At 40.6% G+C, this 144,179-nt stretch overlaps 5 protein-coding genes across 5 annotated transcripts; 1 reads left to right on the top strand and 4 right to left on the bottom strand.

Moving 5' to 3' along the window:
* Positions 1 to 16,872: 16,872 nt before the first annotated feature.
* LOC147002592 (uncharacterized) lies at positions 16,873 to 35,048 on the bottom strand. The gene is made up of 7 exons (XM_085842693.1): positions 35,006 to 35,048; positions 32,813 to 32,846; positions 32,278 to 32,320; positions 30,755 to 30,892; positions 18,245 to 18,647; positions 17,777 to 18,052; positions 16,873 to 16,936 (listed from the first exon to the last, which is right to left on the bottom strand). Exons 4-7 carry the CDS (start codon positions 30,851 to 30,853, stop codon positions 16,902 to 16,904), a joined length of 813 nt encoding a protein of 270 aa, XP_085698819.1. The 5' UTR covers positions 30,854 to 30,892; positions 32,278 to 32,320; positions 32,813 to 32,846; positions 35,006 to 35,048; the 3' UTR covers positions 16,873 to 16,901.
* LOC147002591 (uncharacterized) lies at positions 32,242 to 52,692 on the bottom strand. The gene is made up of 10 exons (XM_085842694.1): positions 52,436 to 52,692; positions 49,594 to 49,708; positions 48,618 to 48,791; positions 47,668 to 47,750; positions 46,597 to 46,755; positions 45,812 to 45,864; positions 36,673 to 36,709; positions 35,006 to 35,067; positions 32,813 to 32,846; positions 32,242 to 32,320 (listed from the first exon to the last, which is right to left on the bottom strand). Exons 1-10 carry the CDS (start codon positions 52,690 to 52,692, stop codon positions 32,242 to 32,244), a joined length of 1,053 nt encoding a protein of 350 aa, XP_085698820.1.
* A 20,266-nt stretch (positions 52,693 to 72,958) lies between these two features.
* LOC147002590 (uncharacterized) lies at positions 72,959 to 88,418 on the bottom strand. Its single transcript, XM_085842691.1, has 5 exons — positions 88,381 to 88,418; positions 86,856 to 86,993; positions 74,330 to 74,732; positions 73,862 to 74,137; positions 72,959 to 73,021 (listed from the first exon to the last, which is right to left on the bottom strand). Exons 2-5 carry the CDS (start codon positions 86,952 to 86,954, stop codon positions 72,987 to 72,989), a joined length of 813 nt encoding a protein of 270 aa, XP_085698817.1. The 5' UTR covers positions 86,955 to 86,993; positions 88,381 to 88,418; the 3' UTR covers positions 72,959 to 72,986.
* Positions 88,345 to 109,030, bottom strand: LOC147002589 (uncharacterized). The gene is made up of 10 exons (XM_085842692.1): positions 108,774 to 109,030; positions 105,935 to 106,049; positions 104,934 to 105,107; positions 103,984 to 104,066; positions 102,917 to 103,072; positions 102,138 to 102,190; positions 92,776 to 92,812; positions 91,113 to 91,174; positions 88,915 to 88,948; positions 88,345 to 88,423 (listed from the first exon to the last, which is right to left on the bottom strand). The coding sequence occupies exons 1-10, from the start codon at positions 109,028 to 109,030 to the stop codon at positions 88,345 to 88,347; spliced, it is 1,050 nt and encodes a 349-aa protein (XP_085698818.1).
* Positions 109,031 to 141,651: 32,621 nt separating this feature from the next.
* Positions 141,652 to 142,698, top strand: Taar9 (trace amine associated receptor 9). The gene has a single exon (XM_021174995.2). The coding sequence runs from the start codon at positions 141,652 to 141,654 to the stop codon at positions 142,696 to 142,698; it is 1,047 nt and encodes a 348-aa protein (XP_021030654.1).
* Positions 142,699 to 144,179: the final 1,481 nt, after the last annotated feature.

The raw sequence follows: 144,179 nt of genomic DNA, 5'->3' as shown, positions 1-144,179 counted from the left end.
TACACATGTAGGATTGCCAAATCTTCTAGTGACTAATTTCTCTTTATTTGAATTGGTTAACATCAGATCCCAGGCTTACAATTGAGCTAATTCTGTGGCTCTGTTCATGCTCCAGAGAGTCTCTGGGTTTTGGCCAAAACTAGTCTCCAGCTGTACCTGGATTCTGTGTGTAGGGGATGTGTGTATGTGTGTGTGTGTGTGGTGTGCCTGCCCATGAGAGTGTCTATGAGGGCGTGTGTAGAAGATAAAGGTTGACATCCACCTGTCCTCTTTCAATTGCTCTTCACTTTATTTTTTGAGGCAATATCTCACTAAACCTGGTACTCACCGTTTGCTATACTAGCTGATCAGTGAACCCTAGGGTAGGGTGGGGGGAAATTGATGTGTCTCTACCTCCCCAATGTTGGGGTGAAGGGGCACATAGCTGTGAGTGGTTTTTGATGTGGGTGCTGTGGTTCTGAACTGAGATCCTTGCAGCAAGCCCTGTTACCCACTTATCCCTCTGACCAGCCCCTGAGGATGCTGTCTTAGCTGTTTTGTTTTCTGTTGTTGTTGTTTTGTTTTGTTTTCTGTTTTTAATATCCAACTTTCCCTGGCCTGGGTCTCCTCTGAGCATTCCTCCAAATTCTTTTCTCACTTTAGTCTTTAGAAAAAAAGACAATTTAAGCTACACTAGAAAAATTACCAAAATCTGAGAACAGACAACCCAGAGAAGTGTTAGTGCGCCTTTCTTAAACATAAGAGCCTAAGAAAACAGGCATGCTAAGATTTTACAGTACTCCCAGGGGAAGAGGAAAAGAGTGAAGGGGACAGAGGCCAGAATAGAAAGAAGGAAAGGACACACCGTGGTAGAGCCCCTCCAAATCCATGTGCAGCCACCTGGGGCATCTAGACTAGGGTTATTAAATCAGCAAACTGGAGACAGAATGCAGAAGCATGTGAGGATGGGTGGGTGGGGGTTACTATTGCACCCCGTCCCTTCCTTCCCTTGGTGCTTGTGAAATCAAAGAATACCCCTGGGGTTTGATTATGGAAATGAGTGGATAATAAGATGTTTCTGGTAAAGAAAGAAATTTAAAAATTGAATCTTTACTAATTTTTTTATTCTCTGAATTTCTTCAGCACTGGAGTTTTAATTATGATATGTGTGTGTATCATATATATATATATGATATATATGTAGGTATATATAGTAAAAATGGTCATCTTGTCAAAAGCAATCTACAGATACAACACAATCCCCATCAAAATTCCAACTCAATTCTTCATAGAGTAAAAAGAGAAATTCTCAAATTCATTTGGAATAACAAAAAACCCAGAATATCAAAAACTATTCTCCACAATAAAGGAACATCTGTGAGAATCACCATCCCTGACCTCAAGCTGTACTACAGAGCAATCGTGATAAAAACTGCAAGGTATTGGTACAGAGATAGATGGGTAGATCAATGGAATATAATTGAAGAGCCAGAAATGAACCCACACACCTATGGTCACTTGATCTTTGATGAAGAAGCGAAAACCATCCAGTGGAAAAAAGACAGCATTTTCAACAAAGGGTGCTGGTTCACCTGGTAGTCAGCATGTAGAAAAATGCAAATTGATGCATTCTTATCTCCTTGTGCAAAGCTCAAGTCCAAGTGCATCAAGGACCTCCACATAAAACCAGAGACACTAAATCTAATAGAAGAGAAAGTGGGAAGGAACCTTGAGCACATGGACACAGGGGAAAATTCCCTAAACAGAACAGAGCTTATGCTCTTAGATCAAGAATTCACAAATGGGACCTCATAAAATTGCGAAGCTTTTGTAAGGCAAAGGACACTGCCAATAGGACAAAATGGCAACCAACAGATTGGAAAAGGATCTTTACCAACCCTACATCAGATAGAAGACTAATATCCAACATATACAAAGAACTCAGGAAGTTAGACTCCAGAGAACCAAACAATCCTATCAAAAAATGGGGAACAGAGCTAAACAGAGAATTCTCAACTGAGGAAACTAGAATGGTCAAGAAGTACCTAAAGAAATGTTCAACATCTTTGGTCATCAGGGAAATGCAAATCAAAATGACCCTGAGATTCCACCTCACACCAGTCAGAATGGCTAAGATCAAAAATTCAGATGGCAGCAGATGCTGGTGAGGATGTGGAGAAAGAGGAACACTTATCCATTACTGGTGGGATTGCAAGCTGGTACAACCACTCTGGAAATGAGTCTGGTGGTTTCTCAGAAAATTGGACATAGTGCTATCTGAGGACCCAGCAATACCATTCCTGGGCATACACCCAGAAGATGCTCTAACCTGTAATAAAGACACATGCTCCACTATGTTCATAGCAGCCATATTTATAATAGCCAGATGCTGGACACAACCCAGATGTCCCTCACCAGAGGAACTGATAGAGAAAATGTGGTACTTTTACACAATGGAGTATACTCAGCTATTTAAAATGATGACTTCACAAAATTCGCAGGCAAATGAATGGATCTAGAAAATATCATTTTGAGTGAAGTAACTCAGTCACAAAAGAACACACATGGTATGTACTGACTGATAAGTGGATATTAGGCAAAGAGCATGGAATACCCATGATAAAACTCATGGACCGCATGAAGCTCAAGAGGGAGGAAGACGAAAAATTGGAAAAATTAGTATGGGGAACAATATAATCAAAGGAAGTAGAGGGTGGGAGAGACTTGGGAAGAAAGGAGGTGGGGGAGGGGAAAAAGAGGAGAATAATCAGGTATCGGAGGACATGGAGGAGATGTACATGGAGAAGGGTCAGGAAATTGAACAGAGGTGTATAGCAATGGGGGATGGGGAACTGGGGATAGCAACCAGAAAGTCCCAGATGCCAGGAAAGCAAGAGACTCCCAGGACCCCATGGAGATGGCTTTAGCTGAAATACCCCACAAAGGGGAGGGAGAACCTGTTGAAATCATATCCAGAGGTTAGGCATGCCCTCCCCCTCCCCTCTGCTTGAGGGATGGGGCCACCCACCCATCTCCAAAATTTTAACCCAGAACTGCTCCTGTCTAAAGGAAATACATGGACAAAAAATGGAGCAGAGACTGAAGGAAAGACCATCCAGAGACTGCCCCAGAGACTGGGGATCCATCGCACATGCAGACACCAAACCCAGACACTCTTGCTGATGCCAAGAAGTGCTTGCTGACAGGAGCCTGATACAGCTGTCTCCTGAGAGGCTCTGTCAGATCCTGATCAATACAGGTACAGATGCTTGCAGCCAACCATTGGACTGAGCACAGGGACCCCTATGGAGGAGTTAGGGGAAGGACTGAAGGAGCTAAAGGGGCCTTATCTGGCATCAATGGAAGGGGAGGCCCTTGGTCCTGTGAAGGCTTGATGCCCCAGTGTAGAGGAATGCTAGGGTAGTGAGGGTGGAGTGGGTATGTGGGTGGGGGAGCACCCTCACAGAAGCAGGGTAAGGGGGGGATGGGATAGGGGGTTTGCAGAAGGGAAATTCAGAAAGGGGATAAAATTTGAAGTGTAAACAAATAAAATATCAAATTAAAAAAATAAAATAACTTTTAAATAAAAAGAAACAAACAAAAAGAAGTTATCACAGCAGGGTAGGGACTATTGCAAGTGGGAAGTTTCTTGGTTTTCAAAATCTTGATCCCTGATTCTCACACAAAGGAGTTTCCTTATATAGAAACGGGGCCAGAGAAGACTGGGTGTGGAGAAATGGGATGAATGGGAGTAACTGATCAGATAATGCTTAACCCCAGGCCTTCCTGTTCTCAGAAAGCTCTGTTAGCTGGCTCAGGCCACTAGACTGAAATTTAGGACTTGGAGAACAAAGTCCCCTCTGAGGTTCGTTAATACGAGTTTTGTTCTTGTTGGTCAGTGGAGAGCTGAAGTTGAAGTTGAGCTAACTATAAATGGTGTGCGCGGGGCTGGGGGTCGGGGTGAGACATTTTCCTTGTACCAAGTGTAATACAGGAAAAGATGGAGAACATTGTCTCAGCCGTGTAGGGGCTGTCTTTTCCAGAACACAGAATAGAAGAGGACAGAGAGAGGTTCCTAAACACTACTGTTTTGAGGGGTCACGGGGCCCAGGTGAAATAGGCCAGAAACAGCCACGTGATAAAGCATGCGATTTGTATTGACAGGTCTGGGTACTGGGGACCAGCTGTGTACAGTACTGTAGCCCTGTGATAAGTGTAGCCTTTCTGCAAGTCTATGAAAGCTATAGCCGTAATCAATCAAGTCCTCTGCCCAGCCCCAGTTGGAAAAGCATGCTGAAAGGACATGTCACGTACTTTTAAAACCCAACAGGACCTGAGGGATGGCTTGGTGGTAAGGAACTCCTTCCACCACCACGTCTGGCTCTTTAACTTTGAATTCCAGCACTCACCCCATAGGAGAGAACTTTGTCCTCTGACCTCCACACAAACGTCAGGGTGCAGATGCCCCCTCCCCCAAACAAATAAAAGTTAAAAAGTAAAACAAAATAAACCTTAGGGCATTTGTGAAGAGTGTAGAAGCCTGCCCAAGGGGATTTTAAAGGGCGTTTTTACATATTTAAGACACCTAGCCAGGGGCACAAGATAAAAACACAAGACTGTAGATAACAGAGTGCTCACTGAGCCAGAGGGCCGGTTCAAACAGCTCTGGAATTCACAAAAAGGAGGCTTGGCTAATACACTTAATCTCTCAAACTCCTGTTTCCTCACCCAGGAAATAGAGACAAAGATATTTCAAAGGTTCTCTGTGAGGATCACCAATATAAATTCAAGAGAATAACTAATATTATCAGTGTATTATGATTTTATTATATAAGCATGGACACACAGACACACACACACACACTCAGGCAGGGAGTCAGAATCTGGAAGAATATACTTGTAAACATCCTTATGGTTAATTTTTTTTCTTTATTTGCTTCTGAATTTTTTCCCTTTAAGTGCGATACATGAGGAAATGTTAGACCTAGTGGGGAAACCCCCACCCAATTCCCGATTCGGCGTGCACCCCAAAAACCACGAAGGACCATCTCTTGATGTAATTACATGAGGACCTTTAATTACGGAGCTCTGGACCGACATGCATCCCACACAGGAGATAACAGAGGCTCGAAAGCTAGGGGGTTTTATGGGGTAAGGGGCTTAGGGGTGTGGAATTCAGCATAGCGACACGCTATTGGCTTATTCAAACATTAACAGAAAGATTACAGGGCATCAGGACTTTGTTCCTGTGGGCTGGGGGCTTATCTTTGTTCACATAGCAACCAGTTGATGTATGACTTTACCTGGCGTCAAGGGGCAGTAGACAGAGGGGAGGTTCCGGCCAGGTGGTGTTGACCCAGACAAGATAGCCCTGCTTGTACAATCAAGCTGTTCTTAGGAATGTCTTAACAACAGCCCTGTCTGTTCTGCTTTGTTCTCGGCCCCAGGCTGGGGACTCATAGACAACTTTTTTACAGGAATCACAAGATACAAAATCTCATTTTCTTTCAGAAGAACAAGTCTGTTTATTTGAAAGTAGACTGAGAGAATGGCTGGAGGACTTTAGCCGGCAAGTGTCCTCGAAATGGCTCAGGATGATGTGGTCCTGAAAGAATCACTCTCTGGTCACAGAAATTGAATGAGGTGCAGTGAAATTATTCTATGTTCATTAATGTTTTTCCAATGTTATCTATTTTTATTTATGTATACTGTGCTCTTTTCTGCATGTATGTCTGTGTGCTAAATGTGTGCAGAGACTGCTAAGGCCAGAAGCAGACATCAGAGCTTCTGGAATGGGAGCTACTAGGGTGGTCATGGAAACCCAGTTTGGGTCCTCTTAACAAAAAGAGCTTTCCCAGGTCCCCCTTGAGTTTATTATTTAAGTCTTAAATGTTTTTTTTTTGACATGGAGGACTGCCTGTGATAATAAGCTAACCCTCAATTTAAAGGTTAGGAGATAGCCAATTGAAACTGCACTTGGATATTTCTGCTCATGACCAGTTGGCTCCAGTTTTTCTTAAAACTTCTTAATTTCTAGAGCGATAGGCAAGGTATGGCACGGCGTGTGGGTGTGAGTGTTGCTTCAGGAAGGACCACAGGAAGTGTCTTGCTGGACAGACACAGAAAGAGAATGGGGAAGTGACAGATACTGCAGGAGGGAGGGGGGAGGGAGAGGAGGAAGAAAGAAGTGAGGAGATGAGGGAGAGAGAGAGAGAGAAGAAGAAGGAGGAGGAGGAGGAGGAGGAGGAGGAAGGGGAGGAGGAGGAGGAAGAAGGAAGAGAGAGAGAGAGAGAGAGAGAGAGAGAGAGAGAGAGAGAGAGAGAGAGAGAGAGAGAGAGAGAACAAAAATCTGGCCGCAGCAGCAGAATAGCCAAACATGGAGGCAGCCATTTAGAAACATACTTTCTCTGGTTCCTTGCCGCCCTTTCTTTGTCTTTACATCACTTTTTCCTTTCCTTTCCCTTTTAAATACTGTTTCCATTTGTGGCTCTCACAGCCCCTCACATTACCAAACATAGTTCTCCATTTGGACTCCTATAGTCCCACGTTGACAGGCAAAAAAGGTTGTGAGCAGAATTACAGAGAAAGCTCTGATAACAGTTACAAACTCGGTAAAGTCTGTGACTAACCATCCAGACAGTGAAAATCCTCTAAACAACCAAGCAAACGTAAGTTCACATTTAGCCTTTTAAAGGTGCGGGGTCACACAGATTGGAAGAGGAATGCCATTTCTTACAGTTTACTCAGGAGCCTCTTTGATAGGAGACACTCAAAAAAACCAAGCAAACAAAAAACAAAACCAAAACCAAAAAACCCCCAAACGTCTTCAACCAGGCTCTCCCCAAGGCCAGTCTCCCGCTCTGGGGAGCCCTTGCTGCTCTCTAGCCTGAATGTAACTATTGTTTACTTGGCCCCTCCCTAAGTAGACTCTGAACTTATTCAGCTGCTCCCTGCATTCTTAGCACCTGCGCGGAAGGAAGGACGCCTGGCCTCTAAAGTGCTTACTTAGCAAGCTTGTCTCAGTGGATGTTACCTGACTTTCCTAAGTCCTTGTTGAGACTTCCCCTTTAAAACCGTGTCAGGATCCCATGGAAAAGCTTACTCAGGATCCAGTTTAGATTCAAGAGGGAAAGGTCTGCAGAACACCGGGGGATCTGAGGCAGGTACCCTTAGTGAAGACTAATGTGATTCTGATGAAGATAGGAGTTTCAAACTCTTAGCTGACTTTTATGAAGACATTATGATTATGATTTTTTTGGCAGAGAGGATCTTAGAGCTGTGGGCTGGTACACTTCAGCTGGCGACTGGCCTGCAGATGCATTAGCTCAGGACAATAGTGCTCCTGAGAGGGTCACTCTCTAGTCACAGCAGGTGGCGCACAGCAGGTGGCAGGAGAGTTGTTTCCTGTTCAATGACATTATTCTAGAATCCACTAATATTTTTAAGTGTTATTTATTCCGGCACATTTTCAAAGTGTTTTGTTGCAGGATCAGGGTGGAGGAGAGGTCTTATTTCTTTTAAAGATGTTTTTTAATGGTGCCCAGAGGTATGGTTACAATTGCTGTAGTTTGACACACAAATTCATGGGCAATCAGGAATAGGGACGTAAAACTAGACAGGAGTAACACTGTGGGGGGAAAAGCTGTTCCCGAAATTCAGGACCCAATATGGCTTCTTCCTGAGATCTTGTCTGTTCTCACCCTGGAGTCCATCTTGTCAGAGCCAATTCCGTACCTTTGAAAGAAATAGCCCAGGTTTCTCTTGCTTTCGTTTCCTTTTGATCAGTTTACAGTTGCTCAAATTGACCACGAGGGGGCAGCAAATTACAGCAGAAGTAGAGGTCCTTAAATTGGCATGTTTGCAATAAGCTTGAAACAGCCTGTAAAAAAAGACTCATGTCCTAATTCACTTTTAGCTATTGTTCTCAAACATAGTTCATACTGTCGTTATATACATTATTTCCAAGTTATTAGAGGAGTTCCCTCAGAAATGAAGCAATAGTGCCTGGATACATGATTTTGTTTTATTGTCTTTTAGAAAACATTTTTTTTTCTTTTCTTTCTTTTTTTTTTTTTTTTTTTTTTGTGAAAATCATACTGCAACAAACTCACAAAAATATGACACTGCATGGTTAGAATGGTCATTCTGAAGCCGTGGGTCTTCCCTTGGGGTTTTACATATTAATTATTAATTATAAAAAAGAAAACAAAAATAAAAGCAAGAACAAACACTCCAGAGTTGAAACTAGAAAAACAAGTAGTTTTCTGTTCTTTTTTCACAGCTTCTGTGTCCTTTTGCCTGCTTCCCGTCCTGCCCTGTCACCTAAGAGGACCCTTTTGGGGTCTCCATTGTAAATATTATGCTATGCTTACACTTAAATGTTTCCATAAATACTTGTCTGTGCTATATGCTGGAATCTGCATGTGAGAGAGAATAAGCAAGCACGGTTTCTCTTTCTGAGGTTGTGTGGACCCCCCCCCCGCTCCCCCCACCCCTCCCCGCCCCCCCGCCCCGTAATATTATTCATTCTGAGTTCAGTTTCCTGGAAAATTCTGATCTCATTCTCCTTTATAGATGAATAATATTTCATTTTATATATGTACTAGGGTTTCTTTATCCATCCATTTGTTGACAGACATCTAAGTTGTTAACGTTTCCTTGCTATAGTACACAGAACAGAATTCTACTCGATGTGCAAATGTCTCTGTGTAGGATATGGAGTGGAATCACTGGGTCATGTGGTAGGGGTTGTAGTCATTGTGTTGCTGTGAAGAGACTCCACAGCCACAGGCACTCTTACAAAGGGGGTCATTTAACTGAGGCTTGTGACAGTTTCAGAGGTTCAGTCCATTGTCCTGATGGTGGGAACATGGCAGTACGTATGCAGACACGGTGCTGGCTTGGTTTTTTTTAAACCTCAAAACCTACCCTCAGTGACACTCTTCCTCTAACAGGGCCACACCTCTTAATCCTTTAATACAGTGCTGGAGGCCAAACATTTAAATCTATGAGTCTATGGGGCCACTCTCATTCAAACCACCATAGCAGTTTTAGACAAGTTTCTGAAGAACCGCCACCCTGATATCCATGATGGCCACATTAATTTGAACTACCACCAGCAGGGAATAAAGGTTCTTTCTCCACATCTTCTCCATTGTCAGTTTTCTTGATGGTAGCCATTCTGACTAGGGTGAGATGGTATCTACCTCAAAGTAGTTTTAAAAAAGAAAAACAAGAAGGACTAGAGATGTTGAACATTTTGTGAAACAGCTTTTGTCTATTTGGTCTTTCTTTGAAAATTGTCTGCTCTGTACTCTAGCCGGTTTGCTGATCGGCAGTCTTATCACTTGGTATTTAATTTCTGCAGTTTTTGGAGGTCCTTGTGTGAAGCATATAGAGATTTTCTCCCCTCCCGTGGGCTGTCTGTGCATGACGCTGACTGCTTCCTTTGCTGTGAGTGCAGAAATGCCTTGCTTCCACGTAGACTCACCGTTGATACTTAGGCTAGTTCCTATGCTATGCAGAAAATTCTTGCCTTCCCCAGCACCTTGGAGACTATTTCTTAGGCTTTTATCTGATAGTCTTAGCATTGCAAGATTTTAAAATATTGTTCTGTTATTTTATTTATTTATTTTACATCCTGACTGCAGTTTCCCGTTCCTCCACTCCTTGTCCTTCCCTCCCTTGTGGCCTCCCTCTTCCTCCCCATCCACTTCTACAAGGACTTTGGTCCATTTTGTATTGATTTCTTCATACAAAGTGAGAGTTATTAGTCTAATTCCATTCTTCTGCAGGTGAATATCTAATTTTGCAAGCATGTTTTATTGAAGGGGCTTTTTTTCTAGTGCATACTTTTTACCCCTTTGTCAAAAATTAGGTGACCATAGTTTGTTTATTTCCAGGTGTTGTATTCTGTCCCATTCTTCCTGTCTATTTTTATGCTGGGTCCAGATTGTCTTTGTCACTATAGCTTTGGAGTATAGTTTGAGGTCAGGTATTATGCTACCATTAGCTATTGATTTTACGTCTTATGACTGTTTGGGTTTTTCATGGTTATATATTGTTATTGCTCTAGTTGGTGGCCTGAACCTGGAAGAATGGAGCCAAAAACTGAGGTGGACTACAGTCTCATGCAATAGCCAACTTTATTCTGAGTATTAGACAATTTATATTCTGAGGGCATTATGAGCGTTAAGCCAGTTCAAATAAACAATGGTCACATGAGTTTAGGCTGTACACGGTTACAGCAATTTTTACACAATTAATTCTGCCAGTCCAGGAGTGGAAGCTTGCTATATTCTTTACTATCTTGTTTGACCTCCTTTTCCACTGCTTTGAAGTTTTTGTTACATGTGTGTGTAATTTTTTATAACACAGTAAAGGGATATTTTCTTTTTCTTTTTCTTTTTCTTTTTTTTTTTTTTTTTTTTTCGAGACAGGGTTTCTCTGTGTAGCCCTGGCTGTCCTGGAACTCACTCAGTAGACCAGGCTGGCCTCGAACTCAGAAATCTGCCTGCCTCTGCCTCCCAAGTGCTGGGATTAAAGGCGTGCGCCACCACGCCTGGCTGGGATATTTTTCTTAATTCTTTTTCTCTGAGAGCACATTGTTTGTTTCAATATGGAAATTCAAATATGGAGCCTCCCTGTTTTTCTTATATTGACTTTGGATTATGCAACTTTAAGTGTTCATCAAATCAAAACATTTTCTAGTAGATCCTAAAGGGTCTTTTAAGTGTAGAATCATGGCATCTGCAAATAGGGATAGTTTGGCTTCCTACTTTCCTATTTTGATTTATTCATATCTTTCTGATTGCTATAGCTAAAGCTTCTGGTCCTATATTGAGCAAGAAAGAGAGCAGGCATGCTTATCTCTTTCCAGATCGTAGAGAATATCCACTTGTCTTTGTTTGCTATAAGGTCGATATCTTAGTTATCAACCTATTTCTGTGAGGAGACACTATTACCAAAACAACTTATAAATGGAAGTATTTAACTGGGGGCTTGCTTACAGGTTTAGGGGGTTAGTTCATGAACATCATGGCAGGGAACATGGTGGCATGCAGACATAGTGCTGGAGCAGTAACTGGGGCATTTGATTCATACGTTGTGGACATAGAGAGACTGTGCCTAACTGTGCCTAACGTCAGCTTTCGAAACCTTAGAGCACACACCTAGTGATACACCTCTTCCAACAAGACCACCTCCTCCAACAAGTGCTGGGATTAAAGGCGTGCACCACCAATGCCCAGCTTGAAGGGAGGCTTTTTAACCTAGCTTCAACCTTACAGCATGTTATGAGTCTGTTAAATGGTTGGGCCCTCTGGCTTTTCACTTTGGTAGATGATACAGATTTAGAATTTACCTATTTGTTCTTTTTTTCCAGCATTTGAGAGTATAGATTTTTCAATAATGTTCTATATTTCATTGTTGTTTGTTTTAATAATCTTTTTCAGCTCTAACGTTAATTTCTGTTTTTTCTTACTTAGTCAGGTTGGCTAAGAGTTTTTCAGTCTGACTTTTACAAAAATGACTGGGTATTTTAGGCTCCATTACTTTCTTAATTCTTGCTATCCTTTGCTGTCTGTTGGGCTTGTGAGTGGCTGCTTGCTGTTTTCCCTAGGCTCATCCTTAGGGGATTTATCTGGGATTCCTCAGATATTTGAGTGGGGCACTCATTGCCCTAAGGATTCCTCTAGGCTGCCTTGGTTGTGCCCCAGATGTTCTGAGAAACTGTCTTTTTTTATTTTCACTGTCTCTAAGAACTTTTAGAATTTTCTTTATGATTTCTTTTGAATGAACCATTGTTCAAGGACTAGTCTCCAAGTCTTTCTTTAGTTTCTTTTGTTATTTTTTTTACTTTTATTCCATTTTAATATGATAGAGCATGAAGAGTTATCTCCATTTTTAAATCTGTGAATGTTTGACTTGTGTCTCATAACTTGATCAACTTTGAAGGATGCATTCTCCTGAGAAAATGAATATTCCCTAACTGCTGGTAACATTTCTCTGTATCTGACAAGTCTAGTTCACCCACACTGTATTTTAGCTCCAATGTTTCTTTGGTTATTTTTGGTTTGTAAGACCTAGCTAAATATGAGAGTGGGGTATTGAAGTCCCATTCCTAATATTGTGTCAAGATGTATGAGGCCTTTAGTATTAGTCTGATGAAATTAGACACTGATTTTTAGTGAATAAATGTTTACAATTTTCACGTTTTCTTGGTGAATTGCTCCATTTATAACATATCATACCAGCATACCCTTTTATCATCTCTAACTAGCTTTGACTCGGTGTCTATCTGACACAATGACTCTCATGTCTGTTTGTAAATGTCTATCCCTAGGCTTAGGCCTGGAAACCTCTACATCCTGATCTGCAAGTCTGGACCTTGAAGGCTTCAGCTTCCAGCCTCCATTTGCTGACCTAGGCCTAGAGTGTTTCAGCCTCTGAAACTTACTGGTAAATAAACTCAGTCTTTCTACTTCTTTCTGAACTCTGGCTGGCTGGTTCAACTCAGCTGCTCCGGCTCAAACTCTTCTTCAAGCTGAGCAGTAATGAACTCAACTGCTCTCCTCTGAACTGAACTGCGCACAGTGATACTCAACTGACCACACCAAACTGAACTGAATTTAATTGAACTCTCTGTCCCTGCACTGCTCTTAAGTAGCCTCTTTCCTGTCTATGCTCGTGAGTGTTTGGCATATCCCATTTCTGACTCATTCTGTCAAATCTTTCTCTGATTCTTTACTCTGTCTGTCCCCCAATTAGATATTATTATTTGTAACTGAAGGTGTGTACTCCAGCCAGAGGGGTTAAAGGTGAGTGGCATGTCTGCATTCCAGCTAGATCTTATCTTTGATGTGATTCCTGCCAGAGCAGCCACGTTATTAGATTAAATTCCTTTCCACCTGTCTATTTATGGTTTCCATTTTCTTGGTAAATTGTTTTCCATCCTTTGATATTGAACTTTTTGAATCATTACTTACTAAATGTATTCTTGTATTCAATAGAAGGCTTCCATTTCTATTGGACCAAAGAATACTGAGTATCAGATTTCTGGCTTTAGTGGAATCAGAAAGCAGGACAAGGCCTTCAGCTCCATCAAGAGAAGACAACGCCATGTCTAGATCTCTGATTTTTATATGACCGTGCCTGTAGCTCCAGTGGTCCCTACTCAGTACAAGGTGGAAATCCAGGTGCACTTGCCCAGAATCCCCTGAAAGACTTGGGCTTTGGCTACAGCAGTTGTAAAGTATGGCTCTGGAGATTTTACTTTTGGGGTCTACATAGTCAGTGTAGCACTGGGAGTCGATGTTCCTGTGGTCTGAGAGGTTACTTCAGACCTGTGGTTCTAAGTACAGCTCTGCCTCACCCTGAACAGTAAACAGACATTAGTGGGTCTGATAGTACTGTGCCCCCAGCAGGTTCACAGAATCCAAGGAATGGCTCAGGATTTTACACTCCTGGTTGCCTTGGTGCTTTATGGTTAGGCTTGAAATTTGGCCAAATTGGCAGATAGCCAAGTCAGTATAACCTTAACAACCACACTTGACAATAAGCATCACGTTTGACCTGTATCTAAAGCTAAGATGATATACATATCACCAAATGTGTCACCAAAACCAAAACAACCAAATAGAAGAGGGGGAAGTTAAAATTAAAATATAAACCACTCCAGATGTGCAAAACATACAAAACCAACAAAGAATACAACCCACCCATCCACCCATCCACCCACCCATAACTCATCTCCAGCAAACGAACTCCACTATAATGTGTTGTGTGTAATTTTCAAAAGCACACGTGCTCCTTGTCCAGTCTCTTCACCTGGTACCTCGGCCCTTCAGGACTTAGCTCCAAGATCCTGCTGGTTCCTCCAGCTGGCTCTGTCAAGCCATCCCTCCTGAGAACATCTGGAGCTAGGCTGGCATTCCACCACCCCACTGCCCCACCCCACCCCACCCTAGACATCCTAGACATGCTCACCAACTAAATTTTCCTGAAGTTTCTTACCATGCTTACCTTGTTCAGTGTCATATAAGAATAGGAAGATCTGGAGAGATAGTAGAATCTATACTCTACACAGTAGCTATCTAAGTTATGTGTGGGAAATAAATGCACTGACAAAATGAAAAACTACAGTTGGACAATTCAGTGTTTTTAAAGAAAATAATCAATGAGTAAAAGAATATCCTGTGAATGATTGACGGGGTATAGGCATTTCCTATGGAAGATTAACCAATTGTGGACTTGTCCATTGGACGAGTGACAGGGTTGGTATGTGTTTATGGTGGATGATTGACAATCTGAGGCCAGGACATGTGGTTGATTGAAAGGCTGTTGGCATTGCCTATGAATGATTGACAGGCTTTGAGATATCTTATGAAAGATTGACAGGCTGTGGGTGTTTCCATTGGATGACTGAGAGGCTACAGGAATATCTTGAAACTATAATTTATAATTTATTCTTTATTATCTATATCAAGCTCCAACTTAAAGAATAATTAGCCCCTTAGAACTACAAAATGATCAAGAAACATGGGGACTATGGAAAATCTACAGTTGTGTCATTGGTTCTCCTTCATAACCTAGTGCAGAATAAGAATAGGAAATAAGAATAAAGGGCTGGGGTGGTTGGTAAAACTCAAATGGTAAAACACTTGTCCTGAAAACCCGAGAGTAGATGTGGGGATAAGGGGATCCCCAATCCTTACTTGCCTACAAGTCTGAGAGTCAGTGTGCTTAAAGAGAATAAATCAAACACACCATGGTTTGGGTGAGTGAACATGTCTCCAAAACTGTGGGGCCATTGGGTGGAACACACAAGAGTCCCTGATGACCTGACTTCAGTCCCCAGAACCCATAATGTGGCAGAAGAGAACTATCAAGTGGCAAGGTCTCTGACCACCACACACTTAGCTCCGCATGTGTGGGACACGGGAAAATGAGAGGAAGACAGTGTCAGTCTCTATCCTTCACATGTGTATCAATGCACACACCACATGTGCACAAGGTGAGTATGGTGGAGCAGGGTCATGGCAACAGTTCAAAATGTCTTTGTTTGGTCCACTAGACAACACAAGACATATTGACCTATCGTTTCTTGGTGATATTTTTTGCATTAAAGTTGACAATAGACCTTAGGATAAAACTTTCCGTAATATATATAACAGAGTATAAGTAACATAAATATTATGGAGAGATGGCTTGGCAGTTAAGAGCTCTAGTTTTGTTTCTAGTGCACTCAGTTTTGAGTGCTATTACCCACATGGTACCTCACAACTGTCCATAACTCCAATTCCAGGGCATTCCCCACTCAATTCTAGCACACAGTGCATAGAAAACACACAGCAGCAAAAATACTCCTCTATATAAATCTACAAAAGTTAAGCACATACAATGAAGTAAAATGTATGTACTTTCTTTTACTAAGTCACATTAAAGTATCCGATACAGTACTTCAAAAGAGACAATGGTTAAGTATTTATAAACTAACTGAATTTTTTATTTTGCTTTCCTTATAGAAGACCTAGGAGCTGATGTCATAAAGTGTGCATGTCTAGGTGCCCAGGACCCTAAAGGAGGTAAATGATGCAGTGAGGCTCAGTAAAAAGAGCCTAAGCGAAACAGAAAACAGACCTGACCAGGGGCACAAGCTCCTTCCGGTGAAGGAAGGATTTAGGATTGGCAAAGATCCTATCCCAATCTGTTGGTGGCCATTTTGTCTTATTGAAAGTGTCTTTTGCCTTATAGAAGCTTTGCAATTTTATGAGGTCTCATTTGTAAATTCTTGATCTTACAGCACAAGCCATTGCTTTTCTATTCAGGAACTGTTCACCTGTGCCCATATCTTTGAGGCTTATCCCCACGTTTGCCTCTATAATTTTCACTGTCTCTGGTTTTATGTGGAGTTCCTTGATCCACTTAGATTTGACCTTAGTTCAAGTAGATAGGAATGAATCACTTCGCATTCATCTACATGATAACATCCAGTTGTGCCAGCACCATTGGGTGAAAATGCTGTCTTTTTTCCACTGGATGGTTTTAGCTCCCTTGTCAAAGATCAAGTGACCATAGGTATGTGGGTTCATTTCTGACTCTTCAATTCTATTCCATTGGTCTACTTCTCTGTACTGTACCAATACCATGCAGTTCTAATCACAATTGCTCTGTAGTGCAGCTTTAGGTTAGGCATGGTGACTCCACCTGAGGTTCTTTTATCCTTGAGAAGAGTTTTTGCTGTCCTAGGTTTTTTGTTATTGAAGATGACTTTGCAGATTGCCCTTTCTAATTCGTTGAAGAATTGAGTTGGAATTTTGATGGGGATTGCATTGAATCTGTATATTGCTTTTGACAAGATAGCCATTTTTAGTATATTGATCCTGCCAATCCATGAGCATATCAGGATTAGGAGTTCTCTGGTGGAATTTTTGGGGTCACTTACATATACTATCATTTCATCTGCAAATGGTGATATTTTGACCTCTTCCTTTTCAAATTGTATAAGTGGCTATTATCCCAGAAAGTCAGAATACCGAAAATACAATTTGCAAAATACATGAAGGTCAAGAAGAAGGAAGACCAAAGTGTAGATACTTCGATCCTACTTAGCTGGGGGAACCAAATACCCATGGAAGGAGTTACAGAGACAAAGTTCAGATCAGAGACTGAAGGAAGCACCATCCAGAGACCGCCCCACGTAGGGACCAATCTCATGAACAACAACCAAAAAGTAAAAAATAAAAACAAATTAAAAAAAAAACATTTTCCCAGAAAATATCACATTGCACAACTGAGACTCCAATAAAACAATAATTTTTGACTTCAGTCTTCTATTAGATAAAATATTTTATTTATATATAAAATTTATATATTTACATATATATAATAAGTTTCTTCCTCACTGATTTTGTCTAGGTATGTCAGTGTGTGTTGGAGTGTTCAGCTCCAGCAGCATCTACAAGAAAAGCAAGAATTATCAATAGTATCACCGGGCACATCATTGGTGGCATTGCCAGGAGCAGCAGCAGTGTCATTGTCATCAGGATCAATGTAATGAGAAACAGTGAGAAGGTGGAGGCTTGTTTATTAATTATATTCTCAGATGTTGCTTCCTTTGGAATGTTTGTTTCCAGGCTGAATACCGAAAATACAATTTGCAAAATACATGAAGCTCAAGAAGAAGGAAGACCAAAGTGTCGATACTTTGATCCTACTTAGCTGGGGGAACAAAATACCCATGGAAGGAGTTACAGAGACAAAGTTCAGAGCAGAGACTGAAGGAAGCACCATCCAGAGACTGCCCCACGTAGGGACCAATCTCATGAACAACAACCAAAAAGTAAAAAATAAAAACAAATTAAAAAAAAAACATTTTCTCAGAAAATATCACATTGCACAATTGAGACTCCAATAAAACAATAATTTTTGACTTCAGTCTTCAAAAATCAGACTTCAGAAGAGCAGAGATAAATAGAAACTAATGTTTAACAGGAAGATTTCTCTGCTTAGCCATTCAAAAAACACAAGGTTTTCAATGGGAGTGAAAAAAATTTTGCCTCATTCCAGGATGGGAGTCAACCAAGTACCATGGTCAGTTGTGTTGGTCTAAACTGGTTTTGTTAACTATGTGAAGTATTTTCATTAAGTTGGGAAAAGAAAACAATTTTTTCTGATGCTAGGTAATGCTTAAATAGCATGAAATGTATTAATCATGACTATTAGTACCAAAGAGATCTACTTTTCAATCTAAACTTAAAGTTCATCTATTTTAAGCAACCACTGTGGTCTACCTTACCTGGTTTATCGTTTCTGTTGGAGGGAGGTCCTTGGCCATTTTCTTCATAGCACGCTTGCCGAAGTCGAATTCTCATCCATGCCATCGTTGATAACAACAATGTAAGAAACCACATCGGGGGCATTACCAGCAGCAGTAGCTTATCTGGGTCCCAAGGAAAATCATGTTCCCAGACAGTGGATTCACTATGGCTAGGTTGATCCAGTGACTCTAAAGCGTCATAAAAAACTTCAGCTAGATCTTCATCTAGGTCAGGAACAGGACTGGGTTCCTCACCTGAAGAAAGAATAGCATACTTGTCTTATGCTCGAGGCAATGTCAGAACATTCAGGTCAGTTCTTTCAATGGAATCTAGGGAACGGCAAGTGCAGGTACCAGGAGTAGGCTCTGGGTCACAATGGGGTGTGTCCCTTGCATGCTCCATGAAAAAATCTGAATCAGTTATGAAAACCAACCCAATGTCACTACCTGTTTCTGAGTCATATTTTTCATCAGATTCAGAACTGTCCACAGGACTTGGGGAAGGAATCTTCTCAACATGAGCAGGAGCACCACTATCAGGAGCGGGTTGTAAAGAAGTAGGTTCTATGTCATCAGGAGCCCTGGTGTCATCAGCACAGGTGGAATGAGTTGGCTCACTGACTACAGGGTCCCCATTGTCAGGAGCACACTGGGAAAGAGTTGGATCAACATCAACAGGAGCCCCATTGACAGCAGCACAGGTGGAAGAATTTGGCTCAGCATCAGCAGGAGCCCTGCTGTCAGCAGCAATTGTGGATTGAGTTGGCTCAATGTCATCAGGAGCCTCACGCACATGGATTCTATGCTTCCTGGGAATGTGAAGGAAGATAGGTGGTTCATTTCCTCGCACCTATAAGAAAAATTGGCAATGTTACTTTTGATTGAAAGTTTCACTCGTTTTATTCATTTTATCACCTGTCTGCTAATCAGAGTCTCAATTTATAGTCCCCAAAATTTTTCTGTATCCAGACCCACTTCATCACTAAGGACACTCTCTGATATTCAGAAACTTCTGCTTCATTTCTGCATGATGAGTAAAAGGCCCAGAGTATCTAGAAATCTTTAATGGGGACTTGCTTAGGGTTATGCTTTCCTTTCTTCTGCTCATTGCTACCTAACATCATCATTATGTGCAAAATGGAAAGATATAAAAAGAAAGGACAATATGTGTCCTCTCCTGTCTTTATGACCTGAATTTTAAATTCCAGCCAGATGAAGTGAATAGGACAGTGAGGTGCTTTGAGAACAAAATGAACCTCTCTCTTCTGCACTACACTAACCCTTCCCCAATGAATGATCTTCCACAGTTGTCTATTAGATACCTGGGATATCAGAACAGTGGAGCTGAATTGTGAATGCGTGAATAAAGTATTTCAATATCTACAGCAGAGGGAAATTGCTGAGTTCCATGTATGGATTCTATATAGGCCTTCTAAAATCTTACCTATTAACTCTATGTTAAAGTAACTTTTATGCACTAGGTGTAATTGTAATCTTTGATGCTTAATACCTCCATCTGAGTGATAACCTAGGCCTAGTCCTGGAAGCTTCTAGCCTCTGTGAAACTTAGCATAGGCCTATTCCACAAAGTTCTCTCTTTCCTGTGTAGGTCAAGATGTGATCATTCTGATGCTGCTTCAGTACCATGCCTGCTGCCTGAACCATGATGGTGATGTGTGCATCCAACTGGAACCTTGAGCCCAACTTCAAACACACCCTTTCTTCTGGAAGTTGTCTTCTCATGGTCTTTTCTTACAGCCATAGAAAGTAACTAACATAACCATCATCTAGGTACAGAAGGAGTGACTTCAAACGTCTGAGGGATTCATTCCAAGCTGTGCAGGGGTTTTGCCCAGTGGACTTGGTCACAAAACAAGTGATCAAATTCCATAAGGTGCCCTTCCGGTCCGGCCAGCACCTGGGTAGCTAGGGTGCAGAGTCAGCTGACATCTGCCAGCTACCCACAACACCTGCCACGGGATCTTAAGACCTCTGGTGAGTGGAACACAGCTTCTGCTCCAATCCAATCCTGCGGGACCTGAGACTGCATTAATTAGGGAAGCAGAAAACCCGGCCTGATCAGGGACACAAGCCCCTTCTGCTCCATACCAGCACAGGGGTACCTTGGGCGTGGAGTCTGCGGACACCCGTAAGGTATACACAGGACCCTCCACAGGATTTTAAAACCTCTGTGAGTGGATCACAACTTCTGCCAGGAAGCAGGGTTGAACAACAGATATTTGGGCACCTTCCCTGCAAGAGGAAAGCCTACCTGCAGAGAGTACTCTGACCACTGAAACTCAGGAGAGAGCTAGTCTCCCAGGTCTGCTGATAGAGGCTAACATAAACACCTGAGGAACAAGATCTAACCAGAGACAACTACAACAACTAACTCCAGAGATTACCAGATGGTGAAAGGCAAGCATAAGAATCTTACTAACAGAAACCAAGACCACTGACCATCATCAGAACGCAACACTCCCACCCCACACACTCCCGGGTACCTCAACACAGCCGAAAAACTAGACCCGGATTTAAAAGCATATCTCATGATGATGGTAGAGGACATCAAGAAGGACTTTAATAACTCACTTAAAGAATTACAGGAGAACACTGCTAAACAGGTAGAAGACCTTAAAGAGGAAGCACAAAAATCCCTTAAAGTATTGCAAGAAAACATGACCAAACAGGTGATGGAATTGAATAAAACCATCCAAGACCTAAAAAGGGAAGTAGACACTATAAAGAAAACCCAAAGTGAGGCAACGCTGGAGATAGAAAACCTTGGAAAGAAATCTGGAACTATAGATCCAAGCATCAGCAACAGAATACAAGATATGGAAGAGAGAATCTCAGGTGCAGAAGATTCCATAGAGAACATCTGCACAACAATCAAAGAAAATACAAAATGCAAAAAGATCCTAACTCAAAACATCCAGGAAATCTAGGATACAATGAGAAGACCAAACCTACCGATAATAGGAATAGATGAGAATGAAGATTTTCTACTTAAAGGGCCAGCAAATATCTTCAACAAAATTATAGAAGAAAACTTCCCAAACCTAAAGAAAGAGATGCCCATGAACATACAAGAAGCCTACAGAACTCCAAATAGACTGGACCAGAAAAGAAATTCCTCCTGACACATTAGAACAACAAATGCACTAAATAAAGATAGAATAGTAAAAGCAGTAAGGGAAAAAGGTCAAGTAACATATAAAGGCAGGCCTATCAGAATTACACCAGACTTTTCACCAGAGACTATGAAAGCCAGAAGATCCTGGACAGATGTTATACAGACACTAAGAGAACATAGATGCCAGTCCAGGTTACTATACCCAGCCAAACTCTCAATTACCATAGATGGAGAAACCAAAGTTTTCCACGACAAAACCAAACTCACACATTATCTTTCCACAAATCCAGCCCTTCAAAGGATAATAATAGAAAAAAACCAATACAAGGACGGAAATCACGCCCTAGAAAAAGCAAGAAAGTAATCCCTCAACAAACCAAAAAGAAGACAGCCACAAAAATAGAATTCCAATTTTAAAAACAAAAATAATAGGAAGCAACAATTACTTTTCCTTAATGTCTCTTAATATCAATGGACTCAATTCCCCAATAAAAAGACATAGACTAACAGAGTGCCTACACAAACAGGACCCAACATTCTGCTGCTTACAGGAAACCCATCTCAGGGAAAAAGAAAGACACTACCTCAGAGTGAAAGGCTGGAAAACAATTTTCCAAGCAAATGGTCTGAAGAAACAAGGTGGAGTAGCCATTCTAATATCTAATAAAATCGACTTCTAACCCAAAGTTATCAAAAAAGACAAGGAAGGACACTTCATACTCATCAAAGGTAAAATCCTCCAAGAGGAACTCTCAATTCTGAATAACTATGCTCCAAATGCAAGGGCAGCCACATTCATTAAAGAAACTTTAGTAAAGCTCAAAGCATATATTGAAACTCACACAATAATAGTGGGAGACTTCACCACTTTCACCAATGGACAGATCATGGAAACAGAAACTAAACAGGGACACAGTGAAACTAACAGAAGTGATGAAACAAATGGACTTAACAGATATCTACAGAACAATTTATCCTAAAACAAAAGGATATACCTTCTTCTCAGCACCTCATGGTACCTTCTCGAAAATTGACCATACAATTGGTCACAAAACAGGCCTCAACAGATACAAAATGATTGAAATCGTCCCATGCATCCTATCAGACCACCATGGACTAAGGCTGATCTTCAATAACAACATAAATAATGGAAAGCCAACATTCACGTGAAAAATGAACAACACTCTTCTCAATGATACCTTGATCAAGGAAGGAATAAAGAAATTAAAGACTTTTTAGAGTTTAATGAAAATGAAGCCACAACATACCCAAGCTTATGGGACACTATGAAAGCATTTCTAAGAGGGAAACTCATAGCTCTGAGTGCCTCCAAAAGAAACTGGAGAGAGCAAACACTAGCAGCTTGACAACATACCTAAAAGCTCTAGAAAAAAAGGAAGCAAATTCACCCAAGAGGAGTAGAGGGCAGGAAATTATCAAACTCAGGGGCAAAATCAACCAAGTGGAAACAAGAAGAACTATTCAAAGAATCAACCAAACGAGGAGCTGGTTCTTTGAGAATATCAACAAGATAGATAAACCCTTAGCCAGACTCATTAGAGGGCACAGGGACAGCATCCTAATTAACAAAATCAGAAATGAAAAGGGAGTCATAGCAACAAACACTGAAGAAATCCAAAACACCATCAGATCTTTCTACAAAAGACTATACTCAACAAAACTGGAAAATCTGGACGAAATGGACAAATTTCTAGACAGATACCAGGTACCAAAGTTAAACCAGGGTCAAGTTAACGATCTAAACAGTCCCATATCCCCTAAAGAAATAGAAACAGTTATTAATGGTCTCCCAACCAAGAAAAGCCCAGGACCAGATGGGTTTAGTGCAGAGTTCTATCAGACCTTCTAAGAAGATCTAATTCCAGTTCTGCACAAACTATTCCACAAAATAGAAGTAGAAGGTACTCTACCCAACTCATTCTATGAAGCCACAATTACTCTGATACCTATACCACAGAAAGATCCAACAAAGATAGAGAACTTCAGACCAATTTCCCTTATGAATATCGATGCAAAAATACTCAATAAAATTCTCCCTAACCGAATCCAAGAACACATCAAAACAATTATCCATCCTGACCAAGTAGCTTTTATTCCAGGGATGCAGGGATGGTTTAATATACGGAAATCTATCAACGTAATCCATTATATAAACAAACTCAAAGACAAAAACCACATGATCATCTCGTTAGATGCGGAGAAAACATTTGACAAAATCCACCACCCATTCATGATAAAAGTCTTGGAAAGATCAGGAATTTAAGGCCCATACCTAAACATGATAAAAGCAACCTACAGCAAACCAGTAGTCAACATCAAAGTAAATGGTGAGAAGTTGGAACCAATCCCACTAAAATCAGGGACTAGACAAGGCTGCCCACTTTCTCCCTACCTAAGTCCTAGCCAGAGCAATTCGACAACAAAAGGAGATCAAAGGGATACAAATTGGAAAAGAAGAAGTCAAAATATCACTTTTTGCAGATGATATAATAGTACATATAAGTGACCCTAAAAATTCCACCAGAGAAATACTACACCTGATAAACAGCTTCAGTGAAGTGTCTGGATATAAAATTAACTCAAACAAGTCAATGGCCTTTCATACACAAAGGATAAACAAGCTGAGAAGGAAATTAGGGAAACAACACCCTTCTCAATAGTCACAAACAATATAAAATACCTTGGCGTGACTCTAACTAAGGAAGTGAAAGATCTGTATGACAAGAACTTCAAGTCTCTGAAGAAAGAAATTAAAGAAGATCTCAGAAGATGGAAAGACCTCCCAGGCTCATGGATTGGCAGGATCAACATTGTAAAAATGGCTATCTTACCAAAAGCAATCTACAGATTCAATGCAATCCCCATCAAAATTCCAACTCAATTCTTCAACAAATTAGAAAGGGCAATCTGCAAATTCATCTGGAACAACAAAAAACCTAGGATAGCAAAAACTCTTCTCAAGGATAAAAGAACCTCTGGTGGAATCACCATGCCTGACCTAAAGCTGTACTACAGAGCTATTGTGTTAAAAAACTGCATGGTACTGGTATAACGACAGACAAGTAGACCAATGGAACAGAATTGAAGACCCTGAGATGAACCCACACACCTATGGTCACTTGATCTTCGACAAGGGAGCTAAAACCATCCAGTGGAAAAAAGACAGCATTTTCAACAAATGGTGCTGGCACAACTGGAGCTTATCATGTAGAAGAATGTGAATTGATCCATTCCTATCTCCTTGTACTAAGGTCAAATCTAAGTGGATTAAGGAACTCCACATAAAACCAGAGACACTGAAACTTATAGAGGACAAAGTAGGGAAAAGCCTCAAAGATATGGGTACAGGGGAAAAATTCCTGAATACAACAGCAAAGGCTTGTGCAGTAAGATCGAGAATTGATAAATGGGACCTCATAAAGTTGCAAAGCTTCTGCAAGGCAAAAGACACCATCAATAAGACAAAAAGACCACCAACAGATTGGGAAAGGATCTTTACCTATCCTAAATCAGATAGGGGACTAACATCCAATATTTATAAAGAACTCAAGAAGGTGGACTCCAGAAAATCAAATAACCCCATGAAAAAATGGGGCTCAGAACTGAACATAGGCTCAGTGGGTAAGAGCACCCGACTGCTCTTCCAAAGGTCCGAAGTTCAAATCCCAGCAACCACATGGTGGCTCACAACCACCCGTAATGAGATCTGATGCCCTCTTCTGGTGTGTCTGAAGACAGCTACAGTGTACTTACATATAATAAATAAATAAATAAATCTTTAAAAAAAAAAAAAAGAATTCTCACCTGAGGAATACCGAATGGAAGAGAAGCACCTGAAAAAATGTTCAACATCCTTAATCAAAAAGGTAATGCAAATCAAAACAACCCTGAGATTCCACCTCACACCAGTCAGGAATGGCTAAGATCAAAAATTCAGGTGACAGCAGATGCTGGTGAGGATATGGAGAAAAAGGAACACTCCTTCATTGTTGGTGGGATTGCAAACTTGTACAACAACTCTGGAATTCAGTTTGGCAGTTCCTCAGAAAATTGGACATAATACTACCAGAGGATCCAGCAATACCTCTCCTGGGCATATATCCAGAAGATGTTCCAACCGGTAAGAAGGACACATACTCCACTATGTTCATAGCAGCCTTATTTATAATAGCCAGAAGCTGGAAAGAACCCAGATGCCCCTCAACAGAGACATGGATACAAAACATGTGGTACATTTACACAATGGAGTACTACTCAGCTATTAGAAAGAATGAATTTATGAAATTCCTAGGCAAATGGTTGGTCCTGGAGGGCATTATCCTGAGTGAGGTAACCCAATCACAAAAGAACTTAAGTGATATGTACTCACTGATAAGTGGATATTAGCCCAGAAACTTAGAATAGCCAAGATATAAGTTACAATTTGCAAAACACATGAAACTTAAGAAGAACGAAGACCAAAGTGTGGACACATTACTCCTTCATAGAATTGGGAACAAAACACCCATGGAAGGAGTTACAGAGACAGATTTTTGAGCTGAGACAAAAGGATGGACCATCTAGAGACTGCCATATCCAGGGATCCATCCCATAATCAGCCTCCAAACGATGACGCCATTGCATACACTAGCAAGACTGTGCCAATAGGACCCTGATATAGCAGTCTCTAGTGAGACTATGCCGGGGCGGAGCAAACACATAAGTGGAAGCTCACAGTCAGCTATTGGATGGATCACAGAGCCCCCAATGGAGGAGCTAGAGAAAATGCCCAAGGAGCTAAAGGGATCTGCAACCCTATAGGTGGAACAACATTATGATCTAACCAGTACCCCAGAGCTCTTGACTCTAGCTGCATATGTATCAAAAGATGGCCTAGTCGGCCATCACTGGAAAGAGAGGACCATTGGACTTGCAAACTTTATACAGGGGAACGCCAGGGCCAAAAAGTGGGAGTGGGTGGGTAGGGGTCTGGGGGGACAGTATGGGGACTTTTGGGATAGCATTGGAAATGTAAATGAGGAAAATACCTAATTTTTAAAAAATGAAAAAAGCAATTCTATAATGCTAGCTTAGATAGGCTACCCAGAGCACTCACTGATTCAACCAGATACATTTAGGAAATATGAATGTTGAAAGTGGATTTGATGCGGCATGGCAAATAAGGTCTCCACATATTTGTTGCTCCTTACACCTCCATGAAATTTATAATTTAGCAGCCTACTTTTGCCCTTCAGTACCAGGTTTCATGATACTTACATGAAAAAGTCACACTCCAAAACATATTCTGCATCATCAAACAATATAACACAGAGAAGATTCAACAAAATAAGTTAAGAAGCACTGTTGATCAAAGGGAAAGGATGAGGAAGCATGCAATCTATGTGTCTTCAAACTGTTCAAATGTTAGAATTTAGTTCACTGGATTCACTGAGAATCATGGACTTGAAAACAGCAAAGCTGTGATGAAAGGATGGACCATCTAGAGACTGCCGTATCCAGGGATCCATCCCATAATCAGCTTCCAAACGCTGACACCATTGCATACAGTAGCCAGATTTTGCTGAAAGGACCCAAATATAGCTGTCTCTTGTGAGACGATGCTGGGGCCTACCAAACACAGGAGTGGATGCTCACAGTTAGCTATTGGATGGATCACAGAGCCCCCAATGGAGGAGCTAGAGAAAATACCCAAGGAGCTAAAGGGGTCTGCAACCCTATAGTTGGAACAACATGATGAACTAACCAGTACCCCGGAGCTCTTGTCTCTAGCTGCATATGTATCGAAAGATGGCCTAGTCGGCCATCACTGGAAAGAGAGGCCCATTGGACTTGCAAACTTTATATGCCCCAATATAGGGGAATGCCAGGGCCAAAAGTATGGGAATGGGTGGGTAGGGAAGTGGGGGGAGGTATGGGGGACTTTTGGGATAGCATTGGAAATGTAATTGAGGAAAATATGTAATAAAAAATATTAAAAATTAAAAAAAAAAGAAAACAGCTAAGCATGTGGAATTTTCAGACATAGGCACGTTTTCATATACCACGTGTTACAGGGCTCATTATCCCCTTCCTCATTTTGTAAATATTCTTGAGCCAGTTATTAAAGAAGAATGAAAGGACCATATGATGCAAAATTAAATTTCCAGGACATCTGCCACATTCATGAAGATAACACTGAAGATAAATGAGAGGACCCTGAAGAGATTTCCCTGAATTGTTAGTCACACAACAGGTGTATATAAACAGCATTTATCTACCAGTATACTTAAATTCATGATTCAAAATAATCTTTATCTTAGGGGTTTCTATACATGTGTTTACATTACTCTGCCTGTGTTATGCTTGCCTGTGTATTTCTCCCCTCCCTCTCTCTCTCTGTCTGTCTCTCTCTCTTGTGTGTTTCTGTGTCTGTGTGTTTGTGTGTGTGTGTGTGTGTGTGTAGACTGGAGGGAAATTTCAGGAGCTGGCTCTCTTCTTCCACAGAGTTAGAAAGGGGCTCTGACCATTCTGCTGCTCTGTATGGTTCAATCTGTCTAGCTTGTGAGTTTCAGGGCTGTTCTACTCTCTTAGCCTCCAATCTGGATTTAGAGGTGCAGAGATTACAGACTTTTTCCTTTTTTCAGGATGAAATTCAGCTTATTAGGCTTCCAAGGCAAGTGCATGAATCCACTGATTCATCTGGTTGGTATATTTTATGTATATATACATGCATGAGACCATGTATGTGTGTATGTATTTATACATATGTATGTATATATGAATATGTATATATACATGTATATATATATTATGCATTTTTATTCTAGTTTTAAAATAAAGGGGAGAGAGAGCGAGAGCGAGAGAGAGAGAGAGAGAGAGAGAGAGAGAGAGAGAGAGAGAGATGTTGGTTGTTACCCGTTTAGAATGCAAATGAAATGGAGAAAAGTATGAATTTCTCATTGACATGAGAACTTTTCCTTTGCCCAAGCTAGTTAGCATATTTGAAACATGCCTGTGTCGTTGTCATCCCTGTCTGGCTGTACTTCTTCATAAAGACTTACATTGGGTATTCTCTTAGCATGCAATAGAGAACTGTTATTATCTAGCTCAGGTCCATTTTTTTTTAATTTTATACTTATTTCACTGCGATTGCCACATAGGCTTCTGGGAAGTCTTCTGTTAGTTTGATTTTATGCAAGTTTAGTATCAGAAAATAGCGTCTATCTTTATTTCAATCACATAATTTATTTTTTGAAGAATGGAAACTACCTTTGGCTAGGTTGTGCCTGGCATATATCAGTGCTTTCATGATATTGTGGATCTAATAATTGGTATACAAAAGAAGTTGCTTCATTTCATGCCAACAGTAACTAATCTCTGGTTACCATATCCTTCACCATTATTATTTACGTTCTGTATCATCATAAAAATCTCTATTTAGGGGAAAGGTGTTTGTAGTAGGAATGTTAGTTTTGAAAACTCTAACGGCTTTTCACTGAACTAGAAGATGATTACCAGGTGAATTTCTGTGCTCGAAAATTACCTGAGTTCTAAATTCTTGCTTAGTTCTCTCTAGAACAAAATTTACTCAGGTTCATCACATATTGTAGCTAAATTTAATTTGGAAACTAAGTTGAACCAGGCTAAAAAGAAGGAACATTTGAGTTTGGTTTCTGACAATATTAAGCTCACAGTTTCTAATGATTTCACTGGGTGTAATAATTACCTCTAATCTGCCCCTTTCTTAATGGTCAATTTAGAGGGTTTACATTAAGATAATTAGCTAGTTGTTAACACTAGGCAGTGGAGGAAGTGGTGTGAGTAAGATGTGCAAACAGACCCTTGTGTTTGCTTTGTAACTTCTCAATGGGTTTAAAACAGAAAAGAGGGCTTTTTTTTTTTTTACTTGCTTCTGTAGTTGCTGTGACAAAATGTCTGATGGGAAAGTAAGTCAGTAACTTCCAGCAAGGCAACGGGGTGTCCCATTTTGTGGTAGTATTCTATTGCTTCTCACATGCTGGTAGACCAGGAAACAAATAACACAGAACTGGTACCACAATTAGTCATAACCATGAAAACCTACCCCTGACAACCTTGTGCTCCCTTGGCCATATTCCCGAATGTTGAACCCTCTCTCAAAGAGTGGGCAAGTATTCAAACCCAGGAGAACACATCTCTCTCTGTCTGAAGCTCCCATGCACTGGGTAACAGGTGTGTAATGTTATCAGACATACACACACACACACACACACACACACACACACACACACTTTTTATATACTCTGTGTGTGTGTGTGTGTGTGTGTGTGTGTGTGTGTATGTGTGTGTATGTGTGTTCATGCTAAAGCATTTTCAGTCAATGTGTAAATCAGGGTCAGCGAGATGGCTGAGTAGATAAAGGTACTTGTCAGCATGACAAACAGCTTGAACTTGATGCCTGAGACTGAAATAGTGGAAGGAGAAGACTGACTCCTATTAGTTATCATTTGATACCCACAATTCACCTTGCCTTCCCCTACTTCCCATATCCATTACGAACAGGGTGTCCTTGACCTGACAGAGACCATCCTGCTTGCTTTATGAGTTCATAAATTAAAGGGGTGCCCAGCTTACCGAGCCTCCTATTGTGCACACCCTGCCTATTAGTCCTTTGGACTTCAATAGGTAAAATGTGAAGGCTGAGGCCTGGGTCCAGGAAGTTAAAAAATATCCTAAGACTGAATACTTATTTCCCCTTATGACACTTCTAATCATTTTCATATCAAACATATTCACTCTAGGAGCTGGAAAAGGGGGCTGAGGAGTTTTTAACAAGTATTGCTCTTGCCTAGCACCTGGGTTTGATTTGTAATACATAAACGTTTGCTGACCGACTAGGCCATGGCCTAGTCAGTCATCACTGGAAAGAGAGGCCCATTGGACACACAAACATTATATGCCCCAGTACAGGGGAACGCCAGGGCCAAAAAAAAATGGGAATGGGTGGGTAGGGAAGTGGGGGGGAGGATATGGGGGACTTTCCGGATAGCATTAGAAATATAATTGAGGAAAATACGTAATAAAAAATATTAAAAAGAAAATGTTTGCTGATAAAATTCTGGAACACCAAGTCCAGGGGATGGAATAACCTCTTCTGATGTCTGTGGGAAGCACACACACATGGGACACAGACAGAATACACATGCAAAGCATTCACACACTTAAGTCAGTCGATCTAAGAAGAGAAACACAAATATGTTGGTTGCTTCCATGTTGACTGTACCTCCTTCCAGGAGCCTGTATTATTTACTTTCTGTCATTTTATGAATTCTCCTCACTGTGTTACAAACATGCTCATTTTTTTTTTCTTTCTTGTTGTTTCCATAGTCTAATTTCCTAACACTTACATTTTAACACAGTGGTTCTCAACCTATCTGCCATGATCAATTAGAGGAGTTGAATAGAACAGGCTCACACAAGTTGCCTAGGACCATCTGAAAACCCTGATAGGACATTACAACTGATAACATTATCAAACCTACAGTTATGGAGTAGCAACAAAAACAATTTTGTCGTTGGGAGTCACCACAACATGAGGAACTCTATTAAAGAAAGGGTCACAGCATTAGGGAGGTAGGGAAGCACTGCCTAATACAGGGCCTGGCAAGGAGTGAGGATATGAAGGAGATGAGGGGAATGTTCCAGGCTAGGTTTCTCTTCTCTGACACTACTTGCAGTACTCAAGGCACAGGCACACACAGCCAACATTTCCCTTCATAACAAGCAAATATGTTACTTATCAAATGAGGGGGAATTACCATTAGGGATGGAGGGGGAATTACCATTAGGGATGCTTTTTCTTCACAAGTGTTAGGTATTGGCTCTCCCGGAGAACAAACATAAACTCCAGAACTCCAAAAACCCACAAAACCCTTTTGCATCCTCTTCAGTGGTCTAAGTAAAGTTTTGCTAGATTCTTCCTGCAAAGCAAAGGTAGAGAGTTAACTTTTTGTTTGGTTCTGAAATTAACTCTTTTGTTTTTGGGTGCATGCTTTCAAATCAACTTTACTTCTTAGAAATCACAGGGTATTGACACATGAAAAATAAAAACCCTAATTAAACATGAAAGGCCTGCTAATATGCTTATCTATTTTCAAATTGCTAGGATATCATCAAGATGTAAAAATATTTAGGCTAGACTAGATTAAGAGAAAATCATGAAATGAGACACGGGACATTGTTCTTACGGTTGAGACTAAACTTAATTCATTATGTGCCAAATTTTCTACATTTTATATAAGATGATCATTAATATTGATGAAACCTCTTTTGGCAGTCTTTCTCCTCCATTGCTGGAGGGCATAAAATGCACATTTTTCCATTTGTAAATAAATGCCAGTTAAATTGCCACTGCTGTCCTTACCATAGTACCTGTGGAACTGCTTTATAGAGACACACTGGACCACTGAGTCACATTCAAAAATCATTAAAATGTCACTTATCATTCACAAGGACCTCAGTCTAGGGCTACAGGTTATACAGAAACAAGTTTCCTAAACTCCAGCATCTCATAGTGATAAAGTAGCCTCATACTGAATGTGGAAGTATCTAAATAAAACACTACAACAGTTTAAGTGTTTGAATATGGCACAAAGAATATACATGTATATTTCAAAAATAGAAAAAGAAGAACTTATACGGAAGTATATAGTAATTGACTCTCTGCTTCTAGAAATGCTGGCTAACTGGGGAAGGACAGTTATTGTTCAACTAGATGAAGAACTTTCAACATACCCTTATAAGAATCAAATAGAAAATGCTCTAATCTCTTCATAAGGCAAATTTGATGAACATAATTGCTAAATATCCACAATTTCTTCTCAGTGTAAACACAGATGAAAGAGAGAAACCAAAGAGAGGCTCTCATATATGATCCTGAAATAGGAGCGTCCAAGGGTAGATAAAACTATGGGCATTCTGCTGAGGGTAAAGGCACTTTGGAGATTCCTGGATCATTGAAATATCTGGACTTACTAAATGGTATTCTGGTCTATTATCACAGTCACTTTTTAAAATCAGTCTAATGTGTATTCATTTCTGCAAACATTACTTTGTCAAACATCAAACAATTTCTATTATACGAGAACTGCACGCAGTCTTCCATTCCCTATGTCCTTTGAGTCCATTCTCATATTGGGCCACTACAACCCATAAGGACTTACTGCTCACTTGCAATTGATAGAAAGTTCCACATCTACAATATGGTTTTCTCTGAATCACCTTTCCTTATAAAACTGGGATAGTTAGAGTACTGTTGAATTAAGACAATTCATAAGAAAGTCGATTTCACAGAGAAGCATTTTACCTTGATACAGGAAGTATACCTGACATCTTCCACTTTTGAACACCTAGAAAGACAAATGGTAGAATTGTCAGGGAGCCGTTAGAATGCAAATATGCAACCTTCTTTCAACCTTAGATTGGGGCTGGATCTCTTGTTCATGGATGAAAACCCCAGGCTAAATATCCAGTAAACTTTAGGGGATTCTCTGTCACCACCTCCAGTCTCACCATAAGGGCCCCAGCATACAGCAGCGCATGAGACCATCAGACCTCATGTGGATTCTGGGCATCCAAACTCTCATTCTCACACATGCATAGCAAGCACTTTATCCATTGGATCTTCGACCTAGCTATGGATCCTTTTCAGCATTTCATGCTGCAGGAGAGATATCATCAGTAATTTCAACATGGTTTGCTCTATAAATAATTATTCAGCTTGTGATTATAGAAAAGTAAAGAGCTGAAATAGTATCACATAGAGGCAAAGACAGTGTCAGGTTCTGAATGTTATATTTTCTACAGATTAATATGTTATAAAATGCACACCACATTCTTACCGCAGTGACGTTCTTCTGGTGATTTTCTCACTAACTACAAAAGAGGGAAACAAAATTTGTCATTAAACAATTGTAGCCAGTGCCGAGGCTAATATTTTTGTGACCCTATATGCTTTGACACCATTTATGAAAAGCCTTTAAGATGAATATTGATTTGTCAGAATAAATATATTAGAACTCTTCCTTGCCACATTCTTGTGTTTTTAATATGTGAAGAGAAAAATTTATTAAAAGTTACTATCTATAATAAATTGTGCAAAATACCTACAATCCTGAGCCCTATCAGACACAAAAAGTGTCATCTTAGCCTGAAGTGTTATCCCACAGTGAATTGTGTTGCCATTGCTGCTTTCTGTCTCTGCCCTAGGGATGCTGGCCCAACTCTAAGTGAGCGTACTCATCTTGGACAGAAGTGAAGGGACTTCTCCAAGTATTGACTTGAACTTCCTTCACTAAGGGGGAATATCCATTCCTAGCACAGGGAAGCTCAGTCTATGATTATGCAACATAGCCAAATAAGGAGACCCAAAGCCCTTTGCAAAGGATTTCCAGCTGCAAGTGTGACAAAGCTTTAGAGAGATCAGTGTGTTACTCTACTCTAGATCTTCTGAGGAAGATGCTAAAGGCCCTCAGTGCTAACACTGGTCCCTAGCTCATGTGCAATGCAAAGAAGATCAGCATCAACTTCCATTGCCTCCCATGGCAAGAGCTGCCTGAAAGACCCCCTTAGTAGCTATGCAAACTGAAGTATTACTCCAGGGAGGAAAGCATGGAAGATATAAGAAAACAGCAATTCCAAGGGAGTAATGCCTCATATGAAACATTATTTTATTTATTTCTGCATATATACCATTGAGTGACTCTGGTTTCACTGTATGGAAAAAGTCTGCTCAGCAAACAATCTAGCAAATGAACAATTCTTGTTTACTTCCTTTGCAATATGTAAAACTCCACTGTACCCTGATGGGCATTGCCCATGGCCAGAGCACAGCTTTGACCCACCAAGAAATGGGCTGAGAAAGTGGATCTCTGGTGGGCCTTATGCTACACATGTATGGGGCCCCTGTCAATCCTCATCACCACAAGAAAACTCCAATGCTGAAATAACTTAAAAAATTCACCCACATTACACTAATAGCATTTGATCCCATGCTTATGTGAAGACAGCCATTTAGATTCCTCTACACTATTCTCTGGCTGGTGTTTTCCAAAGGTAAAGTAGGTGTGAGAGATGCTGTGGTGACAGTTGCTGAAAGCATAAACTGCATGGAATTTCCCCCACTGTAAGAACCATATTCAAACTGAACCAATGGGCCCTCCATGCCATGCACTACAGGATGATAGGATTTTCTCAACCTTCCTTCTACTGTGGCAATTTTTTTTTTTTTGCAAATTATGTCTTGTAGCATGTAAACCAAATATCACTATAAATTTGGTAACTAATAGAACTACAGGGAAAAGGTGCTGTCAGAGTAGCCCATATGGAGGCTGTTGCATAGAATACTGAGAATGGCAGTTTTCATTCCACAGCACTACCTACGAAACTCACACACCATCCAGTCATTTAAAAGTTCAGAATTGAGCCAGTTTTTTATTATATCAGGATATTCACATTAAATGGAAGACAAATAAAAATAACCAGAAGATAATGTATGAATTCTCAAATAAGTGGAAATACAGAAATTCTATGATGGAGAAAAAATCCAGAGTGCCCTACTGACATTAAGTCCTCAAAACACAGTGAAAGTAATTGAATACTCTATTTTTTTTTTTTGCTTAACATGACAGCATTTTATGGACACTGATACACATACAACAATATGTAGTCAGTAATATATATCAATTATAAAAGTTAAGTAAAAATCCATTTCATACCAAAGTCAACTTGCTGTTGTTATGTAACTAGAGAGGATCTACATTGTGGAATAGGTGAAAAATCTTTTTACTTATAAAAAGACACTACATACTAAAGTAGTTCATTTTAAATAAACAAACATATTTCAGGTGATACAATTTGAAATTTCTTAGAACAATTCCTTAAATAATCCTAAATCCTAAAAATGTTTGGCAGCAAATTAAGAAAGGATATAACTACTATTGGCATATTTGATTTCCTTAGTTTCTATTCTAGCAGGAACAAAACTCTTTTTATGATTGGGATAGAATCAATAGAGTACTTACTCTTAAACTTACCTGTATTATTCTGGACAGGGTGTTTCAAGATGGATTTAAGCTGTCCTGGTGGTCTTGCTCCACTGTGGCATATTTTAAGAGTGTTATTTTAATTTCATATAAAGCAGTAATCAAAGACTTTGAATTCTTTGTTGTTTGATTTCACAATTTATGCTACATTACAAATCAATAAAAACTATTAACTTGTTCTTCAACCAGTTCATTACGTTTGGGGACACTTTCCTTACAACTTCTCCTCATGTGAAAGAAAGGAAGAATTTAGCCCACAAAATATAGCCCAACAAACCACACACAGATACAGACAAGCATGCATGCACACACACACACTCACTAGTACCTCTTCAGCCTTTGTTATGACAGCTGACAGACAGTTTTTTTTTTTTTTTAATCCATTGACTCAATGTCAGTCTTTGCCCCTGGAACAGCAAAGTACTTCTCTCATGATACTTTGCCCGTATTTCATTGACTATGATGTTACCACACAAGAGAATGTTTTGTGGACCGTCAAATAGATTTCAGGAACTCTAAACAACCCACCACAGCTTTCATAATGTTCAAGCTGCCCCTTCTTATCTCATGCATGACTCTATCCTGATATCACAGTCTGCTTGTTTCTATGCCAAACAAGCATTTCTAGAAACATAATAAGATAGTAACAAGAGCAAGGAACAATAAAATTTAGTTGACACTTGCAGTTTTACTGTGGAACTGTTTGGAATTCCAATAGAAGTCAACATGTATATTTTTTAAGGAGTCTCCGAAGAGCTTTAAGTACTGAAAAATTTTGAATCTTCACTTTCAACATTACCTTTGGATTCAGTAAGCTATTTAATAATGTTTAGAAAATGTTTTTTGATACATAGCACAAATAAAGAGGACAATATAGTTGTCCTGTCTTCTGGAAGTAATGAATCCTAATGAGCACAGAATTAGCTTGAAATACAACTTTTAGTTTTCTATCAAGCTAGTGTCTAACCTAGCATCCTGGACTGGAGTGAATGGGCCTTTACCTCTATGGTCATGTCCAACTGATGCGGCAGATAAAAGCCCCCTTTGTAGAAAGATAACTATTAGTTACACTGTCATTCAGATAATCTACTGAGAGTCAAAGGATTCATTACTGTGGAAAACAGATCATGTGAACAGATCATTGATGGATGGATAGAGCATTCTGGAAGACATGGGTGTCTTCCAACAGCTCTGAAAGATGCTACCCCTGACAAAAATGTCCTGTACATGTAATGCTCTGTCAGAAGAGGAAAGAAATTTGTTGGCATCCTGTAGTGATGACTGACAACTGAGAAGCATCCCGAATTATGTAAACTCTCAGACAAGAGAAATGCCTGAAATGATAGCTACTAGTGTGGGTCTTAGTTCACAAATTGAAGTCAGTAAGGCTTTGAAAAGCCAATGAATCTTAGATGAAAATCCATGTGCATAGCTAATCCCAGCAGGCTCTTTTTCCAAACTGCAGAGTTGATTCTTGCAAATGGTGGGTGAATATAGTGTTCATGTTCCTATGAACTACACTGAGCAAGTTTCCAAGCTAAAAGATATATTCATAATATTGTGGAACTTGTACGACACAGGACTAAAAGTATACTCCCAACAAGAATTTGCTTCTTATCTTTGAATTGACCTACCATTAATAAATTGTTAAACCTTACCAGGACAAAGGCCTGTCCTCTTTAAAATATAAGACTTCTGAAAAGAAAAACAAAATATGTTTTATTACAACTATAGAAAAATATTACATATGAAAACGATCAGACTCATTGTTAGTATCAATTTCTATGAGACTAATCTAGAGACTATTCAAGAGTAAATATTCACTTTTAGCTAATTACTTTGCATAAAACTATTCATTCCCTGTATATTTCAAATTGAAGATGACAATAATTTATCAAACATTAATGCCGAAAAATAAATACACACACACATTTGTGATGATCCTAAATGAACTCTCTCAGACTGATAGAGAGCACAATCCTGACCAGAATAAACAACTGCTTCAAAAATAACTTCTTGTGATTCCTTTTAACTCTAGGCTAATGGTTCTGGAAAGATTTAGAGATTGAGTCTGGTGGCACACAATTTGAATCTCAACACTTAGGAGGCAAAAGCAGATGGAGAAACTGTGACTCCCTGGACAAACAGAGCTATATTTAGGAGACGGTGTCTCAACCCCACCCCTAAAAAGAGTAAAACCCAGAGCTGAGCTGCAAGCTGTTCTCCCCTGAGTGCCATTCTTTGGCTACAATTAAACCCAAATTAAACAGGCTTGCTGCTCCAGGAACATCCAATGCTCTGCCCAGTTTCCTGGAGACATACACTGTCCAGGCAAAGGCAGCCCACCTCAGGACTCCTGTGCCAGAAACTCCCAGGGATAACCAGTTGGCTAAAGGCCAGCATAAGAACACAATCAAGGAGAACTAAATCAATATGACACATCTAGAGCCCAGGTATTCTAGTATAGCAAGCTCTGGATATCCTAACACAAGCAAAGCACAATAAAATGTCTTTAAATCCAGTCTTATGAAGATGATAGAGGACTTTAAAGGGGGAAATTAATAAATCCCTTAAATATACAGGGAAATAGAATCAAACAGGTCAAGAAAATGAATAAAACAATTCAATACCTGCAAATGGTAAAAGAAACAGTAAAGAAAATAAAAACTCAGGGAACCTTGGGGATGGAAAACCTAAGAAGGACAACAGGGACAGAAGCACAGCCAACAGAACAAAAATAATGGAAGAGATGATCTCAGGCATAGATGATATAACAAAAGAAAATGTTAAACCTAAAACAATTTCTGACTCAAAGTATTCAGGTAATCTGTGACACTCTGAAAAATCCTTCTATGAATAATGGGAATGAACAACAGTGAAGAGAGTAGCAGCTCCAAGGACAAGGGAATATTTGCAACAAAATCATAGGAGAAAATTCACCCAAACTAAAGAAAGAATGCCTATCAACGTAGAAAAAGCTTACAAAACACCAAATTGATTGGTGTTCTCCACACATAATCATCTTCCCTCCACAAACATCAAATGACAGGAATTAACAATCATTGGTTATTGATATCTCTCAACACCAGTAAACTCATCTCCCCCAATAAAAAGATTTAAGCTGACAGACTGGATGTGGAATCAGCATCTGTCATTCTGCTGCATGCAAGAAACATACCTTGGCAAACATACATAGACATTACCTAAGAATGAAGGACTGTAAAAAGTTTTCCCAAGAAAAGGTACTCAGGATGAAAGCTAAGGAGCAGTTGTAATATCTAAATAAAACAGACTTTCAACCAAAATGAATCAAAAGAGACAGGGAAGGATATTTCATACTCATCAAAGAAAAACACACCAAGATGACTTCTCAATTCTGAATCCCCAAATTAAAGGGCCCTCACATTTACAACTTAAATCCTACTTTAAAGGTGCTAATGGGGACGGGGTGGGGGGGAGAACACAGCTAGCAATGCACAGGAGACAGGGTCCTTCCTGCCTTCCATCTGCACCCAGGAGCTGGGGCTGTTCCACAGCCCTCTGTGCATGGGCCCTGCCAGGGTGAGCTGGTCTCCCAGAAGTGCTGACAGGCTTACAGGCCCACAGGAGGAACAAGCTCAACCCAGAGACAGCAAGACCAACTAACACCCTAGTAAACCAGATGGCAAAGGCAAGACCAAGAACCTAACCAACAGAAACAAGGCTAAATGGCATCATCAAGATCCAGTTCTCACACTAGAGCAAGTCCTGGATACCCCAAAACACTAGAAAAGCAATATTTGGATTGAAAATCACATCTCATGATGCTGATAGAGGACATTCACGAGGAAATAAATAAGTCCCTTAAAGAAATACAAGAGAACACAGGAAAACAGGTAAAAGAACTTAAAGAGAAAATACAAAATTCCCTTAAATAATTACATGGAAACAACCAAACAGGCGAAGGAATTGAACAAAACCACCCAGGATCCAAAAATAGAAGTAGAAACAAAAAAGAAATCACAATCGGAGACAGCTCTGGAGATAGAAAACCTAGGAAAAAGGTCAGGAGTTATAGATGCAAGCATCACCAACAAAATGCACAAGATAGAAGAGAGAATCTCAGGTGCAGAAGATACCATAGAAAACATTAACACAACAGTCAAAGACAATGCATAATGCAAAAAAAAAAAAAAAAAAAAAAAAAAAACCTCCTAAGCCAAATCACCCAGGAAACCCAGGAAAAAAAATGATAAGACCACACCTAAAGATAATAGGTATAGAAGAGAGTGAAGATTCCCAATTTAAAGGGCCCGTAAATATCTTCAACAAAACTATAGGAGAAAACTTCCCTAACCAAAAGAAAGAGATGAACATGGACATATAAGAAGCCTACAGAACACCAACTAGATTGGACCAGAAAAGAAATTCCTCCTGGCACAAAATAATCAAAACACCAAATGCATAAAACAAAGAAAGAATATTAGAAGCAGTAAGGGAAAATGGTCAAGTAATATATAAGGGCATACCTATCAGAATTACAGCAGACTTCTCGCCAAAGAATATGAAAGCCACAAGATCCTGGGCTTATGTCATATAGACCCCAAGAGAACACAAATGCCAGCCCAGGGTACAACACCCAGTAAAAATCTCAATTTCCATAGACAGAGAAACCAAGGTATTCCATGACAAAACTACATTTACAGAATATGTTTCCATAAATCCAGTCCTTCAAAGGATGAAAAATTCCAGAAGATGGAGAAATCTCCCATGCTCATTGGCAGGATTAATATTGTCAAAATGGCTATCCTGCCAAAAGCAATTTACAGATTCAATGCAATCCCCATCAAAATTCCAAATGAATTCTTCACTGAGTTAGAAAGGGCAATTTGCAAATTCATCTGGAATAACAAAAAACCTAGGATAGCAAAAACTCTTCTCAATGACAAAAGAATCGCTGTTGGAATCACCACGCCTGACCTAAAGCTGTACTACACAGCAATTGTGATAAAAACTGCATGGTACTGGTATAGCAAAAGACAGGAAGACCAATGGAATAGAATTGAAGCCCCAGAAATGAATCCACACAACTATGGTCACTTGATCTTTGACAAGGGAGCTAAAACCATCCAGTGGAAAAAAGACAGCATTTTTTTTTTGATTTTTAATATTTTTATTACATATTTTCCTAAGTTACATTTCCAATGCTATCCCAAAAGTCCCCCATAGCGCCACCCACTTCCCTACCCACCCATTCCCATTCTTTTGGCCCTGGCATTCCCCTATATTGGGGCATATAAAGTTTGCAAGTCCAAAGGGCCTCTCTTTCCAGTGATGGCCGACTAGGCCATCTTTCGATACATATGCAGCTAGAGACAAGAGCTCCGGGGTTCTGTTTAGTACATCCTGTTTTTCCAACAATAGGGTTGCAGATCCCTTTAGCTCCTTGGGTACTTTCTCTAGCTTCTCCATTGGGAGCCCTGTGATGCATCCAATAGCTGACTGTGAACATCCACTCCTGTGTTTGCTAGGCCCCGGCATCGTCTCACAAGAGACATCTATATTTGGGTCCTTTCAGCAAAATCTTGCTAGTGTATGCAATGGTGAAAAGACAGCATTTTCAACAAATGGTGCTGGCACAACTGGCTGTTATCATGTAGAAGAATGCAAATTGATCCATTCTTATCTCCTTATCTCCTCAAATCTAAGTGGATCAAGGAACTCCACATAAAACCAGAGACACTGAAACTTATAGAGGAGAAAGTGCGGAAAAGCTTCGAAGATATGGGCACAGGGGGAAAAAATTCCTGAACAGAACAGCAATGGCTTGTGCTGTAAGATCGAGACTTGTCAAATGGGACCTCATAAAATTGCTAAGCTTCTGTAAGGCAAAAGACACTGTCAATAGGACAAAACAGCACTCAACAAATTGGGAAAAGATCTTTACTAATTCTACATCTGATAGAGGGCTAGTATCCAATGTATACTAAGAACTCAAGATGTTAGACTCGTGAGAACCATTCAGAATGGCTAAGATCAGAAACTCAGGTGAGAGCAGATGTTGCTGAGGATGTGAAGAAAGAGGAACATTCCACCATTGCTGGTGGGATTGCAAGCTGGTACACCCACTTGGAAATCAGTTTGGTGATTCCTCAGAAAATTGGACATAGTACTAATCAGAGGACTCAGCAATATCACTCCTGTGTATATACCCAGAAGATGCTCCAACAGGTAATGAGGACACATGCTCCATTACGCCCATAGAAGCCTTATTTATAATAGTCACAAGCTGGAAAGAACCCAGATGTCCTTCAAAAGAGAAATGGATATAGAAAATGTGGTACATTTACACAATGGAGTACTACTCAGCTATTAAAAACGGTGAATTCATGAAGTTCTTAGGCAAATTAATGGAACTAGTAAATATTATCCTGAGTGAGGTAACCCAATCACAAAAGAACACACATGCTATTTACTCACTGATAAGTGGATATTACCACAGAAGTTCAGAATACCCAAACTACAATTCACAGAATACATGAAGCTCAAGAAGAATGAAGACCACAGAATGAAGACTACTTCAGTTCTTCTTAGAAAGGGGGTCAAAATACCCATGGGAGGAGATACAGAGACAATGTTTGGAGCAGAAACTGAAGGAAAAGCCATCCAGTGACTGTCCTGTCCCCCCCCCCCCCCGGGGATCCATCCCATATGCAGTTACCAAACCCAGACACTATTGTGGATGCCAACAAGTGCTTGCTGACAGGAGCCTAATAGAGCTGCCTCTTGAGAGGCTATGCCAGTGCCTGACAAATACAGAGGTGAATGCACACAACCAACCATTGGACTGAGCACAGGGTCTCCAATGGAGGAGCTAGAGAAAGGACACAAGGAGCTGAAGGGGTTTGCAGCTCCATAGGAGGAACAATAATATGAACCAACCAGTAACTCCAGAGCTCCCAGGGACTAAACCACCAACCAAAGAGTACACGTGGTGGGACTCATGGCTCCAGCCGCATATGTAGCAGAGGTTGGACTTGTGGGACATCAAGGAGAGGAGAGGCCTCTGGTTTTGTGATGGGACCCAGTGTAGGGGAATGCTAGGACACGGAAGCAGGAGTCCATGGGTTAGTGGGCAGGGGCAGGAGGGATGGGATTGGGGTGGTGGTGGTGGTGGTAGGGGTGGTGGAGGGGAAATGAGGAAAGGGGATAAAATTTGAAATGCAAATAAAGAAAATAAATAAGTACATTCAAAAAATAAAGTGAATAAGTGAAAACAATTAGATTAAATTTAAAAAAATAAGAATTATAGTCCTGAGACACAGTTCAGCAGTTAAGCACGCCCAGTGCTCTTCCAGAGGACTGCAGTTCAGTTCTCAGTACTGTCTCTAAAACTCCAACTCCAACTCTAGCAGAATGCCTTCCTCTGGCTTCAAGGGTCACATGTGCACATAGAATTTTAAAAATAATAATTATTCTTTAAAAATGGCAAAAGAGAATGTGGTATGTGTATACAATGAAATTCTATTCACCTATTAATAGTAAGGACATAATGAATTTTGAAGGCAGGTGGATAGAACTTGAGAATATCATCCTGAATGAAGTAACCCAGACACCGAAAACATGGATGGTTTGTACTCATTTATAGATGGATATTAGTAATAAAGTAGAGGATAACCATACCATACTCCACAAACCAAAAGGAGATAAACAAGAGGTAAGGACCAAACAAGGTTGTTTGAACTTGACTTAGAACAGAGAATAAAATAGTCATAGGAGTGAAATGGAAGGAGAGAACTAGGTGGGAGTGGGGATGATCAGGGAAATGGGGTGTTTCAGTATCAGATGTAGGGAGACACGGGGGAGATGACCTGATGGCCATGAGAATGAGTGGATATCTGCAGGTGGCAGGGGTGGGGGTTTGGGACAAAATTCACATGTTTGTCACATTGCATGCTGAAAAAAACCTTTGATAAATTCAAACACCCCTTCATGTTGAAAGTTTTGGAAATTTCAGTGATAAAATTCGCACATACAACCAAAATAAAGGTAATATATGACAAGCCAATAGCCAACAACTTAAATGGAAACTTAAGAGACTAAACAAGGCTGCCCACATACATAAGAGACCTCAAACAATATACCAAAGAGTGCCTACACAAAAGGTGATAAACCCCTACAGCAAATGGCTGTATAAAAAAATTGACCCAAAGAAATCAGTAGCCCTCCTTTATATAAAAGGGACAAGAAACAAAACTCTTCACAATAGCCATAGATAATCTAAAATATCTCAGTATAACTCTAACCAACCTACTAAAAGACATGTCTACCAAAAACTTCAATTCCCTGAAAAAGAAGTTGAAGAAAACATCTGAAGATGGAAAGATCTCCTGTGCTCATGGATAGACAGATTAACATGGTGAAAATGGCCATTTTACCAAAACCATCTTCAGATTCAATACATTTCCCATCAAAATTCCAACACAATTACTTACAGAATATGAAAGAGTAATTCTTAGCTTCCTATCAAAAACAAAAAATGCAAGATAACTATATATAATGAAATAATTCCTGGATGTATCATCATCCCTGATCTCAAGACATACCACAGAGCAATCAGAATAAAACTGCATGGTATAACTATGGAAACGAACAAGTTGATCAGTGGAATCAAATCGAAGACCCAGAAATAAGTTCACACACCCACCAACACTTGATTTTGACATAAAAGTCATACAATGGAAGAAAGAAAAAAAAAATCTTTAACAAATGTTGCAGGTCTAACTGGACATCTACATGAGGATGAATGCAAATAGATGCATATTTCTCACCCAGCACAAAACTTGGGTTCAGATGCACCAAAGACCTCTAGACCACTAAACCAGATACACTAAATTTACTAGGAGAGTAGGTGGGAAATATCCTTGATACATTGGTACAGTAGACAATTTCCTGAACAGAACACCAATGTCTCAGTCTCTAAGATCAATAATTGAAACATAGGGACTACTCATGAAACTGAAAAACTTCTGCAAGACAAAGGACATTGTCAATAGGAAAAAATGGAAGCCTACATATTGGGAAAAGATACCCACCAACCGTACACTTGACCGAGAACTAAAGTCCAAAATATATAAAGAACACAAGAAGTTAGGAACTCATACACCAATTTAAAAATGGGGTAAAGAGCTAAACAGAGAATTCTCAACAGAGGAATCTCAGAAGGTTGAGAAACAACTAAATGTTCAAAGTCTTCAGTCCTCAGTGAAATGAAAATCAGAAGGACTCGAAGAATCCATCTTACACCAGTCAGAATGGCTAAAATCAAAACCTCGAGTAACAGCACAAGCTGGCAAGAATATTGGGCAAGGGGAACACTCTTCCATTGCTGATGGGAGGGCACATGTTTACAACCCCTTTTGAAAAGTAATTTGGCAGGTTTTGTTGTTGTTGTTTTTGTTTTCTGAAAATTGGGAATAGTTCTACCTCAAGACACAGCTTTACCACTCGTGGGCATATACCCAAAAGATGTTCCACCATACCATCTCAAGGACTGTTGCTCAACTCTGTTAATAAAACCTTTATTTGTCATAGCCAGAAACAGAAAACAACCGAGATGGACTTTAACTGAAAAATAGATGAAGAAAATGTGGTGTGAATGATATTTCACCTACACAGTGAAATATCATTCCACTGTATAAAACGAGGAATCCATGAAATTTGCAGGCAAAGGGGTGAGATTTGATATTTCAAACACAGGCATGGTATGTACTCACTTAGAAGTGAATACTTTTTCAGACATATAGTACAGAATAATCATGCTAAGATCCACAGACTTAAAGAAGCTAAAAAATGAGGACCCAAAGGAAAATGCTTGATTCTCACTCAGAAGGGAAAATAAAATAGACATCAGGATTTGATTTAGGGAGGGAAATTTGTGGGAGATGGAGAGGGGAAACTAAGGTGGGGAGCAAGAGTAGGGTGGTATCAGGGAGAAGAGATACCTGAGGGGAGGCACCTCTGTGATGAAACAAAGACCAGGGACAGTGGGCGCTCTTAGGAATCTATAGGGGTGAGTCAACCTGCAGCAGGTGATATGGAGCCCTAAGCAGTCATCTCCTGTAACCAGGATGGACTTCCAGTGGAAGGAGGGGAATGCCAATGCCCTCACAAAAACATCAAACCAAAATTTATCCTATCTACAAGATATTCAGGGATTAAAATGGAACAGAGATTAAGGGAATCACCACCCAATAACTGGCCCAACTTGAGACCCACACTGTGGGAGAGAGCCAGTCTTTGACACCATTAATCATGTTCTGCTATGCTTGTAGACAGGAGCCTAGGATAACTCAGCTGAGAGGCTTCATCCAGCAGAGGATGGAAACAAATGTACATAACCACAGACAAATATCAAGGGGAGTTTGGAGAGTCTTGTGGAGGAGTTGGGGAAGGACGTTGAACTCAAAGGAGAACAGTGTGATTGAGGGGTCAGGGAAACCACAAGAAAACCTACAGAATCAACTAACCTGGGCCCGTGAGGGCTTACAGAGATTGAACCACCGATCAAAGAGCCTGCATGGGCTGCACATAGACCCCCCTCCCCATATGTAGCAGATGTGCAGCTTGGTCTTCATGTGGGTTCTCTATAAACTGAAGGGAGGACTGCTTCACACTGTTGTCTGCATTTGGATTCCTTTCTGCTCGTTGAGCTGCCTTGTCTGGACTCAGTGGAAAAGGAGCTAAATCTCTACTCTTATTTAGAGTAATAGGACTGGTTACTATATACCATATTTATATTCACTATAGAAACCTTACCTTTCTTGAACCTCACATGTTTCACTTTAGTTCTCTTGGCTGATGATCTCGTGCTGTGACATAGATTTTAAAGTTAGCATTATTGTGCTATTCATAAGAAAAACATTTAGTAAGTGTTTTAAGTACTTTATATTTTTGTCCCTTCTGTATCTTGCTTTAGATGTTTACAAACAATATTTTTTTGAATCAGGTCTCACTATATATTCACGCTGGTCTGAAAACTGCTCTATGGAGCATCTTGGCCTTAACTCACAGAAATCTGTTTATGTCCTACTTCCCAAGTTCTGGGATGCAATGCATGGGCCAACAGGACTAGAGAAAATGTTGAATTCACTTTTCAGCAATTGACTATGATTGCTCACTGCTCTCCTCCCACCTTTTCTCAAGAGAAAATATGAGGAATAGTTAGCTCTTAATTAAAACAGAAACAAAAGTGCATGTACGCGCCCACACACACACACACACACACACACACATACACACACACATTAAAAAGAATTAAAGACAAGATTGGGCATGCTGAGGGTGGTTTGGCTGTAGACACTTATAGAAGTCTAAGAGGAAGGATTCCAGGCCTGAAGGAGATAGGAACTCCAGAGGACTACCAACCACCAGAATCAAATAACCTGAACCCTCAGGGCACTCAGAGATGGAACAATGAAACAAAGAACAAACATGGGTTGGCCGGACATCTCTGAGCACTTATGTAGAGAAGGGGAAGCTATGTCTTCATATGGGTCCCAATCAACTGGGATGCGGGTATCAAAAAAAGCTGTTCATCCTACCTCAGAAATATTCTTCTAGCTGAGCTGCTTTTTCTGTCCTCAGAGAGAGACGAAGTGCCAGGTTTTGGACATACAGTGAGTCCTAAACTGCTCAGAGGTGAAGTGGAGGAGGGGCAGGGAGAGACTGTGGGACTGGGTGACCAGGAGGGGGTCAGTGAGCTAGATGTAAACATGAATAAGAAAAACATAAAATTAAATTTTTACGTAAATCATTAAAGTTTTGAAATGTGTCTTAAATCACAGAAAGAACTGTTATTTGGAAATAATGGCTCAACATAAGCAACAGGTATACATGTCTACTAAACAGAAAATTTCAGCATAAACAGATGTATTCCATATGGAAAAAGCATGTTGCATTGTAAGAGATACATATTCACAGAATTCAGTACAAGATTTATAATGCTAAATAAAGTACTAGACTCTGCGGAAAGAAATGAACTACTTATATATCCACTTTGAAAGCTCCATCTGAAATGTGGAAGAGAAATGTCTTGAACTGTGGAATCACCACAGTTGCTGGGTACCTGTGCTATGACAGTTTAAGAACATCTCCCAGTGAAAGGTAGTTTTCTGCTGGCTTGGACATTTCAAAACTCAAACATCATTTGGAAACACTGTTTTGTACCTGTGATTATGTATGGTATAATTCTAAAGAAATGGCTTATGCTGTCATCTTTGGGGTCACAGGTTATAAGTTTTCAGGCTTAGGGACTGTGGGTGTTTATCCATGCTAGAACACTTGCCAATGACACCTATGGCTCTTCATTCAGTGACAAACACTTTCAAAAGCAAAAATACAATGGCAGTGGAGCAGCAACTGATCTTGGTCATCCTTTGGCTTGGTGGATGGCTCATGAGGTGAACTACTGAACTAGGCAGTGATCCCTGGTGCATGCTGTTCTTTGTTGTGGTGAAACTGTCTCTTTTCCAGGTCCCCCTTCATGTGTGCTCAGCTTCCTAACTATGTGCCACTGAGTTTCTTGCAATCTCTCTATCATTTTAATACTCCTGGCTTAAGCAATTGTCACCCTCAAGAGCAGCACTAGGATTGAAGAAAGGAAGAAACTGTACCTTTTTGCACACTTTGCTGCTAAAAATTCTACCATTTCAGGTTTCTGCTCAAAATTTGCTAGTTGCAACGGTGTCAAGCCATACTATAAAGGAAAAAAACATTACATTTTACAAAACTACTTGTCTCTCAACAATCTGTTCATCACAGATTTTGTGAAGATAAATACACACTGAAAAGTGTCATAAGGGATCATTCATCCTACAACACCTGCTGCACTTTCCCACACACAGCTGTCTTTTTCTCTTTGACACACCTTTTCCCTGTCCATCACTGCCCATAACACCACTCCCTTCCAGAACTCTCCCCAAACACTCAAGGATTCCAATCTTCTTAGCTCCTTGGAGTGGGGCCTCCATTGCCACTGCCCTGAAATACAGAGTACACTTTGCTATGCCCCTGTTGAAGGAGTGTGCTCAAGAGGGGTCTGAGGCAGAGTTTCTCTACCTGTGTTTCAAATATGTTTCTTTTCTAAACTAAGAATTATCTCACAAGCTGGACACCAAAACTTTTTAAAACTTAAATAAGATTTTTGTCATATTTTCTCCAATGATCAAATTTCTTAATTTCCTGTTACCTCTCTCATTTTTCAGGCTACCCTCATCCTGAGCCAAACACGTATCAGTACCTTCTTTGCAGCAACACATTTCTATTTCTTCTACAATTACTTAACTTGAAATGAATTTATTTTTATTGTCTGTGTATATGTGATGTTTGGATGGTCCTAAATCCTTTATTTTTGAATTTTAAAATCAAGGCCAATTCTGAGACAAAATACACTATGCTGTGTTTTTTTGAATGAACTACCAAAAAATATGAAAAAACACATTTGGAGAAAATAAAAGGGTTCCTCTGAAGAGATTCAGTGAGGATGCTGAGCTTCTGCGTGTAGAAAATAGATGTGCGTGTCACTGCTAGAGGTGCCCTGGGGATGAAGTTGAGTGATCTTTACCTCTGTTTTTGCTTCGATGTCTACGTTGTGCTCAAGGAGCATTTTTACAATCCTTAAGTTACCCCTGGATATAGCATGATGTAAAGCTGCGTTCCCACTGAAATCCATCAGATTTGGATCAGCATTGTGGCTGAGCAATACAGAAGCACAATCCACATTGTCTCGTTGGATGGCCTGTAAAATTGTACAAAGAAATACATCTTAAATTCAAGGAAGTCAAGAGAGATGTTTCTACCATTGCACTGAATAGTTTCCCTTAAATAAAACATAGAGTTTCAGTTCTGCATATTATCACCCTCTTTAGACACAAGGTCTTTGAAGAACCCCCAGGCTTGCTTGCCTAACTTTATAATCTCCCCTCCACATCTCTTTCCCAGTGGTAGAATTTAAGGGTTCTGCCAACACACCTAGATATGCTAAGGATTCAGGGCTGGGCTGTTTGGTTGCTGCAGTGCAGAGATTAGTTGTTTGGTTAGGTTTTTTGTTTGTTGGTTGGTTTTGTTTGTTTGTTTGTTTTTCTTTTTGCCAGTGTAACACAGGCTTAACACACCTAGAAAGTTTCTCACTTGAGGAAATACCTCTATCAGTCTGGCCTCTGGGCAATTATGTGCACTATTTTTTTTTTAGATCGAAGTAGGAAAGTCCAGGTTTTAGGAGTTGGGGCATGCCTGGGACAAAGGCCTCAGTTTTGTTAAAAAACAAAACAACAACAACAACAAACACCTGAGCAAGCCTTGGTAAAAGCCACGGAAAAGCTGCATTCTCCTGTGAACTCCAGTTTAGTTCTTCCCCCCCAGTTCCTGATTGGAGCTCCTGCCCTGGTTCCCCTTGAGAATGAACTGTGATGTGTAAATGTAAGCCAAATGACCATTTCCTTTCCTGAGTTGTTTTTGGTCAGTGTTTTATCACAGTAACAGAAACCAAACAAGGACAACCTCTAGTCAAGTTCATATCAAAACAGATGGCCAATAGCTACCTTAATCAAGGCTGTGCAGCCTTCATCATCCCGGATGTTAATGCTGGAATTATTTTGTAATAATAGGGTCACCACGTCTGGATGGTTGTGGGCACATGCATAGTGCAGGGAAGTCCTGCAAATAGAAAGGACAAATAGGGACATTTCAGAATGCGAAATAAAAGCCCCATCTCCTTTAAGCACCACATACTATGAAGCTAATTTTCTTCTGATGTAAGAAAATAACTGGAATTCCCTTATTTATTTATGGCAACGCAAATGTTCATTTACTGGGCTAGGGATATAGTGCATGGCTGTCCCCGCATAAGGCAGGGGTTCTCTCGACCTTCATCCCTGCACAAAGAATCATAGAAAAGTTCCCAGTAAGTTGATCTCAGCATGAGTTCAAATCCTACTCTAATATCTGGTACTCAGTAGTGACTACTTGGGATTTCTATGAGCTCCATGACTCCATGTCCGGATCCAAAGAATGGAGATTAAGCAGAGCTGTTATCTTACCTGGGGCTGCTGTGAGGCTTCAGTTTGGATGGGCAAGAACTCTGCTAGAACATTACAAGCATTTACAGCTCCTGAGAGTTCAGCATTTGCTCATCATGATAATGATTTCTCTTCCTTGTTATAACAAACACAACATTTCAGTGAAGGTAAAACAGGATTCTATCAACCGTACACATATCAAACTTTTCTATTCAAAGAAGTTTACAGTTCTTTTAAAATGACTCTTTTCACCAACCAAGTCTTGAGCATGATAATCCTCCTAACTCATCCTAAATAGCGGCAGTGACACTGGGCTCACTGTCCCTTCTCATTCACATTTTAGCCTCTCTAACATTGGAATGTCATTCATCATTTCTATTATTTTATAACTATAATTGCCAATATTTTAACTTTGTTTCTCTACAAAATAAAGGGTTATCATGAAACCCATTGTGCCTTACATTGAAAAAAATATGGCACAGTCCACAGGTAAATGGCAATGATACAGATCACTTGTATCTATGGAAATTCTTAACAACAAACAAAACTCTAAGACCTCAGCCATCAATTCTTTGTTTGGTTGGTTGGTTTTTTTTTTTTTTTTCATTTCTACATTTCATTTTTTTATGCCCACGAGTATTGTTTCCATACCTGGTAGCAGCGGGAGCACAACCTACTCCTTAGGTAATAGATACAGTATCCATGGTAATCCAGGCACTAAATGGTAGCAAAGCAGGACGTCATGCTTTGCCATAAAATGGTCAATGTGCTCCTGGACTCACACCAAAATTGGGTCAATATCCCTACAAGGTGATAACCTATGTCATCCTAGCTCCCATGCTTGATATTCAAAATGTTAGAAGCACAATGAAACTAGGGTTCCAATGAGCATGCGTCAGTTCATTTAACATTTAAATTTATAGAATGTAAGGAAGCTTGACTGGGCAGAGAAACGTAATGGTATAAGACTTGAAAGATCTAGAGAGATAGCAGAATGTGTATTCTACACAGTAGGTATCTAAGATATGTGTGGGGAATGAATGGGCTGACAGAATGAAAAACTACAATTGGACAACTCAGTGTTTTTACAGAAAACATTCATTAAGCAAAAGAATATCTTAAACTATAATTTATAATTTATTCATCTATTATTTATATGAAGTTCCAACTTAAAGTCTCTTTGAACTACAAAATGTTCAAAAAGCTTGTGGACTACAGAAAATGTACAGTTGTGTCATTGATTCCCCTTCATAACCTAGTACGACCTAAAAATAGGAAATAAGAATGAGGGACTGGGATGGTTGGTAAAACTCAATTGGTAAAACACTTGCCCTGAAAACCTGAGAGAAGATGTGGGGATAAGGGGATCCCCAAACCTTACTTGCCTGCAAGTCTCAGAATCAGTGTGCTCCAAGAGAGCAAATCAAATATACCATGGGATTTGGGTGAGTGAACATGTCTCTAAAACTGAGGGACCATTGGGTGGAACCCACCAGGGGCCCTGATGGCCAGAGTTCCGTCCCCAGAACTCACAATGTTGCAGAAGAGAACTGTCAAGTGGCGATTTCTCTGATCACCCCACACTCAGTTCCACATGTGTCAGACACAGAAAAGGAAGAGGAAGCCAATGTCATTCCCTTCACATGTGTATCAATGCACAAATAACATGGACATATGATGAGAAGCAGGGTTGGTGGTGGCAGGGGACTGTGTCATTGTTCCAGTTCAAAATGTCTTTGATCCATTTGCAAAAATGGGTCATATTGATCTAAGATTTCATAGTGATTTTTTCCATTCCAGTTGACGATTTATCTTATGATAAATTTTTCAGTGCTGTATATTAGTGTCAATGGTCTATATATTGAAACAAATCTAGACAGGTGGCTTGGCAGTTAACAGCTCTAGGTATGTTTTCTAGAGCACTCAGCTTTGATTGCTAGCACCCACATGGCAGTTCACAACTGTGTATAGCTCCAATTCCAGGGGACCAAGTACCTGATTCGGTCACACATGGTGCATCGAAAATGCACATAGACAAAACCTCTGTGTGTGTGTGTGTGTGTGTGTGTGTGTGTTGCTGTGCATGAGTGTCTTCAAAGTTTTAGTGTAACATAAAAATAAAATGATGTAGTTTGATTAAGGCCTAGGAGCTGGTGTTCCAGGGTATGCAGGTCTCATATGCCTAAGAGCATTAAACAGGTAGACAATGCAGGGGACCCCAGTGAAAATGAACCTAAGCATGCCATCTCTCCTCCATTAGGATGTGGCCCTGAAAGTTGATTTTTCTCCCTGTTTATCTCTGAGTATACCTGACAGATCCCACCCACCTCTGTGCACCCCCCTCACCAATTTCAAGCCCCATTACCTGTTCCTCCTATCAGATTCATCCACATGATGTTGACTGGATTGGATTAGCTTCTCGGTCATATCCAGGTCTCCCACACTGGCCGCTCGTTGTAATGGACCTATAGGATCATAGCCAATCAAGTAAAGGGGAAATTTTTTCTTTTTCTGAGGATGCATGCATCTAAGGCCCAGACATGAATGCCACAGGCGGGTGTACCAGCGTCCCCTTCTGGGGATGTTCATTGTCTGGACATCATCGTTGATGTCCTCCTCCATTATTGGAGCCTAGGGTCACCCACGAACCTTCTTCCCTCTCTTCCCTTCTCTTTAGCTGATAACTGAATCCAAAATTCTATAATTAAAGAAAAAAGAGCCAAGTATTGTATATAAAACGCAGGAGAGCACAGCCAGTTCACTGTGAAGTGAACTGTACTTCAGCACGTAGCAGCAGCACAGCTCTGCCAGCACCACCACCATGACATGCTCTGAGCACACAATGGTGCTATCTATGATGTGTATGCATGCCTGCCTCAGACTGCAGTGGCAGGAGCCCACCCTCCTCGGTGCCTGTGCAAAGCACTGTCAATTTTGACTCTGCATTAGATCTCCCTACATGGCCTTCAAAGGGAATACTGAGGGCAGATAGGTGATGGTTCAGATCCTTTGCAACCCTGCAGCCCTGCCAATATGTGGACCTAACTGGCCTGATGGGACAAAAATAATCATCCTGTGTTGCCAAACCCAGACCCAACACCACAAATATGTTATGTGGCTTCTTATAAGGATGTTAGTGGTTAAGGATCTGACATGAGAACTATGATCTAAATAACCACACAGGATTACCATCTTATAAGAAACCAGCGGGAGAAGACTATCTCCCAAGGAAGAGGAAGTAGTGCATAGTGTTATAAAGAGAGAAAGAAAAGCTAGAGCAGGAGGGTTTAATAAGAGGCAATTGGGAGAGACAGGTAGAGGCATGGGGTACACCCTTCCACAGCCCTCACCTCTTTCAGGCTCTGTTACCTGCCCCTCCTATTATATTCATCAACATGATATTGAATGGAGTTGATGAGTCTCTCCATTGTATCCAGGTCACCCATGTTGGCTGCCCAGTGATTCCTACCTGATAATGTAGAGAGGGTCAGTTTCCTTTGGTTATGCAAGCACCCACAGCCCTGGCATGCAGGCCTAGCTAAAGTAGGAAATAAGGGGAGGAACCACAAATACTAAAGGCCCTTTGAAAAGCTATATGGAAATCAGCTACTCTAGCAGCCTCCTATGCATTTATGCAAGGAATCCATATGGAGCCTAAAACTGACAGAGGAGACAAGGCTCCAACTACCCATCCTGTGCCACCAAGCTACACCTCCAGTAACAGGAATGGGTTGCAGCCTGTTGAGTCATTAACCAAAGGGTCCTACATAAAGCCTCAACTATCAGCACAGGCTAGTGCCAAGACTATTGGGTGGTCTACACAATCTGATGTTTAGGACTGATTTCTGAAGGTAACCTTTCTGTCATCACAGTGCAATATGTTGAGCTGGGTCTAACTAGACTCTTCACCCTACTAACCAGAGTTCATAAGATTGGAAGGAAACCTGTTTACTACTGGAGAACAAAGGAAATCCTCAATATCTGTCAGCTACAAACCCTGCAACTTACAGTAACACCTACAAAGGAGCTCACAACCATCTTCAAAGCCAATTATAGGCTATCCAAATCCTCTTGCATTGTCACAGGCCCAGACATGCACACAGTGCACACTCATACATGTAGGCAAGACATACATACACATGAAATAAACATAATTTATCTTTCAATAATAATGGGTTTACAGGTATGTAATACACTTATTACTAAGCTCATTCTATGAAAGTATACAATCTAGTAGTGCCTTCTTAGTATGTCATTAAAATTATGTACCCATTACTCTGTTTTAAAAACATTTTTATCTTTAAGAAGAAACCCTAGCAATGTATTGGCTCATTCCTGAATCCCTGGATGAAGTCTACTTGATCATGATGGGTGATGTTTTTAATGTGCTGCTGGATTTGTTTTGCAAGTCTTTCCTTGAGTATTTTTGCATCAATGTTTATAAAAGGAATTGGTCTGAAGTTCTCTTTCATTGTTCAGTGCTTCTTGGTTTAGGTATCAGGGTGACTGTTGCTAATACAATGAGTTGGGCAGTGTTCCTTCTGTTCCTATTTTGTAGACTAGTTTGAGGAGTATTAGCTCTTTTTTGAACTTCTGGTAAATTCTGCACTAAAACCATCTGGCTCTGGGCTTTTCAGTTGTGAGACTTTTTTTTTAATACATTGGAGCTTATGTAGGTAATGGGGAGGGGAGTTAAGAGGGTAGCAGAGTCAGAGAAAGGCAGACAGAAGGAGAAAGTAGAGACATAGAGGCTGGCCATGGTCACATGAAGAGAGAGGGGAAGAGAGTGAGAGAGAGGGGGCACAAGGGGCAAGAGAGAGGCAAGAGAGCAAGAGGGTAAGAGCTGTTTGTGAGACTTTTACTGCTTCTACTTCTTCAGGGATTATAGGACTCTGTAAATCTAACAAACATGCTCCAAAAATTGTTTCAAACTAAAATTAACCCGAGTGCTCGTGTTTAAAAACAACAGCATTCTATCCTTTAACTCCTCTGTTAGGGACCTGGGTTCAGTCCAATGGTTAGCTGCTAGCATCCAGTTTGGGGGCAGGGAAGTGTGCAGGGAGGGAACCAGGAAGGGGGATAACATGTGAAATGTAAATAAAGAAAATAACCAATAAAAAATAATTCGAGTCAATAAATCAAATAAGGAGTTTCATCAAAAAACAACAATAACAGCATGTAGGCCCCTCAGTGACTGCAGGGCCTGAGAGCCAGGCCTGGCCATTGATAAGTCATTTACATAGTCCTCTCCCCTCTGCCTTTATCAATATTTGATGACAGGCTTCAGCATGCTTTTGGTGGCAAGTCCTTCTGGAGCCTCTTCTCATTTGACAGTGATACAACAGAGGTCTCAGCAGGAGCTCACATCACAAGTCACCTCCTTCCTGAGGTCAACGTGGCCCGTGATTGTCTGGGCAACTGTGGCTGGAGCCAGGGCATTTTGTTGATGAATCCTAATGATGTGGGAAGGCCTGGCAAGCCACCATCCAATTAGAAGCCTGTTCATGTCTGGGTGGTTTCCAGACAGAAGCAGGGCTAGGATCAGGCAGGTGCAGGCACATCTAGGGGGACTGAATGCTTTGCAGGTGGATGGGGGGTTTACATGGGTCATCATCTCCAAGAGAAACCCACGTAGGGTCATTTAATAAAGTCCAACAGCTGCTCAGAAACCATAGTCACGCCAGAGCAGTGCATGATGTCTCTTTACAGGTTACAAGGAGGAGGGCACTCGCCACAACAATAGCATACGTGGCTGCCTGCACCCTCGGGACACCAGCCTCTGTGAAGTTCATCACTATCTGCATCCATTACACTGTGTCTTTGGCAGTGAGGCAGCTCTGTCTGATGACAGGGTCTGTTGGTAAATAAGGATGTAGTGACATGTTCTGGGGGCCAGGGATATATATACAATGTCAGTTTCTGACCTCATCTCAGATAAATAGGAGGGTGAGACAAGGCAGGAGGGTCAATTTGCGGCTGCTTGGTGTCTCTGGTCTGGATTCCTAGTCCATAAATAACTCAGTGCCTTCAGGAGGCCAGACATGCTGGCTGCACCAGGAGCCTATGTAAAGGGTCACAGCTGACTGTGGAGCAGGCACTGTTGAACTCGACAGTTCTTCCTTTGATATGCAGATGTCCCCTGGCTTGGAGAGTCTTCCGGACATGGATTTATTATTCTATAGGAAAGAAGCCTGACATTCTGTTGACTCAGACCAAGGTACTTGTTTTAGGGTCAGAGACCTGAGCTTACTTCTCTGGATGTTGGCACCCAGACCTGGCTCACTCACATAGATGGGACCACCCCCAAGACCTTCTCAGGACACAGGGAGACCCTACAAGGGACTCCATTTCATGATCATTAACCTGGACTGGCCAGACCATTTACAGGTGGCTTGATCCATTCTCTCTACCTCTACCCATGGTAAGTTCAGCATAGTGGAGAGAGCTGGGGTTTTCCTTATTCACTGACAGCTATGTGCTCCTCCTGATGGGCAGGTAGGGGAGAAGAGGGAGCTGGCAAAAATCTTGGAGTCAGGTGCCCTTCTCTGGTTCCCCATGCTGGTCCTGCGACACTGTGGGTCACTTCATGCTCTTGTGCTACATGCTCCTATTTATTATTTGTTTTCTTTTCTTTTCTTTTTTCTTTCTTACTTCTTTTTTTCCAGTGGCATTGGTTTTTTTCTGGTCCAATATCTATTTACAAATTCAGACAGTGCTTAACAAAACTTTAGTTAGGTCACTGTACACTTTCCTGATAAAATGTGCATATTCAGCTTCCGTTTAGTTTTTTGTAGAACATGATTTTAATATTTTCAACTGTCAATATTCAACATAAAAAATAATTTTAAAGACATATTTTGTTGTTCTGTCTCCATTGTCATTTCTGATTTTATTAATTTGGATACTGTCTCTGTGCCTTCTTGTTAGTCTGCCTAAGGGTTTATCTATCTTGTTGATTTACTCAAAGAACCAGCTCCTGGTTTCGTTGATACTTTGTATAGCTCTTTTTCTTTCTATTTGGTTGATTTCAGCCCTGAGTTTGATTCATTCCTGCCATCATCTCTTCTTGGGTGTATTTTCTTGTTTTTGTTCTAGAGCTTTCAGTTGTACTGTCAAGCTGTAAGCTCTCTTCAGTTTCTACATGGAGGCACTTAGAGCTTTGAGTTTTCCTCTTACAACTGCATTCTGTGTCCAATAAGTTTTGGTGTGAAATGTCTTCATTTTCACTAACTTCTAAAGAGCCTTTAATTTCTTATTTCTTCCTTGACCAAGTTATCACTGAGTAGAGTGTTGTTCAGCTCCCATGTGTATGTGGGCTTTCTGTTCTTTGTTGTTGCTGTTGTTGTTGTTGTTATTTAAGACCAGCCATTGTACATGGTGAACTGAGAGGGTGCATGAGATTATTTCAATCTTTTTGTGTCTGTTTAGGCCTGTTTTGTGATCATTTATATAGTCAGTTTTGGAGAAAGTGCCATGAGGTACTGAGAAGAAGGTATGTTCTTTTGCTTTAGGATGAAATGTTCTATACATATCTGTTAGAACCATTTCTACTCTTAGTATCACTGTGCTTCTGTTTACATTCTGTTTCCATCATCAGTCCATTGCTAAGAGTATCCCACTATTATTGTGTGGGGTGTGACGTGTGCTTTGAACTTTAGCAAAGTTTCTTTTATGAATGTGGGTGCTTTTGCGTCTTGGAGCATAGATGTTCATAATTGAGACTTCATCTTGGTGGATTTTTCCTTTGACCAGTATGAAGTTTCTTTCCTTGTCTTTTTTGATAACTTTTGGTTAAAAGTTGATTTTATTCAGTATTAGAATGACTACTCCAGCTTCTTTCTTGGGACCAATTGCTTGGAAAATGGTTTTCCAACATTTTACTCTGAGGTAGTGTCTCTCTTTGTCACTGAGGTGTGTTTCCTGTAGGAAGCAAAATGCTGGATCCTCTGTAGATATCTAGCCTGCTCACCTATGTCTTTTGGGGGGAACTGAGTCCATTTATGGTAAGAGTTATTGATTAAAAGTAATTGTTACTTCCTGCTACTTTTGTTCTTAGAGGTGGAATTATGTTTTTGTTGCTATCTTCTTTTGGGTTTGTTGAAAGATTGCTTTCTTGCTTTTTCTAAGGTGTAGTTTCCCTCCTAGTTTTGGAGTTTTCCATCTATTATTCTTTGTACAACTGGTTTTATGGAAAGGTATGGTGTAAATTTGGTTTGTCATGGAATATCTTGGTTTCTCCATCAATGGTAATTGAGAGTTCTGCTGGGTATCGTAGCCTAGGCTGGCATTTGTGTTCTTTTTGGGACTATATGATATCTGCCTAGGATATTTCTAGCTTTCAGTCTCTGGTGAGAACTCTGGTGTAATTCTGATAGGTCTGCCTTTACACGTTACTTGACCTTTTTCCCTTACTGCTTTTAATATTCTTTATATATTTAGTCCATTTGTTGTTCTGACCATTACGTGTCGGAAGTAATTTCTTTTCCGGTCCAATCTATTTGGAGTTCTGTCGGCTTCTTGTATGTTCATGGGCATCTCTTTCTTTAGGTTAGACAAGTTTTCTCCTATAATTTTGTTGAAGATATTTACTGGCCCTTTAAGTTGGGAATCTTCACATTCTTCTATACCTATTGTCCTTAAGTTTGGTCCTTTCATTGTGTCCTGGATGTCCTGGATGTTTTGGATTAGGAACTTTTTGCATTTTGTATTTTCTTTGACTGTTGTGTCAATGTTTCCTATGGTCTTTTCTGCACCTGAGATTCTCTTCTCTAGTTCTTCTATTTTGTTGGTGATGCTTGCATCTATAACTCCTAACCACTTTCCTAGGTGCTCTCTCTCCAAGGTTATCTCTCTTTGTGATTTCTTTATTGTTTCTCTTTCCATTTTTAGATCCTGGATGTTTTTGTTCAATTACTTCACCTGTTGGTTGTATTTTCCTGTAATTCTTTGAGGGACTTTTATGTTTCCTCTTTAAAGACTTCTGTTTACCTATGTTTTCCTGTATTTTTAAGGGAGTTATTTACATCCTTCTTAAAGTCCTCTATCATCCTCATGAGATGTTATTTCAAATCAGAGTCTTGCTTTTCTGGTGTGTTGGGATATCCAGGGCTCACTGTAGTGGGAGAACTGGGTTCTGATGATGCCAAGTAGGCTTGGTTTCTGTTGCTTATGCTTTTGCCCTTGTCTCTTGACATCTGGTTATCTCTGGCGCTCGCTGGTTTCGCTGTCTCTGACTGTGGCTTGTCCCTCCTGCAAGCCTGTGTGTCAGTACTCCTGGGAGAACAGGTCTCTCTTACAGGAATTTGGGTATGAAAAGCTGTGGCAAAGTGTCAGCTCAAGAATGTAGACAGAAACCAGAAGGACCTGTCCATGGCTGTTCCTCCGTTCCTGTGTCATGAGGGTTCTGGGCAGGTCCCTCCAGTCTTAGCTGTGCTCACAGGAATGTCTGCACTCCAGTGCTACCTGCACTATCCCTGCAGTGTTTGGCTATCAGCTATGCATTTCTTATGGATGATTCTCAAGCTGTGGGCAATTCCTATGGATGATTGATAGGATATAGGTTTTTCCTCCAGATGGTTGCCAGGTTGGGGCTATGCCATGTGCATAACTAACAGGCTGTAGCTATTTCCTGTGGATGATTGATAGGTTATCGGATTTTCCTATGAAGACTGACAGGTTGAATGTATTTGCTATGGATAATTGACAAGCTGTAATTGTTATGTATGCCTGACAGGCTGTGGGAATTTCCTAAGGATAATTGACACGATGTGGGTATATCCTATGAATGATTGAAAGTCTGTGGGCATTTCCGGTGAATGATTAACAAGCTGTGGGCATATATTGTGGGTGAATGAGAGGATTTGGGCATTTTCTATACATGACTGACAGGCTGTGGACATTTCCTATGGATGATTTGCAGGTAGCAGTCATTTACTATGGATGAGTGACAGGCTGTGGACATATCCTGTGGATGACTGAAAGGCTGTGCATATTTCCTATGTGTATTGAAAAGTTGTAGATGTGTACTATGTATGGTTGATAAGCTTTGGGTATTTCCTGTGAATGATTGACTGGGTGTAGGCATTTCCTATGGAAGATTAACCAATTGTGGACTTGTCCTTTGGACGAGTGACAGGGTTGGTATGTGTTTACTGTGGATGATTGACAATCTGTGGCTAGGACATGTGGTTGATTGACAGGCTGTTGGCATTGCCTATGAATGATTGACAGGCTTTGAGATATCTTATGAAAGATTGACAGGTTGTGGGTGTTTCCATTGGATGACTGACAGGCTACAGGAGTTTCTAATGCACAATTGACAGGCTTTGAGCACTTTTTTTTTAATTACGTATTTTCCTCAATTACATTTCCAATGCTCTCCCAAAAGTCCCCCATACACTCCCCCCTACTTCCCTACCCACCCATTCCCATTTTTGGCCCTGGCGTTCCCCTGTACTGGGGCATATAAAGTTTGTGTGTCCAATGGGCCTCTCTTTCCAGTGATGGCCGACTAGGCCATCTTTTGATACATATGCAGCTAGAGTAAAGGGCTCCGGGGTACTGGTCAGTTCAGAATGTTGTTCCACCTATAGGGTTGCAGATCCCTTTAGCTCCTTGGATACTTTCTCTAGCTTCTCCATTGGGAGCCCTGTGATCCATCCAATAGCTGACTGTGAGCATCCACTTCTGTGTTTGCTAGGCCCTGGCATAGTCTCACAAGAGACAGCTATATCTGGGACCTTTCAGCAAAATCTTGCTAGTGTATGCAATGGTGTCAGTGTTTGGAAGCTGATTATGGGGTGGATCCCTGAATATGGCAGTCTCTAGATGGTCCATTCTTTCGTCACAGCTCAAAACTTTGTCTCTGTAACTCCTTCCATGGGTGTTTTGTTCCCAATTCTAAGAAGAGGCACAGTGTCCACACTTTGGTCTTCATTCTTCATGAGTTTCATGCATTTAACAAATTGTATCTTATATCTTGGGTATCCTAAGTTTTGGGCTACTATCCACTTATCAGTGAGTACATATTGTGTGAGTTCCTTTGTGATTGTGTTACCTCACTCATGATGATGCCCTCCAAGTCCATCCATTTGCCTAGGAATTTCATAAATTGATTCCCTTTAATAGCTGTGTAGTACTCCATTGTGTAAATGTACCACATTTTCTGTATCCATTCCTCTGTTGAGGGGCATCTGGGTTCTTTCCAGCTTCTGGCTATTATAAATAAGGCTGCGTTGAGCACTTTTACGTTAAATTGATAGGTTTTGGGCATGTCCTGTGGATGATTACGAGCCTATGGCCATTTTTTTGCATGATTTCAGGCTGTAGGAATTTTCTGTGGATGACTGACAGGCTGCCACACACTCTGGTGGAGTCAGCCTGACAGGCGAAAGCTTGAAAGTTATCTCATGAGGAAAAGAGTTTCACAGTAGCTCCCTCCTGGAGTCTGGTGAAAGCCACGCTCTCCAGTTGGGTCAGTTTGACAAGCAGAAGCTTGGAAGCTGCCCACGAGGAAAAGAGTTTCACAGAAACTCCCTCCTGGAGTCTAGTGTCCCCTCTATTCCATAAATTAATTTTCCATTCCCACATTAGTCTAGTGTATGGATCCCTGTGCTCTCTATTTAGTATTACCCTATTACAAGTGCCTTTTAAGATTGAATTCTGACATAGCTAAAGCCTCCCCCAGTGTTCCAAGATCCCAGAAAACAGCAAGGAGTTTAACCTATTCAGTAACTAATTAAGCATTACAATAGACAGAGCCATTAACTCAACTGGTCGGCAGGAAGAGCCTGGGAATCTCACTGAGATAAAAATCTTTAGTACAGGCTATATTCCATGCCAAGAGCAAGTTGATTCTCCAGATAAGATAAGAATGAGCAAGACCTAGGAATTTAGGGGTCCGTGATACTACATTATTCTTGAGGCCTGCCAAGAGTAATTACCCCCTGATGCTTTTAACACTAAAGTGTGAAATTCTTGCCTGTCACTAGGCTGATCCTAGGCAGGGCTGATTATCTCTATTGCAAACATTTATCTAGTTCCTACAAATTCCTTTCACAGTCATTTTTTGTATCTGGTAAATTTCAGTGTACCTTGTCTTTTGTGATTTGTAGCTCCTGATAATTCTCTGTAATATAAAATAGTCTAATGCTCGACCCGACATTACATTCAGATTCTACACAACCTCTCCTGTGTGCATCTGTTTGTCAATTAATCCTACTCTTTGTCCACCTGCTCAAGAGACCCGTTCCACGAAGACACAGGGACCCAGAGGGTCTGCGGCAACAGGCTGTGATTATTTCTTCTGGTTGACTCTCAGGATTTGTGAGTTGCTTGTAGATAACTGACAGGCTAGGGACGTTTCCAGTGAATGGTTGACAGGACTTGGGCACTTCTTATGGATGACTGCCAGCCTGTACACTTTTCCTATGGATAATTAACAGGCTGTGGGGGGTTGTTGCACAGATTTTAATAAGCTATGTGTGTCCTGTGGATGATTGACAGGCTTTGGGTCTTGCGTAGGAATGACCTATAGATGCAAGTCTACAGATCTCTTGAATCTATATAAATTTTTGATAACAAATGAAAACCTAAACCCTAAGTCATCATTACTTTGATTTTTTTCATTTACACATTTCTTTTGATTTATGCCCATGAGTAGTGTTTCCATACCTCATTACCAGCAGGAGCACAACACACTCCTAAGGTAATAGATAAAGTGTCCATGGTAATCCAGGTGCTAAATGTTAACAAAGCAGGACCTCATGCTTTGCCATAAAATGGTCAGTGTGCCCCTGGACTCACACCAAAATTGGCTAAATATCCCTACAAAGTGATAACCTATGCCATCCTAGCTCCCATGCTTGATATTCAAAAGGCTTTAAGCAAAATGAAACTAGGGTTCCAAAGAGTATGGCTCATTCCATTTCATAATTTAAATTTATAGAGGGTCTGAAACTTGACTGGGAAGAGGAACATAAAGATATAAGAATAGGAAGATCTGGAGAGATAGTAGAATCTATACTCTACACAGTAGCTATCTAAGTTATGTGTGGGAAATAAATGGACTGACAAAATGAAAAACTACAGTTGGACAATTCAGTGTTTTTTTGTTTTTTTTTTTAATATTTTTATTACATATTTTCCACAATTACATTTCCAATACTATCCCAAAAGTCCCCCATAGCGCCCCCCACTTCCCTACCCACCCATTCCCATTCTTTTGGCCCTGGCATTCCCCTATATTGGGGCATATAAAGTTTGCAAGTCCAATGGGCCTCTCTTTCCATTGATGGCCGACTAGGCCATCTTTCGATACATATGCAGCTAGAGACAAGAGCTCCAGGGTTCTGGTTAGTACATCATGTTGTTCCAACAATAGGGTTGCAGATCCCTTTAGCTCCTTGGGTACTTTCTCTAGCTTCTCCATTGGGAGCCCTGTGATACATCCAATAGCTGACTGTGAACATCCACTCCTGTGTTTGCTAGGACCCGGCATCGTCTCACAAGAGACAGCTATATTTGGGTCCTTTCAGCAAAATCTTGCTAGTGTATGCAATGGTGTCAGCGTTTAGAAGCTGATTATGGGACGGATCCCTGGATACAGCAGTCTCTAAATGGTCCATCCTTTCATCACAGCTACGAACTTTGTCTCTGTAACTCCTTCCCTGGGTGTTTTGTTCCCAATTCTAAGAAGGTGCACAGTGTCCACACTTTGGTCTTCATTCTTCTTGAGTTTCATGCGTTTATCAAATTGTATCTTATATCTTGGGTATCCTAAGTTTTGGGCTAATATCCACTTATCAATGAATACATATTGTGTGAGTTCTTTTGTGATTGTGTTACTTCACTCAAGATGATGCCCTCCAGGTCCATCCATTTGGCTAGGAATTTCATAAATTCATTCTTTTTAATAGCTGAGTAGTACTCCATTGTGTAAATGTACCATAATTTCTGTATCCATTCCTCTGTTGAGGGACATCTGGGTTCTTTCCAGCTTCTGGCTATTATAAATAGGGCTGCTATGAACATAGTGGAGCATGTGTCCTTTTTACCGGTTGGGACATCTTCTGGATATATGCCCAGGAGAGGAATTGCTGGATCCTCCGGTAGTACTATGTCCAATTTTCTGAGGAACCGCCAGACTGATTTCCAGAGTGGTTGTACAAGCTTGCAATCCCACCAACAATGGAGGAGTGTTCCTCTTTCTCCACATCCTCGCCAGCATCTGCTGTCACCTGAATTTTTGATCTTAGCCATTCTGACTGGTGTGAGGTGGAATCTCAGGGTTGTTTTGATTTGCATTTCCCTGATGATTAAGGATGTTGAACATTTTTTCAGGTGCTTCTCTGCCATTCGGTATTCCTCAGGTGAGAATTCTTTGTTCAGTTCTGAGCCCCATTTTTTAATGGGGTTATTTGACTTTCTGGAGTCCACCTTCTTGAGTTCTTTATATATATTGGATATTAGTCCCTTATCTGATTTAGGATAGGTGAAGATCCTTTCCCAATCTGTTGGTGGTTTTTTTGTCTTATTGATGGTGTCTTTAGCCTTGCAGAAGCTTTGTAGTTTCATGAGGTCCCACTTGTCAATTCTCGATCTTACAGCACAAGCCATTACTGTTCTATTCAGGAATTTTTCCCCTGTGCCCATATCTTCAAGGCTTTTCCCCACTTTCTCCTCTATAAGTTTCAGTGTCTCTGGTTTTATGTGAAGTTCCTTGATCCACTTAGACTTGACCTTAGTACAAGGAGATAGGAATGGATCGATTCGCATTCTTCTACATGTTAACAACCAGTTGTGCCAGCACCATTTGTTGAAAATGCTGTCTTTCTTCCACTGGATGTTTTTAGCTCCCTTGTCGAAGATCAGGTGACCATAGGTGTGTGGGTTCATTTCTGGGTCTTCAATTCTATTCCATTGGTCTATTTGTCTGTCACTATACCAGTACCATGCAGTTTTTATCACAATTGCTCTGTAGTAGAGCTTTAGGTCCGGCATGGTGATTCCACCAGAGGTTCTTTTATCCTTGAGAAGAGTTTTTGCTATCCTAGGTTTTTTGTTATTCCAGATGAATTTGCAGATTGCACTTTCTAATTCGTTGAAGAATTGATTTGGAATTTTGATGGGGATTGCATTGAATCTGTAGATTGCTTTTGGCAAGATAGCCATTTTTACAATGTTGATCCTGCCAATCCATGAGCATGGGAGATCTTTCCATCTTCTGAGATCTTCTATAATTTCTTTCTTCAGAGACTTGAAGTTTTTATTATACAGATCTTTCTCTTCCTTAGTTAGAGTCACGCCAAGATATTTTATATTATTTGTGACTATTGAGAAGGGTGTTGTTTCCCTAATTTCTTTCTCAGCCTGTTTATTCTTTGTGTAGAGAAAGGCCATTGATTTGTTTGAGTTAATTTTATATCCAGCTACTTCACCGAAGCTGTTTATCAGGCTTAGGAGTTCTCTGGTGGAATTTTTAGGGTCACTTATATATACTATCATATCATCTGCAAAAAGTGATATTTTGACTTCATCTTTTCCAATTTGTATCCCTTTGATCTCCTTTTGTTGTCGAATTGCTCTGGCTAGGACTTCAAGTACAATGTTGAATAGGTATGGAGAAAGTGGACAGCCTTGTCTAGTCCCTGATTTTAGAGGGATTGCTTCAAGCTTCTCACCATTTACTTTGATGTTGGCTACTGGTTTGCTGTAGATTGCTTTTATCATGTTTAGGTATGGGCCTTGAATTCCTGATCTTTCCAAGACTTTTATCATGAATGGGTGTTGGATCTTGTCAAATGCTTTTTCAGCATCTAACGAGATGACCATGTGGTTTTTGTCTTTGAGTTTGTTTATATACTGGATTACGTTGATGGATTTCCGTATATTGAACCATCCCTGCATCCCTGGGATGAAACCTACTTGGTCAGGATGGATGATTGTTTTGATGTGTTCTTGGATTCGGTTAGCAAGAACTTTATTGAGGATTTTTGCATCAATATTCATAAGGGATATTGGTCTGAAGTTTTCTATCTTTGTTGGGTCTTTTTGTGGTTTAGGTATCAGAGTAATTGTGGCTTCATAGAATGAGTTGGGTAGAGTACCTTCTGTTTCTATTTTGTGGAATAGTTTGTGAAGAACTGGGATTAGATCTTCTTTGAAGGTCTGATAGAACTCTGCACTAAACCCATCTGGTCCTGGGCTTTTTTTAGTTGGGAGACTATTAATGACTGCTTCTATTTCTTTGGGGGATATAGGGCTGTTTAGATCATTAACCTGATCTTGATTCAACTTTGGTACCTGGTATCTGTCTAGGAACTTCTCCATTTCATCCAGGTTCTCCAGTTTTGTTGAGTATAGCCTTTGGTAGAAGGATCTGATGGTGTTTTGGATGTCTTCAGGATCTGTTGTTATGTCTCCTTTTTCATTTCTGATTTTGTTAATTAGGATGCTTTCCCTGTGCCCTCTAGTGAGTCTGGCTAAGGGTTTATCTATCTTGTTGATTTTCTCAAAGAACCAGCTCCTTGATTGGTTGATTCTTTGAATAGTTTTTCTTGTTTCCACTTGGTTGATTTCACCCCTGAGTTTGATTATTTCCTGCCGTCTACTCCTCTTGGGTGAATTTGCTTCCTTTTGTTCTAGTGCTTTTAGGTGTGTTGTCAAGCTGCTAATGTGTGCTCTCTCTAGTTTCCTTTTGAAGGCACTCAGAGCTATGAGTTTTCCTCTTAGAAATGCTTTCATTGCGTCCCATAAGTTTGGGTATGTTGTGGCTTCATTTTCATTGAACTCTAAAATGTCCTTAATTTCTTTCTTTATTCCTTCCTTGACCAAGGTATCATTGAGAAGAGTGTTGTTCAGTTTCCACGTGAAGGTTGGCTTTCTATTATTTATTTTGTTATTGAAGATCAGCCTTAGTCCATGGTGATCTGATAGGATGCATGGGACAATTTCAATATTTTTGTATCTGTTGAGGCCTGCTTTGTGACCAATTATGTGGTCAATTTTGGAGAAGGTACCATGAGGTGCTGAGAAGAAGGTATATCCTTTTGTTTTAGGATAGAATGTTCTGTAGATATCTGCCAGATCCATTTGATTCATAATTTCTCTTAGTTTCACTGTGTCCCTGTTTAGTTTCTGTTTCCATGATCTGTCCATTGGTGAAAGTGGTGTGTTGAAGTCTCCCACTATTATTGTATGAGGTGCAATGTGTGCTTTGAGCTTTACTAAAGTTTCTTTAATGAATGTGGCTGCCTTTGTATTAGGAGCATAGATATTCAGGATTGATAGTTCCTCTTGGAGGATTTTACCTTTGATGAGTATGAAGTGTCCCTCCCTGTCTTTTTTAATGACTTTGGGTTGGAAGTCAATCTTATCAGATATTAGAATGGCTACTCCAGCTTGTTTCTTCATGCCATTTGCTTGGAAAATTGTTTTCCAGCCTTTCATTCTGAGGTAGTGTCTATCCTTTTCTCTGAGATGAGTTTCCTGTAAGCAGCAAAATGTTGGGTCTTGTTTGTGTAGCCAGTTTGTTAGTCTATGTCTTTTTATCGGGGAGTTGAGTCCATTGATATTAAGAGATATTAAGGAAAAGTAATTGTTGTTTCCTGTTATTTTTGTTGTTAAAGTTGGCATTTTGTTCTTGTGGCTGTCTTCTTTTAGGTTTGTTGAGGGATTACCTTCTTGTTGTTTCTAGGGCGTGGTTCCTGTCCTTGTATTGGTTTTTTTCTGTTATTATCCTTTGAAGGGCTGGATTCGTGGAGAGATAATGTGTGAATTTGGTTTTGTCGTGGAATACTTTGGTTTCTCCATCTATGTTAATTGAGAGTTTGGCTGGGTATAGTAGCCTGGGCTGGAATTTGTGTTCTTTTAGTGGCTGTATAACATCCGTCCAGGATCTTCTGGCTTTCATAGTCTCTGGTGAAAAATCTGGTGTAATTCTGATAGGCTTGCCTTTATATGTTACTTGGCCTTTTTCTCTTACTGCTTTTAGTATTCTATCTTTATTTAGAGCATTTGTTGCTCTGATTATTATGTGTCGGGAGGTATTTCTTTTCTGGTCCAGTCTATTTGGAGTTCTGTAGGCTTCTTGTATGTTCATGGGCATCTCTTTCTTTAGATTTGGGAAGTTTTCTTCTATAATTTTGTTGAAGATGTTTGCTGGTCCTTTGAGTTGAAAATCTTCATTCTCATCCACTCCTATTATCCGTAGGTTTGGTCTTCTCATTGTGTCCTGTATTTCTTGGATGTTTTGAGTTAGGATCTTTTTGCATTTTACATTTTCCTTGATTGTTGTGCCGATGTTCTCTATGGAATCTTCTGCACCTGAGATTCTCTCTTCCATCTCTTGTATTCTGTTGCTGATGCTCGTATCTATGGTTCCAGATTTCTTTCCTAGGGTTTCTATCTCCAGTGTTGCCTCATTTTGGGTTTTCTTTATTGTGTCTACTTCCCTTTTTAGGTCTAGTATGGTTTTGTTCATTTCCATCATCTGTTTGGATGTGTTTTCCTGTTTTTCTGTAAGGACTTCTACCTGTTTGATTATGTTATCGTGTTTTTCTTTAAGGATTTGAAACTCTTTAGCAGTGTTCTCCTGCAATTCTTTAAGGGATTTTTGTGCTTCCTCTTTATTGTCTTCTGCCTGTTTAGCAGTGTTCTCCTGCATTTCTTTAAGTGTGTTATTAAAGTCCTTCTTGAAGTCCTCTATCATCATCAGGAGATATGCTTTTAAATCCGTGTCTAGCTTTTCCGGTGTGTTGGGGTGCCCTGGACTGGGCGAAGTGGGGGTGCTGGGTTCTGATGATGGTGAGTGGTCTTGGTTTCTGTTAGTAAGATTATTACGTTTACCTTTCGCCATCTGGTAATCTCTGGGGTTAGTTGTTATCGTTGTCACTGTTTAAAGATTGGAGCAGAAGCTGTGTTCCACTCACCAGCAGTCTCTAAATCCTGCGGCGGGGGTTGTGGGTAGCTGACGGTACCCCGGTGCTGGTCCAGCCGGAAGAGGCCTGTGGTCCTACTCAGGCCGTTTTTCTGCTTCCCTAACTAATGCAGTCTCTGGTCCCGCGTGCAATTGGATTGGAGCAGAAGCTGTGTTCCACTCTCCAGAAGTCTTAAGATCCTGTGGCGGGTGTTGTGGGTAGCTGGTGAGTGTCAGCCGACCCTGCGCCCCAGCTGCCCCGGTGCTTTTCTGACCGGAAGAGGGTTGTGGCCCTATGTAGGCCGGATATCTCTCTCCCCAACCAGAGCAGTCTCAGGTCCCGCGTGATTGGACTGGAGCAGAAGCTGTGTTCCACTCACCAGCAGTCCCAAAATCCTGCGGCGGGGGTCGTGGGTAGGTGGCGGGTGTCAGGCAACCCTGCGCTCCCGCTACCCTGGCGCTGATCCTTCCGGATGAGGCCTGTGGCCCTACTCAGGCCGGTTTCTGCTTCCCTAACTAATGCAGTCCCAGGTCCCGCGCAATTGGATTGGAGCAGAAGCTGTGCTCCACTCACCAGAAGTGTTAAGATCCTGTGGCGGGTGTTGTGGGTAGCTGGTGAGTGTCAGCGGACCCTGCGCCCCAGCTGCCCTGGTGCTTTTCTGACCGGAAGAGGGTTGTGGCCCTATGTAGGCCGGATTTCTCTCTCCCCAACCAGAGCAGTCTCAGGTCCCGCGTGATTGGACTGGAGCAGAAGCTGTGTTCCACTCACCAGCAGTCCCAAAATCCTGCGGCGGGGGTCGTGGGTAGGTGGCGGGTGTCAGGCAACCCTGCGCTCCCGCTACCCTGGCGCTGATCCGGCCGGATGAGGCCTGTGGCCCTACTCAGGCCGGTTTCTGCTTCCCTAACTAATGCAGTCTCAGGTCCCGCGCGATTGGATTGGAGCAGAAGCTGTGTTCCACTCACCAGCAGTCCCAAAATCCTGCGGCGGGGGTCGTGGGTAGCTGGCGGGTGTCAGGCAACCCTGCGCTCCCGCTACCCTGGCGCTGATCCAGCCGGATGAGACCTGTGGTCCTACTCAGGCCGGTTTCTGCTTCCCTAACTAATGCAGTCTCAGGTCCCGCACAATTGGATTGGAGCAGTAGCTGTGCTCCACTCACCAGAAGTCTTAGGATCCTGTGGCGGGTGTTGTGGGTAGCTGGCTAGTGTCAGCAGACCCTGCGCCCCCCAATTCAGTGTTTTTAAAGAAAATAATCAATGAGTAAAAGAATATCCTGTGAATGATTGACGGGGTGTAGGCATTTCCTATGGAAGATTAACCAATTGTGGACTTGTCCTTTGGACGAGTGACAGGGTTGGTATGTGTTTATGGTGGATGATTGACAATCTGAGGCCAGGACATGTGGTTGATTGAAAGGCTGTTGGCATTGCCTATGAATGATTGACAGGCTTTGAGATATCTTATGAAAGATTGACAGGCTGTGGGTGTTTCCATTGGATGACTGAGAGGCTACAGGAATATCTTGAAACTATAATTTATAATTTATTCTTTATTATCTATATCAAGCTCCAACTTAAAGAATAATTAGCCCCTTAGAACTACAAAATGATCAAGAAGCATGGGGACTATGGAAAATCTACAGTTGTGTCATTGGTTCTCCTTCATAACCTAGTGCAGAATAAGAATAGGAAATAAGAATAAAGGGCTGGGGTGGTTGGTAAAACTCAATTGGTAAAACACTTGCCCTGAAAACCGGAGAGTACATGTGGGGATAAGGGGATCCCCAATCCTTACTTGCCTACAAGTCTGAGAGTCAGTGTGCTTAAAGAGAATAAATCAAACACACCATGGTTTGGGTGAGTGAACATGTCTCCAAAACTGAGGGGCCATTGGGTGGAACACACAAGAGTCCCTGATGACCTGACTTCAGTCCCCAGAACCCATAATGTGGCAGAAGAGAACTGTCAAGTGGCAAGGTCTCTGACCACCACACACTTAGCTCCGCATGTGTGGGACACGGGAAAATGAGAGGAAGACAGTGTCAGTCTCTATCCTTCACATGTGTATCAATGCACACACCACATGTGCACAAGGTGAGTATGGTGGAGCAGGGTCATGGCAACAGTTCAAAACGTCTTTGTTTGGTCCACTAGACAACACAAGACATATTGACCTATCGTTTCTTGGTGATATTTTTTGCATTAAAGTTGATAATAGACCTTAGGATAAAACTTTCCATAATATATATAACAGAGTATAAGTAACATAAATATTATGGAGAGATGGCTTGGCAGTTAAGAGCTCTAGTTTTGTTTCTAGTGCACTCAGTTTTGAGTGCTATTACCCACATGGTACCTCACAACTGTCCATAACTCCAATTCCAGGGCATTCCCCACTCAATTCTAGCACACAGTGCATAGAAAACACACAGCAGCAAAAATACTCCTCTATATAAATCTACAAAAGTTAAGCACATACAATGAAGTAAAATGTATGTACTTTCTTTTACTAAGTCACATTAAAGTATCCGATACAGTACTTCAAAAGAGACAATGGTTAAGTATTTATAAACTAACTGAATTTTTTATTTTGCTTTCCTTATAGAAGACCTAGGAGCTGATGTCATAAAGTGTGCATGTCTAGGTGCCCAGGACCCTAAAGGAGGTAAATGATGCAGTGAGGCTCAGTAAAAAGAGCCTAAGCGAAACAGAAAACAGACCTGACCAGGGGCACAAGCTCCTTCCGGTGAAGGAAGGATTTAGGATTGGCAAAGATCCTATCCCAATCTGTTGGTGGCCATTTTGTCTTATTGAAAGTGTCTTTTGCCTTATAGAAGCTTTGCAATTTTATGAGGTCTCATTTGTAAATTCTTGATCTTACAGCACAAGCCATTGCTTTTCTATTCAGGAACTGTTCACCTGTGCCCATATCTTTGAGGCTTATCCCCACGTTTGCCTCTATAATTTTCACTGTCTCTGGTTTTATGTGGAGTTCCTTGATCCACTTAGATTTGACCTTAGTTCAAGTAGATAGGAATGAATCACTTCGCATTCATCTACATGATAACATCCAGTTGTGCCAGCACCATTGGGTGAAAATGCTGTCTTTTTTCCACTGGATGGTTTTAGCTCCCTTGTCAAAGATCAAGTGACCATAGGTATGTGGGTTCATTTCTGACTCTTCAATTCTATTCCATTGGTCTACTTCTCTGTACTGTACCAATACCATGCAGTTCTAATCACAATTGCTCTGTAGTGCAGCTTTAGGTTAGGCATGGTGACTCCACCTGAGGTTCTTTTATCCTTGAGAAGAGTTTTTGCTGTCCTAGGTTTTTTGTTATTGAAGATGACTTTGCAGATTGCCCTTTCTAATTCGTTGAAGAATTGAGTTGGAATTTTGATGGGGATTGCATTGAATCTGTATATTGCTTTTGACAAGATAGCCATTTTTAGTATATTGATCCTGCCAATCCATGAGCATATCAGGATTAGGAGTTCTCTGGTGGAATTTTTGGGGTCACTTACATATACTATCATTTCATCTGCAAATGGTGATATTTTGACCTCTTCCTTTTCAAATTGTATAAGTGGCTATTATCCCAGAAAGTCAGAATACCGAAAATACAATTTGCAAAATACATGAAGGTCAAGAAGAAGGAAGACCAAAGTGTAGATACTTCGATCCTACTTAGCTGGGGGAACCAAATACCCATGGAAGGAGTTACAGAGACAAAGTTCAGATCAGAGACTGAAGGAAGCACCATCCAGAGACCGCCCCACGTAGGGACCAATCTCATGAACAACAACCAAAAAGTAAAAAATAAAAACAAATTAAAAAAAAAACATTTTCCCAGAAAATATCACATTGCACAACTGAGACTCCAATAAAACAATAATTTTTGACTTCAGTCTTCTATTAGATAAAATATTTTATTTATATATAAAATTTATATATTTACATATATATAATAAGTTTCTTCCTCACTGATTTTGTCTAGGTATGTCAGTGTGTGTTGGAGTGTTCAGCTCCAGCAGCATCTACAAGAAAAGCAAGAATTATCAATAGTATCACCGGGCACATCATTGGTGGCATTGCCAGGAGCAGCAGCAGTGTCATTGTCATCAGGATCAATGTAATGAGAAACAGTGAGAAGGTGGAGGCTTGTTTATTAATTATATTCTCAGATGTTGCTTCCTTTGGAATGTTTGTTTCCAGGCTGAATACCGAAAATACAATTTGCAAAATACATGAAGCTCAAGAAGAAGGAAGACCAAAGTGTCGATACTTTGATCCTACTTAGCTGGGGGAACAAAATACCCATGGAAGGAGTTACAGAGACAAAGTTCAGAGCAGAGACTGAAGGAAGCACCATCCAGAGACTGCCCCACGTAGGGACCAATCTCATGAACAACAACCAAAAAGTAAAAAATAAAAACAAATTAAAAAAAAAACATTTTCTCAGAAAATATCACATTGCACAATTGAGACTCCAATAAAACAATAATTTTTGACTTCAGTCTTCAAAAATCAGACTTCAGAAGAGCAGAGATAAATAGAAACTAATGTTTAACAGGAAGATTTCTCTGCTTAGCCATTCAAAAAACACAAGGTTTTCAATGGGAGTGAAAAAAATTTTGCCTCATTCCAGGATGGGAGTCAACCAAGTACCATGGTCAGTTGTGTTGGTCTAAACTGGTTTTGTTAACTATGTGAAGTATTTTCATTAAGTTGGGAAAAGAAAACAATTTTTTCTGATGCTAGGTAATGCTTAAATAGCATGAAATGTATTAATCATGACTATTAGTACCAAAGAGATCTACTTTTCAATCTAAACTTAAAGTTCATCTATTTTAAGCAACCACTGTGGTCTACCTTACCTGGTTTATCGTTTCTGTTGGAGGGAGGTCCTTGGCCATTTTCTTCATAGCACGCTTGCCGAAGTCGAATTCTCATCCATGCCATCGTTGATAACAACAATGTAAGAAACCACATCGGGGGCATTACCAGCAGCAGTAGCTTATCTGGGTCCCAAGGAAAATCATGTTCCCAGACAGTGGATTCACTATGGCTAGGTTGATCCAGTGACTCTAAAGCGTCATAAAAAACTTCAGCTAGATCTTCATCTAGGTCAGGAACAGGACTGGGTTCCTCACCTGAAGAAAGAATAGCATACTTGTCTTATGCTCGAGGCAATGTCAGAACATTCAGGTCAGTTCTTTCAATGGAATCTAGGGAACAGCAAGTGCAGGTACCAGGAGTAGGCTCTGGGTCACAATGGGGTGTGTCCCTTGCATGCTCCATGAAAAAATCTGAATCAGTTATGAAAACCAACCCAATGTCACTACCTGTTTCTGAGTCATATTTTTCATCAGATTCAGAACTGTCCACAGGACTTGGGGAAGGAATCTTCTCAAAATGAGCAGGAGCACCACTATCAGGAGCGGGTTGTAAAGAAGTAGGTTCTATGTCATCAGGAGCCCTGGTGTCATCAGCACAGGTGGAATGAGTTGGCTCACTGACTACAGGGTCCCCATTGTCAGGAGCACACTGGGAAAGAGTTGGATCAACATCAACAGGAGCCCCATTGACAGCAGCACAGGTGGAAGAATTTGGCTCAGCATCAGCAGGAGCCCTGCTGTCAGCAGCACTTGTGGATTGAGTTGGCTCAATGTCATCAGGAGCCTCACGCACATGGATTCTATGCTTCCTGGGAATGTGAAGGAAGATAGGTGGTTCATTTCCTCGCACCTATAAGAAAAATTGGCAATGTTACTTTTGATTGAAAGTTTCACTCGTTTTATTCATTTTATCACCTGTCTGCTAATCAGAGTCTCAATTTATAGTCCCCAAAATTTTTCTGTATCCAGACCCACTTCATCACTAAGGACACTCTCTGATATTCAGAAACTTCTGCTTCATTTCTGCATGATGAGTAAAAGGCCCAGAGTATCTAGAAATCTTTAATGGGGACTTGCTTAGGGTTATGCTTTCCTTTCTTCTGCTCATTGCTACCTAACATCATCATTATGTGCAAAATGGAAAGATATAAAAAGAAAGGACAATATGTGTCCTCTCCTGTCTTTATGACCTGAATTTTAAATTCCAGCCAGATGAAGTGAATAGGACAGTGAGGTGCTTTGAGAACAAAATGAACCTCTCTCTTCTGCACTACACTAACCCTTCCCCAATGAATGATCTTCCACAGTTGTCTATTAGATACCTGGGATATCAGAACAGTGGAGCTGAATTGTGAATGCGTGAATAAAGTATTTCAATATCTACAGCAGAGGGAAATTGCTGAGTTCCATGTATGGATTCTATATAGGCCTTCTAAAATCTTACCTATTAACTCTATGTTAAAGTAACTTTTATGCACTAGGTGTAATTGTAATCTTTGATGCTTAATACCTCCATCTGAGTGATAACCTAGGCCTAGTCCTGGAAGCTTCTAGCCTCTGTGAAACTTAGCATAGGCCTATTCCACAAAGTTCTCTCTTTCCTGTGTAGGTCAAGATGTGATCATTCTGATGCTGCTTCAGTACCATGCCTGCTGCCTGAACCATGATGGTGATGTGTGCATCCAACTGGAACCTTGAGCCCAACTTCAAACACACCCTTTCTTCTGGAAGTTGTCTTCTCATGGTCTTTTCTTACAGCCATAGAAAGTAACTAACATAACCATCATCTAGGTACAGAAGGAGTGACTTCAAACGTCTGAGGGATTCATTCCAAGCTGTGCAGGGGTTTTGCCCAGTGGACTTGGTCACAAAACAAGTGATCAAATTCCATAAGGTGCCCTTCCGGTCCGGCCAGCACCTGGGTAGCTAGGGTGCAGAGTCAGCTGACATCTGCCAGCTACCCACAACACCTGCCACGGGATCTTAAGACCTCTGGTGAGTGGAACACAGCTTCTGCTCCAATCCAATCCTGTGGGACCTGAGACTGCATTAATTAGGGAAGCAGAAAACCCGGCCTGATCAGGGACACAAGCCCCTTCTGCTCCATACCAGCACAGGGGTACCTTGGGCGTGGAGTCTGCGGACACCCGTAAGGTATACACAGGACCCTCCACAGGATTTTAAAACCTCTGTGAGTGGATCACAACTTCTGCCAGGAAGCAGGGTTGAACAACAGATATTTGGGCACCTTCCCTGCAAGAGGAAAGCCTACCTGCAGAGAGTACTCTGACCACTGAAACTCAGGAGAGAGCTAGTCTCCCAGGTCTGCTGATAGAGGCTAACATAAACACCTGAGGAACAAGATCTAACCAGAGACAACTACAACAACTAACTCCAGAGATTACCAGATGGTGAAAGGCAAGCATAAGAATCTTACTAACAGAAACCAAGACCACTGACCATCATCAGAACGCAACACTCCCACCCCACACACTCCCGGGTACCTCAACACAGCCGAAAAACTAGACCCGGATTTAAAAGCATATCTCATGATGATGGTAGAGGACATCAAGAAGGACTTTAATAACTCACTTAAAGAATTACAGGAGAACACTGCTAAACAGGTAGAAGACCTTAAAGAGGAAGCACAAAAATCCCTTAAAGTATTGCAAGAAAACATGACCAAACAGGTGATGGAATTGAATAAAACCATCCAAGACCTAAAAAGGGAAGTAGACACTATAAAGAAAACCCAAAGTGAGGCAACGCTGGAGATAGAAAACCTTGGAAAGAAATCTGGAACTATAGATCCAAGCATCAGCAACAGAATACAAGATATGGAAGAGAGAATCTCAGGTGCAGAAGATTCCATAGAGAACATCTGCACAACAATCAAAGAAAATACAAAATGCAAAAAGATCCTAACTCAAAACATCCAGGAAATCTAGGATACAATGAGAAGACCAAACCTACCGATAATAGGAATAGATGAGAATGAAGATTTTCTACTTAAAGGGCCAGCAAATATCTTCAACAAAATTATAGAAGAAAACTTCCCAAACCTAAAGAAAGAGATGCCCATGAACATACAAGAAGCCTACAGAACTCCAAATAGACTGGACCAGAAAAGAAATTCCTCCTGACACATTAGAACAACAAATGCACTAAATAAAGATAGAATAGTAAAAGCAGTAAGGGAAAAAGGTCAAGTAACATATAAAGGCAGGCCTATCAGAATTACACCAGACTTTTCACCAGAGACTATGAAAGCCAGAAGATCCTGGACAGATGTTATACAGACACTAAGAGAACATAGATGCCAGTCCAGGTTACTATACCCAGCCAAACTCTCAATTACCATAGATGGAGAAACCAAAGTTTTCCACGACAAAACCAAACTCACACATTATCTTTCCACAAATCCAGCCCTTCAAAGGATAATAATAGAAAAAAACCAATACAAGGACGGAAATCACGCCCTAGAAAAAGCAAGAAAGTAATCCCTCAACAAACCAAAAAGAAGACAGCCACAAAAATAGAATTCCAATTTTAAAAACAAAAATAATAGGAAGCAACAATTACTTTTCCTTAATGTCTCTTAATATCAATGGACTCAATTCCCCAATAAAAAGACATAGACTAACAGAGTGCCTACACAAACAGGACCCAACATTCTGCTGCTTACAGGAAACCCATCTCAGGGAAAAAGAAAGACACTACCTCAGAGTGAAAGGCTGGAAAACAATTTTCCAAGCAAATGGTCTGAAGAAACAAGGTGGAGTAGCCATTCTAATATCTAATAAAATCGACTTCTAACCCAAAGTTATCAAAAAAGACAAGGAAGGACACTTCATACTCATCAAAGGTAAAATCCTCCAAGAGGAACTCTCAATTCTGAATAACTATGCTCCAAATGCAAGGGCAGCCACATTCATTAAAGAAACTTTAGTAAAGCTCAAAGCATATATTGAAACTCACACAATAATAGTGGGAGACTTCACCACTTTCACCAATGGACAGATCATGGAAACAGAAACTAAACAGGGACACAGTGAAACTAACAGAAGTGATGAAACAAATGGACTTAACAGATATCTACAGAACAATTTATCCTAAAACAAAAGGATATACCTTCTTCTCAGCACCTCATGGTACCTTCTCGAAAACTGACCATACAATTGGTCACAAAACAGGCCTCAACAGATACAAAATGATTGAAATCGTCCCATGCATCCTATCAGACCACCATGGACTAAGGCTGATCTTCAATAACAACATAAATAATGGAAAGCCAACATTCACGTGAAAAATGAACAACACTCTTCTCAATGATACCTTGATCAAGGAAGGAATAAAGAAATTAAAGACTTTTTAGAGTTTAATGAAAATGAAGCCACAACATACCCAAGCTTATGGGACACTATGAAAGCATTTCTAAGAGGGAAACTCATAGCTCTGAGTGCCTCCAAAAGAAACTGGAGAGAGCAAACACTAGCAGCTTGACAACATACCTAAAAGCTCTAGAAAAAAAGGAAGCAAATTCACCCAAGAGGAGTAGAGGGCAGGAAATTATCAAACTCAGGGGCAAAATCAACCAAGTGGAAACAAGAAGAACTATTCAAAGAATCAACCAAACGAGGAGCTGGTTCTTTGAGAATATCAACAAGATAGATAAACCCTTAGCCAGACTCATTAGAGGGCACAGGGACAGCATCCTAATTAACAAAATCAGAAATGAAAAGGGAGTCATAGCAACAAACACTGAAGAAATCCAAAACACCATCAGATCTTTCTACAAAAGACTATACTCAACAAAACTGGAAAATCTGGACGAAATGGACAAATTTCTAGACAGATACCAGGTACCAAAGTTAAACCAGGGTCAAGTTAACGATCTAAACAGTCCCATATCCCCTAAAGAAATAGAAACAGTTATTAATGGTCTCCCAACCAAGAAAAGCCCAGGACCAGATGGGTTTAGTGCAGAGTTCTATCAGACCTTCTAAGAAGATCTAATCCCAGTTCTGCACAAACTATTCCACAAAATAGAAGTAGAAGGTACTCTACCCAACTCATTCTATGAAGCCACAATTACTCTGATACCTATACCACAGAAAGATCCAACAAAGATAGAGAACTTCAGACCAATTTCCCTTATGAATATTGATGCAAAAATACTCAATAAAATTCTCCCTAACCGAATCCAAGAACACATCAAAACAATTATCCATCCTGACCAAGTAGCTTTTATTCCAGGGATGCAGGGATGGTTTAATATACGGAAATCTATCAACGTAATCCATTATATAAACAAATTCAAAGACAAAAACCACATGATCATCTCGTTAGATGCGGAGAAAACATTTGACAAAATCCACCACCCATTCATGATAAAAGTCTTGGAAAGATCAGGAATTTAAGGCCCATACCTAAACATGATAAAAGCAACCTACAGCAAACCAGTAGTCAACATCAAAGTAAATGGTGAGAAGTTGGAACCAATCCCACTAAAATCAGGGACTAGACAAGGCTGCCCACTTTCTCCCTACCTAAGTCCTAGCCAGAGCAATTCGACAACAAAAGGAGATCAAAGGGATACAAATTGGAAAAGAAGAAGTCAAAATATCACTTTTTGCAGATGATATAATAGTACATATAAGTGACCCTAAAAATTCCACCAGAGAAATACTACACCTGATAAACAGCTTCAGTGAAGTGTCTGGATATAAAATTAACTCAAACAAGTCAATGGCCTTTCATACACAAAGGATAAACAAGCTGAGAAGGAAATTAGGGAAACAACACCCTTCTCAATAGTCACAAACAATATAAAATACCTTGGCGTGACTCTAACTAAGGAAGTGAAAGATCTGTATGACAAGAACTTCAAGTCTCTGAAGAAAGAAATTAAAGAAGATCTCAGAAGATGGAAAGACCTCCCAGGCTCATGGATTGGCAGGATCAACATTGTAAAAATGGCTATCTTACCAAAAGCAATCTACAGATTCAATGCAATCCCCATCAAAATTCCAACTCAATTCTTCAACAAATTAGAAAGGGCAATCTGCAAATTCATCTGGAACAACAAAAAACCTAGGATAGCAAAAACTCTTCTCAAGGATAAAAGAACCTCTGGTGGAATCACCATGCCTGACCTAAAGCTGTACTACAGAGCTATTGTGTTAAAAAACTGCATGGTACTGGTATAACGACAGACAAGTAGACCAATGGAACAGAATTGAAGACCCTGAGATGAACCCACACACCTATGGTCACTTGATCTTCGACAAGGGAGCTAAAACCATCCAGTGGAAAAAAGACAGCATTTTCAACAAATGGTGCTGGCACAACTGGAGCTTATCATGTAGAAGAATGTGAATTGATCCATTCCTATCTCCTTGTACTAAGGTCAAATCTAAGTGGATTAAGGAACTCCACATAAAACCAGAGACACTGAAACTTATAGAGGAGAAAGTAGGGAAAAGCCTGATTACAACAGCAAAGGCTTGTGCAGTAAGATCGAGAATTGATAAATGGGACCTCATAAAGTTGCAAAGCTTCTGCAAGGCAAAAGACACCATCAATAAGACAAAAAGACCACCAACAGATTGGGAAAGGATCTTTACCTATCCTAAATCAGATAGGGGACTAACATCCAATATTTATAAAGAACTCAAGAAGGTGGACTCCAGAAAATCAAATAACCCCATGAAAAAATGGGGCTCAGAACTGAACATAGGCTCAGTGGGTAAGAGCACCCGACTGCTCTTCCAAAGGTCCGAAGTTCAAATCCCAGCAACCACATGGTGGCTCACAACCACCCGTAATGAGATCTGATGCCCTCTTCTGGTGTGTCTGAAGACAGCTACAGTGTACTTACATATAATAAATAAATAAATAAATCTTTAAAAAAAAAAAAAGAATTCTCACCTGAGGAATACCGAATGGAAGAGAAGCACCTGAAAAAATGTTCAACATCCTTAATCAAAAAGGTAATGCAAATCAAAACAACCCTGAGATTCCACCTCACACCAGTCAGGAATGGCTAAGATCAAAAATTCAGGTGACAGCAGATGCTGGTGAGGATATGGAGAAAAAGGAACACTCCTTCATTGTTGGTGGGATTGCAAACTTGTACAACAACTCTGGAATTCAGTTTGGCAGTTCCTCAGAAAATTGGACATAATACTACCAGAGGATCCAGCAATACCTCTCCTGGGCATATATCCAGAAGATGTTCCAACCGGTAAGAAGGACACATACTCCACTATGTTCATAGCAGCCTTATTTATAATAGCCAGAAGCTGGAAAGAACCCAGATGCCCCTCAACAGAGACATGGATACAAAACATGTGGTACATTTACACAATGGAGTACTACTCAGCTATTAGAAAGAATGAATTTATGAAATTCCTAGGCAAATGGTTGGTCCTGGAGGGCATTATCCTGAGTGAGGTAACCCAATCACAAAAGAACTTAAGTGATATGTACTCACTTATAAGTGGATATTAGCCCAGAAACTTAGAATAGCCAAGATATAAGTTACAATTTGCAAAACACATGAAACTTAAGAAGAACGAAGACCAAAGTGTGGACACATTACTCCTTCATAGAATTGGGAACAAAACACCCATGGAAGGAGTTACAGAGACAGATTTTTGAGCTGAGACAAAAGGATGGACCATCTAGAGACTGCCATATCCAGGGATCCATCCCATAATCAGCCTCCAAACGATGACGCCATTGCATACACTAGCAAGACTGTGCCAATAGGACCCTGATATAGCAGTCTCTAGTGAGACTATGCCGGGGCGGAGCAAACACATAAGTGGAAGCTCACAGTCAGCTATTGGATGGATCACAGAGCCCTCAATGGAGGAGCTAGAGAAAATGCCCAAGGAGCTAAAGGGATCTGCAACCCTATAGGTGGAACAACATTATGATCTAACCAGTACCCCAGAGCTCTTGACTCTAGCTGCATATGTATCAAAAGATGGCCTAGTCGGCCATCACTGGAAAGAGAGGACCATTGGACTTGCAAACTTTATACAGGGGAACGCCAGGGCCAAAAAGTGGGAGTGGGTGGGTAGGGGTCGGGGGGGACAGTATGGGGACTTTTGGGATAGCATTGGAAATGTAAATGAGGAAAATACCTAATTTTTAAAAAATGAAAAAAGCAATTCTATAATGCTAGCTTAGATAGGCTACCCAGAGCACTCACTGATTCAACCAGATACATTTAGGAAATATGAATGTTGAAAGTGGATTTGATGCGGCATGGCAAATAAGGTCTCCACATATTTGTTGCTCCTTACACCTCCATGAAATTTATAATTTAGCAGCCTACTTTTTCCCTTCAGTACCAGGTTTCATGATACTTACATGAAAAAGTCACACTCCAAAACATATTCTGCATCATCAAACAATATAACACAGAGAAGATTCAACAAAATAAGTTAAGAAGCACTGTTGATCAAAGGGAAAGGATGAGGAAGCATGCAATCTATGTGTCTTCAAACTGTTCAAATGTTAGAATTTAGTTCACTGGATTCACTGAGAATCATGGACTTGAAAACAGCAAAGCTGTGATGAAAGGATGGACCATCTAGAGACTGCCGTATCCAGGGATCCATCCCATAATCAGCTTCCAAACGCTGACACCATTGCATACAGTAGCCAGATTTTGCTGAAAGGACCCAAATATAGCTGTCTCTTGTGAGACGATGCTGGGGCCTACCAAACACAGGAGTGGATGCTCACAGTTAGCTATTGGATGGATCACAGAGCCCCCAATGGAGGAGCTAGAGAAAATACCCAAGGAGCTAAAGGGGTCTGCAACCCTATAGTTGGAACAACATGATGAACTAACCAGTACCCCGGAGCTCTTGTCTCTAGCTGCATATGTATCGAAAGATGGCCTAGTCGGCTCTTGTCTCTAGCTGCATATGTATCGAAAGATGGCCTAGTCGGCCATCACTGGAAAGAGAGGCCCATTGGACTTGCAAACTTTATATGCCCCAATATAGGGGAATGCCAGGGCCAAAAGTATGGGAATGGGTGGGTAGGGAAGTGGGGGGAGGTATGGGGGACTTTTGGGATAGCATTGGAAATGTAATTGAGGAAAATATGTAATAAAAAATATTAAAAATTAAAAAAAAAAGAAAACAGCTAAGCATGTGGAATTTTCAGACATAGGCACGTTTTCATATACCACGTGTTACAGGGCTCATTATCCCCTTCCTCATTTTGTAAATATGCTTGAGCCAGTTATTAAAGAAGAATGAAAGGACCATATGATGCAAAATTAAATTTCCAGGACATCTGCCACATTCATGAAGATAACACTGAAGATAAATGAGAGGACCCTGAAGAGATTTCCCTGAATTGTTAGTCACACAACAGGTGTATATAAACAGCATTTATCTACCAGTATACTTAAATTCATGATTCAAAATAATCTTTATCTTAGGGGTTTCTATACATGTGTTTACATTACTCTGCCTGTGTTATGCTTGCCTGTGTATTTCTCCCCTCCCTCTCTCTCTCTGTCTGTCTCTCTCTCTTGTGTGTTTCTGTGTCTGTGTGTTTGTGTGTGTGTGTGTGTGTGTGTGTGTAGACTGGAGGGAAATTTCAGGAGCTGGCTCTCTTCTTCCACAGAGTTAGAAAGGGGCTCTGACCATTTCTGCTGCTCTGTATGGTTCAATCTGTCTAGCTTGTGAGTTTCAGGGCTGTTCTACTCTCTTAGCCTCCAATCTGGATTTAGAGGTGCAGAGATTACAGACTTTTTCCTTTTTTCAGGATGAAATTCAGCTTATTAGGCTTCCAAGGCAAGTGCATGAATCCACTGATTCATCTGGTTGGTATATTTTATGTATATATACATGCATGAGACCATGTATGTGTGTATGTATTTATACATATGTATGTATATATGAATATGTATATATACATGTATATATATATTATGCATTTTTATTCTAGTTTTAAAATAAAGGGGAGAGAGAGAGAGAGAGAGAGAGAGAGAGAGAGAGAGAGAGAGAGAGAGAGAGAGAGAGAGAGATGTTGGTTGTTACCCGTTTAGAATGCAAATGAAATGGAGAAAAGTATGAATTTCTCATTGACATGAGAACTTTTCCTTTGCCCAAGCTAGTTAGCATATTTGAAACATGCCTGTGTCGTTGTCATCCCTGTCTGGCTGTACTTCTTCATAAAGACTTACATTGGGTATTCTCTTAGCATGCAATAGAGAACTGTTATTATCTAGCTCAGGTCCATTTTTTTTTAATTTTATACTTATTTCACTGCGATTGCCACATAGGCTTCTGGGAAGTCTTCTGTTAGTTTGATTTTATGCAAGTTTAGTATCAGAAAATAGCGTCTATCTTTATTTCAATCACATAATTTATTTTTTGAAGAATGGAAACTACCTTTGGCTAGGTTGTGCCTGGCATATATCAGTGCTTTCATGATATTGTGGATCTAATAATTGGTATACAAAAGAAGTTGCTTCATTTCATGCCAACAGTAACTAATCTCTGGTTACCATATCCTTCACCATTATTATTTACGTTCTGTATCATCATAAAAATCTCTATTTAGGGGAAAGGTGTTTGTAGTAGGAATGTTAGTTTTGAAAACTCTAACGGCTTTTCACTGAACTAGAAGATGATTACCAGGTGAATTTCTGTGCTCGAAAATTACCTGAGTTCTAAATTCTTGCTTAGTTCTCTCTAGAACAAAATTTACTCAGGTTCATCACATATTGTAGCTAAATTTAATTTGGAAACTAAGTTGAACCAGGCTAAAAAGAAGGAACATTTGAGTTTGGTTTCTGACAATATTAAGCTCACAGTTTCTAATGATTTCACTGGGTGTAATAATTACCTCTAATCTGCCCCTTTCTTAATGGTCAATTTAGAGGGTTTACATTAAGATAATTAGCTAGTTGTTAACACTAGGCAGTGGAGGAAGTGGTGTGAGTAAGATCTGCAAACAGACCCTTGTGTTTGCTTTGTAACTTCTCAATGGGGATTAAAACAGAAAAGAGGGCTTTTTTTTTTTTTTACTTGCTTCTGTAGTTGCTGTGACAAAATGTCTGATGGGAAAGTAAGTCAGTAACTTCCAGCAAGGCAACGGGGTGTCCCATTTTGTGGTAGTATTCTATTGCTTCTCACATGCTGGTAGACCAGGAAACAAATAACACAGAACTGGTACCACAATTAGTCATAACCATGAAAACCTACCCCTGACAACCTTGTGCTCCCTTGGCCATATTCCCGAATGTTGAACCCTCTCTCAAAGAGTGGGCAAGTATTCAAACCCAGGAGAACACATCTCTCTCTGTCTGAAGCTCCCATGCACTGGGTAACAGGTGTGTAATGTTATCAGACATACACACACACACACACACACACACACACTTTTTATATACTCTGTGTGTGTGTGTGTGTGTGTGTGTGTGTGTGTGTGTATGTGTGTGTATGTGTGTTCATGCTAAAGCATTTTCAGTCAATGTGTAAATCAGGGTCAGCGAGATGGCTGAGTAGATAAAGGTACTTGTCAGCATGACAAACAGCTTGAACTTGATGCCTGAGACTGAAATAGTGGAAGGAGAAGACTGACTCCTATTAGTTATCATTTGATACCCACAATTCACCTTGCCTTCCCCTACTTCCCATATCCATTACGAACAGGGTGTCCTTGACCTGACAGAGACCATCCTGCTTGCTTTATGAGTTCATAAATTAAAGGGGTGCCCAGCTTACCGAGCCTCCTATTGTGCACACCCTGCCTATTAGTCCTTTGGACTTCAATAGGTAAAATGTGAAGGCTGAGGCCTGGGTCCAGGAAGTTAAAAAATATCCTAAGACTGAATACTTATTTCCCCTTATGACACTTCTAATCATTTTCATATCAAACATATTCACTCTAGGAGCTGGAAAAGGGGGCTGAGGAGTTTTTAACAAGTATTGCTCTTGCCTAGCACCTGGGTTTGATTTGTAATACATAAACGTTTGCTGACCGACTAGGCCATGGCCTAGTCAGTCATCACTGGAAAGAGAGGCCCATTGGACACACAAACATTATATGCCCCAGTACAGGGGAACGCCAGGGCCAAAAAAAAAATGGGAATGGGTGGGTAGGGAAGTGGGGGGGAGGATATGGGGGACTTTCCGGATAGCATTAGAAATATAATTGAGGAAAATACGTAATAAAAAATATTAAAAAGAAAATGTTTGCTGATAAAATTCTGGAACACCAAGTCCAGGGGATGGAATAACCTCTTCTGATGTCTGTGGGAAGCACACACACATGGGACACAGACAGAATACACATGCAAAGCATTCACACACTTAAGTCAGTCGATCTAAGAAGAGAAACACAAATATGTTGGTTGCTTCCATGTTGACTGTACCTCCTTCCAGGAGCCTGTATTATTTACTTTCTGTCATTTTATGAATTCTCCTCACTGTGTTACAAACATGCTCATTTTTTTTTCTTTCTTGTTGTTTCCATAGTCTAATTTCCTAACACTTACATTTTAACACAGTGGTTCTCAACCTATCTGCCATGATCAATTAGAGGAGTTGAATAGAACAGGCTCACACAAGTTGCCTAGGACCATCTGAAAACCCTGATAGGACATTACAACTGATAACATTATCAAACCTACAGTTATGGAGTAGCAACAAAAACAATTTTGTCGTTGGGAGTCACCACAACATGAGGAACTCTATTAAAGAAAGGGTCACAGCATTAGGGAGGTAGGGAAGCACTGCCTAATACAGGGCCTGGCAAGGAGTGAGGATATGAAGGAGATGAGGGGAATGTTCAAGGCTAGGTTTCTCTTCTCTGACACTACTTGCAGTACTCAAGGCACAGGCACACACAGCCAACATTTCCCTTCATAACAAGCAAATATGTTACTTATCAAATGAGGGGGAATTACCATTAGGGATGGAGGGGGAATTACCATTAGGGATGCTTTTTCTTCACAAGTGTTAGGTATTGGCTCTCCCGGAGAACAAACATAAACTCCAGAACTCCAAAAACCCACAAAACCCTTTTGCATCCTCTTCAGTGGTCTAAGTAAAGTTTTGCTAGATTCTTCCTGCAAAGCAAAGGTAGAGAGTTAACTTTTTGTTTGGTTCTGAAATTAACTCTTTTGTTTTTGGGTGCATGCTTTCAAATCAACTTTACTTCTTAGAAATCACAGGGTATTGACATATGAAAAATAAAAACCCTAATTAAACATGAAAGGCCTGCTAATATGCTTATCTATTTTCAAATTGCTAGGATATCATCAAGATGTAAAAATATTTAGGCTAGACTAGATTAAGAGAAAATCATGAAATGAGACACGGGACATTGTTCTTACGGTTGAGACTAAACTTAATTCATTATGTGCCAAATTTTCTACATTTTATATAAGATGATCATTAATATTGATGAAACCTCTTTTGGCAGTCTTTCTCCTCCATTGCTGGAGGGCATAAAATGCACATTTTCCCATTTGTAAATAAATGCCAGTTAAATTGCCACTGCTGTCCTTACCATAGTACCTGTGGAACTGCTTTATAGAGACACACTGGACCACTGAGTCACATTCAAAAATCATTAAAATGTCACTTATCATTCACAAGGACCTCAGTCTAGGGCTACAGGTTATACAGAAACAAGTTTCCTAAACTCCAGCATCTCATAGTGATAAAGTAGCCTCATACTGAATGTGGAAGTATCTAAATAAAACACTACAACAGTTTAAGTGTTTGAATATGGCACAAAGAATATACATGTATATTTCAAAAATAGAAAAAGAAGAACTTATACGGAAGTATATAGTAATTGACTCTCTGCTTCTAGAAATGCTGGCTAACTGGGGAAGGACAGTTATTGTTCAACTAGATGAAGAACTTTCAACATACCCTTATAAGAATCAAATAGAAAATGCTCTAATCTCTTCATAAGGCAAATTTGATGAACATAATTGCTAAATATCCACAATTTCTTCTCAGTGTAAACACAGATGAAAGAGAGAAACCAAAGAGAGGCTCTCATATATGATCCTGAAATAGGAGCGTCCAAGGGTAGATAAAACTATGGGCATTCTGCTGAGGGTAAAGGCACTTTACCTGGATTCCTGGATCATTGAAATATCTGGACTTACTAAATGGTATTCTGGTCTATTATCACAGTCACTTTTTAAAATCAGTCTAATGTGTATTCATTTCTGCAAACATTACTTTGTCAAACATCAAACAATTTCTATTATACGAGAACTGCACGCAGTCTTCCATTCCCTATGTCCTTTGAGTCCATTCTCATATTGGGCCACTACAACCCATAAGGACTTACTGCTCACTTGCAATTGATAGAAAGTTCCACATCTACAATATGGTTTTCTCTGAATCACCTTTCCTTATAAAACTGGGATAGTTAGAGTACTGGTGAATTAAGACAATTCATAAGAAAGTCGATTTCACAGAGAAGCATTTTACCTTGATACAGGAAGTATACCTGACATCTTCCACTTTTGAACACCTAGAAAGAAAAATGGTAGAATTGTCAGGGAGCCGTTAGAATGCAAATATGCAACCTTCTTTCAACCTTAGATTGGGGCTGGATCTCTTGTTCATGGATGAAAACCCCAGGCTAAATATCCAGTAAACTTTAGGGGATTCTCTGTCACCACCTCCAGTCTCACCATAGGGTCCCAGCATACAGCAGCACATGAGACCATCAGACCTCATGTGGATTCTGGGCATCCAAACTCTCATTCTCACACATGCATAGCAAGCACTTTATCCATTGGATCTTCGACCTAGCTATGGATCCTTTTCAGCATTTCATGCTGCAGGAGAGATATCATCAGTAATTTCAACATGGTTTGCTCTATAAATAATTATTCAGCTTGTGATTATAGAAAAGTAAAGAGCTGAAATAGTATCACATAGAGGCAAAGACAGTGTCAGGTTCTGAATGTTATATTTTCTACAGATTAATATGTTATAAAATGCACACCACATTCTTACCGCAGTGACGTTCTTCTGGTGATTTTCTCACTAACTACAAAAGAGGGAAACAAAATTTGTCATTAAACAATTGTAGCCAGTGCCGAGGCTAATATTTTTGTGACCCTATATGCTTTGACACCATTTATGAAAAGCCTTTAAGATGAATATTGATTTGTCAGAATAAATATATTAGAACTCTTCCTTGCCACATTCTTGTGTTTTTAATATGTGAAGAGAAAAATTTATTAAAAGTTACTATCTATAATAAATTGTGCAAAATACCTACAATCCTGAGCCCTATCAGACACAAAAAGTGTCATCTTAGCCTGAAGTGTTATCCCACAGTGAATTGTGTTGCCATTGCTGCTTTCTGTCTCTGCCCTAGGGATGCTGGCCCAACTCTAAGTGAGCGTACTCATCTTGGACAGAAGTGAAGGGACTTCTCCAAGTATTGACTTGAACTTCCTTCACTAAGGGGGAATATCCATTCCTAGCACAGGGAAGCTCAGTCTATGATTATGCAACATAGCCAAATAAGGAGACCCAAAGCCCTTTGCAAAGGATTTCCAGCTGCAAGTGTGACAAAGCTTTAGAGAGATCAGTGTGTTACTCTACTCTAGATCTTCTGAGGAAGATGCTAAAGGCCCTCAGTGCTAACACTGGTCCCTAGCTCATGTGCAATGCAAAGAAGATCAGCATCAACTTCCATTGCCTCCCATGGCAAGAGCTGCCTGAAAGACCCCCTTAGTAGCTATGCAAACTGAAGTATTACTCCAGGGAGGAAAGCATGGAAGATATAAGAAAACAGCAATTCCAAGGGAGTAATGCCTCATATGAAACATTATTTTATTTATTTCTGCATATATACCATTGAGTGACTCTGGTTTCACTGTATGGAAAAAGTCTGCTCAGCAAACAATCTAGCAAATGAACAATTCTTGTTTACTTCCTTTGCAATATGTAAAACTCCACTGTACCCTGATGGGCATTGCCCATGGCCAGAGCACAGCTTTGACCCACCAAGAAATGGGCTGAGAAAGTGGATCTCTGGTGGGCCTTATGCTACACATGTATGGGGCCCCTGTCAATCCTCCTCACCACAAGAAAACTCCAATGCTGAAATAACTTAAAAAATTCACCCACATTACACTAATAGCATTTGATCCCATGCTTATGTGAAGACAGCCATTTAGATTCCTCTACACTATTCTCTGGCTGGTGTTTTCCAAAGGTAAAGTAGGTGTGAGAGATGCTGTGGTGACAGTTGCTGAAAACATAAACTGCATGGAATTTCCCCCACTGTAAGAACCATATTCAAACTGAACCAATGGGCCCTCCATGCCATGCACTACAGGATGATAGGATTTTCTCAACCTTCCTTCTACTGTGGCAATTTTTTTTTTTTTTTGCAAATTATGTCTTGTAGCATGTAAACCAAATATCACTATAAATTTGGTAACTAATAGAACTACAGGGAAAAGGTGCTGTCAGAGTAGCCCATATGGAGGCTGTTGCATAGAATACTGAGAATGGCAGTTTTCATTCCACAGCACTACCTACGAAACTCACACACCATCCAGTCATTTAAAAGTTCAGAATTGAGCCAGTTTTTTATTATATCAGGATATTCACATTAAATGGAAGACAAATAAAAATAACCAGAAGATAATGTATGAATTCTCAAATAAGTGGAAATACAGAAATTCTATGATGGAGAAAAAATCCAGAGTGCCCTACTGACATTAAGTCCTCAAAACACAGTGAAAGTAATTGAATACTCTATTTTTTTTTTTTTTGCTTAACATGACAGCATTTTATGGACACTGATACACATACAACAATATGTAGTCAGTAATATATATCAATTATAAAAGTTAAGTAAAAATCCACTTCATACCAAAGTCAACTTGCTGTTGTTATGTAACTAGAGAGGATCTACATTGTGGAATAGGTGAAAAATCTTTTTACTTATAAAAAGACACTACATACTAAAGTAGTTCATTTTAAATAAACAAACATATTTCAGGTGATACAATTTGAAATTTCTTAGAAACAATTCCTTAAATAATCCTAAATCCTAAAAATGTTTGGCAGCAAATTAAGAAAGGATATAACTAATATTGGCATATTTGATTTCCTTAGTTTCTATTCTAGCAGGAACAAAACTCTTTTTATGATTGGGATAGAATCAATAGAGTACTTACTCTTAAACTTACCTGTATTATTCTGTACAGGGTGTTTCAAGATGGATTTAAGCTGTCCTGGTGGTCTTGCTCCACTGTGGCATATTTTAAGAGTGTTATTTTAATTTCATATAAAGCAGTAATCAAAGACTTTGAATTCTTTGTTGTTTGATTTCACAATTTATGCTACATTACAAATCAATAAAAACTATTAACTTGTTCTTCAACCAGTTCATTACGTTTGGGGACACTTTCCTTACAACTTCTCCTCATGTGAAAGAAAGGAAGAATTTAGCCCACAAAATATAGCCCAACAAACCACACACAGATACAGACAAGCATGCATGCACACACACACACTCACTAGTACCTCTTCAGCCTTTGTTATGACAGCTGACAGACAGTTTTTTTTTTTTTAATCCATTGACTCAATGTCAGTCTTTGCCCCTGGAACAGCAAAGTACTTCTCTCATGGTACTTTGCCCGTATTTCATTGACTATGATGTTACCATACAAGAGGATGTTTTGTGGACCGTCAAATAGATTTCAGGAACTCTAAACAACCCACCACAGCTTTCATAATGTTCAAGCTGCCCCTTCTTATCTCATGCATGACTCTATCCTGATATCACAGTCTGCTTGTTTCTATGCCAAACAAGCATTTCTAGAAACATAATAAGATAGTAACAAGAGCAAGGAACAATAAAATTTAGTTGACACTTGCAGTTTTACTGTGGAACTGTTTGGAATTCCAATAGAAGTCAACATGTATATTTTTTAAGGAGTCTCCGAAGAGCTTTAAGTACTGAAAAATTTTGAATCTTCACTTTCAACATTACCTTTGGATTCAGTAAGCTATTTAATAATGTTTAGAAAATGTTTTTTGATACATAGCACAAATAAAGAGGACAATATAGTTGTCCTGTCTTCTGGAAGTAATGAATCCTAATGAGCACAGAATTAGCTTGAAATACAACTTTTAGTTTTCTATCAAGCTAGTGTCTAACCTAGCATCCTGGACTGGAGTGAATGGGCCTTTACCTCTATGGTCATGTCCAACTGATGCGGCAGATAAAAGCCCCCTTTGTAGAAAGATAACTATTAGTTACACTGTCATTCAGATAATCTACTGAGAGTCAAAGGATTCATTACTGTGGAAAACAGATCATGTGAACAGATCATTGATGGATGGATAGAGCATTCTGGAAGACATGGGTGTCTTCCAACAGCTCTGAAAGATGCTACCCCTGACAAAAATGTCCTGTACATGTAATGCTCTGTCAGAAGAGGAAAGAAATTTGTTGGCATCCTGTAGTGATGACTGACAACTGAGAAGCATCCCGAATTATGTAAACTCTCAGACAAGAGAAATGCCTGAAATGATATCTACTAGTGTGGGTCTTAGTTCACAAATTGAAGTCAGTAAGGCTTTGAAAAGCCAATGAATCTTAGATGAAAATCCATGTGCATAGCTAATCCCAGCAGGCTCTTTTTCCAAACTGCAGAGTTGATTCTTGCAAATGGTGGGTGAATATAGTGTTCATGTTCCTATGAACTACACTGAGCAAGTTTCCAAGCTAAAAGATATATTCATAATATTGTGGAACTTGTACGACACAGGACTAAAAGTACTCCCAACAAGAATTTGCTTCTTATCTTTGAATTGACCTACCATTAATAAATTGTTAAACCTTACCAGGACAAAGGCCTTTCCTCTTTAAAATATAAGACTTCTGAAAAGAAAAACAAAATATGTTTTATTACAACTATAGAAAAATATTACATATGAAAACGATCAGACTCATTGTTAGTATCAATTTCTATGAGACTAATCTAGAGACTATTCAAGAGTAAATATTCACTTTTAGCTAATTACTTTGCATAAAACTATTCATTCCCTGTATATTTCAAATTGAAGATGACAATAATTTATCAAACATTAATGCCGAAAAATAAATACACACACACATTTGTGATGATCCTAAATGAACTCTCTCAGACTGATAGAGAGCACAATCCTGACCAGAATAAACAACTGCTTCAAAAATAACTTCTTGTGATTCCTTTTAACTCTAGGCTAATGGTTCTGGAAAGATTTAGAGATTGAGTCTGGTGGCACACAATTTGAATCTCAACACTTAGGAGGCAAAAGTAGATGGAGAAACTGTGACTCCCTGGACAAACAGAGCTATATTTAGGAGACAGTGTCTCAACCCCACCCCTAAAAAGAGTAAAACCCAGAGCTGAGCTGCAAGCTGTTCTCCCCTGAGTGCCATTCTTTGGCTACAATTAAACCCAAATTAAACAGGCTTGCTGCTCCAGGAACATCCAATGCTCTGCCCAGTTTCCTGGAGACATACACTGTCCAGGCAAAGGCAGCCCACCTCAGGACTCCTGTGCCAGAAACTCCCAGGGATAACCAGTTGGCTAAAGGCCAGCATAAGAACACAATCAAGGAGAACTAAATCAATATGACACATCTAGAGCCCAGGTATTCTAGTATAGCAAGCTCTGGATATCCTAACACAAGCAAAGCACAATAAAATGTCTTTAAATCCAGTCTTATGAAGATGATAGAGGACTTTAAAGGGGGAAATTAATAAATCCCTTAAATATACAGGGAAATAGAATCAAACAGGTCAAGAAAATGAATAAAACAATTCAATACCTGCAAATGGTAAAAGAAACAGTAAAGAAAATACAAACTCAGGGAACCTTGGGGATGGAAAACCTAAGAAGGACAACAGGGACAGAAGCACAGCCAACAGAACAAAAATAATGGAAGAGATGATCTCAGGCATAGATGATATAACAAAAGAAAATGTTAAACCTAAAACAATTTCTGACTCAAAGTATTCAGGTAATCTGTGACACTCTGAAAAATCCTTCTATGAATAATGGGAATGAACAACAGTGAAGAGAGTAGCAGCTCCAAGGACAAGGGAATATTTGCAACAAAATCATAGGAGAAAATTCACCCAAACTAAAGAAAGAATGCCTATCAACGTAGAAAAAGCTTACAAAACACCAAATTGATTGGTGTTCTCCACACATAATCATCTTCCCTCCACAAACATCAAATGACAGGAATTAACAATCATTGGTTATTGATATCTCTCAACACCAGTAAACTCATCTCCCCCAATAAAAAGATTTAAGCTGACAGACTGGATGTGGAATCAGCATCTGTCATTCTGCTGCATGCAAGAAACATACCTTGGCAAACATACTTAGACATTACCTAAGAATGAAGGACTGTAAAAAGTTTTCCCAAGAAAAGGTACTCAGGGGCTGGTGAGATGGCTCAGTGGGTAGGAGCACCCGACTGCTCTTCCGAAGGTCCAGAGTTCAGGTCCCAGCAACCACATGGTGGCTCACAACCATCCATAACGAGATCTGGCGCCCTCTTCTGGAGTGTCTGAAGACAGCTACAGTGTACTTACATGTAATAAATAAATAAATCTTTAAAAAAAAAAAAAAGAAAGAAAAGGTACTCAGGATGAAAGCTAAGGAGCAGTTGTAATATCTAAATAAAACAGACTTTCAACCAAAATGAATCAAAAGAGACAGGGAAGGATATTTCATACTCATCAAAGAAAAACACACCAAGATGACTTCTCAATTCTGAATCCCCAAATTAAAGGGCCCTCACATTTACAACTTAAATCCTACTTTAAAGGTGCTAATGGGGACGGGGTAGGGGGGAGAACACAGCTAGCAATGCACAGGAGACAGGGTCCTTCCTGCCTTCCATCTGCACCCAGGAGCTGGGGCTGTTCCACAGCCCTCTGTGCATGGGCCCTGCCAGGGTGAGCTGGTCTCCCAGAAGTGCTGACAGGCTTACAGGCCGACAGGAGGAACAAGCTCAACCCAGAGACAGCAAGACCAACTAACACCCTAGTAAACCAGATGGCAAAGGCAAGACCAAGAACCTAACCAACAGAAACAAGGCTAAATGGCATCATCAAGATCCAGTTCTCACACTAGAGCAAGTCCTGGATACCCCAAAACACTAGAAAAGCAATATTTGGATTGAAAATCACATCTCATGATGCTGATAGAGGACATTCACGAGGAAATAAATAAGTCCCTTAAAGAAATACAAGAGAACACAGGAAAACAGGTAAAAGAACTTAAAGAGAAAATACAAAATTCCCTTAAATAATTACATGGAAACAACCAAACAGGCGAAGGAATTGAACAAAACCACCCAGGATCCAAAAATAGAAGTAGAAACAAAAAAGAAATCACAATCGGAGACAGCTCTGGAGATAGAAAACCTAGGAAAAAGGTCAGGAGTTATAGATGCAAGCATCACCAACAAAATGCACAAGATAGAAGAGAGAATCTCAGGTGCAGAAGATACCATAGAAAACATTAACACAACAGTCAAAGACAATGCATAATGCAAAAAAAAAAAAAAAAAAAAAAACCTCCTAAGCCAAATCACCCAGGAAACCCAGGAAAAAAAATGATAAGACCACACCTAAAGATAATAGGTATAGAAGAGAGTGAAGATTCCCAATTTAAAGGGCCCGTAAATATCTTCAACAAAACTATAGGAGAAAACTTCCCTAACCAAAAGAAAGAGATGAACATGGACATATAAGAAGCCTACAGAACACCAACTAGATTGGACCAGAAAAGAAATTCCTCCTGGCACAAAATAATCAAAACACCAAATGCATAAAACAAAGAAAGAATATTAGAAGCAGTAAGGGAAAATGGTCAAGTAATATATAAGGGCATACCTATCAGAATTACAGCAGACTTCTCGCCAAAGAATATGAAAGCCACAAGATCCTGGGCTTATGTCATATAGACCCCAAGAGAACACAAATGCCAGCCCAGGGTACAACAACACCCAGTAAAAATCTCAATTTCCATAGACAGAGAAACCAAGGTATTCCATGACAAAACCACATTTACAGAATATGTTTCCATAAATCCAGTCCTTCAAAGGATGAAAAATTCCAGAAGATGGAGAAATCTCCCATGCTCATTGGCAGGATTAATATTGTCAAAATGGCTATCCTGCCAAAAGCAATTTACAGATTCAATGCAATCCCCATCAAAATTCCAAATGAATTCTTCACTGAGTTAGAAAGGGCAATTTGCAAATTCATCTGGAATAACAAAAAACCTAGGATAGCAAAAACTCTTCTCAATGACAAAAGAATCGCTGTTGGAATCACCACGCCTGACCTAAAGCTGTACTACACAGCAATTGTGATAAAAACTGCATGGTACTGGTATAGCAAAAGACAGGAAGACCAATGGAATAGAATTGAAGCCCCAGAAATGAATCCACACAACTATGGTCACTTGATCTTTGACAAGGGAGCTAAAACCATCCAGTGGAAAAAAGACAGCATTTTCTTTTTTTTTTTTTTTTGATTTTTAATATTTTTATTACATATTTTCCTAAGTTACATTTCCAATGCTATCCCAAAAGTCCCCCATAGCGCCACCCACTTCCCTACCCACCCATTCCCATTCTTTTGGCCCTGGCATTCCCCTATATTGGGGCATATAAAGTTTGCAAGTCCAAAGGGCCTCTCTTTCCAGTGATGGCCGACTAGGCCATCTTTCGATACATATGCAGCTAGAGACAAGAGCTCCGGGGTTCTGTTTAGTACATCCTGTTTTTCCAACAATAGGGTTGCAGATCCCTTTAGCTCCTTGGGTACTTTCTCTAGCTTCTCCATTGGGAGCCCTGTGATGCATCCAATAGCTGACTGTGAACATCCACTCCTGTGTTTGCTAGGCCCCGGCATCGTCTCACAAGAGACAGCTATATTTGGGTCCTTTCAGCAAAATCTTGCTAGTGTATGCAATGGTGAAAAGACAGCATTTTCAACAAATGGTGCTGGCACAACTGGCTGTTATCATGTAGAAGAATGCAAATTGATCCATTCTTATCTCCTTATCTCCTCAAATCTAAGTGGATCAAGGAACTCCACATAAAACCAGAGACACTGAAACTTATAGAGGAGAAAGTGCGGAAAAGCTTCGAAGATATGGGCACAGGGGGAAAAAATTCCTGAACAGAACAGCAATGGCTTGTGCTGTAAGATCGAGACTTGTCAAATGGGACCTCATAAAATTGCTAAGCTTCTGTAAGGCAAAAGACACTGTCAATAGGACAAAACAGCACTCAACAAATTGGGAAAAGATCTTTACTAATTCTACATCTGATAGAGGGCTAGTATCCAATGTATACTAAGAACTCAAGATGTTAGACTCGTGAGAACCATTCAGAATGGCTAAGATCAGAAACTCAGGTGAGAGCAGATGTTGCTGAGGATGTGAAGAAAGAGGAACATTCCACCATTGCTGGTGGGATTGCAAGCTGGTACACCCACTTGGAAATCAGTTTGGTGATTCCTCAGAAAATTGGACATAGTACTAATCAGAGGACTCAGCAATATCACTCCTGTGTATATACCCAGAAGATGCTCCAACAGGTAATGAGGACACATGCTCCATTACGCCCATAGAAGCCTTATTTATAATAGTCACAAGCTGGAAAGAACCCAGATGTCCTTCAAAAGAGAAATGGATATAGAAAATGTGGTACATTTACACAATGGAGTACTACTCAGCTATTAAAAACGGTGGATTCATGAAGTTCTTAGGCAAATTAATGGAACTAGTAAATATTATCCTGAGTGAGGTAACCCAATCACAAAAGAACACACATGCTATTTACTCACTGATAAGTGGATATTACCACAGAAGTTCAGAATACCCAAACTACAATTCACAGAATACATGAAGCTCAAGAAGAATGAAGACCACAGAATGAAGACTACTTCAGTTCTTCTTAGAAAGGGGGTCAAAATACCCATGGGAGGAGATACAGAGACAATGTTTGGAGCAGAAACTGAAGGAAAAGCCATCCAGTGACTGTCCCGTCCCCCCCCCCCCCCCCCCCGGGGATCCATCCCATATGCAGTTACCAAACCCAGACACTATTGTGGATGCCAACAAGTGCTTGCTGACAGGAGCCTAATAGAGCTGCCTCTTGAGAGGCTATGCCAGTGCCTGACAAATACAGAGGTGAATGCACACAACCAACCATTGGACTGAGCACAGGGTCTCCAATGGAGGAGCTAGAGAAAGGACACAAGGAGCTGAAGGGGTTTGCAGCTCCATAGGAGGAACAATAATATGAACCAACCAGTAACTCCAGAGCTCCCAGGGACTAAACCACCAACCAAAGAGTACACGTGGTGGGACTCATGGCTCCAGCCGCATATGTAGCAGAGGTTGGACTTGTGGGACATCAAGGAGAGGATAGGCCTCTGGTTTTGTGATGGGACCCAGTGTAGGGGAATGCTAGGACACGGAAGCAGGAGTCCATGGGTTAGTGGGCAGGGGCAGGAGGGATGGGATTGGGGTGGTGGTGGTGGTGGTAGGGGTGGTGGAGGGGAAATGAGGAAAGGGGTAAAATTTGAAATGCAAATAAAGAAAATAAATAAGTACATTCAAAAAATAAAGTGAATAAGTGAAAACAATTAGATTAAATTTAAAAAAATAAGAATTATAGTCCTGAGACACAGTTCAGCAGTTAAGCACGCCCAGTGCTCTTCCAGAGGACTGCAGTTCAGTTCTCAGTACTGTCTCTAAAACTCCAACTCCAACTCTAGCAGAATGCCTTCCTCTGGCTTCAAGGGTCACATGTGCACATTGAATTTTAAAAATAATAATTATTCTTTAAAAATGGCAAAAGAGAATGTGGTATGTGTATACAATGAAATTCTATTCACCTATTAATAGTAAGGACATAATGAATTTTGAAGGCAGGTGGATAGAACTTGAGAATATCATCCTGAATGAAGTAACCCAGACACCGAAAACATGGATGGTTTGTACTCATTTATAGATGGATATTAGTAATAAAGTAGAGGATAACCATACCATACTCCACAAACCAAAAGGAGATAAACAAGAGGTAAGGACCAAACAAGGTTGATTGAACTTGACTTAGAACAGAGAATAAAATAGTCATAGGAGTGAAATGGAAGGAGAGAACTAGGTGGGAGTGGGGATGATCAGGGAAATGGGGTGTTTCAGTATCAGATGTAGGGAGACACGGGGGAGATGACCTGATGGCCATGAGAATGAGTGGATATCTGCAGGTGGCAGGGGTGGGGGTTTGGGACAAAATTCACATGTTTGTCACATTGCATGCTGAAAAAAACCTTTGATAAATTCAAACACCCCTTCATGTTGAAAGTTTTGGAGATTTCAGTGATAAAATTCGCACATACAACCAAAATAAAGGTAATATATGACAAGCCAATAGCCAACAACTTAAATGGAAACTTAAGAGACTAAACAAGGCTGCCCACATACATAAGAGACCTCAAACAATATACCAAAGAATGCCTACACAAAAGGTGATAAACCCCTACAGCAAATGGCTGTATAAAAAAATTGACCCAAAGAAATCAGTAGCCCTCCTTTATATAAAAGGGACAAGAAACAAAACTCTTCACAATAGCCATAGATAATCTAAAATATCTCAGTATAACTCTAACCAACCTACTAAAAGACATGTCTACCAAAAACTTCAATTCCCTGAAAAAGAAGTTGAAGAAAACATCTGAAGATGGAAAGATCTCCTGTGCTCATGGATAGACAGATTAACATGGTGAAAATGGCCATTTTACCAAAACCATCTTCAGATTCAATACATTTCCCATCAAAATTCCAACACAATTACTTACAGAATATGAAAGAGTAATTCTTAGCTTCCTATCAAAAACAAAAAATGCAAGATAACTATATATAATGAAATAATTCCTGGATGTATCATCATCCCTGATCTCAAGACGTACCACAGAGCAATCAGAATAAAACTGCATGGTATAACTATGGAAACGAACAAGTTGATCAGTGGAATCAAATCGAAGACCCAGAAATAAGTTCACACACCCACCAACACTTGATTTTGACATAAAAGTCATACAATGGAAGAAAGAAAAAAAAAATCTTTAACAAATGTTGCAGGTCTAACTGGACATCTACATGAGGATGAATGCAAATAGATGCATATTTCTCACCCAGCACAAAACTTGGGTTCAGATGCACCAAAGACCTCTAGACCACTAAACCAGATACACTAAATTTACTAGGAGAGTAGGTGGGAAATATCCTTGATACATTGGTACAGTAGACAATTTCCTGAACAGAACACCAATGTCTCAGTCTCTAAGATCAATAATTGAAACATAGGGACTACTCATGAAAGTGAAAAACTTCTGCAAGACAAAGGACATTGTCAATAGGAAAAAATGGAAGCCTACATATTGGGAAAAGATACCCACCAACCGTACACTTGACCGAGAACTAAAGTCCAAAATATATAAAGAACACAAGAAGTTAGGAACTCATAAACCAATTTAAAAATGGGGTAAAGAGCTAAACAGAGAATTCTCAACAGAGGAATCTCAGAAGGTTGAGAAACAACTAAATGTTCAAAGTCTTCAGTCCTCAGTGAAATGAAAATCAGAAGGACTCGAAGAATCCATCTTACACCAGTCAGAATGGCTAAAATCAAAACCTCGAGTAACAGCACAAGCTGGCAAGAATATTGGGCAAGGGGAACACTCTTCCATTGCTGATGGGAGGGCACATGTTTACAACCCCTTTTGAAAAGTAATTTGGCAGGTTTTGTTGTTGTTGTTTTTGTTTTCTGAAAATTGGGAATAGTTCTACCTCAAGACACAGCTTTACCACTCGTGGGCATATACCCAAAAGATGTTCCACCATACCATCTCAAGGACTGTTGCTCAACTCTGTTAATAAAACCTTTATTTGTCATAACCAGAAACAGAAAACAACCGAGATGGACTTTAACTGAAAAATAGATGAAGAAAATGTGGTGTGAATGATATTTCACCTACACAGTGAAATATCATTCCACTGTATAAAACGAGGAATCCATGAAATTTGCAGGCAAAGGGGTGAGATTTGATATTTCAAACACAGGCATGGTATGTACTCACTTAGAAGTGAGTACTTTTTCAGACATATAGTACAGAATAATCATGCTAAGATCCACAGACTTAAAGAAGCTAAAAAATGAGGACCCAAAGGAAAATGCTTGATTCTCACTCAGAAGGGAAAATAAAATAGACATCAGGATTTGATTTAGGGAGGGAAATTTGTGGGAGATGGAGAGGGGAAACTAAGGTGGGGAGCAAGAGTAGGGTGGTATCAGGGAGAAGAGATACCTGAGGGGAGTCACCTCTGTGATGAAACAAAGACCAGGGACAGTGGGCGCTCTTAGGAATCTATAGGGGTGAGTCAACCTGCAGCAGGTGATATGGAGCCCTAAGCAGTCATCTCCTGTAACCAGGATGGACTTCCAGTGGAAGGAGGGGAATGCCAATGCCCTCACAAAAACATCAAACCAAAATTTATCCTATCTACAAGATATTCAGGGATTAAAATGGAACAGAGATTAAGGGAATCACCACCCAATAACTGGCCCAACTTGAGACCCACACTGTGGGAGAGAGCCAGTCTTTGACACCATTAATCATGTTCTGCTATGCTTGTAGACAGGAGCCTAGGATAACTCAGCTGAGAGGCTTCATCCAGCAGAGGATGGAAACAAATGTACATAACCACAGACAAATATCAAGGGGAGTTTGGAGAGTCTTGTGGAGGAGTTGGGGAAGGACGTTGAACTCAAAGGAGAACAGTGTGATTGAGGGGTCAGGGAAACCACAAGAAAACCTACAGAATCAACTAACCTGGGCCCGTGAGGGCTTACAGAGATTGAACCACCGATCAGAGAGCCTGCATGGGCTGCACATAGACCCCCCTCCCCATATGTAGCAGATGTGCAGCTTGGTCTTCATGTGGGTTCTCTATAAACTGAAGGGAGGACTGCTTCACACTGTTGTCTGCATTTGGATTCCTTTCTGCTCGTTGAGCTGCCTTGTCTGGACTCAGTGGAAAAGGAGCTAAATCTCTACTCTTATTTAGAGTAATAGGACTGGTTACTATATACCATATTTATATTCACTATAGAAACCTTACCTTTCTTGAACCTCACATGTTTCACTTTAGTTCTCTTGGCTGATGATCTCGTGCTGTGACATAGATTTTAAAGTTAGCATTATTGTGCTATTCATAAGAAAAACATTTAGTAAGTGTTTTAAGTACTTTATATTTTTGTCCCTTCTGTATCTTGCTTTAGATGTTTACAAACAATATTTTTTTGAATCAGGTCTCACTATATATTCATGCTGGTCTGAAAACTGCTCTATGGAGCATCTTGGCCTTAACTCACAGAAATCTGTTTATGTCCTACTTCCCAAGTTCTGGGATGCAATGCATGGGCCAACAGGACTAGAGAAAATGTTGAATTCACTTTTCAGCAATTGACTATGATTGCTCACTGCTCTCCTCCCACCTTTTCTCAAGAGAAAATATGAGGAATAGTTAGCTCTTAATTAAAACAGAAACAAAAGTGCATGTACGCGCCCACACACACACACACACACACATACACACACACATTAAAAAGAATTAAAGACAAGATTGGGCATGCTGAGGGTGGTTTGGCTGTAGACACTTATAGAAGTCTAAGAGGAAGGATTCCAGGCCTGAAGGAGATAGGAACTCCAGAGGACTACCAACCACCAGAATCAAATAACCTGAACCCTCAGGGCACTCAGAGATGGAACAATGACCCAAAGAACAAACATGGGTTGGCCGGACATCTCTGAGCACTTATGTAGAGAAGGGGAAGCTATGTCTTCATATGGGTCCCAATCAACTGGGATGCGGGTATCAAAAAAAGCTGTTCATCCTACCTCAGAAATATTCTTCTAGCTGAGCTGCTTTTTCTGTCCTCAGAGAGAGACGAAGTGCCAGGTTTTGGACATACAGTGAGTCCTTCACCCAGAGGTGAAGTGGAGGAGGGGCAGGGAGAGACTGTGGGACTGGGTGACCAGGAGGGGGTCAGTGAGCTAGATGTAAACATGAATAAGAAAAAAATAAAATTAAATTTTTACGTAAATCATTAAAGTTTTGAAATGTGTCTTAAATCACAGAAAGAACTGTTATTTGGAAATAATGGCTCAACATAAGCAACAGGTATACATGTCTACTAAACAGAAAATTTCAGCATAAACAGATGTATTCCATATGGAAAAAGCATGTTGCATTGTAAGAGATACATATTCACAGAATTCAGTACAAGATTTATAATGCTAAATAAAGTACTAGACTCTGCGGAAAGAAATGAACTACTTATATATCCACTTTGAAAGCTCCATCTGAAATGTGGAAGAGAAATGTCTTGAACTGTGGAATCACCACAGTTGCTGGGTACCTGTGCTATGACAGTTTAAGAACATCTCCCAGTGAAAGGTAGTTTTCTGCTGGCTTGGACATTTCAAAACTCAAACATCATTTGGAAACACTGTTTTGTACCTGTGATTATGTATGGTATAATTCTAAAGAAATGGCTTATGCTGTCATCTTTGGGGTCACAGTTTATAAGTTTTCAGGCTTAGGGACTGTGGGTGTTTATCCATGCTAGAACACTTGCCAATGACACCTATGGCTCTTCATTCAGTGACAAACACTTTCAAAAGCAAAAATACAATGGTGGTGGAGCAGCAACTGATCTTGGTCATCCTTTGGCTTGGTGGATGGCTCATGAGGTGAACTACTGAACTAGGCAGTGATCCCTGGTGCATGCTGTTCTTTGTTGTGGTGAAACTGTCTCTTTTCCAGGTCCCCTTCATGTGTGCTCAGCTTTCTAACTATGTGCCACTGAATTTCTTGCAATCTCTCTATCATTTTAATACTCCTGCCTTAAGCAATTGTCACCCTCAAGAGCAGCACTAGGATTGAAGAAAGGAAGAAACTGTACCTTTTTGCACACTTTGCTGCTAAAAATTCTACCATTTCAGGTTTCTGCTCAAAATTTGCTAGTTGCAACGGTGTCAAGCCATACTATAAAGGAAAAAAACATTACATTTTACAAAACTACTTGTCTCTCAACAATCTGTTCATCACAGATTTTGTGAAGATAAATACACACTGAAAAGAGTCATAAGGGATCATTCATCCTACAACACCTGCTGCACTTTCCCACACACAGCTGTCTTTTTCTCTTTGACACACCTTTTCCCTGTCCATCACTGCCTATAACACCACTCCCTTCCAGAACTCTCCCCAAACACTCAAGGATTCCAATCTTCTTAGCTCCTTGGAGTGGGGCCTCCATTGCCACTGCCCTGAAATACAGAGTACACTTTGCTATGCCCCTGTTGAAGGAGTGTGCTCAAGAGGGGTCTGAGGCAGAGTTTCTCAACCTGTGTTTCAAATATGTTTCTTTTCTAAACTAAGAATTATCTCAGAAGCTGGACACCAAAACTTTTTAAAACTTAAATAAGATTTTTGTCATATTTTCTCCAATGATCAAATTTCTTAATTTCCTGTTACCTCTCTCATTTTTCAGGCTACCCTCATCCTGAGCCAAACACGTATCAGTACCTTCTTTGCAGCAACACATTTCTATTTCTTCTACAATTACTTAACTTGAAATGAATTTATTTTTATTGTCTGTGTATATGTGATGTTTGGATGGTCCTAAATCCTTTATTTTTGAATTTTAAAATCAAGGCCAATTCTGAGACAAAATACACTATGCTGTGTTTTTTTGAATGAACTACCAAAAAATATGAAAAAACACATTTGGAGAAAATAAAAGGGTTCCTCTGAAGAGATTCAGTGAGAATGCTGAGCTTCTGCGTGTAGAAAATAGATGTGCGTGTCACTGCTAGAGGTGCCCTGGGAATGAAGTTGAGTGATCTTTACCTCTGTTTTTGCTTCGATGTCTACGTTGTGCTCAAGGAGCATTTTTACAATCCTTAAGTTACCCCTGGATATAGCATGATGTAAAGCTGCGTTCCCACTGAAATCCATCAGATTTGGATCAGCATTGTGGCTGAGCAATACAGAAGCACAATCCACATTGTCTCGTTGGATGGCCTGTAAAATTGTACAAAGAAATACATCTTAAATTCAAGGAAGTCAAGAGAGATGTTTCTACCATTGCACTGAATAGTTTCCCTTAAATAAAACATAGAGTTTCAGTTCTGCATATTATCACCCTCTTTAGACACAAGGTCTTTGAAGAACCCCCAGGCTTGCTTGCCTAACTTTGTAATCTCCCCTCCACATCTCTTTCCCAGTGGTAGAATTTAAGGGTTCTGCCAACACACCTAGATATGCTAAGGATTCAGGGCTGGGCTGTTTGGTTGCTGCAGTGCAGAGATTAGTTGTTTGGTTAGATTTTTTGTTTGTTGGTTGGTTTTGTTTGTTTGTTTGTTTTTCTTTTTGCCAGTGTAACACAGGCTTAACACACCTAGAAAGCCTAGAAAGTTTCTCACTTGGGGAAATACCTCTATCAGTCTGGCCTCTGGGCAATTATGTGGACTATTTTTTTTTTTAGATCGAAGTAGGAAAGTCCAGGTTTTAGGAGTTGGGGCATGCCTGGGACAAAGGCCTCAGTTTTGTTAAAAAACAAAACAAAACAACAACAACAACAACAACAACAAACACCTGAGCAAGCCTTGGTAAAAGCCACGGAAAAGCTGCATTCTCCTGTGAACTCCAGTTTAGTTCTTCCCCCCCCAGTTCCTGATTGGAGCTCCTGCCCTGGTTCCCCTTGAGAATGAACTGTGATGTGTAAATGTAAGCCAAATGACCATTTCCTTTCCTGAGTTGTTTTTGGTCAGTGTTTTATCACAGTAACAGAAACCAAACAAGGACAACCTCTAGTCAAGTTCATATCAAAACAGATGGCCAATAGCTACCTTAATCAAGGCTGTGCAGCCTTCATCATCCCGGATGTTAATGCTGGAATTATTTTGTAATAATAGGGTCACCACGTCTGGATGGTTGTGGGCACATGCATAGTGCAGGGAAGTCCTGCAAATGGAAAGGACAAATAGGGACATTTCAGAATGCGAAATAAAAGCCCCATCTCCTTTAAGCACCACATACTATGAAGCTAATTTTCTTCTGATGTAAGAAAATAACTGGAATTCCCTTATATATTTATGGCAACGCAAATGTTCATTTACTGGGCTAGGGATATAGTGAATGGCTGTCCCCGCATAAGGCAGGGGTTCTCTCGACCTTCATCCCTGCACAAAGAATCATAGAAAAGTTCCCAGTAAGTTGATCTCAGCATGAATTCAAATCCTACTCTAATATCTGGTACTCAGTAGTGACTACTTGGGGTTTCTATGAGCTCCATGACTCCATGTCCGGATCCAAAGAATGGAGATTAAGCAGAGCTGTTATCTTACCCGGGGCTGCTGTGAGGCTTCAGTTTGGATGGGCAAGAACTCTGCTAGAACATTACAAGCATTTACAGCTCCTGAGAGTTCAGCATTTGCTCATCATGAGAATGATTTCTCTTCCTTGTTATAACAAACACAACATTTCAGTGAAGGTAAAACAGGATTCTATCAACCGTACACATATCAAACTTTTCTATTCAAAGAAGTTTACAGTTCTTTTAAAATGACTCTTTTCACCAACCAAGTCTTGAGCATGATAATCCTCCTAACTCATCCTAAATAGCGGCAGTGACACTGGGCTCACTGTCCCTTCTCATTCACATTTTAGCCTCTCTAACATTGGAATGTCATTCATCATTTCTATTATTTTATAACTATAATTGCCAATATTTTAACTTTGTTTCTCTACAAAATAAAGGGTTATCATGAAACCCATTGTGCCTTACATTGAAAAAAATATGGCACAGTCCACAGGTAAATGGCAATGATACAGATCACTTGTATCTATGGAAATTCTTAACAACAAACAAAACTCTAAGACCTCAGCCATCAATTCTTTGTTTGGTTGGTTGTTTTTTTTTTTTTTTCATTTCTACATTTCATTTTTTTATGCCCACGAGTATTGTTTCCATACCTGGTAGCAGCGGGAGCACAACCTACTCCTTAGGTAATAGATACAGTATCCATGGTAATCCAGGCACTAAATGGTAGCAAAGCAGGACGTCATGCTTTGCCATAAAATGGTCAATGTGCTCCTGGACTCACACCAAAATTGGGTCAATATCCCTACAAGGTGATAACCTATGTCATCCTAGCTCCCATGCTTGATATTCAAAATGTTAGAAGCACAATGAAACTAGGGTTCCAATGAGCATGCTTCAGTTCATTTAACATTTAAATTTATAGAATGTAAGGAAGCTTGACTGGGCAGAGAAACATAATGGTATAAGACTTGAAAGATCTAGAGAGATAGCAGAATGTGTATTCTACACAGTAGGTATCTAAGATATGTGTGGGGAATGAATGGGCTGACAGAATGAAAAACTACAATTGGACAACTCAGTGTTTTTACAGAAAACATTCATTAAGCAAAAGAATATCTTAAACTATAATTTATAATTTATTCATCTATTATTTATATGAAGTTCCAACTTAAAGTCTCTTTGAACTACAAAATGTTCAAAAATCTTGTGGACTACAGAAAATCTACAGTTGTGTCATTGATACCCCTTCATAACCTAGTACGACCTAAAAATAGGAAATAAGAATGAGGGACTGGGATGGTTGGTAAAACTCAATTGGTAAAACACTTGCCCTGAAAACCTGAGAGAAGATGTGGGGATAAGGGGATCCCCAAACCTTACTTGCCTGCAAGTCTGAGAATCAATGTGCTCCAAGAGAGTAAACCAAACATACCATGGGATTTGGGTGAGTGAACATGTCTCTAAAACTGAGGGACCATTGGGTGGAACCCACCAGGGGCCCTGATGGCCAGAGTTCAGTCCCCAGAACTCACAATGTTGCAGAAGAGAACTGTCAAGTGGCGATTTCTCTGATCACCCCACACTCAGTTCCACATGTGTCAGACACAGAAAAGTAAGAGGAAGCCAATGTCATTCCCTTCACATGTGTATCAATGCACAAATAACATGGACATATGATGAGAAGCAGGGTTGGTGGTGGCAGGGGACTGTGTCATTGTTCCAGTTCAAAATGTCTTTGATCCATTAGCAAAAATGGGTCATATTGATCTAAGATTTCATAGTGATTTTTTCCATTCCAGTTGACGATTTATCTTATGATAAATTTTTCAGTGCTGTATATTAGTGTCAATGGTCTATATATTGAGACAAATCTAGACAGGTGGCTTGGCAGTTAACAGCTCTAGGTATGTTTTCTAGAGCACTCAGCTTTGATTGCTAGCACCCACATGGCAGTTCACAACTGTGTATAGCTCCAATTCCAGGGGACCAAGTACCTGATTCGGTCACACATGGTGCATCGAAAATGCACATAGACAAAACCTCTGTGTGTGTGTGTGTGTGTGTGTGTGTGTTGCTGTGCATGAGTGTCTTCAAAGTTTTAGTGTAACATAAAAATAAAATGATGTAGTTTGATTAAGGCCTAGGAGCTGGTGTTCCAGGGTATGCAGGTCTCATATGCCTAAGAGCATTAAACAGGTAGACAATGCAGGGGACCCCAGTGAAAATGAACCTAGGCATGCCATCTCTCCTCCATTAGGATGTGGCCCTGAAAGTTGATTTTTCTCCCTGTTTATCTCTGAGTATACCTGACAGATCCCACCCACCTCTGTGCACCCCCCCCCACCAATTTCAAGCCCCATTACCTGTTCCTCCTATCAGATTCATCCACATGATGTTGACTGGATTGGATTAGCTTCTCGGTCATATCCAGGTCTCCCACACTGGCCGCTCGTTGTAATGGACCTATAGGATCATAGCCAATCAAGTAAAGGGGAAATTTTTTCTTTTTCTGAGGATGCATGCATCTAAGACCCAGACATGAATGCCACAGGCGGGTGTACCAGCGTCCCCTTCTGGGGATGTTCATTGTCTGGACATCATCGTTGATGTCTTCCTCCATTATTGGAGCCTAGGGTCACCCCCGAAACTTCTTCCCTCTCTTCCCTTCCCTTTAACTGATAACTGAATCCAAAATTCTATAATTAAAGAAAAAAAAAGCCAAGTATTGTATATAAAACGCAGGAGAGCACAGCCAGTTCACTGTAAAGTGAACTGTACTTCAGCACGTAGCAGCAGCACAGCTCTGCCAGCACCACCACCATGACATGCTCTGAGCACACAATGGTGCTATCTATGATGTGTATGCATGCCTGCCTCAGACTGCAGTGGCAGGAGCCCACCCTCCTCGGTGCCTGTGCAAAGCACTGTCAATTTTGTCTCTGCATTAGATCTACCTACATGGCCTTCAAAGGGAATACTGAGGGCAGATAGGTGATGGTTCAGATCCTTTGCAACCCTGCAGCCCTGCCAATATGTGGACATAACTGGCCTGATGGGGCAAAAATAATCATCCTGTGTTGCCAAACCCGGACCCAACACCACAAATATGTTATGTGGCTTCTTATAAGGATGTTAGTGGTTAAGGATCTGACATGAGAACTATGATCTAAATAACCACACAGGATTACCATCTTATAAGAAACCAGCGGGAGGAGACTATCTCCCAAGGAAGAGGAAGTAGTGCATAGTGTTATAAAGAGAGAAAGAAAAGCTAGACCAGGAGGATTTAATAAGAGGCAATTGGGAGAGACAGGTAGAGGCATGGGGTACACCCTTCCACAGCCCTCACCTCTTTCAGGCTCTGTTACCTGCCCCTCCTATTATATTCATCAACATGATATTGAATGGAGTTGATGAGTCTCTCCATTGTATCCAGGTCACCCATGTTGGCTGCCCAGTGATTCCTACCTGATAATGTAGAGAGGGTCAGTTTCCTTTGGTTATGCAAGCACCCACAGCCCTGGCATGCAGGCCTAGCTAAAGTAGGAAATAAGGGGAGGCACCACAAATACTAAAGGCCCTTTGAAAAGCTATATGGAAGTCTGCTACTCTAGCAGCCTCCTATGCATTTATACAAGGAATCCATATGGAACCTAAAACTGATAGAGGAGACAAGGCTCCAACTACACATCCTGTGCCACCAAGCTATACCTCCAGTAACAGGAATGGGTTGCAGCCTGTTGAGTCATTAACCAAAGGGTCCTACATAAAGCCTCAACTATCAGCACAGGCTAGTGCCAAGACTATTGGGTGGTCTACACAATCTGATGTTTAGGACTGATTTCTGAAGGTAACTTTTCTGTCATCACAGTGCAATAGTTTGAGCTGGGTCTAACTAGACTCTTCACCCTACTAACCAGAGTTCATAAGATTGGAAGGAAACCTGTTTACTACTGGAGAACAAAGGAAATCCTCAATATCTGTCAGCTACAAACCCTGCAACCTACAGTAACACCTACAAAGGAGCTCACTACCATCTTCAAAGCCAATTATAGGAATGCAAATCCTCTTGCATCATCACAGGCCCAGATATGCACACAGTGCACACTCATACATGTAGGCAAGACATACATACACATGAAATAAACATAATTTATCTTTCAATAAAAATGGGTTTACAGGTATGTAATACACTTATTACTAAGCTCATTCTATGAAAGTATACAATCTAGTAGTGCCTTCTTAGTATGTCATTAAAATTATGTACCCATTACTCTGTTTTAAAAACATTTTTTATCCTTAAGAAGAAACCCTAGCAATGTATTGGCTCATTCCTCCATCCCTGGATGAAGTCTACTTGATCATGATGGGTGATGTTTTTAATGTGCTGCTGGATTTGTTTTGCAAGTCTTTTCTTGAGTATTTTTGCATCAATGTTTATAAAAGGAATTGGTCTGAAGTTCTCTTTCATTGTTCAGTGCTTCTTGGTTTAGGTATCAGGGTGACTGTTGCTAATACAATGAGTTGGGCAGTGTTCCTTCTGTTTCTATTTTGTGGACTAGTTTGAGGAGTATTAGCTCTTCTTTGAACTTCTGGTACATTCTGCACTAAAACCATCTGGCTCTGGGCTTTTCAGTTGTGAGACTTTTTTTTTTTTTTATACAATGGAGCTTATATAGGTAATGGGGAGGGGAGTTAAGAGGGTAGCAGAGTCAGAGAAAGGCAGACAGAAGGAGAAAGTAGAGACATAGAGGCTGGCCATGGTCACATGAAGAGAGAGGGGAAGAGAGTGAGAGAGAGGAGGCACAAGGGATAAGAGAGAGGCAAGAGAGCAAGAGAGCTGGTTGTGAGACTGTTACTGCTTCTACTTCTTCAGGGATTATAGGACTTTGTAAATAGTTTACGTCGTCTTGATTTAGCTTTGGTAAGTGGTATCTGTCTAGAAAAAAAAGTCCATTTCATTAAGACTTTCCAACTCTGTGGATACAGGTCTTTGAATAAAACCTATTAATTTGTTGAATTTTCTGATTGTCTATTTTTATGTCTCCTTTATGACCTCTGATTTTGTTTATTTGGATACTGTCTCTATGCCTTTTAGTTTGGCTAAGGGTTTGTCTATCTTATTGATTTTCTCAAAGAACCAGCTCTTGATTTTGTTGATCCTTTTTGTTGTTTTCTTTGTGTCTCATTGATTGAGTTCAGTCCTGATTTGGATTGTTTCCTGCTGTCTACTCCTTTTGTGTGTGTTTGCTTCTTTTACTAGAGCTTTCAGATGTACTTTAAAATTTCTAGAATGAGGGCTTTCTAATTTCTTTAGGGAGGCCATTAGAGCTATGAACTTTCCTCTTAGCAGCACTTTTATTTGACCCTTAAATTTCAGGTATGTTGTGCTTTCATTTTCATTGAATTCTAGAACGTCTTTAATTTCTTTATTTCTTCCTTGACCCAGGGATCATTGAATAGAGAGTTGTTCAGTTCCCATGAGTGTGTAGGCTTTTTGGTTTTTCTGTTGTTCTTGAAGTCCAGCTTTAACTTACTGTGTTCTGATAGGATGCAAGGGGTCATTTTATTTTTTTTTCTCTGATGGGGCTTTCTTTGTGACCAACTACATGGTCAATTTTGGAGAAAGCTCCAGAAAGTGATGAGAAAAAGTTACATGCTCTTGATTTGGGGTGAAATATTCTACACATAATACTTAGGTCCATTTGATTGATAGCATCTGTTAGTTTTATTATTTCTCCATTTAGTTTTAGTCTGGATGACCTGTAGATTGGTGGAAGAGAAGTGTTGAAGTCTCCCACTAAGTGTTGTGTTCTCTTACAAACGTGGTTCTCCTTGTGTTTGAAACATAGATGTTCAGAATTGAGATATCATCTTAGTAGATTTTTCTTTTGATGAGTATGAAGCATACACATACAGGGAAGCCTGTCTCTTTTGATTACCTTTGCTTGAAACTCTATAATATTAGGTATTAGAAGGTTTTTGTCTTGGTTTGACCCAGCTTGATACTTAGGTATGTTTGCTTGAAAAATGTTGGTTCAGCCCTTTACTCTGAGGTAATGAATATCTTTATTGCTGACGTGTGTTTCTTGTATGCACTACAATGGTGAATCTTGTTTTCACATCCATTCTATTTGCTTGTGTTTTTTTTTTAATTAAGGAATCAAGTCCATTTATACTGAGAGATATTAATGACCTGTGATTGATAGTGCCTATTTTATTTGAAGCTTAAAAATGAAAGCTTTATTTTCTGAGTGCTCAGGAAGGTGGCCATTTCATGATCTGAACTGTGTCCCTGAATGGAGACTGTACAACATTCTTATAGAACGGAAACAAAAAGCAAGGGTGAGCTGTTGCATTGACCAATTTTGACATAAGGGCTTAATCGAGGAAGTTGACAAGGGAGTTAACATTGGCAACATTCTGGGCCTTATCTGGGTCACCTGGTTCAGGGTCCTTGATTTGGCTTTTGCAGTCAGGTCCCCTTCTGGACTCTGGCCCAGAATTTTAGAATGCTAAGGGAACAAAGGAGTGGGCAAGTAGCACACATTAATTAAGTCAAGACAGGCAGCACACTTATGACTTGTGTGCCTCAGTTTACATAAAGGGATAACAGCTGTCTTCCCTCTTTACATCCTCCCCTGGCCATCAGACAAACCTGGAACACCTGAAGGAGCAGAACAGGAAGGAGTTAGGTTCTGGAGCCTAGGAACATAAACTCAGTTTTGACCCTGTCAGCAAGGTATTCCAAGTTGTTTCTGAGATGGCTGGACTCAGGAAACTGTCTCCTAACAGGGTGGGCACAGGCGCATGTAGGATAAAAGGAGACATGTAAGAGCCCTAAGTAATACAACACAATGCTGCTGAAAGCTCAGAACATTCTCAAAGGTCTCACTAAGCTCAAAAGGTAAGAAATCTTCCAGAAGTTTCTTGTCTCACATACCTGCTTCCCATCCCCATTCCTCATTGCCTCTAGGGCTTGCAGTCGATAGGCCCAGCCTGGGCTGCCTTAGGAGCATGTGGTTCAGGCCTCACCCTCTCCTCCTGGGAAGGCAGGTCACCCATGTGGCAAGCTAGTGGCTCTGGCCTTGAATGCCTGTGTGGTGTTTGCCTCATGAGCCCAATCTAACAAACATGCTCCAAAAATTGTTTCAAACTAAAATTAACCCGAGTGCTCTTGTTTAAAAACAACAGCCTTCTATCCTTTAACTCCTCTGTTAGGGACCTGGGTTCAGTCCAATGGTTAGCTGCTAGCATCCAGTTTTGGGGCAGGGAAGTGTGCAGGGAGGGAACCAGGAAGGGGGATAACATGTGAAATGTAAATAAAGAAAATAACCAATAAAAAATAATTCGAGTCAATAAATCAAATAAGGAGTTTCATCAAAAAACAACAATAACAGCATGTAGGCCCCTCAGTGACTGCAGGGCCTGAGAGCCAGGCCTGGCCATTGATAAGTCCTTTACATAGTCCTCTCCCCTCTGCCTTTATCAATATTTGATGACAGGCTTCAGCATGCTTTTGGTGGCAAGTCCTTCTGGAGCCTCTTCTCATTTGACAGTGATACAATAGAGGTCTCAGCAGGAGCTCACATCACAAGTCACCTCCTTCCTGAGGTCAACGTGGCCCGTGATTGGCTGGGCAACTGTGGCTGGAGCCAGGGCATTTTGTTGATGAATCCTAATGATGTGGGAAGGCCTGGCAAGCCACCATCCAATTAGAAGCCTGTTCATGTCTGGGTGGTTTCCAGACAGAAGCAGGGCTAGGATCAGGCAGGTGCAGGCACATCTAGGGTGACTGAATGCTTTGCAGGTGGATGGGGGGTTTACATGGGTCATCATCTCCAAGAGAAACCCACGTAGGGCCATTTAATAAAGTCCAACAGCTGCTCAGAAACCATAGTCACACCAGAGCAGTGCATGATGTCTCTTTACAGGTTACAAGGAGGAGGGCACTCGCCACAACAGTAGCATAGGTGGCTGCCTGCACCCTCGGAACACCAGCCTCTGTGAAGTTCATCACTATCTGCATCCATTACATTGTGTCTTTGGCAGTGAGGCAGCTCTGTCTGGTGACAGGGTCTGTTGGTAAATAAGGATGTAGTGACATGTTCTGGGGGCTAGGGATATATATACAATGTCAGTTTCTGACCTCATCTCAGATAAATAGGAGGGTGAGACAAGGCAGGAGGGTCAATTTGTGGCTGCTAGGTGTCTCTGGTCTGGATTCCTAGTCCATAAATAACTCAGTGCCTTCAGGAGGCTAGACATGCTGGCTGCACCAGGAGCCTATGTAAAGGGTCACAGCTGACTGTGGAGCAGGCACTGTTGAACTTGACAGTTCTTCCTCTGACATGCAGATGTCCCCTGGCTTGGAGAGTCTTCCGGACATGGATTTATTATTCTATAGGAAAGAAGCCTGACATTCTGTTGACTCAGACCAAGGTACTTGTTTTAGGGTCAGAGACCTGAGCTTACTTCTCTGGATGTTGGCACCCAGACCTGGCTCACTCACATAGATGGGTCCACCCCAAGACCTTCTCAGGACACAGGGAGACCCTACAAGTGACTCCGTTTCATGCTCATTAACCTGGACTGGCCAGACCATTTACAGGTGGCTTGATCCATTCTCTCTACCTCTACCCATGGTAAGTTCAGCATAGTGGAGAGAGCTGGGGTTTTTCTCATCCACTGGCAGCTGTGTGCTCCTCTGGATGGACAGGTAGGGGAGAAGAGGGAGCTGGCAAAAATCTTGGAGTCAGGTGCCCTTCTCTGGTTCCCCATGCTGGTCCTGCGACACTGTGGGTCACTTCATGCTCTTGTGCTACATGCTCCTATTTATATTTCTTTTCTTTTCTTTTCTTTTCTTTTTTCTTTCTTATTTCTTTTTTTTCCAGTGGCATTGGTTTTTTTCTGGTCCAATATCTATTTACAAATTCAGACAGTGCTTAACAAAACTTTAGTTAGGTCACTGTACACTTTCCTGATAAAATGTGCATATTCAGCTTCCGTTTAGTTTTTTGTAGAACATGATTTTAATATTTTCAACTGTCAATATTCAACATAAAAAATAATTTTAGGGGCTGGTGAGATGGCTCAGTGGCTAAGAGCACCCGACTGCTCTTCCTAAGGTTCGAAGTTCAAATCCCAGCAACCACATGGTGGCTCACAACCACCCGTAATGAGATCTGACTCCATCTTCTGGAGTGTCTGAAGACAGCTACAGTGTACTTACATGTAATAAATAAATAAATAAATAAATAAATAAATAAATAAATAAATAAATCTTTAAAAAAATAATTTTAAAGACATATTTTGTTGTTCTGTCTCCATTGTCATTTCTGATTTTATTAATTTGGATACTGTCTCTGTGCCTTCTTGTTAGTCTCCCTAAGGTTTTATCTATCTTGTTGATTTACTCAAAGAACCAGCTCCTGGTTTCGTTGATACTTTGTATAGCTCTTTTTCTTTCTATTTGGTTGATTTTAGCCCTGAGTTTGATTCATTCCTGCCATCATCTCTTCTTGGGTGTATTTTCTTGTTTTTGTTCTAGAGCTTTCAGTTGTACTGTCAAGCTGTAAGCTCTCTTCAGTTTCTACATGGAGGCACTTAGAGCTTTGAGTTTTCCTCTTACAACTGCATTCTGTGTCCAATAAGTTTTGGTGTGAAATGTCTTCATTTTCATTAACTTCTAAAGAGCCTTTAATTTCTTATTTCTTCCTTGACCAAGTTATCAGTTTTATTCAGTATTAGAATGGCTACTCCAGTAGAGTGTTGTTCAGCTCCCATGTGTATGTGGGCTTTCTGTTCTTTGTTGTTGCTGTTGTTGTTGTTGTTATTTAAGACCAGCCTTTGTACATGGTGAACTGAGAAGGTGCATGAGATTATTTCAATCTTTTTGTGTCTGTTTAGGCCTGTTTTGTGATCATTTATATGGTCAGTTTTGGAGAAGGTGCCATGAGGTACTGAGAAGAAGGTATGTTCTTTTGCTTTAGGATGAAATGTTCTATACATATCTGTTAGAACCATTTCTACTCTTAGTATCACTGTGCTTCTGTTTACATTCTGTTTCCATCATCAGTACATTGCTAAGAGTATCCCACTATTATTGTGTGGGGTGTGACGTGTGCTTTGAACTTTAGCAAAGTTTCTTTTATGAATGTGGGTGCTTTTGCGTCTTGGAGCATAGATGTTCATAATTGAGACTTCATCTTGGTGGATTTTTCCTTTGACCAGTATGAAGTGTCTTTCCTTGTCTTTTTTGATAACTTTTGGTTAAAAGTTGATTTTATTCAGTATTAGAATGGCTACTCCAGCTTCTTTCTTGGGACCAATTGCTTGGAAAATGGTTTTCCAACATTTTACTCTGAGGTAGTGTCTCTCTTTGTCACTGAGGTGTGTTTCCTATAGGAAGCAAATTGCTGGATCCTCTTTATATATCTAGCCTGCTCACCTATGTCTTTTGGGGGAAATTGAGTCTATTTATGGTAAGAGTTATTGATTAAAAGTAATTGTTACTTCCTGCTATTTTTGTTCTTAGAGGTGGAATTATGATTCTGTTGCTATCTTCTTTTGGGTTTGTTGAAAGATTGCTTTCTTGCTTTTTCTAGGGTGTAGTTTCCCTCCTAGTTTTGGAGTTTTCCATCTATTACTCTTTGTACAACTGGTTTTATGGAAAGGTATGGTGTAAATTTGATTTATCATGGAATATCTTGGTTTCTCCATCAATTATAATTGAGAGTTCTGCTGGGTATAGTAGCCTAGGCTGGCATTTGTGTTCTTTTTGGGACTATATGATATCTGCCTAGGATACTTCTAGCTTTCAGTCTCTGGTGAGAAGTCTGGTGTAATTCTGATAGGTCTGCCTTCATATGTTACTTGACGCTTTTCCCTTACTGCTTTTAATATTCTTTATATATTTAGTCCATTTGTTGTTCTGATCATTACGTGTCAGAAGTAATTTCTTTTCTGGTCCAATCTATTTGGAGTTCTGCCGGCTTCTTGTATGTTCATGGGCATCTCTTTCTTTAGGTTAGGCAAGTTTTCTCCTATAATTTTGTTGAAGAAATTAACTGGCCCTTTAAGTTGGGATTCTTCACATTCTTCTATTCCTATGGTCTTTTCTGCACCTGAGATTCTCTTCTCTAGTTCTTCTATTTTGTTGGTAATGCTTGCATCTATAACTCCTAACCACTTTCCTAGGTGCTCTATCTCCAAGGTTATCTCTCTTTGTGATTTCTTTATTGTTTTTCTTTCCATTTTTAGATCCTGGATGGTTTTGTTCAATTACTTCACCTGTTGGTTGTATTTTCCTGTAATTCTTTAAGGGACTTTTATGTTTCCTCTTTAAGGACTTCTGTTTACCTATGTTTTCCTGTATTTTTAAGGGAGTTATTTACATCCTTCTTAAAGTCCTCTATCATCATCATGAGATGTGATTTCAAATCAGAGTCTTGCTTTTCTGGTGTGTTGGGATATCCAGGGCTCTCTGTAGTGGGAGAACTGGGTTCTGATGATGCCAAGTAGGTTTGGTTTCTGTTGCTTATGCTTTTGCCCTTGCCCTTGACATCTGGTTATCTCTGGCGCTAGCTGGTTTTGCTGTCTCTGACTGTGGCTTGTCCCTCCTGCAAGCCTGTGTGTCAGTACTCCTGGGAGAACAGGTCTCTCTTACAGGAATTTGGGTATGAAAAGCTGTGGCAAAGTGTCAGCTCCAGAAAGTAGACATAAACCAGAAGGACCTGTCCATGGCTGTTCCTCCGTTCCTGTGTCATGAGGGTTCTGGGCAGGTCCCTCCAGTCTTAGCTGTGCTCACAGGAATGTCTGCACTCCAGTGCTACCTGCACTATCCCTGTAGTGTTTGGCTACCAGCTATGCATTTCTTATGGATGATTCTCAAGCTGTGGGCAATTCCTATGGATGATTGATAGGATATAGGTTTTTCCTCCAGATGGTTGCCAGGTTGGGGCTATGCCATGCGTGTAACTAACAGGCTGTAGCTATTTCCTGTGGATGATTGATAGGTTATCGGATTTTCCTATGAAGACTGACAGGTTGAATGTATTTGCTATGGATAATTGACAAGCTGTAATTGTTATGTATGCCTGACAGGCTGTGGGAATTTCCTAAGGATAATTGACACGATGTGGGTATATCCTATGAATGATTGAAAGTCTGTGGGCATTTCCTGTGAATGATTAACAAGCTGTGGGCATATATTGTGGGTGAATGACAGGAATTGGGTATCTTCTATACATGACTGACAGGCTGTGGACATTTCCTATGGATGATTTGCAGGTAGCAGTCATTTACTATGGATGAGTGACAGGCTGTGGACGTATCCTGTGGATGACTGAAAGGCTGTACATGTTTCCTATGTGTATTAAAAAGTTGTAGATGTGTACTATGTATGGTTGACAAGCTTTGGGTATTTCCTGTGAATGATTGACTGGGTGTAGGCATTTCCTATGGAAGATTAACCAATTGTGGACTTGTCCTTTGGACGAGTGACAGGGTTGGTATGTGTTTACTGTGGATGATTGACAATCTGTGGCTAGGACATGTGGTTGATTGACAGGCTGTTGGCATTGCCTATGAATAATTGACAGGCTTTGAGATATCTTATGAAAGATTGACAGGCTGTGGGTGTTTCCATTGGATGCCTGACAGGCTATAGGAATTTCCAATGCACAATTGATGGGCTTGGAGCACTTTTTTTTTAATTACATATTTTCCTCAATTACATTTCCAATGCTCTCCCAAAAGTCCCCCATACCCTCCCCCCCCCCACTTCCCTACCCGCCCATTCCCATTTTTGGCCCTGGCGTTACCCTGTACTGGGGTATATAAAGTTGTGTGTCCAATGGGCCTCTCTTTCCAATGATGGCCGACTAGGCCATCTTTTGATACATATGCAGCTAGAGTCAAGGGCTCCGGGGTACTACTGGTCAGTTCAGAATGTTGTTCCACCTATAGTGTTGCAGATCCCTTTAGCTCCTTGGATACTTTCTCTAGCTCCTCCATGGGGAGCCCTGCGATCCATCCAATAGCTGACTGTGAGCATCCACTTCTGTGTTTGCTAGGCCCTGGCATAGTCTCACAAGAGACAGCTATATCTGGGACCATTCAGCAAAATCTAGCTAGTGTATGCAATGGTGTCAGGGTTTGGAACCTGAATACGGGGTGGATCCCTGAATATGGCAGTCTCTAGATGGTCCATTCTTTTGTCACAGCTCAAAACTTTGTCTCTGTAACTCCTTCCATGGGTGTTTTGTTCCCAGTTCAAAGAAGGGGCACAGTGTCCCCACTTTGGTCTTCATTCTTCATGAGTTTCATGCATTTAACAAATTGTATCTTATATCTTGGGTATCCTAAGTTTTGGGCTAATATCCACTTATCAGTGAGTACATATTGTGTGAGTTCCTTTGTAATTGTGTTAACTCACTCAGATGATGCCCTCCAGGTCCATCCATTTGCCTAGGAATTTCATAAATTCATTCCTTTTAATAGCTGAGTAGTACTCCATTGTGTAAATGTACCACATTTTCTGTATCCATTCCTCTGTTGAGGGGCATCTGGGTTCTTTCCAGCTTCTGGCTATTATAAATAAGGCTGCTTTGAGCACTTTTTACATTAAATTGATAGGTTTTGGGCATGTCCTGTGGATGATTACGAGCCTATGGCCATTTTTTTGCATGATTGTCAGGCTGTAGGAATTTTCTGTGGATGACTGACAGGGTGCCATGCACTCTGGTGGAGTCAGCTTGACAGGTGAAAGCTTGAAAGTTATCTCATGAGGAAAAGAGTTTCACAGTAGCTCCCTCCTGGAGTCTGGCAAAAGCCATGCTCTCCAGTTGGGTCAGTTTGACAAGCAGAAGCTTGGAAGCTGCCCACGAGGAAAAGAGTTTCACAGAAACTCCCTCCTGGAGTCTAGCGTCCCCTCTATTCCATAAATTAATTTTCCATTCCCACATTAGTCTAGTGTATGGATCCACGTGCTATTTAGTATTACCCTATTACAAGTGCCTTTTAAGATTGAATTCTGACATAGCTAAAGTCTCCCCCAGTGTTCCAAGATCCCAGATAACAGCAAGGAGTTTAACCTATTCAGTAACTAATTAAGCATTACAATAGACAGAGCCATTAACTCAACTGGTCGGCAGGAAGAGCCTGGGAATCTCACTGAGATAAAAATCTTTAGTACAGGCTATATTCCATGCCAAGAGCAAGTTGATTCTCCAGATAAGATAAGAATGAGCAAGAGCTAGGAATTTAGGGGTCCGTGATACTACATCATTCTTGTGGCCTGCCAAGAGTAATTATCCCCTGATGCTTTTAACACTAAAGTGTGAAATTCTTGCCTGTCACTAGGCTGATCCTAGGCAGGGCTGATTATCTCTATTGCAAACATTTATCTAGTTCCTACAAATTCCTTTCGCAGTCATTTTTTGTATCTGGTAAATTTCAGTGTACCTTGTCTTTTGTGATTTGTAGCTCCTGGTAATTAATTCTCTGTAATATAAAATAGTCTAATGCTCGACCTGACGTTACATTCAGATTCTACACAACCTCTCCTGTGTGCATCTGTTTGTCAATTAATCCTACTCTTTGTCCACCTTCCCTCGAGAGACCCATTCCACGCAGACACAGGGACCCAGAGGGTCTGAGGCAACAGGCTGTGATTATTTCTTCTGGTTGACTCTCAGGATTTGTGAGTTGCTTGTAGAAAACTGACAGGCTGGGGACGTTTCCAGTGAATGGTTGACAGGACTTGGGCACTTCTTATGGATGACTGCCAGGCTGTGCACTTTTCCTGTGGATAATTAACAGGCTGTGGGGGGTTGTTGCACAGATTTTGATAAGCTCTGTGTGTCCTGTGGATGATTGACAGGCTTTGGGTCTTGCGTAGGAATGACCTATAGATGCAAGTCTACAGATCTCTTGAATCTATATAGATTTTTGATAACAAATGAAATCCTAAACCCTAAGTCATCATTACTTTGATTTTTTTCATTTCCACCTTTCTTTTGTTTTATGCCCATGAATAGTGTTTCCATACCTCGTTACCAGCAGGAGCACAACACACTCCTAAGGTAATAGATAAAGTGTCCATGGTAATCCAGGTGCTAAATGTTAGCAAATCAGGACCTCATGCTTTGCCATAAAATGGTCAGTGTGCCCCTGGACTCACACCAAAATTGGGTAAATATCCCTACAAAGTGATTACCTATGCCATCCTAGCTCCCATGCTCGATATTCATAAGGCTTTAAGCAAAATGAAACTAGGGTTCCAAAGAGTATGGCTCATTCCATTTCATAATTTAAATTTATAGAGGGTGTGAAACTTGACTGGGAAGTTGAACATAAAGATATAAGAATAGGAAGATCTGGAGAGATAGTAGAATCTATACTCTACACAGTAGCTATCTAAGTTATGTGTGAAATAAATGCACTGACAAAATGAAAAACTACAGTTGGACAATTCAGTGTTTTTAAAGAAAATAATCAATGAGTAAAAGAATATCCTGTGAATGATTGACGGGGTGTAGGCATTTCCTATGGAAGATTAACCAATTGTGGACTTGTCCTTTGGACGAGTGACAGGGTTGGTATGTGTTTATGGTGGATGATTGACAATCTGAGGCCAGGACATGTGGTTGATTGAAAGGCTGTTGGCATTGCCTATGAATGATTGACAGGCTTTGAGATATCTTATGAAAGATTGACAGGCTGTGGGTGTTTCCATTGGATGACTGAGAGGCTACAGGAATATCTTGAAACTATAATTTATAATTTATTCTTTATTATCTATATCAAGCTCCAACTTAAAGAATAATTAGCCCCTTAGAACTACAAAATGATCAAGAAGCATGGGGACTATGGAAAATCTACAGTTGTGTCATTGGTTCTCCTTCATAACCTAGTACAGAATAAGAATAGGAAATAAGAATAAAGGGCTGGGGTGGTTGGTAAAACTCAAATGGTAAAACACTTGCCCTGAAAACCGGAGAGTAGATGTGGGGATAAGGGGATCCCCAATCCTTACTTGCCTACAAGTCTGAGAGTCAGTGTGCTTAAAGAGAATAAATCAAACACACCATGGTTTGGGTGAGTGAACATGTCTCCAAAACTGAGGGGCCATTGGGTGGAACACACAAGAGTCCCTGATGGCCTGACTTCAGTCCCCAGAACCCATAATGTGGCAGAAGAGAACTGTCAAGTGGCAAGGTCTCTGACCATCACACACTTAGCTCCGCATGTGTGGGACACGGGAAAATGAGAGGAAGACAGTGTCAGTCTCTATCCTTCACATGTGTATCAATGCACACACCACGTGTGCACAAGGTGAGTATGGTGGAGCAGGGTCATGGCAACAGTTCAAAATGTCTTTGTTTGGTCCACTAGACAACACAAGACATATTGACCTATCGTTTCTTGGTGATATTTTTTGCATTAAAGTTGACAATAGACCTTAGGATAAAACTTTCCGTAATATATATAACAGAGTATAAGTAACATAAATATTATGGAGAGATGGCTTGGCAGTTAAGAGCTCTAGTTTTGTTTCTAGTGCACTCAGTTTTGAGTGCTATTACCCACATGGTACCTCACAACTGTCCATAACTCCAATTCCAGGGCATTCCCCACTCAATTCTAGCACACAGTGCATAGAAAACACACAGCAGCAAAATACTCCTCTATATAAATCTACAAAAGTTAAGCACATACAATGAAGTAAAATGTATGTACTTTCTTTTACTAAGTCACATTAAAGTATCCGATACAGTACTTCAAAAGAGACAATGGTTAAGTATTTATAAACTAACTGAATTTTTTATTTTGCTTTCCTTATAGAAGACCTAGGAGCTGATGTCATAAAGTGTGCATGTCTAGGTGCCCAGGACCCTAAAGGAGGTAAATGATGCAGTGAGGCTCAGTAAAAAGAGCCTAAGCGAAACAGAAAACAGACCTGACCAGGGGCACAAGCTCCTTCCGGTGAAGGAAGGATTTAGGATTGGTAAAGATCCTATCCCAATCTGTTGGTGGCCATTTTGTCTTATTGACGGTATCTTTTGCCTATAGAAGCTTTGCAATTTTATGAGGTCTCATTTGTCAATTCTCGATCTTACAGCACAAGCCATTGCTGTTCTATTCAGGAACTGTTCACCTGTGCCCATATCTTCGAGGCTTTTCCCTACTTTTTCCTCTATAAGTTTCAGTGTCTCTGGTTTTATGTGGAGTTCCTTGATCCACTTAGATTTGACCTTAGTTCAAGTAGATAGGAATGGATCAGTTCGCATTCATCTACATGTTAACCTCCAGTTGTGCCAGCACCATTGGGTGAAAATGCTGTCTTTTTTCCACTGGATGGTTTTAGCTCCCTTGTCAAAGATCAAGTGACCATAGGTATGTGGGTTCATTTCTGGCTCTTCAATTCTATTCCATTGGTCTACTTCTCTGTACTGTACCAATACCATGCAGTTTTAATCACAATTGCTCTGTAGTACAGCTTTAGGTTAGGCATGGTGACTCCACCTGAGGTTCTTTTATCCTTGAGAAGAGTTTTTGCTGTCCTACAAAAGAGTTTTTGCTGTCTACAGAACATTTTATCCTAAAACAAAAGGATATACCTTCTTCTCAGCACCTCATGGTACCTCCTCCAAAATTGACCATATAATTAGTCACAAAACAAGCCTCAACAGATACAAAAATATTGCAATTGTCCCGTGCATCCTATCAGATCACAATGGACTAAGGCTGATCTTCAATAACAACATAAATAATACAAAGCCAACATTGACATGGAAACTGAATCACACTCTTCAACGATACCTTGGGCAAGGAAGAAATAAAGAAAGAAATTAAAGACTTTTTAGAGTTTAATGAAAATGAAGCCACAACATACAAACATATGGGACACAATGAAAGCATTCCTGAGAGGAAAACTCATAGCTTTGAGTGCCTCCAAAAAGAAACTAGAGTGAGCATACACTAGCAGCTTGACAGCACACCTAAAAGCTCTAGAACAAAAGGAAGCAAGTTCACACAAGAGGGGTAGAGGGCAGGAAATGATCAAACTCAGGGCTAAATCAACCAAGTGGAAACAAGAAAAACTATTCAAAGAATCAACCAAACGAGGAGCTGGTTCTCTGAGAAAATCAACAAGATAGATAAACCCTTAGCCAGACTCACTAGAGGGCACAGGGACAGCATCCTAATTAACAAAATCAGAAATGAAAAGGGAGACATAACAACACATTCTGAGGAAATCCAAAATACCATCAGATCCTTCTACCAAAGGCTATACTCAACAAAACTGGAGAACCTGGATGAAATGGACAAATTTCTAGACAGATACCAGGTAGCAAAGTTGAATCAAGATCAGGTTAATGATCTAAACAGCCCTATATCCCCCAAAGAAATAGAAGCAGTCATTAATAGTCTCCCAACCAAAAAAAAAAAGCCCGGGACCAGATGGGTTTAGTGCAGAGTTCTATCAGACCTTCAAAGAAGACCTATTCCAGTTCTTCTCAACCTATTCCACAAAATAGCAACAAAAGGTACTCTACCCAACTCATTCTATGAAGCCACAATTACTCTGATACCTAAACCACAAAAAGACCCAACAAAGATAGAAAACTTCAGACCAATTTCCCTTATGAATATTGATGCAAATATACTCAATAAAATCCTCTCAAAGCATTAAAATGATCACATTAAAATGATCATCCATCATGACCAAGTAGGCTTCATTCCAGGGATGCAGGGATGGTTTAATATATGGAAATCCATCAATGTAATCCACTATATAAACAAACTCAAAGACAAAAACCACATGATCATCTCGTTTGATGCGGAGAAAGCATTTGACAAGATCCAACACCCATTCATGATAAAAGTCTTGGAAAGATCAGGAACTCAAGGCCCATACCTAAACATGATAAAATCAATCTACAGCAAACCAGTAGCCAACATCAAAATAAATGGAGAGAAGCTGGAAGTAATCCCACTAAAATCAGGGACTTGACAAGGTTGCCCACTTTCTCCCCACCTATTCAATATAATACTTGAAGTCCTAGCCAGAGCAATTCGACAACAAAAGGAGGTCAAGGGGATACAAATTGGAAAGGATGAAGTCAAAATATCACTATTTGCAGATGATATGATAGTATATATAAGTGACCCTAAAAACTCCACCAGAGAACTTCTAAACCTGATAAACAGCTTCGGTGAAGTAGCTGGATATAAAATTAACTCAAACAAATCAATGGCCTTTCTCTACACAAAGAATAAACAGGCTGAGAAAGAAATCAGGGAAACAACACCCTTCTCAATAGTCACAAATAATATAAAATATCTTGGCATGACTCTAACTAAGGAAGTGAAAGCTCTGTATGATAAGAACTTCAACTCTGAAGAATGAAATCGAAGAAGATCTCAGAAGGTGGAAAGATTTCCCATGCTCATGGATTGGCAGGATTAATATAGTCAAAATGGCTATCTTGCCAAAAGCAATCTACAGATTCAATGCAATCCCCATCAAAATTCCAATTCAATTCTTCACAGAGTTAAAAAGGGCAATTTGCAAATTCATCTGGAATAACAACCTAGAATAGCAAAAAATATTCTCACCAATAAATGAACCTCTGGTAGAATCACAATCCCCTACCTCAAGCTGTACTACAGAGCAATTCTGATTTAAAAAACAACCAACCTACCAAACAAACAAACTGCATGGTACTGGTACAGTGACAGTTAGATCAATGGAATAGAACTGAAGACCCAGAAGTGAACCCAGACACCTATGGTCACTTGATCTTTGACAAAGGTGCTAAAACCATCCAGTGACAAAAAAAGACAGCATTTTCAACATATGGTGCTGTCTCAACTGGCAGTTAGCATGTAGAAGAATGTGAATTGACCCATTCTTATCTGCTTGTACAAAGCTTAAGTCTAACTGGTTCAAGGAACTTCAGATAAAACCAGAGACACTGTAACTTATAGAGGAGAAAGTGGGGAAGATGGGGCTCGGGGAAAATTCCTGGCCAGAACACCAATGGCTTGTACAGTAAGATCAAGAATCAAAAATGGGACCTCATAAAATTCCAAAATTTCTGTAAGGCAAAGGACACTGTCAGTAAGAAAAAAAGGCAACCAGCAGATTAGGAAAAGCTCTTTACCAGTCCATGGCTTTAAAGCATTTATTGTCATGGAGGAGAGTTGTAATGAGTGAAACTGTACCCTCTTTCTCAGGCCGGGCCTGAGGCTAAATACCTTTTGCAGTGAGGAGTATCTGGGAAGGAGAGCTTAATTGGCTATGCTCTTCAGGCCTTTAGGTGCCTCATTAAAATGGACTTCTGCCTTGAGGAGAGGCCTCCTAGGTGTCTAGGTTCCTGGTGTCTAGGAGAGTGGCAAAGCACCTACTGTTCCTTGCAGAGTTATCTGTTGCGTCTCTGGGGTTTTTAACCTTGCTCAACCAGAAACTAGGCTGCCTTTCATGGTCCCACATTAGTTGATTCTGTTGTTCTTCGTGTGAAGTTCCTATCCCCTTAGGCACTACCAACCTTCTTATTCTTCCATAAGAGTCTCCAAGTTCCATCTAATGTTTAGCTGTGGGTGTCTTCATCTATCTAAGTTGTTGCTGGGTGGATTGTCTCAGGACAGTATGTGCTAGTATGTGTCTGCAAGCATAACAGAGTATCTTTAATAGTGTCAGGGACTGTTGCTTGTCCATGGGATGGGTCTCAAGTTTGGTGGGGTTTTGGTTGGCCATTCCCTCAGTCTCTACTCTATCCCCTATTCCTGCATTTCTTTAGACAGGAAAAGTTTTGGGTTAAAAGTTTTGTGGGTGGGTTGATGTCACTATTGCTCCACTGGGGTTCTTGCCTAGCCAGAAGAGGAAGCCTCCCCAGGCTCCATATCACCAATGCTGTGAGTCACAGCTAAGCACACCCACATTGATACTTGTGTGAATCTCCTATCCTATGTCTCCATCTCTTCCTGAAGTTGCCCCCTCCTTACCATCCCTGTCAGTTGCAGATTTCTATTCATTATCATGGACCCCGCTCCTCCCCACACCAGACACTGAACCTACCTCTCCATCCCTATCTCCTTTCTCATCCTGTTACCTCCCTCCATCTGCATTCCATGACCATTCAATAGAATCAAATATCCTTTCTTCTGCCCTCCTTCCTGTTCAGCCTTCTTGGGTCTGTGGAGTGTAGCATGGGCACCCTGTATTTTATGGAATGCATCCTGAGAGGGGAGAGGTCATGCTTAGGTGCAATTTTTTTTTTTTTTTTTAGTAATTCTATTTAGCATCATTCTTTTTCCAATATTTTTATTAGGTATTTACTTCATTTACATTTCAAATGCTATCCCGAAAGTCCCCCATACCCCCCCACCCCCCACTGTTCCCCTACCCACCCACTCCCATTTCTTGGCCCTGGTGTTTCCCTTGTACTGGGACGTATAAAGTTTGCAACATCAAAGGGTCTGTCTTCCCAATGATGGCCGACTAGGCTATCTTCTGCTACAAATACAGCTACAGACACAAGCTCTGGGGGTACTGGTTAGTTCATATTGTTGTTCCACCTATAGGGTTGCAGACCGCTTCAGCTTCTTGGGTACTTTCTCTAGCTCCTCCATTGGGGGCCCTGTGTTCCATCCAATAGCTGAGTGTGAGCATCCACTTCTGTGTTTGCCAGGCACTGGCATCCCCTCACAAGAGACAGCTATATCAGGGTCCTTTCAGCAAAATCTTGCTGGCATATGCAATAGTGTCTGTGTTTGCTGGCTGATTATGGGATGGACTCCTGGGTGGGGCAGTCTCTGGATGGTCCATCCTTTTGTCTCAACTCCAAACTTTGTCTCTGTAACTCCTTCCATGGGTGTTTTGTTCGAAGTTCTAAGAAGGAGCGAAGTGTTCACACTTTGCTCTTCCTTCTTCTTGAGTTTCATGTGTTCTGCAAATTGTAACTTGGGGATTCTTAGTTTCTGGGCTAATATCCACTTATCAGTGAGTGCATATCATGTGAGTTCTTTTGTGATTGGGTTACCTCACACAGGATGATGCCCTCCAGATCTATCCATTTTCATAAATTCATTGTTTTTAATAGCTGAGTAGTACTCCATTGTGTAAATGCATCACATTTTCTGTATCTATTCCTCTGTTGAGAGACATCTGGATACTATCAGCTTTCTGGCTATTATAAATAAAGCTACTATGAACATAGTGGAGCATGTGTTCTTATTGCCAGTTGGAACATCTTCTAGATATATGCACAGGAGAGATATTGCTGGATCCTACGGTAGAACTATGTCCAATATTCTGAGGAACTGCCAGATTGATTTCCAGCAAATTGATTGGTGTTCTCCACACATAATCATCTTCCCTCCACAAACATCAAATGACAGGAATTAACAATCATTGGTTATTGATATCTCTCAACACCAGTAAACTCATCTCCCCCAATAAAAAGATATAAGCTGACAGACTGGATGTGGAATCAGCATCTGTCATTCTGCTGCATGCAAGAAACATACCTTGGCAAACATACATAGACATTACCTAAGAATGAAGGACTGTAAAAAGTTTTCCCAAGAAAAGGTACTCAGGATGAAAGCTAAGGAGCAGTTGTAATATCTAAATAAAACAGACTTTCAACCAAAATGAATCAAAAGAGACAGGGAAGGATATTTCATACTCATCAAAGAAAAACACACCAAGATGACTTCTCAATTCTGAATCCCCAAATTAAAGGGCCCTCACATTTACAACTTAAATCCTACTTTAAAGGTGCTAATGGGGACAGGGGTTGGGGGGAGAACACAGCTAGCAATGCACAGGCAGTAGAGCAGATGAGACAGGGTCTTTCCTGCCTCCATCTGCACCCAGGAGCTGGGGCTGTTCCACAGCCCTCTGTGCATGGGCCCTGCCAGGGTGAGCTGGTCTCCCAGAAGTGCTGACAGGCTTACAGGCCCACAGGAGGAACAAGCTCAACCCAGAGACAGCAAGACCAACTAACACCCTAGATAACCAGATGGCAAAAGGCAAGACCAAGAACCTAACCAACAGAAACAAGGCTAAATGGCATCATCAAGATCCAGTTCTCACACTAGAGCAAGTCCTGGATACCCCAAAACATTAGAAAAGGAATATTTGGATTGAAAATCACACCTCATGATGCTGATAGAGGACATTCACGAGGAAATAAATAAGTCCCTTAAAGAAATACAAGAGAACACAGGAAAACAGGTAAAAGAACTTAAAGAGAAAATACAAAATTCCCTTAAATAATTACATGGAAACAAGCAAACAGGCGAAGGAATTGAACAAAACCACCCAGGATCCAAAAATAGAAGTAGAAACAAAAAAGAAATCACAATTGGAGACAGCTCTGGAGATAGAAAACCTAGGAAAGAGGTCAGGAGTTATAGATGCAAGCATCACCAACAAAATACACAAGATAGAAGAGAGAATCTCAGGTGCAGAAGATACCATAGAAAACATTAACACAACAGTCAAAGACAATGCATAATGCAAAAAAAAAAAAAAAACCTCCTAAGCCAAATCACCCAGGAAACCCAGGAAAAAAATGATAAGACCACACCTAAAGATAATAGGTATAGAAGAGAGTGGTGTGTTGAAGTCTCCCACTATTATTGTATGAGGTGCAATGTGTGCTTTGAGATTTACTAAAGTTTCTTTAATGAATGTGGCTGCCTTTGTATTTGGAGCATAGATATTCAGGATTGATAGTTCCTCTTGGAGGATTTTACCTTTGATGAGTATGAAGTGTCCCTCCCTGTCTTTTTTAATGACTTTGGGTTGGAAGTCAATCTTATCAGATATTAGAATGGCTACTCCAGCTTGTTTCTTCATGCCATTTGCTTGGAAAATTGTTTTCCAGCCTTTCATTCTGAGGTAGTGTCTATCCTTTTCTCTGAGATGAGTTTCCTGTAAGCAGCAAAATGTTGGGTCTTGTTTGTGTAGCCAGTTTGTTAGTCTATGTCTTTTTATTGGGGAGTTGAGTCCATTCATATTAAGAGATATTAAGGAAAAGTAATTGTTGTTTCCTGTTATTTTTGTTGTTAAAGTTGGCATTCTGTTCTTGTGGCTGTCTTCTTTTAGGTTTGTTGAGGGATTACCTTCTTGTTGTTTCTAGGGCGTGGTTCCTGTCCTTGTATTGGTTTTTTTCTGTTATTATCCTTTGAAGGGCTGGATTCGTGGAGAGATAATGTGTGAATTTGGTTTTGTCGTGGAATACTTTGGTTTCTCCATCTATGTTAATTGAGAGTTTGGCTGGGTATAGTAGCCTGGGCTGGAATTTGTGTTCTTTTAGTGTCTGTATAACATCTGTCCAGGATCTTCTGGCTTTCATAGTCTCTGGTGAAAAATCTGGTGTAATTCTGATAGGCTTGCCTTTATATGTTACTTGGCCTTTTTCTCTTACTGCTTTTAGTATTCTCTCTTTATTTAGAGCATTTTTTGTTCTGATTATTATGTGTCGGGAGGTATTTCTTTTCTGGTCCAGTCTATTTGGAGTTCTGTAGGCTTCTTGTGTGTTCATGGGCATCTCTTTCTTTAGATTTGGGAAGTTTTCTTCTATAATTTTGTTGAAGATGTTTGCTGGTCCTTTGAGTTGAAAATCTTCATTCTCATCCACTCCTATTATCCGTAGGTTTGGTCTTCTCATTGTGTCCTGTATTTCTTGGATGTTTTGAGTTAGGATCTTTTTGCATTTTATATTTTCCTTGATTGTTGTGCCGATGTTCTGTATGGAATCTTCTGCACCTGAGATTCTCTCTTCCATCTCTTGTATTCTGTTGTTGATGCTCGCATCTATGGTTCCAGATTTCTTTCCTAGGGTTTCTATCTCCAGTGTTGCCTCATTTTGGGTTTTCTTTATTGTGTCTACTTCCCTTTTTAGGTCTAGTATGGTTTTGTTCATTTCCATCATCTGTTTGGATGTGTTTTCCTGTTTTTCATTAAGGACTTCTACCTGTTTGATTATGTTATCCTGTTTTTCTTTAAGGATTTGTAACTCTTTAGCAGTGTTCTCCTGCAATTCTTTAAGGGATTTTTGTGCTTCCTCTTTACTGTCTTCTACCTGTTTACCAGTGTTCCTTTGTATTTCTTTAAGTGTGTTATTAAAGTCCTTCTTGAAGTCCTCTACCATCATCATGAGATATGCTTTTAGATCCATGTCTAGCTTTTCCGGTGTGTTGGGGTGCCCTGGACTGGGCGAAGTGGGAGTGCTGGGTTCTGATGATGGTGAGTGGTCTTGGTTTCTGTTAGTAAGATTATTACGTTTACCTTTCGCCATCTGGTAATCTCTGGGGTTAGTTGTTGTCGTTGTCACTGTTTAAAGATTGGAGCAGAAGCTGTGTTACACTCACCAGCAGTCAAAATCCTGTGGTGGGGGTCGTGGGTAGCTGGCGGGTGTCAGCCGACCCTGTGCTCTTGCTATCCCGGTGCTGGTCCAGCCGGAAGAGGCCTGTGGTCCTACTCAGGCCGGTTTTCTGCTTCCCTAACTAATGCAGTCTCAGGTCCCGTGCGCAATTGGATTGGAGCAGAAGCTGTGTTCCACTCACCAGAAGTCTTAAGATCCTGTGGTGGGTGTTGTGGGTAGCTGGTGAGTGTCAGCCGACCCTGCGCCCCAGCTACCCCGGTGCTTTTCTGACCAGAAGAGGCTTGTGGCCCTACCCAGGCCGGATTTCTGCCTCCCCAACCAAAGCAGTCTCAGGTCCCGCGTGATTGGACTGGAGCAGAAGCTGTGTTCCACTTACCAGCAGTCTCAAAATCCTGTGGCGGGGGTCGTGGGTAGCTGGCGGGTGTCAGCCAACCCTGCGCTCTAGCTACCCCTGTGCGATTTTTTTTAAAGTGCTTTATTGCCAATAAATTTTGTGTTTCAATGCATGTTTTGTCAGATATTGATAAGCACAGATTTGCATGAAGTCACTAAAACGTAGTCTTGGTGTAAGTTGGGAATCCTGAATCCACTTGGACTAACTGGCAGCTTGTGAGGTTTAGCTATTGTCATGGCCTGAATATCCATTCATGTTCCTCTCATGTTCCTGTATTGACAAATCACAGCTAATGAGATGGTATTGAGAGGCAAGGTCCTGAGGTGACAAGGTAACAAAATAATAGAAGACTGAGGACTGACTCTGCTCTTGCCACCATGTGGAGATACAGAAAGCTCATCTATGAAGAACAGCGCTCATCACAATTAACTCTGCTATTATACCCTTAGCTTCCAGAACAGTGAATTAAATTCTGTTACCTGTAAGTTACCAAGCTGATTTTAGTGGGAAAGGCATGCTTAATGAAATAAGTTCCTATTTCATTGATTGTCAGCCTGGGGCCAGGCTGAGTTAGCATGGCTTTTGAGTTGACTAGGAAATTAGTCAGAAAAGGACAAAGAAGACACTTTGTTTCAGAGAACCAGAAAATTAAACCCAAGGTAGTTTCACTCATTAGAGAGAGTTGGGGGAATCTTTATAAAGAAAAAGAGTATATTAGGTAATCTCCAAATTCTGCCTGCTGATGGCTATGACTGACATCTGAGGCCCCCCGGATGCTACCACAAAAGTTTTAAGCCCTCTTTTTCTTTTTTTTTTTTTTTTTTTTTTTTTTTTTTTTTTGGTTTTTCGAGACAGGGTTTCTCTTTATAGCTCTGGCTGTCCTGGAGCTCACTTTGTAGACCAGGCTGGCCTCGAACTCAGAAATCCGCCTGCCTCTGCCTCCCCAGTGCTGGGATTAAAGGCGTGCGCCACCACGCCCAGCTTTTTTCTTTTTTTAAAGTCATGTTTAAACAGAAATGATGGAGGATCCCACAATACCTCTCCTGGGCATATATCCAGAAGATGTTCCAACCGGTAAGAAGGACACATGCTCCACTATGTTCACAGCAGCCTTATTTATAATAGCCAGAAGCTGGAAAGAACCCAGATGCCCCTCAACAGAGGAATGGATACAAAAAAATGTGGTACATTTACACAATGGAGTACTACTCAGCTATTAAAAAAATGAATTTATGAAATTCCTAGGCAAATGGATGGACCTGGAGGGCATCATCCTGAGTGAGGTAACCCAATCACAAAAGACCTCATATGATATGTACTCACTGATAAGTGGATATTAGTTCAGAAACTTAGAATACCCAAGATATAAGATACAATTTGCGAAACACATGAAACTCGAGAAGAACGAAGACCAAAGTGTGGACACTATGCCCCTTCTTAGAATTGGGAACAAAACACCCATGGAAGGAGTTACAGAGACAAAGTTTGGAGCAGAGACGAAAGGATGGACCATCTTCAGACTGCCATAACCGGGGATCCATCCCATAATCAGCCTCCAAACGCTGACACCATTGCATACACTAGCAAGATTTTGCTGAAGGGACCCTGATACAGTCTCTTGTGAGATATGCCGGGGCCTAGCAAACACAGAAGTGGATGCTCACTGTCAGCTATTGGATGGATCACAGGGCCCCCAATGGAGGAGCTAGAGAAAGTATCCAAGGAGTTGGGGGGATCTGCAACCCTATAGGTGGAACAACAATATGAACTAACCAATATCCCCCCGGAGCTCGTGTCTCTAGCTCCATATGTATCGGAAGATAGCCTAGTTGGCCATCAGTGGAAAGAGAGGCCCAGGTCGTGCAAACTTTATATGCCTCAATACAGGGGAACGCCAGGGCCAAGAAGTGGGAGTGGGTGGGGGAGGGTGTGGGGGACTTTTGGGATAGCATTGGAAATGTAAATGAAATAAATACCTAATTTTAAAATATACAAAGTAGAGACTAAGAAAAAAAATGAGTTAAACTTATTCAGGCTTAGTCCACAGTAGAGTTAAGTACATGGTTTTGTATGATTTTTTTTTTAAGATTTATTTTGTATATACATAGTCACTGTCTTCAGACACACCAGAAGAGGGCATCAGATCCCATTATAGATGGTTATGAGCCACCATGTGGTTGCTGGAAATTGAACTCAGGACCTCTGGAAGAGTAGTCAGTACTCTTAGCCACTGAGCCTCACTCCAGCCCTGTTATATATGATCTTAAGGCATATTTGAAGTGGAAAATTAAGGATTCTTTGCAAAGTCAGTGTGTTGGATGGTGTTTTGCTAAGGCAAACAAATGAAGGAATGTCTAGCTGAAGTGGATTCAGGTGAAAGGCTAAGGCAGACTCACGAAGGAATGTTTCAATGAAGCAGACATAGGTGAAATGGTATTCTTCAAAAGCAAGCACCTGAAAGGATATGTTGCAGCAGACTTGACTCAGTCAGTCCCTCAACCCACAGGAGAATCAGGGTCCTGGTACCCAGGTGGGCAAGGAGTCAGCTGGGTGACAAACAAACACTAACACAGAGAGTGCTGCATCTGAATGTAATGTCTCAAATCGAGCATCAGACTTAAATTACAGAAGAAAACAAGGAAGTTAGGTGATACATTAAGGTTATCCAGGTACATTGAGGTCACCCAATGCAAAATGACTCTTTACTCAAAACAGAGAAATGCATACATAATAGCTGACAGGAATCAGGCAGTGTTTACAACTGGGATAAAAAGCAGCCCCATCTAAGGTCAGCTTATTCTTAGAAGCCAGGGGCAAGGGCTTCATGCCCTTGCCATGGTTAATCCACCTTCTTTCTAGGCCTTTGTAAATTCCTGTGTATGGGAGTGACTCAGCTGTTTTTTTTTTTTTTTTACTTATTTTATGTATGTGAGTACACAACAGTTGTTTTCAGACACAGCAGAAGAGGGCATCAGATCCCATTACAGATGGTTGTGAGCCATCATGTGGTTGCTGGGAATTGAACTCAGGACCTCTGGAAGAACAGTCAGTGCTCTTAACCACTGAGCCATCTCTCTAGCCCGGTGACTCAGCTGTTATTCTAAGTATTTATTCTAGTTCCTTCTTAGACCACAACCTTCCTACTTCCTAGGCCACTGCAAATTCCTGTATATGGGAATGACTCAGCTGTTATTCTAGGTGAATTTGTGGGGGCCTTTCTTCTATTAAGTAATGTAGTCTGCCATACATAACTATAATAAAAATTCTAAACTTACTTTGCTAAGCTTACCCTGAAATTTCTAACTCTATGTAGTAGATAGTAATGCCTGATTTCTTTCACTATCTCTCTTTATATAAAGAGATAAAATACTGGAGGCAATTCGTCTGAATAACTAACATTCTTACTAAATTCCAAGCCCAGGGTCAGCTTAAGGACTGCCTAGGACATTGGGGAAGGCCAGGAAGTAAAGTTCAATGTAACTTAGGTATTTGCCAAATCATTCCTTGGAGGCACCTATAATAAAATAATACTGAAAGAAAGTACACACATCTGTTCTTCAACTGATATATGGACAAGTTTGGAGGATTCATGCTACGGGATGCCAAGACTTCAGGAAACTAAGTTTCTGTGAAACTTTTTGCCTCAGGACTGTGTCCAAGCTTTTGGGCCTGCCACACAGACTTCACTGGAGTGGGTGTAGCAACATGTGATGAAGGATTTTTCGCTAATAACATGAATGTATTGGCCAACCTTATATTGTGTACATGAGCTGCATTTGTCAGGACCACATAGAAATAAACACACCAAAAAACTCCTGGTGGTGTGTTGCAGTTTCTTGCCTGCCACTTTCTCGGATTTAGGTCAATTGGCAGAGTGTTGTCAGCTGAGGCAAGACCCATGGAGAATACGTGATGCATGGTAGCAGTATACAAAGGACTCCTCTGACAGTGACAGAGGTTGAGTTTGGCTTACTTGCATAGTGAAATGCTTCGTGGTCTTGAGTCTTTGATGACCTTCCATTCACTGAGAGAGACACAACAGAGAAGTGCTCCTGGCATCCCTCCTGGTCCCTCCTGCTGACTTGTGCTGAGGCTGAGGCCTGGCTGTCTCTGCTAGGTCATGTCACTGCTGCTGATTCATGTTTGCTATCCTGACTCTATGAAACTGGACTACTAGTGTATCCGTGAAGTGTTTGCTTCACCACCTCTGGTGGGTGGTGGCCTAGAAGGGAGGTTAAAGTGTGTAAGAACCATCACTAAAAATAGACATTGAAGGGACACAACATCTGCCCCAACACCGGAAGTAACTGGGACCAGCAGGACCAGAGCACCCAGGGACCACCTGACCAGTGGCATGGGTTCCTTCATGCCTGGGCTGGTACCCTGAGCAGACCTTGGGTGTGAACTCCGCAGCCAGTCCCACAACACCCAGAATAATCTCCACTCCCAGGCACTCTAACACACCCAGGACCACAGGATCCCAGGATCCCAGGAGCTTGGTCACACCAGGATCTAAGGGTCCCAGAGGCAGCTTGACTCCCAGGACCTCTGACACACCTAGGTTCTCAAGATCACAGAATCACTGAGACAGCTGAACTCCAAGGAGTTCTGACACAACCAGGACCACAGGAAGGATATCCAGTCAGATATAGGGCAGGTAGCAGTAGAGATAATCAGATGGAGGGAGGCAAGCATAAGAACATAAGCAATAGAAACCAAGGTTACTTGGCATCATCAGAACCTAATTCTCCACCATAGCAAGTCAAGGATACACCATCACACTGGAAAAGCAAGATTTGGATCTAAAATTACTTGTAATGATGATGATAGATAAATAACTCCCTTAAAGAACTACAGATGAACACAGGTAAACAGCTAGAAGCCATTAATGAGGAAACACAAAAATCCCTTAAAGAATCGAAGGAGAACACAATCAAACAGGCCAAGGAAATGAACAAAACCATCCAGGATCTAAAAATGGAAATAGAAACAACAAAGAAATCACAAAGGGAGACAACCCTGGAGTTAGAAAACCTAGGAAAGAGATCAGGAGTCACAGATGCAAGAATCATCAACAGAATACAAGAGATAGAAGAGAGAATCTCAGGAGAAGAAGATACCATAGAAAACATTGAAACAACAGTAGAAAAAAAAAAAAAAAACGCAAAAAGCAAAAAGCTCCTAACACAAAACATCCAGGAAATCCAGGACACAATGAGAAGACCAAACCTAAGGATAATAGGTATAGAAACACAATTTTCTAGACAGATATCAGGTGCCAAAGTTAAATCAGGATCAGATAACCCATCTAAACTGCCCCATAACCCCTAAAGAAGCAGTCATTAGAAGCAGTCATTAACCCAACCCCCCCCCAAAAAAAAAATATAAGGACCAGTTGGGTTTAGTGCAGAATTCTATCAGACCTGCAAAGAGGACCTAATACCAATACTCTTCAAACTATTCCAGAAAATAGAAACAGAAGGAACACTACCCAATTCATTCTATGAAGCCACAGTTACAAGGCGTATTTTTCCCTTGGAGATGGAACAGTTTCTGTCTAATCAGGAACTTGTCACAGTTTCCTCTCATAGAGAACTTTATAAGAATTTTTTCCTAATTTTATCATGTTTAATGTTCCAAATATGTTTTAAAAACTGGTTGAGTGCATATTACTTTTAGCTTCAGAAGATATCATGTATATTTAAGAGGCATTTAACTATTATGAATTATTTTGATGACTTAAAAAAATCCCTTTTTGTTTTTGCTGCACATAGCAGCTGTTATGTTCCTTCTAATCATCTTTACCGATGATGCAACAAAACATCTGTGGACTAAGCATGATATGGAGCTCTGGAGAACAGCATTAGCTTGGACAGAGTGACGGAACAGAGCCATGGTAAATAGCATGGCCATACCTCCAAACAGTTTCCATTATGAAGAATAGACATGGCCCTTTCCCCCCCAAACAGACAAACATGCTTATGTGAACATGACCTTCAGTTAAGAACAGTAATATAGCAATAATGTAAGGAACATTGGAGTTCACTCGGAAGACCACAAGATGTTTTAAAAAATCAAACACCTCATTCTAAAACAGAGTTTCCACTTTTACCTTTATAAGCATCCATTGATGTAGCAGAGAATGGCCTTATCTGGCATCAATGGACAGGGAGGCCCTTGGTCCTGTGGAGGCTTGATGCCCCAGCATAGGGAAATGCTAGGTGAGACAGGAGGATGAGACGGGAGGGGCTGGCTGGGTTGGGCAATGAGATAGAGGGTTTGTGGAGGAGACACTGGGAAGGGGGAATAACATTTGAAATGTAACTAAATAAATTAACCAATAAAAGAAAAAAGAAAAAGTAGGCATTGGAAAAATTAAAGTTACACATATTATTAACTCCTTTACAAAGCATGGAAAATGTTCAGTCTCTGCAAGCAAGAAGGGATGTTTTCTGAAACTATGTCACCACACTGTCACACAGTTCATACTCATTGCTGTGTTCTATGGTAGAAAAAAGTTGGCTGTGTGTGGGTACAATGTGCCGTTGTGTGCACTGTGCATGGAAAATATTCTCCATCATTCTTGACAGCTAAAATGTACTTTCTAGGCAGCTCAATTTTAAAATTAAATTTTTAGGTTAGCATTTAGAGCATTTCAGACATGACTATTCACCGAGAACTACAAAAAGAAATAAAAGTTAAGGCTGTTTTTTTATTAGATATTGTCACAGGGATATTGTATGACTATTCTGTTCTCTTCCTGCAAATCACTTCTATTTAGAGAAAATATTTCTGTTGTATTGACTAAACTATTTCAACAGCTTGTTTTTAGAGACAGGTGTCATATCTATTACCAAGCCCCCCCCCCAGCTTTATTTTGCTAGACTAGCAGTCAATCATCTCCTCCTCCTCTCTCTCCCTCCTCTTCTTCCTCTTTCTTCTCCTCCATCACTTATTTTATATACAGATCTACCCTTAATTACTATGGCCTCATTTAGTCCTCTTTCTGACTACCTGTAATTATTTATTCTCCATTATTATTTTGGCATTTGAAATTTGTAGACGGGGTGCCCATTCACACTGTCAGCAGCAACCTTATAAAATGCTTTGACATTGTCTCCTCCTTAATTTCTGGCACAAACATGGCTTCAGTTGTTCCTTTCCCTGCTCCTTATCCCATTGCTGGGACCAACATTTCTTTAAGAAATTCTAATCTCGCTTATGAATAAAGAGCACCATTAAAGAACAATATGGATCTTGGAGGTGTTACTGGAGCCCTTGCTTCTATGGTAAGGGCAAGGCTTAAGAGATTGTCGAGACTGAAAGCTGTCATCCTTAAGCTCAAGGGTAGAGGGATAGGAAAGGCAAGCATGCTCTCTTGCACAAGATCATCATTATTTGGACACAGGAAAGTGGGGGACGGTTATCCAAAGACTGAGGACTCAGAGTTCATTACACAGATATTTAAAATTCGGGGCAGGTTACCACCTAGACTGAAATGCTTTAGCTCCCCTGAGAGCAAACCAAGGCACGTGCGGACTTTATTCGCAGAATGAGACTAGACGAAGAAAGTATGTCATCAGTACAACTTTATTGGTCACTTTGGTCATGCTGACCTACAAACATGTAGAATTACCACCAGGGGGAGCCCAATTGTGACAGGGACACTGTGCCTGAAATGGGAAAGTTCATTCCTGGACAACAAACCAAGTTGAGCTCCAATGTGAATCAAAGTCAGCAAAGTCTGTGAAGCTTGTAATAGAACACGAGTCATTTAAAAACTTGTAGACAGAGAAACCCATTGCTGAGACATGGTAAACACAAAAGATGCACACCATCTGTATATAATCCTGCATTTCTAACGCATGCATGCCATAGGATAAATGGCAGTAAGTGCAGGCTACTCTCTAGGATGGAGATGAGTGATATTCAAATACAAGGTGTCTCTTAGTCCCAAAGTAGAAGCTAGTCACTTGCTTGTCAGGTACACTTTAGGAAGCCTCTTTATACTATATGGTCTTCTAAAAACAAAATCAAACACCCACAGAAATTACATGCGCCTTGGATGGCATCGTTCACGAATGTTTGCAGGACACAGCAGGGGTACAGTCAACTGCTCACACCCACCCCAGCTGCTCACACCCACCCCAGCTGCTCACACTCCTCTTGGCCTGTTTAAAACTAAGCATCCTAGAAGTGCAAGGATACCTATGGCTTGCTTTTCTTTTCTTTTTTTTTTCTTACTGGTTTTAGACAGCTCACACAGGCTCTCTTCCTAAGAAACACTTTCATGATTGTTATTCTAGTAACAATTCGGTAATAGTTTTCCAGGATACTTCCAGCTGCTCAAATCATCAACACAAAAAGACAAAATAGAAATATAAGTCACAGCTAAAGTATATTCCTCATGTGTGTGTTTAAGGCAACTAAGAGTAAGCTGGTCCCAGCGCTCACACTCTATACTATGGGGATTTTGAACTTACAATTTGAAGGACATGTAATTTATTTTTTTCCAGTTTAAAAAAAAAAAAAGTAAAGCTAAGTTGTTGATTGCAGCCGATGGCCGCTCTGGGGAGACAAAAAAGAAGTAAATAAAATTCAGCCATTGGTGGCCAAACCAGCCCAATCCAGTTTGCTATTTTCAAAAGGTAAGATGACATCCACAGAAAAGAACTTTTCTAACAATTAATAAAGTAAATTCTATGATGATAATAATTATAATGTAGTAATAATAGTGCAAAGACATAATATAAAATAAACATTAGACAATGTACATTTACTTAGGAATACTTTTGACTTTTAAATGGCTTTTTGCAACAGGTTTTCATTTCTTAACATCCTTAGAGTACTTTTGGGAAAGAGTAAAATGGGTATACGAAAACACGTAGTAAAAGGTTACCTTTACTTTAAATAGAGTTCTTGCTTTTTTTGTTTTTCTTTTTGTTTCCCCAGGAGATTTTTAAGTTGTTGTACTGGCTAGTTTTGTGTTAACTTGACACAGCTGGAGTTATCACAGAGAAAGGAGCTTCAGTTGAGGAAATGCCTCCATGAGATCCAACTGTAAGGCATTTTCTCAATTAGTGATCAAGGGGGAAAGGCCCCTTGTGGGTGGGACCATCTCTGGGCTGGTAATCTTGGTTCTATAAGAAAGCAGGCTGAGCAAGCCAGGGGAAGCAAGCCAGTAAAGAGCATTCCTCCATGGCCTCTGCATCAGCTCCTGCTTCCTGACCTGCGTGAGTTCCAGTCCTGACTTCCTTGGTGATGAACAGCAGTATGGAAGTGTAAGCCAAATAAACCCTTTCCTCCCCAACTTACTTCTTAGTCATGATGTTTGTGCAGGAATAGAAACCCTGACTAAGACAGTTGTCAACCCCGTTTTTTGTTTTAGATTGCTAGAATGGAAACCTGGGAAGTTTAAAATTACCAAGACTGAAGGCAATGACAAGCGACTTCTCCCCAGAACCGCCCATGGAGCTCTGCTATGAGAACGTGAACGGATCCTGCATTAAAAGCTCTTACGCACCCTGGCCTCGAGCCATCCTCTATGGGGTCCTCGGTTTGGGAGCCCTGCTGGCAGTGTTTGGGAACTTACTGGTCATCATTGCCATCCTCCACTTTAAACAGCTGCACACGCCTACGAACTTCCTGGTGGCCTCCCTGGCCTGTGCTGACTTCTTGGTGGGGGTGACAGTGATGCCCTTCAGCACGGTGCGCTCTGTGGAGAGCTGCTGGTACTTTGGGGAGAGTTACTGTAAGTTCCACACGTGTTTCGACACCTCCTTCTGTTTTGCGTCTCTGTTTCATTTATGCTGCATCTCCATTGACCGGTACATTGCAGTTACAGACCCATTGACCTATCCGACCAAGTTCACTGTATCGGTTTCTGGACTGTGCATTGCTCTCTCTTGGTTCTTTTCTGTCACATACAGCTTTTCCATCTTTTACACGGGAGCCAATGAGGAAGGGATTGAGGAATTAGTGGTTGCTCTGACCTGTGTGGGAGGCTGCCAGGCTCCACTGAATCAAAATTGGGTTTTACTTTGTTTCCTTTTGTTCTTTCTGCCCACTGTGGTCATGGTGTTTCTATATGGTCGGATATTTTTGGTGGCAAAGTACCAGGCTAGGAAGATAGAGGGTACAGCCAACCAAGCTCAGGCCTCCTCTGAGAGCTACAAGGAAAGAGTAGCCAAAAGAGAGAGGAAGGCTGCCAAAACCTTGGGGATCGCCATGGCTGCATTTCTCGTGTCCTGGCTGCCATACATTATTGATGCGGTGATTGATGCTTACATGAACTTCATTACTCCTGCGTACGTCTATGAGATATTAGTGTGGTGTGTTTACTACAATTCAGCTATGAACCCCTTGATATACGCCTTTTTTTATCCTTGGTTTCGTAAGGCAATAAAACTTATTGTGAGTGGCAAAGTCTTCAGGGCTGATTCATCAACAACTAATCTATTCTCTGAAGAGGCAGGTGCAAGTTAAAACAGTCACAGCAGAGATGTGAAATCTGACTAGGGTTTAAGGTCAGAGGTAAAACGAATCCCTCTAATCTAGCGAGGTCCCATAATCATTCACCCAGCGGAGATCTTAGGTTCAAAGGCTACTCTGAAGTATTTTCTTCTTAGAGCATCTGTACATTTTCTGAGTCACAGGTGAGCCATCTGTTAATTTCTTCCAAAGTGGTGTGCTCCTTAATGTCTTTGCTTTGCTCTGAAATTTCTACTACTTTCTTTGAGTAATTTGAAGGATTCTAATTCCCCCTTCGCCCCGCCCCGTGGTCAGCTTTCCCTCATAATGAGTGTTCGGATATTGACAATAACTTAAAGAAAATGAAGCGCTCACAAACATGGAATTAGCATGTAGGAGACAAAGCATATGTTGCATGAGAAGTAAAAATAATTTCAAGTTATTTAAACATTCGTTTTTAGTGTTAAGGGACTTTACAGTACATTAGCATTGAGAACACCTAAGTGACTGAAAAGCATCTAAACGCATGCAAAGGCTCACGTTTCAGAAACGGGGGGGGGGGGTTGCTCCTTCCTCTTTTCACAGATATAAGTTCACAAGAAACATGTGTGCTTATACTGCCACACAGCACGGCTTTTACGGAACATATTTGATTACTGAAGGATTTGCATACAAATAAAAATGATCTTTCTGTTTGATTGGGGACGAGTTTGTCTTTTTTTTTTTTTTGTGACAGTGTCCCATTATGGAGGCGGAGCTGACTTGGCACTTGCTATTTAAACCAGGCTGGCCTTGAACTCAAAGCTATCTGCCTGCCTCTTCTCAACTTGGTTAGAATTTGAAGTAAAATGTGAATTTTGTATTTTAAAGTGTCAATTCAAATGTGTGTATTTTTTTTTTAACATTTGTGGTCTTTTTTTGAAAGACCAAAGGTTGTTTTAACACAACAGGAACTCAAACAGATATTTACTGCAGGAATGTGTCCCACTTTCTAGTCCAGTATATAATCCTCAATCAAGGTGAGTTTTAGTTCATTTTGATTAAAATGTGTGTTATGTGTTTCAAGATACAGTGCTGATACTTTAAGTAGAGCTGAGAGTGTTTAGCAGGAAGAGGAGAAGGGGGACACGAAGCTTCCCAGCTGAGCACTGGGTGTGGTTCAGAAAACAACCACAGGCCAAGGCTCTGCTGCTCACCTTCCAAGAGATTGCCTTAAGCTGCTGTGCTGTGGTCTCATGCCTAAAGAAGCAATTGAAAGCCATGTCTGCTAGCCTGTGTGTCAGACACATCTTTATCCCAACATGGTCTTTCCTTCAGCTGCAAATGGGAACTTCGTACCAACACTTGGAGTAGTAAAGAAAAGAGCCTGGAGACACTGAAAAGCACATACTAGCCTGTTCATTTTAGGTTTGCGGAGTCCTGAGATCTGCAGGAGTACAATCGGTCCCCACCTGCCACGGAGCCTTCATGTCCCACATAGTCCCACATCCCCACCT

Source organism: Mus caroli, unplaced genomic scaffold, assembly GCF_978045245.1.
Source record: "Mus caroli unplaced genomic scaffold, Mus_caroli_1 scaffold_9, whole genome shotgun sequence".
Taxonomy (NCBI): domain Eukaryota; kingdom Metazoa; phylum Chordata; class Mammalia; order Rodentia; family Muridae; genus Mus; species Mus caroli.
Note: the sequence above shows the minus strand (reverse complement) of the source record. Positions and strands in the feature narration are given on the sequence as shown.

What these genes read in the sequence shown, in the direction of transcription:
- LOC147002592 (XM_085842693.1), bottom strand. Translation starts at nt 30,853, where the DNA reads ATGCAAAAGGGTTTTGTGGGTTTTTGGAGTTCTGGAGTTTATGTTTGT. An exon ending in AAGAAAAAGCATCCCTAATG is followed by an intron (nt 18,648 to 30,754) that starts GTAATTCCCCCT and finishes TTTTTCTTATAG; the next exon opens with GTGCGAGGAAATGAACCACC. An exon ending in CAACAGAAACGATAAACCAG is followed by an intron (nt 16,937 to 17,776) that starts GTAAGGTAGACC and finishes CTTTTCTTGTAG; the next exon opens with ATGCTGCTGGAGCTGAACAC.
- LOC147002591 (XM_085842694.1), bottom strand. Translation starts at nt 52,692, where the DNA reads ATGGAGGAGGACATCAACGATGATGTCCAGACAATGAACATCCCCAGA. An exon ending in ACATGTGAGGTTCAAGAAAG is followed by an intron (nt 36,710 to 45,811) that starts GTAAGGTTTCTA and finishes TTTTCTTTTCAG; the next exon opens with AAGTCTTATATTTTAAAGAG. An exon ending in GAGGACAGGCCTTTGTCCTG is followed by an intron (nt 35,068 to 36,672) that starts GTAAGGTTTAAC and finishes AATATGCCACAG; the next exon opens with TGGAGCAAGACCACCAGGAC.
- LOC147002590 (XM_085842691.1), bottom strand. Translation starts at nt 86,954, where the DNA reads ATGCAAAAGGGTTTTGTGGGTTTTTGGAGTTCTGGAGTTTATGTTTGT. An exon ending in AAGAAAAAGCATCCCTAATG is followed by an intron (nt 74,733 to 86,855) that starts GTAATTCCCCCT and finishes TTTTTCTTATAG; the next exon opens with GTGCGAGGAAATGAACCACC. An exon ending in AAAATATGACTCAGAAACAG is followed by an intron (nt 74,138 to 74,329) that starts GTAGTGACATTG and finishes TTCTTTCTTCAG; the next exon opens with GTGAGGAACCCAGTCCTGTT.
- LOC147002589 (XM_085842692.1), bottom strand. Translation starts at nt 109,030, where the DNA reads ATGGAGGAAGACATCAACGATGATGTCCAGACAATGAACATCCCCAGA. An exon ending in GCTGCACAGCCTTGATTAAG is followed by an intron (nt 105,108 to 105,934) that starts GTAGCTATTGGC and finishes ACAATTTTACAG; the next exon opens with GCCATCCAACGAGACAATGT. An exon ending in ACATCGAAGCAAAAACAGAG is followed by an intron (nt 104,067 to 104,933) that starts GTAAAGATCACT and finishes TTTCCTTTATAG; the next exon opens with TATGGCTTGACACCGTTGCA.
- Taar9 (XM_021174995.2), top strand. Translation starts at nt 141,652, where the DNA reads ATGACAAGCGACTTCTCCCCAGAACCGCCCATGGAGCTCTGCTATGAG.